This window comes from Glycine soja, chromosome 9 (assembly GCF_004193775.1).
Source record: "Glycine soja cultivar W05 chromosome 9, ASM419377v2, whole genome shotgun sequence".
Taxonomy (NCBI): domain Eukaryota; kingdom Viridiplantae; phylum Streptophyta; class Magnoliopsida; order Fabales; family Fabaceae; genus Glycine; species Glycine soja.
The window spans coordinates 12,035,792-12,157,997 of NC_041010.1; the positions used below are offsets into that span (position 1 = coordinate 12,035,792).

At 32.7% G+C, this 122,206-nt stretch overlaps 6 protein-coding genes and 2 pseudogenes across 6 annotated transcripts; 5 read left to right on the forward strand and 3 right to left on the reverse strand.

Moving 5' to 3' along the window:
- Positions 1 to 10,916: 10,916 nt before the first annotated feature.
- LOC114367283 lies at positions 10,917 to 11,412 on the forward strand. Its single transcript, XM_028324442.1, has 2 exons — positions 10,917 to 11,049; positions 11,123 to 11,412. Exons 1-2 carry the CDS (start codon positions 10,924 to 10,926, stop codon positions 11,378 to 11,380), a joined length of 384 nt encoding a protein of 127 aa, XP_028180243.1. The 5' UTR covers positions 10,917 to 10,923; the 3' UTR covers positions 11,381 to 11,412.
- A 31,073-nt stretch (positions 11,413 to 42,485) lies between these two features.
- LOC114425337 (cilia- and flagella-associated protein 20) lies at positions 42,486 to 46,628 on the forward strand. Its single transcript, XM_028392226.1, has 6 exons — positions 42,486 to 42,604; positions 42,828 to 42,898; positions 43,004 to 43,035; positions 44,967 to 45,208; positions 46,011 to 46,247; positions 46,383 to 46,628. Exons 2-6 carry the CDS (start codon positions 42,846 to 42,848, stop codon positions 46,389 to 46,391), a joined length of 573 nt encoding a protein of 190 aa, XP_028248027.1. The 5' UTR covers positions 42,486 to 42,604; positions 42,828 to 42,845; the 3' UTR covers positions 46,392 to 46,628.
- Positions 46,629 to 49,964: 3,336 nt separating this feature from the next.
- Positions 49,965 to 54,970, forward strand: LOC114368182 (annotated as a pseudogene).
- Positions 54,971 to 57,576: 2,606 nt separating this feature from the next.
- On the reverse strand, positions 57,577 to 59,578 carry LOC114368183 (putative disease resistance RPP13-like protein 1). The gene is made up of 2 exons (XM_028325520.1): positions 59,144 to 59,578; positions 57,577 to 58,005 (listed from the first exon to the last, which is right to left on the reverse strand). Exons 1-2 carry the CDS (start codon positions 59,576 to 59,578, stop codon positions 57,577 to 57,579), a joined length of 864 nt encoding a protein of 287 aa, XP_028181321.1.
- Positions 59,579 to 64,502: 4,924 nt separating this feature from the next.
- On the reverse strand, positions 64,503 to 67,241 carry LOC114368184. Its single transcript, XM_028325522.1, has 4 exons — positions 65,869 to 67,241; positions 65,198 to 65,769; positions 64,784 to 64,882; positions 64,503 to 64,606 (listed from the first exon to the last, which is right to left on the reverse strand). Exons 1-4 carry the CDS (start codon positions 67,239 to 67,241, stop codon positions 64,503 to 64,505), a joined length of 2,148 nt encoding a protein of 715 aa, XP_028181323.1.
- Positions 67,242 to 74,018: 6,777 nt separating this feature from the next.
- On the reverse strand, positions 74,019 to 74,851 carry LOC114425792 (annotated as a pseudogene).
- A 16,998-nt stretch (positions 74,852 to 91,849) lies between these two features.
- Positions 91,850 to 97,000, forward strand: LOC114425657 (peptidyl-prolyl cis-trans isomerase CYP22-like). Its single transcript, XM_028392601.1, has 7 exons — positions 91,850 to 92,086; positions 92,691 to 92,714; positions 93,069 to 93,156; positions 95,056 to 95,148; positions 95,507 to 95,539; positions 95,657 to 95,713; positions 96,605 to 97,000. Exons 1-7 carry the CDS (start codon positions 91,908 to 91,910, stop codon positions 96,713 to 96,715), a joined length of 585 nt encoding a protein of 194 aa, XP_028248402.1. The 5' UTR covers positions 91,850 to 91,907; the 3' UTR covers positions 96,716 to 97,000.
- Positions 97,001 to 98,393: 1,393 nt separating this feature from the next.
- On the forward strand, positions 98,394 to 100,957 carry LOC114368602 (NADH dehydrogenase [ubiquinone] 1 alpha subcomplex subunit 6-like). Its single transcript, XM_028325814.1, has 2 exons — positions 98,394 to 98,755; positions 100,451 to 100,957. Exons 1-2 carry the CDS (start codon positions 98,540 to 98,542, stop codon positions 100,628 to 100,630), a joined length of 396 nt encoding a protein of 131 aa, XP_028181615.1. The 5' UTR covers positions 98,394 to 98,539; the 3' UTR covers positions 100,631 to 100,957.
- The last annotated feature ends 21,249 nt before the right edge of the window (positions 100,958 to 122,206 follow it).

Sequence of the window (122,206 nt, forward strand, 5' to 3'; positions counted from 1 at the left end):
ATTTCTGTTGCGTCCATCCAGATTCTCTTCCCCCATGTTTCTCTTCCTCAACTTCTTCTCTTTTCTTCTCTATCAATATTGAGCTTCCCCTTTTTTCTCTTCCTCAACTTCTCCTTTTTTTTCTTCTCCACTTTTGTTTCTCCTCCTTTATTCTTTTGCATCCATCCCGTTTTTGTTTCTCCTCCTTTATTCTTTTGCGTCCGTCCATATTTTGTTTCACGTCAATATTCTATTTTTTCCCTTTTTTGTCTAATTTTTTGTGCTTTGATTTTTAGGACAGTCTAACGATGGTACTGAAGGTTACGAGGCTTTGCCCATGGAAGAGTTGGGATAGGCTACTAAAGAATAAAGGTATTGAAGAATAAAAGTTCCATTTTTATCTATTTTTTCTCCTTTTTTTGCCTAATTTTTTGAGGTCTGATTTTTTGTGGTTTGATTTTTGGGACAGGCTAACGGTGGTGTTGAAGGTTACGGCGCTTTGCCCATGCAAGGGTTGCAACAATAGGACTTGAGGTTATTGTTCTTTTTCGTTTTTTTAAAAGAAAATTATTTCCTGTCATTTTTTCTACAAGAGTTGTTGCTGATTTCTTTTTATTTCTCTTCTAATTCTTTTTCATTTTTTAAAATGCAGGTTCGTAGACACAAAAGCTTAAATTTTTTGAGGTGTTCTGCCTTTATTTTGTTTTCTGACTTCTCCCAATACAAAAGTTTAATTTTTTTGTGTTCTTTTGGCATGTTATATGCAGAGAAGGTGGAAAAACACATTGAAGTTGCGATTTTTATCTCAAAAACTTCATGGGTTCAGGTTCGTAAACACAAAGGCTTTAATTTTTGGGGGTATTCTGCCTTTATTTTGTTTTCTACATGAGTACAGGTTCTGTGTTGAACAAAAAACGTGTCATCTTTTTCGTAATTTCTTTTTTTAAAAAATTTATCTTCTCCCATTTTTGCTACAAGAGTTGTTGTTGATTTCTTTTTGTTTCTCTTCTAATTCTTTTTCATTTTTTTTAAAATGCAGGTTCGTAGGCACAAAAGCTTAAATTTTTTGTGGTGTTCTGCCTTTATTTTGTTTTTTGACTTCTCCCAATGCAAAAGTTTAAATTTTTTTGTGTTCTTTTGACATGTTGTATGCAGAGAAGGTGGAAAAACACATTAAAGTTACGATTTTTATCTCAAAAACTTCATGGGTTCAGGTTCGTAAACACAAAGGCTTTAATTTTTGGGGGTATTCTGCCTTTATTTTGTTTTCTACATGAGTACAGGTTCTGTGTTGAACAAAAAACGTGTCATCTTTTTCGTAATTTCTTTTTTAAAAAAATTTATCTTCTCCCATTTTTGCTACAAGAGTTGTTGTTGATTTCTTTTTGTTTCTCTTTTAATTCTTTTTCATTTTTTTTAAAATGCAGGTTCGTAGGCACAAAAGCTTAAATTTTTTGTGGTGTTCTGCCTTTATTTTGTTTTTTGACTTCTCCTAATGCAAAAGTTTAAATTTTTTTGTGTTCTTTTGACATGTTGTATGCAGAGAAGGTGGAAAAACACATTAAAGTTACGATTTTTATCTCAAAAACTCCATGGGTTCAGGTTCGTAAACACAAAGGCTTTAATTTTTGGGGGTGTTCTGCCTTTATTTTGTTCTCTACATGAGTACTGTGTTGAAGAACAAATGTGTCATTTTTTTCATAATTTCCTTTTTTCAAAAAAGTATCTTCTCCCATTTTTGCTACAAGAGTTGTTGTTGATTTCTTTTTGTTTCTCTTCTAATTCTTTTTCGGTTGTTTAAAATGCAGGTTTGTAGGCACAAAAGCTTAAATTTTTTGTGGTCTTCTGCCTTTATTTTGTTTTCTGACTTCTCCCAATACAAAAGTTTAAATTTTTTTGTGTTCTTTTGGCATGTTGTATGCAGAGAAGGTGGAAAAACACATTAAAGTTGCGATTTTTATCTCAAAAACTTCATGGGTTCAGGTTCGTAAACACAAAGACTTTAATTTTTAGGGGTGTTCTGCCTTTATTTTGTTTTCTACATGAGTACAGGTTCTGTGTTGAAGAACAAATGTGTCATTTTTTTCGTAATTTCCTTTTTTCAAAAAATTATCTTCTCCCATTTTTGCTACAAGAGTTGTTGTTGATTTCTTTTTGTTTCTCTTCTAATTCTTTTTTGTTTTCTTTTTAAATTATCTTCTGTCATTTTTGCTACAAAGAGTTGTTGCTGATTTTTTACATCCTCTCCATCTTCCATTTTCGTTCCTCTCCATTCCTCTTCATATTCATATTCCGTTTTATTTCTATTTTTGTTTTGGTTCCATTTTCGTTTATCTCACTGCCTGTTCATTGTTTTTAATGAATTGTTATTGTATGCAGAGAAGGTGGAAGAAGACACTGAAGCTGCCATTTTGTACTCCCAAAACCTTCCATTTTTATCTGATTTTTATGTCAAAAGGTTTGTCTCCTTTGTTTCTCTGTCTACATGTTCGTTTTCTTTGTTTCTTTGTTTCTCCATCTTCCTTTTTCGTTCCTCTCCATTCATCTTCCTTCATATTCTGTTTTCTTTGTTTCTTTGTTTCTCCAACTTTCATTTTCGTTCGTCTTCATTCCTCTTCATATTCCGTTTTACTCCTATTTTTGTTTTAGTTCTTTATTTGTTTTCTTTATATTCCGTTTGACTTTTGTTTTCGTTTTGGTTCCATTTTTGTTTATGTCATTACATGTTGATTGTTTTTCATGAATCAGTATTGTATGCAGACAAGGTTGAAGAAGACACTATACCTATCATTTTTTACTCCAAATATTACACTAAGTAACATAATATTATCATTATCTTCATATCCTAATGGAATAGTCTCATTAATTTGAAGATCATGACCATTTTCATAATCCAACAAAATATTTAAAATTGATTGGCAAAAATTAATTGGTAAGTTCCTATTAATGGAAAGGTTTTTTTCAATTTTCCTAACGTTTTTGTTTCATTTTTAAATTAGCAGTATAATATTTAAAGTTGAGTGTTAAGTAACATAATATTATGATTATCTTCATATCTTAACGGAATAGTCTCATTAATTTGAAAATCATGACCATTTTCATACTTCAACAGAATATTTAAAATTATTTCCAAAAATTAATTGGCGAGTTCCTATTAATGGAAAGGGGTTTTTCAAATATTACACTATCAATTTTACCAAATTGACAGCATAATATTTAAAACTGATTGTTAAGTAACATAATATTAGGATTATCTTCATATCCTAACGGAATAGTCTCATTAATTTGAAGATCATGACCATTTTCATACTCCAATAGAATTTTAAAATTAATGGGCAAGTACGTATTAATGGAAAGGATTTTTTCAAATATTACACCATCAATTTTACCAAATGAACAATATAATATTTAAAGCTGATTGATAAGAGAATCTTGACGGAGGCAAAAGACATGGAGGAGAGAGGAGAAAGTTCTGGAATTAAGGAAAATTAAATGGTGCGGTGAAATCCGACAATTAGAAAGTGACACGTATGACTTGGTGGTACTGGAAAAAAACTTTAGCATGTGAGGAAGATGTGAGCACTGAGCAAAAAAAAATTAATAAATAAATAAAATTAAAAAATGACATTGTAGGACACGTGGGTTGAAGTGAGAAAAGAATGATTTGAGAATTTATTATTTTTTATTGGACAAAATTAATTGGCAAATACCTATCAATGGAAAGGTTTTTTTTCCAAATATTACACTAAGTAACATAATATTATCATCATCTTCATATCCTAACGGAATAGTCTCATTAATTTGAAGATCATGACCATTTTCATACTCCAACAAAATATTTAAAATTGATTGGCAAAAATTAATTGGCAAGTACCTATTAATGGAAATGGTTTTTTCAATTTTCCTAACGTTTTTGTTTCATTTTTAAATTGGTAGTATAATATTTAAAGCTGATTGCAAGCTCCTTTTACTTCCAAAATCACGAATTTCCTATAAATTAAAATAGAGAAAGAACAAAATGTGATAAACAAAATACTCTTCACTATATGTGTCTTTCCTTCATAAATCGGGTTTATAATAGTGGAATCAATTTTCGTAACTTCGTTATTATCAAAACAAAAAGATCATATCATACTTTTAGTGGAAAAAAAATTTCATACGAAAGTGAAATGAATAAAATTACTAATATTAAATAACTCAGTGTAACTAATATAAAAAATGTGTTTTCAATTTACGTTTTTCAGCAAATTGTAAACAATAAAAGACATTACCTGGAAATCATAATGATTAAATTACAACTTTAAACTGTCAAAACAAAGTAACATAAAAATTTCTCCATCAATCAAAATGGGGTCATCATCACTCTATTTTTATATGCAACTTCTTTTCAGATATTACACTATCAATTTTACCAACAACAACAACGCCTTATCCCACTAGGTGGGGTCGGCTACATGGATCAACTTCCGCCATAATGTTCTATCAAGTACCATACTTCTATCCAAACCATTAATTTCGAGATCTTTTTTGATAACCTCTCTTATAGTCTTTTTGGGTCTTCCTCTGCATCGAATTGTTTGTCTTCTCTCCATCTGGTCTACTCTCCTCACTACAGAGTCTACCGGTCTTCTCTCTACATGCCCAAACCACCTAAGTCTATTTTCCACCATCTTCTCTATGATAGGCGCTACTCCAACCCTCTCTCTAATAGCTTCGTTTCTAATTTTATCCTATCTAGTCTTACCACACATCCACTGCAACATCCTCATCTCTGCTACACCTACTTTATTCTCATGTTGGCTCTTGACCGCCCAACATTCTGTTCCGTACAAAATCGCCGGTCTTACCGCAGTCCGATAAAACTTTCCCTTTAGCTTGATCGGTACCTTTGCATCACATAACACCCCCGATGCTTTTCTCCATTTCATCCATCCTGCTTGAATGCGATGATTCACATCCCCTTCAATTTCCCCATCATCCTGTATTACAGACCCAAGATATTTAAACCGTGTGACTTGAGGGATAATATGGTCTCCTATTTTCACCTCTGAGTTAGAAACCCTCCTTCTTTTGTTGAACTTACATTCCATATACTCCGATTTGCTTCTGCTTAGGCGAAAGCCATGTGTTTCTAGAGCTCGTCTCCAAGTTTCCAACCTCTCATTCAACTCCTCCCTCGACTCTCCAAGGAGGACTATGTCATCTGCAAAAAGCATGCATCTCGGCGCTATCTCTTGGATTTGTTCCGTGAGGACATCCAGAATTAAGGTAAAAAGGTAGGGGCTAAGGGTTGACCCTTGATGTAAACCAATTGTGATGGGAAAATCGTCTGACTCTCCACCCTGTGTCCTAACACTAGTCGATACCCTATCATACATATCTTGGATAGCTCGAATATATGCAACCCTAACCCCTTTCTTCTCTAGAGCTTTCCACAAAATCTCTCTAGGCACTCTATCATACGCTTTCTCCAAGTCAATAAAAATCAAGTGCAAGTCTTGTTGGGCCATGCGATATTGCTCCATCACCCGCCGTAATAAATAAATCGCTTCCATGGTCGACCTTTCCGGCATGAAACCAAATTGATTCTCAGTAACTTGAGTCTCCTTTCTTAATCTCCGTTCGATCACTCTTTCCCATAATTTCATGGTATGACTCATGAGCTTGATTCCCCTATAATTTGCACAATTTTGTATATCCCCCTTGTTCTTATAGATTGGCACTAACGTGCTTCTCCTCCATTCCTCCGGCATGCGTTTTGACCTCATAATTTCGTTAAAGAGTTCGGTAAGCCACTCAAGACCTCTATCTCCAAGAGTTTTCCACACTTCAATAGGTATGTTGTCTGGCCCCACCGCCTTACCATTACTCATTCTTTTCAACGCTTCCTTTACTTCCTGTTTCTGAATCCGACGATAGTACTTATAGTTCCGGTCCTCTTCTCTTGTGTCTAGACTTCTAGAGTCATATCCATATCCATCATTAAATAAGTTGTGGAAATACGCCTTCCACCTTTCCTTGATATCTTTTTCATGCACTAAGACTTTGCCTTCTTCATCCTTAACACACTTTACTTGATCCAAATCTCTAGTCTTCCTCTCTCTACCCTTAGCAAGCCTATATATAGATCTTTCTCCGTCCCTGGTTCCTAGAGCTTGGTATAGTCCGTCAAAAGCTTGGGCTCTTGCCTCACTCACCGCCTTTTTGGTTTCATTTCTAGCTATCTTATACTTATCCCAAGTTTCAGAATTTCTACACCTAGACCACTCCTTGAAACACTCCTTTTTTACTCTAACTTTGCTCTGAACATTTTCATTCCACCACCATGATTCTTTACCCCTAGGTCCAAAACCTCTAGATTCACCCAACGTCTCTTTAGCCACTTTAATAATCTCTTGGGACATCTTGTTCCACATATCATTTGCACTTCCTTGTGATTGTCCACACCAACCCTCCCATATCTTTTGTTGGAAGATTCCTTGTTTCTCACCCTTCAAGTGCCACCATTTGATCCTTGGTGCTACCAGAGGACTTCTTCTCTTTGCCCTATCTCTAATTCTTACATCCATAACCAAAACTCTATGTTGGGTAGTCAAGCTCTCTCCCGGGATAACTTTACAGTTCAAGCAATACTTCCTATCAGACTTCCTGATAAGGAAGAAATCTATCTGAGAACATGTCCCTCCACTTTTGTAAGTGATAAGATGTTCCTCTCTTTTCTTAAATCATGTATTGGCTATAGAAAGATCCAAAGCCTCTGAAAACTCCAAGATGGATTTACCCTCCCCATTCATCTCCCCTAGGCCAAAACCCCCATGCACCCCCTCAAAACCTCTAGCCACGCTACCTACATGTCCATTGAGATCCCCTCCTAGGAAAACTTTCTCTCCTTGGGGTATATCCTGAAGTACCCCTTCTAGATCCTCCCAAAATTTTACCTTAAAGTGTTCTGCTAACCCAACCTGAGGTGCGTACCCACTAATAACATTAAAGGTGTCCTGTCCCACTACCAATTTTAAGACTATGATACGATCTCCTACTCTTCTTACATCCACGACATCCTTCTTCCACTCCTTGTCCACAATAATCCCTACCTCATTTCTTGATCTGATTTTTCCCGTATACCACAGCTTAAATCCCGAGTTGTCTAATTCTTTCGCTTTTTCACCTGTCCACTTAGTTTCTTGTAGGCACATAAAATTGATCTTCCTCCTCACCATAACATCCACTATTTCCATAGATTTTCCAGTAAGTGTGCCTATATTCCATGTACCAAAGCGAATCCTCCTGTCATGAACTAGCTTCTTTACCCACACCCGTTCACGAAAATGTGGGAACCCTTGCTTACTTTTCACTACATCCGGGAGGCGATGCAGCGGCCCTTGCTCTTTTGACACTGTACTCGAGCCATACAGCGCGTTGCTTCCGGGCAACGACCTAGCATTCACATTATTACGTAATTGATCCATGTCATAGAGATTCGACAAAGTTTAACGTTGGCTGTCGAAAGCCTAACACAACCCTCTCCTTTTATCCGGGCTTGAGACCGGCTAAGAATAGCAAAGCTACCCTAGGCAGGATTCTTCATACCCCATTGCCCAGAGGCTCTTCGCTAAGCGAAGGTATGGGGGAGGGATGTTGTACGCAGCCTTACCCTTGCATATGCAAAGAGGCTGTTTCCGGATTCGAACCCATGACCAACAAGTCACCCAGGCACAACTTTACCAAATGGACAATATAATATTTAAAGCTGATTGATAAGAAAATCTTGACGGCGACAAAAGAGATGGAGGAGAGAGAATTCGTTATTATCAAAACAAAAAGATCATATCATATTTTTAATGGAAAAAAAATTTTCATACGAAAGTGAAATGAATAAAATTACTAATATTAAATAACTTAGTGTAACTAATATAAAAAATGTGTTTTCAATTTACGTTTTTCAGCAAATTGTAAACAATAAAATGCATTATCTGAAAATCATAATGATTAAATTACAACTTTAAATTGTCAAAACAAAGTAACATAAAAATTTCTCCATCAATCAAAATGGGGTCATTATCACTCTATTTTTATATCCGACAATTAGAAAGTGATACGTATGGTTTGGTGGTACTGGAAAAAAACACCAGCATGTGAGGAAGGTGTAAGCATTGAGCAAAATAAAAAAAATAATAAATAAAATTACACATGGATTGAAGTGAGAAAAGAAAGATTGGAGAGTTTATTATTTTTTATTGGACAAAATTAATTGGCAAGTACCTATTAATGGAAAGGTTTTTTTCCAAATATTACACTATCAATTTTACCATACTATTCAAATCAGCTTTAATTTTCTATTTATTTTTGTCGTAATCATTGTCAATTTATTAACATTAACATTTAATTATTAAAGGTTCCATTTTATCTATTTTTTTCCCATTTCTTTTTGTCTAATTTTGATTTTTTTTGTTGTCTATGTTTTCTTTGTTTCTTTATTTTTTACAGTGCAAAAGCTTAAATGTTTTTAGTTTACCTCTATTGCATGCACATCTGGTAGTATAACACACTATAGGTGCAGTTTTTATCTGGAAACTCCACGAGTGCAGGTTTGATTTTTTGGTTCATGATTAAAATTTTTCATATTCATCAAAAAGTTTTGGCTTTTGTCTTTTTTTTGGGTTTTATGATTTTTCCGGCTTCAATCCAAGTGTTATGCCCGTGTTTGCTTTTATTTCTTTTCCTCTTCCCATTATTTTGCCCCTCCCTCCACGTGTCCTGCCTGGGTTTTCCCATCTCTTCTTTTCCCATTGCCATTCCATCCTCATTCTCACTCCGTTCACCCTTTCCCATTCCCATTCTCTTCTGATCTCTTTCTTCTCACTCCTCATTTTTTCTAAAGAGAGAAAAGGTTGTGACAGACACAAAGAAAGAAGAGAAAGATCAGAAAAAAAAGTGGTAACGTAATTTCATGAGAGAGATAAAGAGGAGACAAGGGAAAACGTAGTTGCAACACCTGGCACTGAAGAGGGGTTTTTTTGGGAAATAAATGAATTATTAATTAATTACAAAAAGGAAATGCTGCTGGAGCTTCTACACCTTGCCTTGCATTTTCGGTTTATATCTGTAGCATTGGTTAATTTTTAAAAAATGGTTTTTTACAGCCCAAAATCTTGGGTCTGTCTTCTACGCTTCTTAAACATCTAAGGTTGCGATTTTTAAAACCAAATCTATGATTTTTATGTCTGCTTCCACCATTACATTACATTATTATTTATTTGAATTAGTTATTAAAAACCATCTACTTTGGTAAAAAATCTTTGCTTCATACCAAAAAATTAGTCTTCTCAGATTATTTATTTATTTTATTATATATATAATATAAATATAATATATAACATAATTACTTTGTTAACACCTGTCATATTAAATACATGCTGATTATTTTTTGCTCATATATTTGTTTCACTGCATTTTTATAAATATCAATATTGGTTGTGGACATTTATTAAACAAAAAAAAAATTAGTCACAATGATTCAGATGATTCTCCACCTCCAATCTTGCCATACTCCATTGAATGCTCCACAATTCTCAAACCTCTTCGTATTCTGCCCCTTACACATTTTCACCAACCACTGTGTCAACTTCAACATTTATTCTTCACAGGCCACTTCTTCAGCAGATATTCAATGTTCATTCCTTGAACAAAAAATACTAAAACAGCTCAGAGAATGCCTTCAGAGTTATCGACTGACTCAACCAAGACAAACACCAGTTCTGATTCATCAACAACTACAAGCAAGGTGCATGTGAAACCAATTACTCGCTTACTCTCTCAAAATATTTTGAACATCGTTCATTCTCAGTTTTCCTGCATTTTTTCCATTTATGCTTCGTCCACTCTTTCTCTCCTGCGTTTTTTCCATTTCTTATTCTCTTTTATTCCCATTCTCACTCCATTCACTCTTTCACTCCATTCACATGGGTTTTTGTTTTGCTTCCTGCTGGCTTAGCTTTTTGTTTTGTATTTTACTTTCTTTTCATTCTCGGCCCCTTGCATGTAATTGTTTATTTATTTTTTGGTTATTTAAATTTTTTATTTGGTTTTTATGTATATTGCTTTCGACTGTTCAGCCTGAAAAAATGTGTGACCTTTGTCATACCTACCTTTTCTTTGTCTCTTGTTATTCTGATCTAGCTATGGAACCAAGCCTTCTTTCTTCCTTTATGTTTTGAATGCATGCACGGATATATTTTGACTCATTACTATTGTCAACTGTTATAAAGATTGTTTTGTTTATTTTTTACCAGCAGACAACGAATACACAATTTCCTTTGTTATTTGATTGTTAATCTACATTCCAGTCGAAAGATACTTTATGTCAGCATCCTGTTAAGTTTGGCATGAGTATCACCCTACAAGTTTGATCCAAAAGATTAAAGGCACATTTACAGCAGTAAGAATGTAGCAAAATGAAACCTTTATGTCACAAACAATGTACATACAACTTTTTTTCATTTTAATATGTTGTTGTCATTCTCCACATATTTAAGACGTTCCTATTTCAGTGCCATACTTGATTTTCATTTTTGCATTTCCTCTCACTGCAGATTGAATATCCAACTCACACTAATCCATTAATCCTACAGTTCACTGCAGTATTCCACAATGATATGGTAATGTTACATACTAATTGTTTTTATTCTTCATGTTGTTTCATATTTGCTTTCTTGCTATAATTATTTGCAGGACATTATAGAAGTGCCCACTTTTTACCACCAACAATGGGCACCAGAATACCCTGAGTTTGTCAACTTTAGATATGATGGAACAATATACCAAATCAGGCTAAGGCAGAATCGGGCAAAAGTCTACTTTGCGGAAGGGCTGAAAGAATTCAGAAAAGATTTATCAATTTACGAACCTGTGATCATTAAATTCTTGACATGCAACAACAAATCCATGTTTGATCTTTATTTCGTTCCCTCACTGGAATGCCAGACTTGCGGAAGGCCAGAAGTTATGTCAAGACAACATATTTGGACACTTGAAATCACACAATCAATTCTTGGTGCACCAGGACCACTGGTAACAATGAAAACCTCTTCAATGTTGCTTATTAATTCATACCTATATATCATGCTATTTTTTTCTCATGCAGAGACTCCCCAATTGTGCCATGACACATGTAAATGTCTGCGGTCAACACATGACCATTCTCAGGAGATTTGGACCTCCATTACAGTGGAATGTTGTGGTGGTTGATGGTGGAGTTAGGCGCAGATATGTTGTCCAACCATGGTATCAATTCCTTGCAGATAATGATTTCTCCCACGGTGATGAAGTCTCCTTCTATTACAGGACCATTGATAAAATATGGGAAATTGTCATCCGCCGGAGAAAGAATTGGGAGTATTAGAGTTAACTTATGTACTTTGATTTTTCTATCTTTTTGTCTTTTATGAACATTTTGTCAATTACATGGTCTCTTTCTTATTTACTTATTTGACTTTGAACTTCAGATATATTATAAATGTTTAATCTTTTTATTTTGCACATTAGCTTAAATTTTATTTCTCTTTTACACATCAGTATTGGTTCATAAAAACATTTTTATTTTGTTTTCTGCCAGAGTTAAACATTCTACGCATGGAGTATATTTCTGATGCAGTTGAGATGTATTCCACATAAATTTTGGCTTTCAAATTTTGTTTTGTCATATGACATTGTTAAGGAATGTATCAGTGAGTTTTGAGTTTTCATGGTTTGAATTTGAATGAAATGAGTCTGTTTTATTTAATCTGCTATATTAGTAATTTATAACTGTTGTACTACGAATTTATTGTTTAGTAAACTGAACATTGTTGATAGAGGGATATTGTTGTCTATTATGCTAATCTTACACATTCCCTACTATGCTCATCTCATATTTATTTGCTACTTATTCCAGTGCTTATGTTTTATAGACCATGTAATATCCATGTTCTGTTTTCAGATTTACTTGATCAGAAAAAAAAAACTTATCCCACCATGCTGTGACCTTTCAATATTTTTGCTTCTAATTATTGAACATTTTAGTTTTTTAAAGTTACGAAGAAAAGTTTTTTGTTTTTTTCCTAACCTTTGTGTTTTGCATTTTCGTTTCCCACAAAATTACCCTTCTTCACTAAATAAGAAAGCCAATAGTAACATAAGCAATGGATTCTCTCATTCTCATCCTGCATTTGAAAACAACAGCACAGAGTAAAAAAAAAGAAATAAAATATACAAAAAATTAAAGATTAAACAAAAATTGTGGATTTTTAAAGATATAAAAACCAAATATTTATATTTTGCAATAAAGAGATCATAGTTGTGAATTTTTAAAAATAGAATAATCAAATATTTTAATTATAAAATAAAGAGATCAAATTGTAGATTAAATAAAATTAAAAAAACAAAATTGCATTTAAGTTTAGCAATTTTTAACTATTAAAATGCTATATGTTTAAATTAATTTAAGCTGCATATTTTTTTACATTCAAATTGCTAGAATAGTTTTTTAACTTTAAATTACAAAGAGCATTAACTTTGTCTCCCGTAATCATATACATAACTAAAATTGTTCTAAAACATTATTTTTTATAAATGATTATAATTTTTTTTGCTGAATTAGATTAAAATTTATTTTGGATAAGAAAATGTTATTTTTAAATAGTATTATTTATAGAGATTACAAAATTATTTAACATAACAACAAATTATTTTTATAGACTGAAACATTTTTTAAAACAAAGACTAAAACATCATTTTTTTATAAGTGTAAATTATCTTTTATAATGAAAATATTACTTTCATATGCCCACTATTTTTTTTTTAAAACAAACACTACAAAATTATTTTACAAAAAAGCTTTTTTTTTAAGTGTCAATTATCTTTTACAATGAAAATATTACTTTCATATGTCTATTAATTATGAAAATTTAGTCCCTCTTCACAATAAAATACACTAAATTAAAAAATTTTCCCGCAAAACCACAATATTTTTTAATTTATTTCCTATGTTTCTTTTATATAATTTAAATCAATTTTAAAATGTTTTCAACACAATCAACTCTTGATACAAATTATCTTTATGTTATATACAAACAGAACCCTGACAAATAGTATTTATGTCACTTACAGTAGAATTATACAAATAACGCTCTGACAAATATTATCTATGTCACTTACAGTTGAATGATACAAACAACACCCTAACAAATAATATTTATTTCGCTTACAGTAAAATACCGACCCGTGCATCACACGGGCACTCCAGTAGGCCTAACCCATGTACAAACAAAGTCAACTAGTGGCCATCAAATTAAAAAGCCCATTCATTCAACGGTAACCAAAAGTTTCCCAACTTGGGAAATGAAACTAAGTTTCCCATAGTAGAATTTCGTCAAAACCTCAATCCCAATTTGATTAGAGTTTGTGTTATTGTTGTCAATATTTTGATAACCATTAGTTTTCCCAAATTAACTTAACTTAATACCTATCAGGTGACTTATGTTTCATGACTTTCATATAATATACCATGTAAATTAAAAATTAAGGTTTAAATCTTAATTATACTTTTCATCTTAACTTTTTAATTTTAAGCAAATTTTACTCTTAACAAATTAATTTGAAGCACTTTAAGAAATTTGTGAATTTTATTTTAGACCATATTATGCTAACACAATTGCATTACACTTTTTACGCCCATTTTTTACTCTTTTTCCTTTTTGCAAATTTTGTACCCAACTTTTTTACATTTTGGTGAATTTGACCCCTAACATTTTCTTTTAGAAAAATTTGCCCCCTCCTTTTGCTCTATTAACAGAAAAATGACAGAAGGAAAAATTAGTCAGTTTTTTTTTCTTTCTAAAGTAAGGGATAAAATATGTTAAATTAATATGTTAGAGCTTAAATTGGCAAAATATTAAAAAGCTGGAGGTAAAAAGTATCAGTAAGCCAAAAAAATAATTAATTACATGCCCTGTATGTAATTAATTCTAAGGTATTTTAACAATGATTCACATTTCACACCAATACCAATATCATAGTAACGAAAAAAGTTATATAAAATTTTTATTATGAACATGTGATGGTGCAATTGTGCACAATGAATGCTAAACATAAAAAGGAAAATGTGAACATTTGTGGTTTAATACTTTTCACATGTCACAATGAATCTCCCTTGCTCCTTCAACGTTAGCAATACAAAAATCTCGAACTTTTTTTCTTTGACTCTCCATCTCTTATATTTCTAATCTCCAGGTTCCCCATCCTCCCAGACTCTTGAACAACTAAACTCGCTATTACGAAGAAGTTATAATAATTGCCATGCCACTGCTCATAACTCACAAGTTTAATTGCTTTTTTAGAGAGCTTTGTGCCTTTAGTTATTGTTATTACCCAGAAAAAATTTGTTAGCCAAATTCAACCAGTTGATATGATAAATCAGTTAGCCAAGTTGTTGTCGATATACCAGATGAAGATAAAGATAAATAAATTCAAAAGTTAAGATTTAGCAAATATGAGTTCAACTCGTCAATGGAAGCTTGCACCTATCGTGGATCCTAAAAACAAGGAGCGTCCAACATAGTTGTTATGATTAAAGTTTCAAAGATATGTTAAGATCAACTGAACATGCCTAAGAGACATGGATGAAAATCAAAGCTAAGAAGATGCATTTGAAGATAGGGTTAGCCAAAGTATGTGTATTTTAGCAGAAATCGATAGTTAGAAGCCAATAGTGGACCAACATTGATAGACACAATTTTTAGGCAGTTATTTTAGATATTCTTCTATATATGTGTTTGAAAATGTTAGAAAGACACTACATACCAATCAATGAATATAATAATCTTTTTTAGCTATTTTTTTTTAAAATGATCTACAATGTCATTATAGTATTAAGAGAGTATTTTTAAGAAATAAGAGAAAAAATATCTTTGTGATCAATATCTTCCTTCTCGTAAAATTTTTGGTGACAATACAAATTTTATATATCTCAATATTACCCATTGAATCTCTTTTGAGTATAGATATTTATTTCCAAAATTATGGGTTTCGCACTTTCAGGCAATATGACGATATCCCAAATATCATGTTCAACCATTGGTTTTATTATATCATTTATGACATCAATTCACTTGAGAGTTAGAGTACAACATGACTTGACTAAAGTCGATTAGGCCTTCTCAATCAACCTAATGTCATATTCATGTTCTTAAAGAAATGTAACATAATCATATCAAATTACATTTTTCTTTCTCTAATGGATCTTCTTAATGACACTTCTTGAGACTATCAAGTTTGAACTTTAGATGGTGCTTGAGAGGGAATCTCAATGTTGTTTTGTCTTTTAATAATGTTAGGAGTAACATCATTATTTAATTACCATATATGTTTATTAAACAATGGTAAGTACAAAGACTTATCTATTGTCAGGTTCTTTTTTAAAGACAACACTCATTATATTTCTTTCTCCTACAAACTCAATTTCATCAAAGAGTCTTGCACGTCTCAAACATGAACTTAAAGTAGGATTGTAAAACTTATACATGCAAAAGCTTTAAATGTAACAAAAAAAAAATTATAACTAATTATCTTTAAGTCTAGATTTCCTTCATGCAGTCTATAAGGCATTGTTTCGGTTGGACATCCCCAAATATGCATATGTCTAATGTTGGGATTTCCCTAGCACACAGTTATAGCGATTATTAGTGACTACTTTAATTGGTACCCTAAAAATATATAAATTGCATTCTTTAATGTCTTTCCCCAAAGTGACTTTGGTAGAGAAGAATCAAACTTCTTACCATATTTGTATAAGTCTAGTTTCATCATTCTACAACTTTGTTTATGGTAAGTTTTCCTAACATTATATGTTGTAGAAAATTTTTACAATTATTGGTGAAAACACATGGGGGACTCCAAACATTACATCTTATGTCATATCTACCATAGTATTCCCCACGGTCAAATTTGAAAACCTTAATTTTCTTTCCTAGTTGAAGTTCAACTTCAGCTTTGAAAGACTAAATGTCTGGAGGTCAAAACTTCTCATAATTTAAATAAAGAGAAATTATCTATGAACATAATAAAATACATTTGCTCATTCCATGAATCGATAAGGAAGAGAAAACTAATATATGTATGTATTAGTTATAAGACATCCTTAATTCTTTCAACACCTAAATTCCATTTTGTTTGTTTATTTTCCCTTTATATACTCAATATAGATTATAAGGTCCAACCAATATAAAGGATCTAGAATTTCCTATAATACAAACATCTAAATTATCTATTAAAGATATGACTTAAGCACTTATGTTATAAAGTGACAAAATTCTCATTTAATTTTAACTTTTGTACCACCCAAAATTGCTTGGAATAAGAACACTTAATATAAATAAAATAACTCATAACCTGCAACATTTGAATCACAAGAGAGACTAACTTTATTATTTCTAATTGAACAAAAATCAATTAATTTGTCCAAATTAGAAGTAAAATTTGGTTTAATAAACAACTCAATATATGCCTCAACCAAATTTGAATGAAATTGAGTCTTTTAAAGCAACAAAAAAGTTCTTATAGCTTCAACTATAACTTTATGTCATCGCTCACATAGTTGAATCTTTCATTATCACTTGGCGGATAACTGCATAGGTAGCATCGTATATACATGCTTATGTAAGTAGTATACCCAAAATCTATCCACTAGCATCCTTCGGTACAAAACTAAATTAACTTTAAAACAAACAAAAATGATGATTTTACCATTCTTCACACACTAAATAGTGTAATTATGACACATTTTTTTATGCCTCATCCTACAAAAGCAACAAGAAAATTCTTTATCTTGTTCTCTTGTTTCTTCTCTAAAAAAAATTATGCAATATCCTCATATGCAATATCCTCAACTTTCAACTGCCTCTTTTCAAACTTTAAATTTTATACATGCAGCTTTGAGATTCAAATAATATGAGTAATTTAAACCGTAGTAATAACAACAACAATAGTTAAAGAAGAGAACAATAAGCATTGCACAAATAATCTTTATGGTAAATTTTAAGACCCAAACAAGATACCTAGTGCACCACTAATCTTCAATCTTTGGATTGAAAAAGACTAACTGCAATTAGTACTCTCAATGCATTGATCAAACATGAGTGATAAGTCTGATCAAACAAAGATTGTTTTTGAGCACTTCATTGCTCACATGGAAAACTTATATGATGAATACTCCGGTCAAATAATGTTTGTCTTTCAAAATTTCATCATTCACATGGAAGATCATACTATTTATAATCATTACATGTTTATCATCGCAAACATGTAATTATTCTGCCAAATTGTGTCTTCCTTTGGGCTGAGCACAACTCACATGAATAATTCCATGCAAGATCTATGTAAATTCAATCAAATTAACTTACGCAACATATGTTACTTTGGCAACATGTTGTTTCAATCAATTTAATTAAAAAAATACAAGACAATTTAATATAATAAATGGGAGGTCTTAAATTACACAACTTTCAAATATAATTAAGTTATATAAAATAATATAATAGAACGTGCAAATATTTTGCATAACAGACCTATCACAAGATACCCAACACAACATTAATTCCTAGTCTTTGGACAGAGAAATTAATTTGTAATTGATACTCTCAACGCATTGATCAAGGGTCCTTCCGAGTGTTATAGCTCACTTTGAATTGCCCAAAGTGTGCAGGAAGTGAGATCAAAATTAAATGCACAAGCACTTCTTCACCAAGCTTTAACTCAAGTGCTTTCAGTTTTGATGCCAAGTTAGACATTTTCATTATGCACTCCCTTATATTACTTTTTTCCTTTTTTTTAACCAAAAAAAGAAATAAAAAAACCAAAAAATGCATGCTCAAAAAACTTCCTCAAATATATATCATAAGCGATATGAACAGTAGCAATGAAAAGAAGTCGTTCACAAAACCAAATAAGGATGCCAAAAAACAAAATACACTTGAATCCAAATCAAATATCTAATATGGCAATATTTGAATTTACCGGCAATTAATATGTGTTGTTCCAAAAATAAAAAATAGGATTCATATAAACAAATCAATTCAAGTATAATTAGAATCTAATAACTTTAAATCCTAATAATCTAACAGTAATGGTGGCTCTGATACCACTTGTTAGAATTTTAGGGGATCCTTATAAAATACCAATAACCACTAGGAACACATTATGTTAGATTATCAAGAAGAGTTTTAGGAATACCTGGATCCATAATGATTGATCAAACAAACGTAGCGGAATCTGGAGAGTAGTACGAACAATTGGTCTAATGACCTTTCTCAACCAAATCACATTATTCCTCATTGTGAGATTTACTCTGAGTACATGTATTACTAGGGAGTTTAGGACAATCATCGAGAAATTTAGCACAATAATAAAGGTGTTTAGGATAAAATTTACTAGTTTTGGTGAAAAACAAAAATAACAATTTTTGACAAAACTCTACTTTAACCTTTTTAAGTAAAAATTTCAAAAGTGAAACACACCACATTTGGTAATGACGTACATGTGTTCCATGTCTAAGCAAGGGTCATTCATGAGTCAAAATTGAGTGATTAAGTTAAGCCAACACCTTAATCCAATGGACCATACTCTAAGCTTTTTCTATAAGTTCATTTAGCCTCCAAAACTCACCATTCATGCTCATTCTTCCTCTTCCTCACGAGCTGGTCAAAAGGGAAGGAGACACCATTTCCACTCTTCCAAGCTTTTCCAAGTGTTCTTGAGCCCTTCTTTCATCAAGCTTAGGTAATTGATCTCCATTTTCAACTCTAAGCTTGATTTTCACTTCATTCTCTTGCTTTATTCTCACTTGTAGTTTCAAATCTAATTTTTGCACTCCTGAAGGTTGGAAACTAGAATCTAAACTCCCTCATTCTCCCTTCTAAATTTCATGGAGACTACAAGAGGTAAGGGGGGTCTTTCCAACTCTTGAATCCTATATTTGTTGTCAAACTTCCTTGGACATGTTGTTTTGATATTTTTGTGTTTGCTGCCCTATTTTGGATCTGTGTGTTGAGCTGTTTTCCTTGAGCTATTTTATGACAAAAATGAGTTCTTTAGATGTTAAAACATAGGCTTAGCTTTAAATTTCACTTATATAAGAGTTTTCTAGCGGATAAAATCTTTCACAAAAATAATTTGGTAATGAAAGTTGTATGGACTGGTTTCATTAAATTTTTTATCTCAAAAATAACTTTATTTAGGTGTGAAAATGTAGGGTAGCATATAAGATTTTTGAAAAACCAATTCCCGGAGCACTGAGAATAAGTTAGGAGTGAAACTTTGTAAAATTGAGCAATGGAGTAATTTTAGATAGTAAATAGCTTAACATTGGAAATTGTGCAATTGGATAAAGTACCTTAGAATTATTTATTTTTGGAATTATTGATTTAATTGTTATATGATTGCTGAGATAAATTGAAAATTCTAATGATTGATGCATACTCTCAAAATTGTGATGATTTTTCCACTGATACATTTTCTGAAAGGCTTGTCTATTATTATTATTATTATTGAATGATAAGACATAGAGTGTAAACTCCGACAATTATATTTGTGGCGTATGAATTTATATTATGTTTCATGTATGTATACACACACACACACATACATACATACACACATATTGGTATATTGTCATTTTATCTGTATGCATTGTGGTTTGGGCCTTAGGGTGTCCAGCCCTAGGCAAATTGCTTGTTATAAATTTTGAGATGTAGTCGCTATGCTGTCAAATTTTTTATAGATATGGGTGAAAAGTTATTTCTATCACTTGAGGGGCTTAGAATGGTTCCTGATGACTACTATGTATAGGTATATTTTGAGATTAAACTATATAAGAATTAGTAAATTTCTCTTTTATTTCTTCCTTTTTGTGCAAATAATTGGAATATTAACATCATTTTTAAGTTTTTGTGTAGAAAATATTAAAAGTGATGAATTTATGTTGCTTGGTGAATAATTGGCGCAGAAAAACAAAGTAAAGCCCAAGAAGCAAATTGAAGATCTAAAGTTGCTCGCTTAGCGCATCTTAGGCGCTCAGTGCAACACAATCACTTAACAAGCAAAACACGCTTAGCACAAGGAAGTATGAAAAAGTTTGGAATGTAAAGACCCGCTTAGCATGAGTCACTCACTAAGCGTGCTTGTCGCGCTTAGCGCAAAGGTTGCATGAAAATTAAGCTGATCTGCACCTATAAAAGAAGAAGAGAGAAGAAGGAAAAAACACACAAAAATTCCAAGATAATATAATTCCTTATAGAAGACAAAGGCTAGAAGAAGGACAAGCAATCATTAGGAGCCTTTACTTCCCACCATTCCCTTTCTTATCTATTCCCTTTTGTATTCATAATCCTCTTGCAATTGTAAGGCCTCCTATGACAATGGGAGACTAAACTCCCTTTGTTCCGAACTTGGTAGTCAATTAATTTTGATGTAATTTCTCTTCCTATCTATTTAATATTATTACCTTTTGCACTATCCTTTCTTGTGTTTAATGTTATTATTTATGGCTTGATCACCCATTTGCATGCTAAGTTTTAGGGATAACGTTGGGAAGCGTTATTCCCTAATAGAATTGGAAAATGGTATCCAAATAAAGTCATCGCTAAGGATAGCTTGATTTTGTTTAGCCTGTTATATATCTTTATCCTTTATGCAATTTACTGTTTGATCTCTGCAAAGGGATTTGGGAGAGAAAATACATAAATTAGGTTCTTTCACTCGAGGGACCTTGGTTAGAGTATATAAGTAGATGCATGTGTAAATTGGAATAATTATAAATAGAGAAAACTCATTAATATTACATCAAAGATTAGCTCCAGTTGACTAAATTCTCAATATTCTCATCTTTTGAATTTAACTTCTATAATATTGGTTTTTCTCATCTTTTTATTTTTAATTAATTAATTTAAATTCATGTTTAATTTATTCCCTTGTTTATTTTAATTTAATTCTCTACCAATTTAATTTATTGTTTTCATTACAACCTTTTAAATCAATTTATTTATTGCATGAAAATTAAATATTCATATATTTAAGTACAAACAAAGTCTCAGTGGATTCAACACTCGGACTTCCGTTTTACTTTACTACTTGTGATAATTTTGTGCACTTGTCAATAATTCAACAGTTCCCTAAGAGTAGTACATAGGCTTGAGTCTTGTCTCTTTGTGTATGTATAAATATTTGTTTTGTGTGCCTATGCAATGTGAGGGCTACACACACAATGCAACGAAAAGATGCAAGAGGATTGGAGAAAGAGTAAGGAAGTGTTAGTTCTATCCTATCTGTGAGATGACATGTTTTGTTATTATGATTCATCTATGAGATGATGTGGTTATGGTTAGATTCCATCTATAAGATGATGATGTATATGATTATGGTCCATTTGTGAGATGGTGAGGTATGTGGTTATATTCCATCTATAAGATGGTAAGGTATATGATTATGTTCCATTTGTGAGATGGTGAGTTTTATGTTGAGAAATTGATGATTTACAGGGTACACTAGGGTATAGTGGGCATAAAGGTTCGAAGAACCTTGGGAAATTAGCAAGTGGTGACTACCCGACATTTGGTGCACTCATTTGGTGTGGGGAACTCACATAGTCACACGCCTCACTTTGCTACTCTTGACGGGCTCTGAGACAATACCTTTTGGAGTTGGAAGCTTAGGGATTGGTATACATTGTACATGTATGTGGCGATCCCTCCCAACTATAATCCATGTAGTTGTGTAACATCACCAATACCTGGGAAGCTTGGTGGCATTGTTGGGCCATGTTATGTGTCGAGTGTGACAATCAGTTGTGTCCAATGTGATTATCAATGATGTCAAGTGTAGTATTTGATTGTATTATGAGTAATAGTCAACAATGTTAAGTACTATAGTCATTTATGTCAAGTGTGATAGTTATGCACTCTAGGGCATCAAGAGAGTGTTGTTTGCCTAGAAAGACCATACATCATGGTTATGTAAGTTGTATACTTTGTGTGTTGTTTGTGGCATTTGAGGAGCAGATGACTCACCCTTACAACCAACAACTCTCAAGTACCAACGTTAGAGGAGACCATGATGATCTCATGCCTGCGGAGATAGAGAAGTATAGATAGTTGTTGTGACAGTTAGAGCCTTCATCTAAGGAGGATGATGACGATCCTTTTGAAGATCCGTCTTAGATATAATTTGGTACCTTGAGTCAAGTAGATGTCTGCTTTGATGTATCCATTTTAGAGTTGGGTGTACCTAGGTTCAAATAGTCATATTTGTTGTAGATTTATATATTACACTTACTTTCACACATTTATGGTTTGCAATTATATTTTATTTTCCTGTGACATGATATTATTCTACTTTTATTATTCTGTATGAAGACTATGTTGTTTCATACTTGTATTTAATTATTTTGTTGCAAGATTTATATTTTTTTGAAGGTCGTAATTATTGTAAACCTTTTACGAATTTTTTTATTGTACTGATTTCAAGAAATGATGTAAATGTGCTTTTATAAGTTTTAATGGGATTTATTTACCTAAGTTTTATAATGAAGTTTATCCGCATATGTTTTTTTTTAAATATAATATATATTACTCGAGTTATGAAGAAGGTATTAATTTATTGACATGTATTTTAAGAACAAAAAGAATTAATGAGAGTTTTTCAAACAATGTTTTGATCTAGAATAGTGGTGTTACAACATGACTTACCGATTCGTTCAAGTAATATAAAACGGTACAATTTTTTTTTATAAATAATTTATTATTTATATTGTTTTTGTTTTTTATCATTAACAATGTAGCAATTATTTTATTGTTCGAGCCCTGTGCAATTGAAAAATTTATCGGCAAGTGTACCGAGTCGTTCAAGTAATATAAAACGGTAAGAAACCGAGTATCGAACTCAGGGAACTTGTTTCATTTAGTGAAGTTTCATTCAGCAAGTGGACATTTGAAAAAAGCCACGAAATAGAAATACACAAAAGATGTATACTGTAAATCTAAATTAACTACAAATTTCGCTATCAAAACGGAAGAGAAAAAGATGATTAAAAATGTCAGGTCCTTCTACTGAACGCTTGATGTAATTAAAAGATTTTTCTCTATTTAAGGTTATTTCAGTGTTCTATGCTAAGGACTAAAATACCAAACACCGATCCCTCTCATGAATGGACTAATTCTAATTAAATCTCGTTCTCGGATCCCTCATCGAACTTAGCCTAACCGAATAGCATTAAAATCACAACATATTAAAAACTAAAACCCTGCACTCTATGTCTAGCAATGTTGTTATCTAGCCCTGTTCTATCCAATTCTAAGGATTAAAAACATTTTCCAATGCTAAAAATCCTATCTTTACACATAAATGGGTGATCAGACAAAAAACATGCAATAATTAAGTGCAGATAAAAGCAATGAACATATAAAAATAACTTTAAATAGATAGTTAAAAATTGACATCAAGTCTCAGCAGAATTTTCCAACACAGAAAGTTAGCCTTCCATCGCAAGGCAGCACCTTTCAGCTACAAGATGGGGGTTTTGGAAGAAAATTACAAATTACACAGTGGTGGAGATGTCTCCTCCACCTATAGGAACCTATAAATTACTCCTAAACCTATAATCCTCTTGAAAGCTGAGGTTTTTGGCTTTCTTGCTCTGTTTTGCGCCTCTCTGTTTCACTCTCTATGCTCTCAATATCGCCCCCTTTTGATTTTGTTCAACTTCAGCCTTAAAAAGGGCTTTCTTTCCTCGAAGGCTCGCTTGACGCCACTTTCGCGCTAAGCGCGAGTAAGTGATTTATGGCTTAGCGAGTTTGGTGCGTTGAGCGCCAGAAGAAACAAACGACTCGTTGGGCGTGCTGATGGCACGCTGAGCGCGTGAATGTGTGGGAGATTCTCTTCCAGATTCTCGTAACTCGCTATGCGCGCTGATGCCTCGCTTAGCGGATGATTCTTGCTAAGTGCACAAACTTTGGATTTTTGCGGTGCAAAATCTTGCTGGATGCTTTAAAGATCACATTCTCAACATGCCCTCTACCAATTTATCTGAGAACTTACAAATAAATTGTTTGAATATTAAAAATAGACTTAACTATACTTTTATTCTTTTAGGATTTTGCAAATTTTATCAATTTTTTTATGCATTTTACTCTCTACTTTTTTAAATTTTACAAATTTTCTAATTTATTATTTTAATATCCACTACCATTTAGTTAATTACTAATAAAACACTCTAATGTTGATGGGACATTAAGATGTACCACTCACGTGACACCAACATAATAATGCGTAATTAAAGATATAATATAAGAAAAATTAAAAATAAAAGGATAAAATGTGTGAAATTACTTATATAAAATATATAATTAAGCTTCAAATATATAATTAAAAAATGATTGTTGCAAGGTTAATAGTGCGAAATTTGAATAATTTATATAAAATTATAGATTCAAGTTTTATTATAAATATTGAAAAATATAGGTTTATTTAATTTAATTGAATATAACTATTATAAAGTGGATACCCACTTTTGATTTGCATTTTTTTTACTTAATTCCGTCAATGGATATTGCAAACTATTCACTATTACATTTTAACTTGTCATTTAAATTATTTTTCTCTCACTAAACTACTCATTATGTAAGAAATACCTGTATAGCATTTAATTTAAAAAAATGTAGAAAAAAGGCATTTCTTTTCACTGGCGGTAATAACTCATTTAAAGAGAGGAAAATGGAATTTTTATTTTAATAATCATAAAATATAATTATTTATCCAAATACTCATCCCTTTAAAATATGCAACCAATATAAATAATTAATTTAAATAATTACTTAAAAAGGTATTATAAAAAATTATTTATTTAAAATAATCATTTAAACTATTTAATTATTTAAGTTAAGCATAAAAGCCGTTAACTATTTTCAAATTGAAAAAACTGAATTTTAAATGCAAATTTCTTAATAGGGTTAAAAGGATAAATATTTGGACAGATATTTTAAAGAGACGAATATTTGAGTAAATAGTTATATTTTATGATTATGAAAATAAAAAAAATAAGAAAAAATGGGGAAAAAAATATAAAAGTGCATGCCTAAACTGTGAAGTGATACTGAAATTGTTTTTTTGCATGAAATCCAACAACTTATGGAGAAGGGTACATGGAGTGTTAAGCTACTTAGAGTAATGCCTTTATGTGAGTACATGAAAATGAATAAGATTACTTCTTAAGACGACACGTACCTAAAATGATGTCACAAATTACCATAAGCTGATGTCATGTAGGCCTTGTATTAAAAGTTTGAGCCTTTTTTGTTTCTGGTTGACATTACATTCAAACTGGTTGAGCATGGTTTCAGGCCACAGATCATTTGCAGATGGCAATAGTGCAATCCATGTGCTATATATGGATAATGAACTATTTGCAAGATCAATTTTGGGGAAAAGATGGCTATATAACCATTAACGTATAATTCATCCACTAAACTATTAACCATATAGTATTAGATTCTCTTTTAAAATGAGAATGGTCTTTTTTTTAAGGCAAAATGAGAATGTTCTTTAAGACGCATGATGTAACACTTTATTTTTTTAAAATATAATAATATAAAAATAAAATTTTACGTAAAATATACTAACAATATGTTTTCAATTAATTTAATAAATAATTTTTTTATTTAATTGGTGTTGATGATGATAACGACATTAATAATAACGATGAAGGTATGATACTTAATGATGATGATTGTGAAGTTAATGATAATGATAATTGAAATATGTTAAAATATGATAATTAATATTTTTTATAGATTTAATTTTTGTTTGAGAATTTTTTTAGAGATTTAATGATTATATTAAATTTTAATTTAAATTTTAAATATTTTAATTTTAATTATCTATTATTTTTAATCAATAAAATAATATAATCAATGATCATGATTTAAAAGATAAAGATTGAGATTAAAATATTTAAAAATTTAAATTCAAATATAACATAATCATTAAATCTCTAAAAATTTACCAAATAGATAAAGTTCAAAAATTTTAATTAACTTATCACTAGCACCGTGACCGCCATCACGTTTAACAGCATGAGATCGTCAGCATGAATGCTTATATGTGTGTCTGTGTTTAGCTTTTATTATGGGTATTTTTTTTAAAGTAATCTTATTTGAAGTATTATTGGACATTAAATATATAGACACTTTTCCTAATAAGAATTCAAACCAAATCTTTGTTTATCACAAGTTAACATTCAAGTAGGTGTGTTTTTAAAAAAACTAGTGGAGTGCCCGTCGGGTCGATATTTTATTGTAAGCGAAATAAATACTATTTGTCAGGGTGCTGATAATATCTGTCAGGGGGTGTTGTTTGTATAATTTTACTGTAAGTGATATAAATACTATTTGTTAGGGTGCTGTTTGTATATAACATAAAGATAATTTGTATAAGAGTTGATTGTGTTGAAAACATTTTAAAATTGATTTAAATTATATAAAAGAAACATAGGAAATAAATTAAAAAATATTGTGGTTTTGCAAGAAATTTTTTATTTTAGATGTATTTTATTGTGAAGAGGGACTAAATTTTCATAATTAATAGACATATGAAACTAATATTTTCATTGTAAAAGATAATTGACACTTAAAAAAATAAGTTTTTTTGAAAAGTAATTTTGTAGTGTTTGTTTTTAAAAAAATTTAGTGGGCATATGAAAGTAATATTTTTATTATAAAAGATAATTTACACTTATAAAAAAAATAATGTTTTAGTCTTTGTTTTAAAAAATGTTTCAGTCTATAAAAATAATTTGTTGTTATGTTAAATAATTTTGTAATCTCTATAAATAATATTATTTAAAAATAACCTTTTCTTATCCTAAATAAATTTTAATCTAATTCAACAAAAAAAAATTATAATCATGTATAAAAAGTAATGTTTTAGAAAAAATTTAGTTATGTATATGATTACGGGACACAAAGTTAATGCTCTTTGTAATTTAAAGTTAAAAAACTATTCTAGCAATTTGAATGTAAAAAAATATGCAGCTTAAATTAATTTAAACATATAGCATTTCAATAGTTAAAAATTGCTAAACTTAAATGCAATTTTGTTTTTTTAATTTTATTTAATCTGCAATTTGATCTCTTTATTTTATAATTAAAACATTTGATTATTCTATTTTTAAAAATTCACAACTATGATCTCTTTATTGCAAAATATAAATATTTGGTTTTTATATCTTTAAAAATCCACAATTTTTGTTTAATCTTAAATTTTTTGTATATTTTTTTTTATTTTTTTTACTCTGTGCTGTTGTTTTCCAAATGGAAGGAGAGAATCCATTGTTTATGTTACTATTGACTTTCTTATTTAGTGAAGAAGGATAATTTTGTGGGAAACGAAAATGCAAAACACAAAAAACTTTTCCCCGTAACTTTAAAAAACTAAAATGTTCAATAATTAGAAGCAAAAATATTGAAAGGTCACAACATGGTGGGATAAGTTTTTTTTTTTCTGATCAAGTAAATTTGAAAACAGAACATGTATATTACATGGTCTGTAAAACATAAGCACTGGAATAAGCAGCAAATAAAGATGAGATGAGCACAGTAGACAACAATATCCCTCCATCAACGATGTTCAATTTACTAAAAAGAAATGGAAAAAAATAGATAAAAATAGAACGTTTAATAATTAAATGTTAATATTAATAAATTGGCAATGATTACGAAAAAAATAAATAGAAAATTAAAGCTGATTTGAATAATATGGTAAAATTGATAGTGTAATATTTGAAAAAAACCTTTCCATTAATAGGTACTTGCCAATTATTTTTTGCCAATTAATATTGTCCGATAAAAAATAATAAACTCTCCAATCTTTCTTTTCTCACTTCAATCCATGTGTAATTTTATTTATTATTTTTTTATTTTGCTTAGTGCTTACACCTTCCTCACATGCTGATGTTTTTTTCCAGTACCACCAAGCCACACGTATCGCTTTCTAATTGTCGGATATAAAAATAGAGTGATAATGACCCCATTTTGATTGATGGAGAATTTTTTATGTTACTTTGTTTTGACAGTTTAAAGTTGTAATTTAATCATTATGATTTCCAGGTAATGCATTTTATTATTTACAATTTGCTGAAAAACGTAAATTGAAAACACATTTTTTATATTAGTTACACTCAGTTATTTAATATTAGCAATTTTATTCATTTCACTTTCGTATGAAATTTTTTTTTTCATTAAAAGTATGATATGATCTTTTTGTTTTGATAATAACGAAGTTACAAAAATTGATTCCACTATTATAAACCCGATTTATGAAGGAAGGACACATATAGTGAAGAGTATTTTGTTTATCACATTTTGTTCTTTCTCTATTTTAATTTATAGCAAATTCGTGATTTTGGAAGTAAAAGGAGCTTGCAATCAGCTTTAAATATTATACTGTCAATTTAAAAATAAATAGAAAATTAAAACTGATTTGAATAATATGGTAAAATTGATAGTGTAATATTTGGAAAAAACCTTTCCATTAATAGGTACTTGCCAATTAATTTTGTCCAATAAAAATAATAAACTCTCCAATCTTTCTTTTCTCACTTCAATCCACGTGTAATTTTATTTTTTTTATTTTGCTCACTGCTTACACCTTCCTCACATGCCAATGTTTTTTTCCAATACCACCAAGCCACACGTATCGCTTTCTAATTGTCGGATATAAAAATAGAGTGATGATGACCCTATTTTGATTGATGGAGAAATTTTTATGTTACTTTGTTTTGACAGTTTAAAGTTGTAATTTAATCATTATGATTTCCAGATAATGCATTTTATTGTTTACAATTTGCTGAAAAACGTAAATTGAAAACATTTTTTATATTAGTTACACTCAGTTATTTAATATTAGTAATTTTATTAATTTCACTTTCGTATGAAATTTTTTTTTCCATTAAAAGTATGATATGATCTTTTTGTTTTGATAATAATGAATTCTCTCTCCTCCATCTCTAATTAGCTTTAAATATTATATTGTCCATTTGGTAAAATTGATAGTGTAATATTTGAAAAGAAGTTGCATATAAAAATAGAGTGATGATGACCCCATTTTGATTGATGGAGAAATTTTTATGTTACTTTGTTTTGACAGCTTAAAATTATAATTTAATCATTATGATTTTCAGGTAATGCATTTTATTGTTTACAATTTGCTGAAAAACGTAAATTGAAAACACATTTTTTTTATATTAGTTACACTGAGTTATTTAATATTAGTAATTTTATTCATTTCACTTTCGTATGAAATTTTTTTTCCTTAAAAGTACGATATGATCTTTTTGTTTTGATAATAACGAAGTTACGAAAATTGATTCCACTATTATAAACCCAATTTATGAAGGAAATGCACATATAGTTAAGAGTATTTTGTTTATCACATTTTGTTTTTTTCTCTATTTTAATTTATAGCAAATTCATGATTTTGAAAGTAAAAGGAGCTTGCAATCAACTTTAAATATTATACTGCCAATTTAAAAATAAATAGAAAATTAAAGCTGATTTAAATAATATGGTAAAATTGATAGTGTAATATTTGGAAAAAAAACCTTTCCATTAATAGGTACTTGCCAATTAATTTTTTCCAATTAATTTTGTCCAATAAAAAATAATAAACTCTCCAATCTTTCTTTTCTCACTTCAATCCACGTGTAATTTTATTTATTATTTTTTTTATTTTGCGCAAGTGCTTACACCTTCCTCACATGCTAGTGTTGAATTCAACTCAGTTATGTAGCATTAGCATACCCCTTTTTAGTCTTTCTTCTATTTCTCTACAGTATGTGTGTACGGTCTTTCTACTTTGGACATGGTTGCTGCTTTCAATGACCATATGATAACTTGCATATTAGTTGGTGTAATGGAGATTCCCCTAGACATTTGATTTGGCACTAGTTTACTTTTACCAGAACTTACTCTATTCTTCCTTTGGTTTTATTCACTATGTCATCACTTTACACTTGCTTGTGATCACATAGGTCACAGTAGAGGGGGTCACTTTTATTTGGAATAGATTTGGTTAATCTGAATTGTACCTTTTGTAAAACACTTTCACCCCCTTATACATAGCCTATGTGTATAGGCATATATCATTCTGAAACAGTGAATACTACTGAAAATGTAAAGTGAATACCATCTTTGAACTTGTTGTGTTGCAATATGGTTTCTGGGAGTATAAAGTTTGCTTTTGCTTGGCCTCATTTGTTTTTTTACTATGACCAAATACAAGTCCCCTTAATATTCTTTAGCCGTTTTACATTTGGAAAACTTATATATTTTTATAATATGTGATCTCTGTATTCCTCACGCAAATGGGGAAGTAATGATTTCCTTTCTTTTTAATTTGAAGTTCTTAAACATTCTATTTTCGTCCTTACTCCTTGCACCACATATCATTTTTAATTCCTTTTGTTTCTTATACATATCCTTTTGTAACAATCTCAAATATCATTACATAAACATAAACAATTAAGTGAATAGGTTCATTTCAAGTCCTTTTAAAATTCTATAATTTTAAAATGTCCTTTGAAGGATGTGATAATTATTTAATTTTTAAACTTAAAAGTTTCTCATATGCTTCTCAACGATAAAGTCTTGCAGTTTGTTGTTCTTCCCGAAGCCTCCTTAGGAGCCGACTGTTACCTCTCTTCTCTCACCACCATCACCGACGTCCAAGTCTCCGCCGACTTGCAGGCATGCCATGCTATTTCTCACTATATATTTGTCACATTATGAGAGACTAATTACTTTTGTTAGACTAAATCTTCCACTAACAAACCAACCACCAACATTTGACATTAAAAAAATAGAATGAGTTTTGAAGTATTTGATAAAAGCATTTACTTTGGCACACTTGATTGTTCATGTGAGTCGTTTCTCAGTTAATGGAAAACCCCTCTATCATTTTATGGGAACCTCCACATTTAGTCAATACACTGTTGTTCATGATGTTAGTGTAGCCAAGATCGATCCCAAAGCTCCTTTGGATAAAGTTTGTCTCCTTGGATGAGGTGTTCCAACTAGTAAGTTATGTCCTTTCGTAATATGAAAATTGTATTGAGACATTGCATGTTAAGTATAAAGTGCTTATCCCTTCTTTGCATCATTTTGACACTGTTCATAGCCTGTAAGTAAGTCATGAAATGCTAGTGGACAATGGTGTTCCATTTGCTCGTGGGAAAGCATAGTGTGGTCATGAGAAACTTGTTAAATGCAGCTGATTAAATATTTTTTTCTTACCAGGGTGACATATTTTTGCTTGGTCTTGTGGCTTCCAATATGAGTTATGACTCAAAATTTACACTTACAGGTTGCAGAGGACGCAAAAGTTGTTGGTGCATCACAGATTATTGGCGTAGATATTGATAGCAATAGGTTTGAAAGAGGTACACCATAAGCTTGTTGACATAACTTTGACAGTATGCCTTTAATGTTGTGTAGTGATCTTTTGTCATGCATTTGTACTATGTTTTGATGAATGCTTTTCCAAATTTAGTGTATTGACTATCAGAATAGACATATTGGAATGGTGGTAGTCAGGTCAATATTATAATGGTGATGCTTAAAATTGGAGAAAAGGTTTTGTAAGATAATCAGAGATACAGAGAGTAAGAGATACTATGTAAAGATTTCCCCCAGCTAGATGCTTGTGAAATATTGACAGCATATTCTATCATTGTCATTCTTGCATTCCTTAATCAAACTCCAACCAGTTACCTAGAATCTCTTCCCAATTAATCACCCTTGATTATGGGGTAAAAACTTCCTTAATTGTTTCCTAATTCTTGGCAGATTAATTATGGTTTCTCTGTCACTACAGATTAATATATGAACTGTCTTTTCTGTTGTGCTTTTAAGATAATAAACTGGAGGGAAATTGGATTATGGATATGCTTCTATATACACTAGAAAAAACATAGGCACTAATGTGCTTCTCTATTCACATTTTTTATTTTTTGGAATTTAATTTATTGTATATGTAATTAATACAATTTTTTTTTATCAATATAACTTATGTGAGAGTTGAGAATTGAAACAAAATGGGCATAATTTGCAGTAACAACTAAAAAGTAAACAAGTTTTGAAAAAGTGGAGACCAAACATCAGAGAGAGGATGTCAGGAGTTTGAATGGGAGAGTGGGGAGTTACGAATGAAGCAGCTGAAGGATAAATTTGATAATAAAATGTGTAAACCAAAAAGGGTGTATTTCCTTTATAATTTTTATAGATTATAGATGAGGCTAATTGTGGCGTCCCTAAATAATGACTGGTTTAAAAGTAATAAATTAAATAGCAGAAACCATGGGAAATTTTTTTTTCTCTTTTTTTTTTGCCCTGTTATTCATTTCACGGTAATTAATTTCAGAAGGAAAATTATCACTATAGAGTCCTGAATGACCAGTTCACAACTCTATTCGGATTCATTTCTTTCTGATCACCCATAACCTCCAAACTATTTTTCTCTTTCAAAAATATACCAGTCATCATTTTAGGTCGTCACGTGAGAAATAATAAGATGCGGTCGGTAAACTCTTTTCAATTAAAATTCATTAACATTTCTTTTTCAAATAACAAGATAAAACATAATTGTTTTTATCATCTAAAACTGTCTAAAATATGGGAGTTTGCAAAATAACATAGTGGCATCCAGAGCAAAGGTAACAACTGTGGTGGCTTCAGCCACAATATATACAATCATCAAAATTTCTATACAATAGGTCTATCCACCCAAAAATCAAAAGAGTAAATCTATCAGTCTGAACTAGATACACCCACCCACAAAAAGTATGTACGCCTAGTCAAAGGAGCCGCCTGCTACGATGAAGAGTCGTCACTAATCGTTGTCCCTCCAGGGCCACTCTCCTCTGTAGAGTCTGCCTCAGATACTGACATAACATCCTCTGGAGAATCAACATTAGGGAATGGGTCTTCATCATCCTTAGGTAAGTCAAGGGCGTCCATAGCAGGTTCAGGAGGTAACTCCTCTAGGTCCTCTTCAAGATCCTCTCCAGAGGATGACACCTCTATCACTTGAACCGGCTCAGCTAGTCGATATGGAGTAGGTGTAGGTAGTATCCACTCCACAGGCTGTTGAAGTGTGCGTGCGGGTTCCTCCGGATGTACTAATGAAGTAGCAGTGAGTCGAATTGTGCCACGGAATCGGCACCTCTCATTGCCTTCGAGGGTCTCCTAAACACCCTCTAGGCACTCCATCACCACACGATCATGGATCAATTGCGCTGCCATCGCGATCTACAAAAGATAAAAGAAAGAGGGTAGACTCTTTCACAAGAAGTTTAACTACACAGGTAACCATACAATGCGTCCCATAACGGTTACGCATAGTCAAAATGTCTTTTTCAAGGGACTTCCTCTCTGGTAATCGATTACCAAAGTATGTAATCGATTACATACTTTGGTAATCGATTACCAGTGCCCAAAAATGAAATACACAGCCTTTGCACAGTGGAATCTCAAAGTTACACTGTGTAATCGATTACACATAAATGGTAATCGATTACCAGTGGCAGGTAGCACTATGTAATCGATTACACACAATTGATAATCGATTACCAGTAGCTACTTAGCATCCTGTCTCCATTTTTAAACCCTGTAATCGATTACCCACGAATAGTAATCGATTACCAGAGGGTAATTTTCAGATAACACCCAAGATAAATAGCTGGCCAGCCGCCACACAAGCCTCCTTGCTTCGTGGACTTTGTTCTTTTATTCTTTTATTGGTTAACTGTTAGGAGCTTGCCTGCTTAGGTACGTCACAGGTTCTCACTGACTGACTATGCCCGGGTTGGGCCGGGATTAGCCAAGCTTGGTTTTGGGCAATAGCACCTCACTTGACGTCCCCAAGGTCTCCTGACCCCCGCGACATATCTCCAGGTACCACTCTGTGGTCAACAAACAAAAGTAGGAAGACTGACTCTTCCACGTTTTCTCACATCAAGCTTATTGGATTATGGGGCACCGGTCATATGTGGTACTAGGTGGCGATCGGGCGATGGCGCAAATCAACTCTCCCATTTCCACAAGTCAGGCATAAGCACACCATCCCCAGTTGCCCACCTTCAAATTGAGCTCACGCATTCCCACGTAGCCCTTATCTTCGTTCCTCTCAGCACCGGGTCCCCATCAACCCCTCCAAGCTTTCACAATATCCAAACAATTCAATTCCATTTGTCATGAAACTACCCTAAACCAAGAAAAATAGAGTGGAGACAGAAAACTCTGCACAAAACTCATTCAAATTCCACAGTTTTTCCTACTCACATACCTCAGTAACATTCTCTTTGTTCCGATTCGTTAACCATTGGATCGCCTTGAAAATTTTACTGGAGGTTCCTAATACAGAAATCTAAATTTTGACCGTTGGGATCTACTAGAAAATATCTAGAACATGAGATGTACTACATTTCCCGTGACTAGCACTGCACAACCAATTTTCTGCATAATTGGTAAAATATGTTGCACAATTTGACAGCTTTTGCTGCATAATTTGGTAGATTTCGAATTCTAGCTTGCTTGTATCCAATTTCACTCAAATTGGATCCTACAAGTCTTAAATCATGTACAAATCATGTTCAAACCAAAAACATACTTCAAACCAAGGTAAAGCAAAATATAGGTATTCAAAACCCACCAATTTAGTGCATTCTCAAGGTTTGAAAGGTGAAAATGAAAATTGGGTAATTTTGGGGTAAACTCTCATCTTCATCAAGTCTATAATATTGATTTGGACTTGCTCAAACTGGTTTTAAGGTGAAATCTCCACCTATTCAAAATTTGACTTCTCAACACCCAATTTACCCTAGAAATGACTCTTTTCTTTCACATTTGTCACTCATATTTCTCATTTGCCCAGACCAAGCTTTCCTACCAGTCTTAATTGACATTCTAATCTAGAATCAACTCACTTTAGACTCCAATTTCCACTAACCCCAAATTTGGCTTTTCTAACCCTCAAAATCTCACGCTTTTCCACTTACAACACTATCATTCTCACATTTAACCCTAAGTTAACTCTCCCCATCCTCTCTACCAGTTTTCTATCAACATTTTAAGCATACATATATCACAAAGCACCATTATTAAACCCTAAATCAACATGGATAGTTTTGCTTGCATCAAACATGTCAAGTTTAGCATAATTTCAACAAATTCCTTCACAAACAACAACCCTAAGGCAATAACCTAGTAGAACTACCCATTATAGCTCCCAAAAACCCAACACCCACAGATTTCAAGTGAGAAGAAGTTCATCCTTACCTGAAATTTAAGGCCCCACGAAGTAGAGGTAAGCTCCTAGACTCCGAAAATAGCTTTTCCTTGCAATTTGGGGTGGAAATGAAGAGGAATTTGGAGCTTCAAAGGGAGGCAACAATGGTTGAGAAGAAGAAGAGAAAAAGCAACGTGGAGGGAGGAAAGAAGTTGCTGAAATTTTCTAAAGGAAGAGAGAGAAGATTTGGGCTTTTTATAAAAAAAATGATTTTCTTTTCATTTTCATTTTCTTTTCTAAAAGCAATTGCCACATGTCCCATTTTAAGTGGAGCAAAAGGGCCCACCTTTTTCTTTGATTTGACCTCATACTTAGCCACAAAGGAGAAAAAAAACTGGACCTTTTTGGATGCTGAAATCCTGCCTCGGTTTGCATGCCGCCTCTCTGGTTCCAGTTCCTTGCATTTCTCTGCACCTGTTGGGGCCCGTTTTCGAAAGTAGGCAATATATATATCAAAACGCTCAGAATGAGACCCTGAGCGTGGTTCAGTGGTTGGTTTTGTTAAATTTTAAGTTGCACTCAAAACAATAATTTTTAGACTAATTAATTGCGAATTAATCTATAACCGTCCGGTTATGGATTACTCTTCGTTAATTAGTCTAACCTGCGTATTTCTCCCCCAATGTACATACTTCTACCAAGAATATATATATATATATATATATATATATATATATATATATATATATATATATATATATATATATATATATTTAAATGTAACACTTACAAAATTCCGGGTAGAAATTCTAGGATGTCACACTAATATCTACAAAATACAAACTGTGATTGAGTTTGGTAGAAACACAACTGTGCAGAACTGTTGAATCTTTTCAATGCACTGTCATTATATCTTCTGTAAAGCTAGTCTTCACCTCTCCTTGGTGATATGAGGATTCAAACCAATGTAGTTTATATAGTTTACAGTGTCGTGTTGCATGCTTCCTATATTCTATATGTGTAGAAATTTTGATATGGTTTATTTCACTTTGCCTTGTTATCATCAAATGGAATTTTGTTGTTAACTTTCACTTGCTGGACTTTTTTTTTTGTTAATTCACCTAAATGATTTGGCTTAAACCAAAGAGGAAGCATTTGGACCTGTTGCACCCAGAGAGGAAGCTATCAGAATTGCTAATGACACTAATGCAGGTAGTTCATTTGGTTCTTCTTCATACAGCCTTGAAGAATGGTTTTTGCCCTCCCCCCCCTCCTATACAGCCTAGGTTAATAGTTTTGTCATATTTGGTCACTCTTGGTTTAATGTTGTGAAACTTTGGAACATGGAACTGCCTGTACATATGAAGGTTTGGGTTCATATGTATTTACAAACAGTATCCACCGATCATGGCGTGTTGCTGAGGCTCTTGAATATGGACTAGTGGGTGTTAAAGAAGGAGTAATTTCAACTGTGGTGCATCTCATTCCTTATTAAATGATATCAAGTGAAAATGGAATTTTTGTTGATGGGTTTATTTACGTGCATGTGTTGATGTAGGTGGCTCCATTTGGTGGTTTTAAAAAGTATGGCCTCGGAAGAGAAGGCTCCAAATATGGGATGGATGAATATTTAGAGGTGAGGACAAATGTAAAGTATTCATTTATGTAATTTTCCTGTTAATAAAACATTGCTTCATAGTCCATAAGCATAGCCATTGATTATACTTGTGCAACTTTTGTCCTTTGAAGTTTGTAAAACTGAGTTTGGTTATGGTTTTAAGAATCTAGAAAAGAGGTCATATTTGTGTAGAATTATGTGTGGTGGGTAGTTAAGGGATTGTGTTGAATTGTTAATAGCACTTTTAGATGTTTTGGATCAATGGGTATGGCCTGATACTTGGTATACAAAATAATGTTATTCTTCACTGGGTCTAAGATGTTTACCAAATAAAGTTTTCATAGTAAGATGATTCAGCTATTTCGTATGTAGTATTGGTGGAGGATCAGAAAGATTCCTTACCTTGCTTTGTTCAAATGTGAGGAAAATATGACAATTTTGTTTTCTAGAAAATGCTTCAACAGAGAAGCCCAGAAAACGCTTCAACATTGTCAATGACCACTTTAATTTAGTGGCATGTGGGTATTGTCACTGTTATTATTGGCATACTTAGTGCATCTTACATTGAGTTGTGTTTTCTTGTGTTGCCTAGTTGTGGTGGGATATATTATGAGAGATATCAAACTTGCTTTGGTGGACATTACTGCTTTGACTTTGTGCAGCCAAAGTGTTTGCTGAAAATATATTAGCTTACTATGCATTTTTTTTATATTCCTACCATGCTATACTTACAATCTATACAACATGCAGGGGTCCTAGGAGAATGCATTGTGTCATGGATTCCATTCCTGCCACTGCAATTGAAATTGGAGGTGTAGCACCTATACAGACTGTTGGTTAGCAAATTAGTCTTATTCAAAATATTTTGTTGAATTTCATTGTATTTGTAATGTATTACATATAGCTTCAAAATATTTTGTTGAATTTCATTATATTTGTATTGTATTACATATAAGCAACGTAGCTTCTTGTACTTATTCATTAACTAATTTAATAGTTGAAATTTGACCTGAGTTTATAAATTTCGCAAAAATAATAATAAAAAAAATCCTTATTCTACATCGGTTGAATGATAAACGATGTAGAAAATATCCTCATTCTACACTGGTTGAGTGATAAACGATGTAAAAACCCTTCCAATTCTACATCGGTTGACTGAAGACCGATGTAGAAACCTTCCCTTTCGTACCCATTCTACATCGGTTCACTGATAAACGATGTAGAAAATCTCCTCATGCTACATCGGTTGAATGATAAACGATGTAAAAACCCTCCAAATTCTACATCGGTTGACTGATAACCGATGTAGAAACCTTCCCATTCCTACCCATTCTACATCGGTTGACTGATAACCGATGTAGAAGCCTTCCCATTCAACATCGGTTTCATTCTTAGAACCGATGTAGAAAATTCACATTCTACATCGGTTGTAGCTACACAATCGATGTAGAAAGATCGCCTTTCAAAGATGGTCCTCCAACCGATGTCGTTATTCAACGACACTGGGTTACCACCACGCGTCATAACCGATGTAGAAAGGCCATTAGAACCGATGTAGAAGGCCCTTTTTTTAATAATGAGTCGTGAAGAATCAATTCCTCAAGAGATGAGAGGTGGAAGAGACCCTTGTAGTCCAGCCTTTTAAGATTTGGACAATCATAGATTTTTAGAAAAGTAAGAGAGAGTGGAAGCAAACCTTCATCAGGAAAAGACTTCACATCCAGTTTTCCAACACGCAAGATATCTAAAAAGGTGTTGGACCCCAAAGTCTTTTTCAGCGAGGCGACAAGTTTGGAGCAATTTGAGAGATTCATTGTTTCTAGATTTGATGGAAAGGGTAGTAAGAGATGGAAGGATGATATCCATGCATTTAGGCAATGATTTCAAATTCTCTAATCCTTCAATACTTAATATCTTTAGCCAGGGTGCAGACAATCCTTCATTGGAAAATGAGTCAAATTGAGGCCATCCACTAATGCAGAGACGCTTCAAATAATCATGAGTGTGCACCTGTGAAATCATTTTTAGATTACGACACCTGAGATCAAGCGAATGGAGTTTTGGAAACAAATCTAGCGGAAAAGTTGTTAGAGTCACAACCACCATTGATTGTCAATGTCAAAAGGAAATCATAGCAATGAGTCATGGAAATGTTCATATTTGAGCTGAAATAAGTGTGCAGGAAGTCAAGAGAAGTATCAGAGACGATTTGTCCAATGGTTTTAAGTGACGATGCGTCCATGTTGTGTCTTCTAATTGTGAGTCCTTTCAAAAAGTCAAATGATAATCAAATTGCAACTTTCCATAATCCTCTAGTTCTAATTCATGAATTTTTAGAGCCAAGGGAGCAGAAGCCATAGGTTGTCTGCAGTCACGAATCACCAGTCTCTTTAAACCTGCAAGTTGATCTGGTAGGTGCCCTTTTAGTTTGTGACTTCGCACTATGGAAAGACTTTGAAGATGAGGAAAAGCTCATGTCACTCATTTACATTCCCATTCTTCCCATTCCTTCATGTTGGAGAAGTACAATGTTTCTAAAGATGTAAATGAAGAAGAGCTACTTCCACAAAAATAAGCATCAATACACGCTATCCCATAAAGCCTGTAACTATTAGGTCCTTGAGAATTTGCAAAAGTCCAAGTGGAGGCAAAGATAATCATCATAACATATAGCAACTAAATGTCAAAAGAACATAAAAGATATGTAGCATATCTAAATCATGTACCTCATGGTTTTGTTGTAAACTGCTCCTGCCTTTGCCAGATGCATGTTAAGATCTCCATCCAAGTCCTTTACTACATGTTGTTTTGTATTCACTACTACAAAAAAAGCCTTTTACGACGGTTTTAGTGAAAATTTATCGTAGATGACATAACTTTAAAGACAGTTTTACCTAACACCGTCTTTGTATTGCATGTACCCACGTCACAAATTCTCCTCTCCCATCCACCAACTCATACATGAAATCATTGATGCCTTCGAAGACTCTCTGGCTCACACCACAAAACCTTCTAGAAAGATAAGAGAAACAAGAGGGACTCCAAAACCAAGCCTTCCAAGTTGACTCGCTTGGAGTTTCCCTCTTTGCCGTCGGAATCAGCACCAAAGAGTAGCAGTAGCAGCGCTGGTGCTAGCGAGGTTGAGGTTGAGGCTGGTCAAGGCGGTGATGGTGGTGACGATGAGGAGAAAGAGTCCGTGAGAAGGTCTATTAGTTTCATTGGAGAAAGAATTTGGGACACCTGGGCTCGGTGAATGAATTTTCAAGGGAAGGGTGGGTTTAATCTTTTCCCTTTAATTTCTATCTATCTTTTGGTTCTTTTATTTATTTATTTATAAACATTTTTTTCTTTTTGTACATTAATCACTTCTATGCAATGTATAAAAGGAACATGACAGTTTCGTTTTTTGCGTTCCGATCCATTAGGTGTTTGATCTTATGGTATAGTTTCAATTAAATCATAGGGCATTCATTAACTGTCTTTTTTAGGTTTTAATCTCAATAGATATTTCAGTCATCAACTTATAGCTAAATGTCCTCTTATTGCATTGTTTGAGCTGAAGAAGGGAAAAAGAAATCAAATTGTTTCTTTTAATTGCCTGATGGATTTCATCGGACGTATGGTCATATTAGTTTGTAGGGTTAACTGATTAGGTTTTTGCAAATTCTAGAACTTTCTACCATATACTGTGAGTGTTCAAGGTAGAAAAAGTAAGTGACTGAGAGACTTAAGAGTGTGTTTGATGTTAGTGGTGAGTTTATAGTGATGAATCAAAATAGTTTAAAATGCTTTAAGAACTATTTTAGTGGTGAATTCATTAGAATTATGGTACCTAGGTGCAGCTGTGAGTTAGGGACTCAAATCATGATTAAAATACCTTCTATGGTGAGAAAGTGATAGTGAAACTTTGGGGGTTGTGTTTGAGTATAGAAAGTTGTGGTTAAAACTCGTATTAAGGGTGTTAGAGCCATAGTTAAGCTGAGAATTGTGACTACTATCCTAGAAGAGACAATAAGTAACTTCATGTAACTCATCTAGATGAATGCAGCAAGTTGACATACTAAGCCAAAGTCTCTAGATTTACCTTAGTAAGTGATTATATAAGCCTATAATTGAAATAAAACGCTAATATTAAGTCTCTAATTCCCCGTCAAGGGATATTTTAGGCACTAAAAATATATTTATGTCATAAGTTTAAATAATTATAATATCAAACTATAATTTATATGTTCAAAATATCTAATATTATAAGTTTAAAATAATAATATTTTTTTATTACGACTAAAATACTAATATAAAATGTGTCAATGAGAAAGATTTTGTTAGAAGGGACAAAATTCATTTAGGAGATCTTTATGTCTTAGGATTAATCTCATGACTTTTGGTTACGAGGATACTTTACTTTTGAAAAATAATATAAAACATGTGTTAAAATATCTTATTTGAAGTTACTTTTAATCATAACTTCATGGTTTAGAGATATGATCTGAAACCATAAGAGCGTGTGATCGAGGGTGACATCAAATAAAAAAAATATGTTTTTTGTCTTCGTAAATACATCAAAGTTCGATTTTAATCCTTCCAATTTTTTTTTGTTTATTTTTTGTCCTCACAAAATTATAATGTGTCATTTTTTCGTTCAAAACAAGGATTGGATGGATCTTAACCTACATCTCAAAATGTTCCACTAGATATGTGTAACTCCAATTTTTCTCTCTTTCTCCTACACCTCTAACACCACCACCAACATCCACCTGGATCCAACTTCCTTGGTGAACACTCACCTTCAACACCACCACCATAGGCCAAATTTGCTATTGCCTTCGCATCGTTGAAGATCGCTTCTAGATAGATTGGACAATGTTGGAGGTCATTGACCTTGGCCTCTTCGACGACATCAATGGCCTACTCAACCACTAGGATATTTTTTTTTGAAACATGATTTTTCCTTGGGGGGATCTAAAATCAACGAATTATGGAAAATTTATATTGCATTTTTCTAAAAATTTTGAAATTATTTGTTTAATCCAACCTCTAATTTTTGATTTCTTTCAATTTTATTGTGAGCTTCTTGGTCAATAATGATTTTAGGAAATAGGTGTTTGATGGGTTATTTTTTTATTTGGTTGAGTAGGTTTTAGAATCCAATTCATATATATACTTTTTGTATGTAATTTATAGTTACAAATTGTATTTTTTTATTTATTTTTTTTAATTTGTGATGATTTTCAAATTTCATAAATTATATTTAAATTTTAAAATAAAAAATGTCATGTAAATTTGGTTAGATTCAAAATTAAGTTTGAACCAAAAAATAACATTATAATTTTGTGAGAATGAAAAATAAATAATTTTTTTATAGGAATTAAAATTTAATTTTGATATACAAACATATTTTAACTATAAAAAATAAATTTTAAATTTTATTAATTAAACTTTTCGTGCTACAAAAATGTATAATAATATCGAAAACGCTTTTTGTGCCATGCTATTTGTAATAAAATGTTAATTTAATTTGATATATAAATATTTATAAATGGAAGTTTATTGGGGTTCTGGAATCTCCTCTGCGTCAAAAGCGTGCAGGTTTTTTGTGTTCTTATTTGTTAGTCCTTCCTGAGAGCTGAATTTCCCGGCAAACAAAAACAGGTTTCGGTTCTCACTTTTATTTATTTTTTCCCTTATTTTTTGTGTTCCTTAATCTTAGGGTTTCAGAATCGCTACTTCGTTTTTGTTCATCTCTCTCACTCATCTTCTAATTTCCGTTTACTTGTTTTTTTCTTCCTGTTACCTTTGCCGTGTCATATTTTTATTTATTTTCTTAATTTTTTATTTTATTTTGGTTTGAGAATTTGGTATCGTTGTGTTGTAGGTTTTTGTGGTGTTGAAGATGTTCAAGAACACATTCCAATCTGGATTTCTTTCCATTTTATACAGCCTTGGGTATGTTCTATTTTTGGGGTCTTTGTTTCACTTTAACATTTCTGTTTCGCATGTTTGACACGATGAAGATGCTGAAATTTATCATTTTTTTCCCATTTGATATAGGAGTAAACCTTTGCAGATATGGGACAAAGAAGGTGAGTGTTTTCTGGTTTTTAGTGGGTAATAATATTTTGGGATTTGGATGCTTCAAAATGAGGGGTGCACTTTTGAGGGAAAGGGAAAAATTGTAATCATAGATTGAAAAATCAAAGGTTGGGATTCTCATAAAATACATGCATATGTACAACAAGTTATGAAGTTATTAAAATCTCAATTGTTGGTTTTCCAATCAATGATTGTATTTTATTTATCTTCTAAAATTCACCCATGTCAAATCCAGTATTTTGAGTTTGTTCAAAATTCAATACTCTGCCTTGCTTTTGATATGAAATTACGTCTATATGACATTTTTTGTCGTTTTGAAATTCACAGGTTTATTTATTGTTTATGTTGGGAAATGGTAAGATTCCCATTGTGTGATTGACTGATAGCAGGCCTATAATTAATTAGGTCTATTATAGGAAGAGGAGTGGGTTGGTTAGGATGTTTGCTATGGTTAGCTAACGGGTCACTATAAGTACCTGTGTGGTAGGAGAATTAACTGTATTTTTTCTGAGGATTGTGAAAAAGTTAGGAGAGTCCAGAGTTTGGAATTTCTATGCGATTGACTTTTTGTATCATACTAAATTTTCACTCACATTGAGTACGGAACTGAGATTTTGTTCTTCATTTAATAAAAGATCCCTCTTTCTGTTTTACTCAAGTACCACTGTAACACTGTACCATCATGTCTACTAATCAGTGTATCATTTAACAATATATGCTTCTGAATTATTTCTTATGATGACACCCTTGTCGTGGTGAATGCTGGGAAATGGAGTGTTAATGTGAGCTAAATAATAAGGGTAGTGAAGATGAAAATATTGAAGTGCATCGATGTGAGGAAAAGAAACAATAAGATCAGGAATGGATGCATCATGTATTCAAGAGAAAATTGGGTTAGAATGTGTAGAAGAGAAGATGGCAGAAACTCGCTTAAGGTGTTTTGCTTGTGGATGCAAGGTCCTAGCAAATACCCACTCTTGAGATAAAGTCTTGTCCTCTAGACTTAGATCAATAGATTGATTTTGGATAACAACTATCTTCTCCCAAGTTGCTCTCAAGATAGGTAAAGTGGCCCTCTTCACAGCATCTTCTAACACTGTCATGCATGGAAATGGGGCAAAGACATGTGAAATTACTAGCATTTGTGAAGATGAGATAACAAAAATGAGCAATGGTGGTATTTGAGGTTCTGGCAGAAATTGCACTAAGTAGGGTTCCTGATTTCCACCTTTTTTTGGTTGTCGTCTCTGGTCTGACACCTTTGTTCCTCCCTACTTCACCAGTTTCAATCTTCTGTAGACATTCTTTATCTCTGTTGTTGTAACTAGGTTCAAAGTCAGAACTTGCAAACAGGTTGGACCCACAAGGTTTAATGGATTTCAGGTCACACCACTGCCTGACACTATCCAAAAACTCTGTTGATTCAATTGGTTGGTCTATCTATAATCATAATGTCATTTTTTGCATTGATCTCCCTTGGATCCTGCAGTTCAGACCAATTGGTTGAGTGCCAAGATCAGAAACCAGTGTATGAGTGTTATTTGGTAAAAAAAGAACTGGGCTGTAGCTCTATGAGCAGAAAATGAAAACAACTAGAGCATAAGCTCCTACACTCGCTCTACAAGAGCTAACGCTCCAAGGGAAGAATCCCTTCCCAAAGTCTAACCAGAATTTCACCCATCACACTAACCTTGCCTACTCAGCTTCTCCACACCCCTAGAGCCTTCTTCCATTTAAAACATAGAATCTAATAGTTATCACTGTAGCATTAAGACCAAGGGTTTTCATCAGTTACACAAATCTCACAATTCTCCTTGATTTGTCTTCGTCATATTTGTGATTTGCTTGATGATAGTAACAATCTTTTTCAATTTGAAGGTAAATATTATGTGACTAATTTTGTCTTGGACTTTGTTTATAGTTGTTGATGGCCACATTAAACGACTACAGGATGAAGACATACAGTCCAATGTACTAGAAATAATTGGATCAAATATTCAGTCCACATACATTACTTGCCCAGCTGACCCAGCGACAACGCTTGGTATAAAGCTTCCATTCTTGGTTATTATTGTCAAGAATCTAAAGAAGTATTTCACATTTGAGATTCAAGTTTTGGATGATAAGAATGTCAGACGACGATTTCGAGCTTCAAATTTTCAAGTGTGTAAGTCTGCCCATGTTTGTGTGTCTGATTATTATGAACACAACTTCAGATGTTTAGTTTCTTCTGGGGTTTTTTTGTGCATGAGTGCTTGCTTCTACCCAATATAGAGAGCTTTGATTTTCTGAATAGTAACATTTTGGCATGATTCTTTATTTTTAGGTCATTGTATTTTATAATTAATAAGCCATAGAGATGGAATCCACAATTTGAAACTGTGTATCTTCTCATCTATTTCTTTTTCTGAAAATGTAAATTGGCAAATTTCATTTTCTGTATGTGCAGAATTGCTTTGAAATCAAGTGCATCAGTTGTAGTATTTCTGTTACGTGATCTTACAGATTATTTGTTTTTAAAATTTGACTTGTTTAATCTGGTACAAGGTGTACATTGCCCATGAGAATTGTGTGGGGAGCATGATAGACAGGAATTAGAATTTTCTTATTTATTCTGCATACTTTGAAATGAAGGACGGGAAAATATAAAAAAAATATTATTTTAGGGACTAAAGTGATTTGAATGATTGAATGACTGGAACTCTATTGCTTGATTTGTTTCATTCACACTTTCACTTTTAAATCACCAAAAGACCGGGGGTATATTAGTGGTAAAATAGTTCTTATTGTCAAGCAATGTCATTTTTGAGGTATACTGTGGAGTTTGTGAAAGGAAAAAAAGGAAAGAAATACTGTGACATTTTTGCTTAAACAAAATCTTAATATTTTTTCAGAAATATAGTGATGTCATTTCCTTCTGAAATACTGTTCATGTGCATTACAACTTAGTTTCTTGTCATTATAGGCTGTCACTCGAGTAAAGCCCTACATTTGCACTATGCCACTGAGAATGGATGAGGGATGGAATCAAATCCAGTTTAACCTGGTTGATTTCACCAAGAGAGCTTATGGTACTAATTATGTGGAGACACTGCGAGTACAGGTCCATGCAAACTGTCGCCTGAGAAGGATATACTTCTCTGATCGCCTGTACTCTGAGGAGGAACTCCCACCGGAGTTTAAATTGTACCTTCCGATGCAGGTTAGAGATGCCTGCATATGGACAATTAGTTCTTTCATATTTTTTTTTTCTTTTCTTGTCTTGAGCACGTCAAGTCTCATCTTGTTTTACTTTGTTTTCTGGATAAAGTCTCACCTTGTGCTTTTCATCATGCAGAAATCATGAAAATGTTGTGGGAGGAAGGAATTGGGTTCACGAGAGTTGGATGTTTTTATTTATATATGTACTACGTACAATTCTGCCTGTTGGCTTCTTTATCTATGTTATGCCTGAACTAATAAGAACATTTGCAACTGTTCATTCTAGTCACATTCAGCTGGATGATGTTCTGATGCTTGTCTCTGTAATATTGGATGTCAATTTTGATAATGGTTTTTGTGCTTTTACATGATAGTGTCTTACAGAAGATAGAGGATGATAATGTTTTAAGTGCACTGCATTCTTAATATATATACCTGATATCTGGTTATCTTATGAAGGCGTTTCCTTCTCCTAGGAAGAACAATGTACAGAAATGTGGATATTAGGCAGTCTAAAGTTATGAGAAGATATGCTTTCATAAAAAATGAATATTTGTAAATTTTAATGTTATTTAATGTTTTTTCCACAAATTTTAGGAATTACCTGAAAAATAATATAATTAGAAGTTGGTTAAAAATGTTGGTAAATTGTAATTTTAGAAATTATTGAATGTATATGAATCTTGTAAATTATTTCAATCAAGAAAGACTTATTGATTTTTTTTTTTTACATTAATCATAGGATCTAATAAAATTATTTAACTTTTTTTATAAAAAAATTATTTAACTTGAAAATGTTGAATGTGTGCCAGTGTGTGGATGTATGTTTTTCTTTATTTGCCAGACATGAAAGGCGTTACTTTTCTCTTCTCACCATTCAAGGAAAGGGTCAAAATAAAAAGAACTATACGAGAAATGAAACAATGATTCTTCTAAGTTCAGTACTCAAGGCTGAAAACAAAAAAGTTTAGCACTATTAAAGTATGAATAGCCACCTGTCCACCTGGTTATGAAGTTTAAGAAGCATAGGCACTTGTATAAAAGTTTAAGAAATATAAAAACGGGTTACGAGAAACATAAGATAATCTTGTCAATGTATACACTTTAGTGGCATGATGAAATACAATCACATTTACTATTAAAAAAAATGTAATATTAGGTAGAGCAACCACATTAATGACTATGGAAGAAGAACAATGAAAAATGAAAGAAAAGAATGGAAAGCAAGTGACAATACCTCATATTTATATACTATAAATAGATAATTTAATTTTAACTTGATAGAAATAACTATTTATAAAAAAGATAAATTTTAAGAATAAATTAGAATGGAATTAAATTCCAAGGTTCTATTTGTAATTGGATGTGAGTTTATACTAGAAGAATTAAAGAATAATTTTCTCTTTACTAACAAATTGTTAGTTCCAGTGACATGAGATTCGATATTTTTAAACAATGTATCAACTTTAAGCTTTGTAGATAAAAAAAATATGATTGATAAAAGAGATACTCCACCAAGAGTGGTAAGCTAAGTTCTCTCCTATAGAAATTATTTATTGACTTATTCCGTATTAATGACATATTTTAAAAAAATTATCCTTTTAGAAGTCCACTCCACAAATTGTTAATTAACAATATACCAAAAACTAGTTATCATTGATAACAATTTCTTGTAAAAAAAATTGTGTACAAATTACAACCACGAAGCAAATCTGAGTTAAGAAAACAGTAAACCAAGTTGTGGAAGATCTCCTTACACTGGTTTAAATTCTCAATCCTCTATATCCATGCAGGCTGAGGTTTCCAAGTATGCAATTGAAATAATAGAACAGTAGTTTAGTACCGTGAAACTTAATAATCACTTTCCCATCAATCCATATTAATATTGGTGGATTCTTGAAAGATGGAAAGAGTTAAAGTGAAGCAACAACACACAATTTTTGAACTTGTTAAACAATAAGAACTCCACATTGGATAATGAACCATCTACCAAGTCCGAAACAATTTGGAAGTCCAGCTCCACCAAATCTGCTGACTGATATTCTCTTGGAATTTTCTTCCTCCACCACTCAAACTTCTTCTATACCGAGTAGTAGTGAGAGGAAAATTCCAAAAACACTCTTATGAAAGATTAAGATTCATACGAATTGTGAATTCATATACAGATTACAAATTTTTTTAATTTTAAAAAATATTTATTATGAATTAATTTAAAATTAATAATCTATGCAGTATTAAAACATGTGACTTTCGCGTTATTGATATAATGTTCTAATAAATCAATTATATTATAAATAATTAATATCGTTATATATACATTAAAATTTCAAATGTATATTTAATGCACATATAAGTTTACATAATAAATTTTATGATAATTATTTTTGATCAAATAATTAATTTTTTGACATATATATTTTTTATTAAAAAATTATATATATAAAAAATACATTATTAGATCAAAATTAATTATAATAAGACCAAAAAAAGAAATCTACTTAATGTAATTATAATTAAATTTATTAAAAAAACATTAAAAATATTTTTTAATTTTTTTTTTTAAAAATTTTAGAGGATACGAATGCACAAACTGCATGAATCATACGGATTGACAATTTATAAGAATCATACGGATTACGAATCTGTATAAATCATACGAATTATAAATTCATATGTTTATTAACAAGAGTAATTTTGGAAAATTTTAAAAAAATATTAAATGTAGAATCCGTATTCTCTTTCAATCTTAGACCATAAAATCATACAGTCTAATTACTTAGATATTGCAAAGAACAAACATCCTAAGATTTTAAGAATATACACTACTAGAAAATAGTCTTTTTACATCGATTCTTTGACCCATTCTACATCGGTTATGACGCGTCATCGTAGTAGACAATGTTGAAAGTCTCGTGTCCTTCAACAATGGTTATCTGACCGATGTAGAATGGTGATTAGGCAAAACCGATGTAGAAAGGAAGACATTCTACATCGGTTATTAGAGACGAACCGTCGTAGAATGTCGATTTTTCTTAATCATTCTATATTGGTTGTGCCTATAACCGATGTAGAATGTCTTTCCTTCTACATCGCGTGCTGTCAAACCCGTAGTAGTATCCTATACCATTCTACATCGGTTGTTCTTATAACCGATGTAGAATGACGATTCTTCTACATCATGTCTTTGTGCACCGTAGTAATATACTATACAATTTTACATCAGTTGTTCTTATAACAGATGTAGAATGACAGTTCTTCTACATCAGGTCTTTGTGCACCGTAGTAGTATACTATACCATTCTACATCGGTTTTTGCTAATAACCAATGTAGAATAGGTACTTTCTACATCGTTTCTTGAGAAAACCGTTGTAGATGTCATAATATTCTACATCGGTTTTCGCTTATAACCGATGTTGAATGAAATAATTTCTACATTGTTTTTGTGATTAACCGATGTAGAATTATAATTTTTTTTTGTGCTTTCTGTTCAATAATGACAATAACTATATGTGTAAATAAAATTATACTTAATGTCTCATATAATTATACTTATTAGGATATATAATGTATGTTGTAAATCAATGCAGAATCAATAGATTCTGTTTGTACAACTTATTAGGAGAACCTTATGTACATAACTATTAGCTGTCATTTTTGTCCTATCATATCTAGAATTTGCATTTATAGGGAGATCAATTCCCCCCTTTGCTGTGACCTATGCGGTCACAGGTAAGTGCAAAGTGATGAGATAGTGAATAAAACCAAAGGAAAAATAGAGTAAGTTCTTCTAAAAGTAAACTAGTGCCAAATCAATATGTGCATCCCAAATCCAAACTAATATAGGATTACTGCTTATAGACAAATTTGTCATCCCATACTCGAAACACAATACAAGAAAAAAGAATAGCAAAACAAAACAAAAATAAAAGTTTAACATGAAGAAAAGGTGTTAAAGAAAAATTTTACCTTAGTTTGTCATATACAAAATCCATTTTAGTTCCAATGACATTCATAAGGGCCTTTGGATCAATCAATATCTTAACACCGTTATCCTCAAGCAACTCATCAAACTTCCCTTTTTCATATGTCAAAGCAACAAGAATCTAAGATCAAAAAGTCATAACTCATAATGCAATCACACATCCATCTCGAGCTCACCGCAATTGAAAGGAATAATCAGTACAAAAAAATAGTAAATTCCCAACAGGATTAAACTCTAATCAATATTACTCATATTTGGGACATGAGATTTTTATATGAGAATAGATTAGAACCAAAGGTCAATTTTGAGGTGTGCCTATTTACACCCTTTTCTAACAAAGCTAAATCCCACTCCCTACTGAACCTCCTATTTAAGCTATACCCGTCTTTCCATACTCTCTAACTAGTAACTAACTGCTAATATTTGGGAATCTCTAGGCTATATATCAAGAAACAATGTAATAAATGAGGACATTAGTTTCAGAATGACATACATACCTCAAAATAGGCTACTAACTAAAGCTTTGCTTGCGGTGACGCTGCAGATGAATGGATGAGTGTAACTTCAGTCCAGCAACTACTTGTCTACTTCTACCCTCAACAGACTATGCAACGTTTGACAGTACAACCTAAACACAATAAAAATAATTTACAACCACACTAGGAGTACAATTTTGTAACAAATAAAAATGAAACACAAAGCCACATTATGAGATGAGTTAACAATACAAAGCCAGAATTTTAAGTTCAGATCCAAATTTCCTCACAGCTCAATTTAGCAACACAAGCAACGTTGGCAGTGCCTATCAACTCAAATTCAGTAGGTGTGGTGTGAAATTAATAATGGGTCCTCTCATCATTCTAACCCCCAAACCACCCCCAATTCCCAAACATTGTCACCTCTTTCATCAACTTTGGATTTTTAAATCCATCTGAACTGTGAATAACTAAATTTCATTTACTATCTGTACTTGTTTGTTCTGTTAGGTATGGGAAAAAAATTAAATGGTTGGTCTAATAAATTTTTTTAGTTAAAAAAATAACTATTTGTAGTGGAGTTATGAGTTCTGAACTTAATTCATGGGTTTTGTTATATTAATTTCATGATTGGCCTGCTTTTAATTTTTTTACTGCCAAAGACAGGTTCAATGGTTGTCAACAAAAACCAGAATTTCTTTTGGGGGTCTAGGTCTTAGGATTTTAGAAGAGACACTTAGTAGTGTTGGCTCACTTGAATTAGTCGTGGACTTGAAGTAAAAAAAGTGTGGTTGGTTAATTTTGTGTCTTTTTTCTTCACTCTGCTCACATATACAGGTCTTTTGTGTTTTCTCTATATTCCTAACTGAAAAACTTACTGCAAAATTGCTAGACTTTTTGTTTTCTTCAAATTAGACTCTGTAGGTTGACTAGTGAGTTGATGGGGTTCTTCAACATCACAAATAATGGTTTAACTAGAGGGCATTCTGAGAAATTGCATACTTAATAAATATAAATGAATTTGATGCTTAGTTTTAGAGATCTGGTCTACCAAGTATGAAACAATTATCATGCATTTGAACAGTGTTTCCCCCCTATGCACTGAAACTGATTTTATTATCCCTATGCAATTTTATTTTGGTGGAGATTTTGAAGTATCTCTCAGCATACATTACAATTGATGGATGAAGCACTTAACTTGAAGTGAACACATTTCCATGCAATGTAATTATATTCAAATTACCTATACCTACAATTATTATTAAGTCTAATTCTATATTTGACATTTGAGCTCCATTAGTCACATTGAAAACTTCCAATTATTCTGGACTTAGCTTATTTAAATGTTGAACTTCTTTCAAGAATTAGTCTGGTTTTGCATTTGAAATTGAGTTTTTCTTTGCACCCATGTTTACTTACAATATCATATATACATTATTCTTCTTGGTCGTGGGCATTAGGCATTTTATAGTGATGGAAGTGGGCACAATTACATAATGAAATTGTAACTTAACTAGAACATGGTGACTAATTATTTGCTTAATTGTGTTTTATGTGTTTGTTTTCTTCTGTAGGGGGTCTCTTGTGATCTGTTTGATGGATTTTGGTATGTAACTGCCTTGAACATTGGACCAGTCCATGACAATTCTCTAACTTGTGCTCAAGATTTGGAATTTAGACCACATTTATTTGACCTGAAGCACCTAAAATCTCTATCCTTCTTCAATTGCTCTCAATCACAAGACATGTTTCCAGCTACCATCCCCACTGAAAACTGGCAGAAACTGGCAGGCAACTTAGAATCACTGGAGTTTAGATCACTTGAGGTCTCATTGGAGACATCCCCTCAAGTTTTGGTGTCCTCAAGAACATCCAATCACTAGTAATATTAGAAAATAGTGTAACAGGTGAATTACCATCAAGCATTGGCAATCTCATGAAGTTGAAGAAGCTTGTTCTTGCTGGAAACTATCTTACTGGTAGAATTCCAGATGCTTTTTATGGGCTAAATGAGTTATTAATCTTTCATTTATTATTCTTTGAGTTAAGTAGCAGTTCATTATCTGGCTCTTTGCCTTTGACACTTGGGAGCTTAACTTCAGTGTTGAAGCTTGATGTGAGCAACAACCACCTTGAAGGGAATCTTCTAAATCAATTTGCTCATCTTAACAATCTGACCCTTACGGACCTTAGGAATAATAGGTTCACTGGAGGGTTGACCTTGTCTTTGCAAGAAATGTCCTCCTTAGAGGAATTGGTTTTGTCCAACAATCCATTGGGTGGAGATGTCATATACCTAAGGTGGGAAAACTTCAACAATTTGGCCATTTTGGAGCTGTCTAACATGGGATTAATAGGGGAAATTCCTGAGTCTTTATCAGAATTAAAGAGGTTGACATTTGTGGGACTTAGTGACAACAACCTCACAGGCACTCATGTATTGGGTTGACATTGTATACCAATAGTAATGTACAAAATAGTTAATTTAGCAGATGACTGAATTTGTAATCTATTATCAGACTTTGAAGTTCAATGTTCCTTCAACTAAGAGGATTGAAGTGCAGGGATTTGCAGAACTTCAATACGAAATGCTAAGGTACATGAGAGCCATCATGGATAGTGGCCATTTTCATTCATGTCACTAATTTGGTCACAACATTAAAAAAACATAGCATGAAAATCTTCATGATTCTGTTACCACTTATCAGCGATTAATGCTAATGGACTAAGGTTTGGCATGAAATTCTCTTCAAAGGTGCTAATGATGCATACACTAATTAGTCAAACTACTAAAAGTATAACATTATTGGTTATACATGTTTGATGACAAAATAAAAGTTATGAACCCTAAGAAAACAATGTTGAATGTTTAACCTCTTATCAGAAGGGCAGCTAGTTTCCTTTACCTTGTCAAGTGTGAAGGTTGATGCTCCTAGGTCAGATATTGGCCTGCAAAAAAAAAAATTTGCTTAATCATTACATGACATAGAACATATAAATTTCAACAAGTAGCTAAAACTGCAGCTGCAAGCATACATATTACCAAAATTAAATTTTCAAAGACCATCAAATAACCTTAAGCCACCAGCATGTGTTTGCAATTTAATGTAACAATTGGAACTCAAGCCATGTGCTCTCTACAACCCAAAACACAACTTAATCTCCCAATTCCAAAATCTTAGGTAAGATTGGCCCCAACTAAATAAATACAGACTTTGGGCAAGACTAGATACCCACACTACTACAGACACAACATGGTTACATGAGTTTCAATTAAAATTGATATTTCAGGATTATTAGGTTGTGTCACAGTAGTGGAAACTATGAATGCAAATCTAAATGCAAATCTACTGAGAAGGTTGTGCTTCAATTTGGAAAACATAATGGGTTACAAGATTTATTGCTCCTTTTATAGTTGGTCCTTTTGTTTGTCCCAAGCTTCCTGACTCTATTGAAAAAGCTCTACTTATGGTGTTTGGTAAAAAAAATAAAATAAAATGCTTCACATGCCAAATTGCAATACAAGCAAATTAGGGATACAAGGCAAAACTGACTCTGCTAAGACAAACGAAGAAGCAATAGAACATTGGAATGGGTGATTGAAAAGTTTGGGATTGAGAGAAACCAAATTTGAAGGATAATGATAAAGATGTTGGGGCTTACCGTTAGAATAGAATCCGCCTTCATCTGCGAAAAGGAGGGGAGGGTGAAGAATTGGCACTGGATTTGGGGTTCCGAGTGCTATTGGAGAGGCATCTCTTCTCGTGGTTCCAGCTTCTTCAACAACTCATTGATGAGCTGCACGCGTCTTCCCTGCAACCACCATTAGCAAACATCAACGTTAAAAACAATTTATCGAACCCGCGACCTTGCTTCACGAACCACCCCATATCTTAGAAACTTAACCTAAAAGAGCCTTAAAATAAGCTTAATCTAACAAACTTATTAACTCAATAACTTGGTGTCTTTGAAGTGAGATCAATGTCGTTCTTCATGAACTGGTAGTTCGAGTCGAGAAGTTGGAGCCGAGAACTTTGAACCTCGTCCAGTTCAATCTACAGGGCTTTAATGTTAATAGGGTTCAACGGAAGGTGTTCAATGTCAATAGGCTTCAATGCTTAGAAAGTGAAACGGCAAATAGGGTTCATAACAATGAAACGAGAATGCTGAAGGGTTCAATCGAAGGTCACAGGGTTGTCTACAGTGTTCAAAGAAACAACAATGCTGAAGGGTCACAGGGCTGTCTACAGGGGTCAAACAAATGAGAATGCTGAAGGGCACAAATATGTCTACGCGGTTTAATTTTGATATTTTTTTTGTTTACAACTACAACGGTTTTCTCTCTAAACCGGCGTAAATGTTATAGCACATAACATTCTAAGGTGGTTTTTAGTAACCGCCTTAGATTGTACGTCGTAAAATGTATTTTATTTCTCAATAATTACAAAAATGCCACCGTTCAAATTTCTACAGCGGTCCCTTTACAACCGATGTTGATTCGGTGTCGTAAAAAGCATTTTTTATAGTAGTGATACAATGGATAATATGCTGGCTCATTTACCTTTAAGAAAACGAGCAAACCTCCCATGTGAGTGTTAAATCTACCATGCACAATGTTTCGTGGCCTATTTCTGTACCAAAACTTTGTTATATGTTCCTGCTACAAATGTAGAAAAAAATTTAGAGTAATTTGAAGTTAATTGATTATCACTTTCTTAAGATGTACATACACATAACAAATAGATGGGTTGAACACCAAAATAGAATTCAAGGAATTTAAAGTCACTGTAAAATATGTTGGGATCCCTCCTTAATTGGAGAGGCTCTAGAAAATTCTAAAGCTTTCTAAAAAAGTGTATAATTTTTTAGAACGTCTTGGAGAACTCTAGAATAGTGTAGAACTCTTTAGAAGCTTGTGGAAGAATGTGGAAACCTCTGGAATATTCTGGAGATGTGTGGAACCTTATGAAAGGATATGGAAGGGAGTAGAAGAGTGTAGAGACTCTTAGAATGTGTGGAGCATTCTAGAGAATTAATCTCCACCCTAGGATACAAGTAATCTCCACCATTCATTGTGTAGGTAGAGTATTATAAATAAGGGTAGAAGCCTTCATTCCTAACCATCCAAGACAAGAGTGAATCCACTTCTTAAAGTGAGAAAGCTAGAAAGTTAGAGAGCCTCTTTGAGACAGAAGATAAATAGCTTGGGAAGTCTCTATCCTCAAACTTGAGTGAACCACCATAGAGTGAGTCAATTTTGTAAACACATCCTTGTAACCCTACTATCATCTTGTATAGTGGAAGAATCTCCATATTGGAGAATTATAATCGTGTGCTCCCATTACTACCTTTAATTACTAAGTGCCTATCTTAACTTCACGAAGTAGGAAAGTCCGAGTTTTACCAACTAAATATACTATTGTAAGAACAGAGAAGTAATACGTCACAATATAGCTAAGTCTAATGGTGTCACATTATTTATATCAGTACATAAATGGTATAACATGAAAACTAGAAACCTGGCAGTCATTCACAAACAACTAGTGTTTTTTCATGAATTTCCTCCAGAAAGATAATGTTTTGGTCTTTTGAATATTCTGGAATGTGGAAACATTTGAAAGCACAGGTACACTATGTTATGAACATAAAGTTAGGTTTGTGGAACAATAGCTTAAGAACATTAAGCAAGAAAAAGTTGAGAAAAGACATGGAAGGAAACCTAACCCACATCGTAGGAACTTGTGCAAAGAGCAAGACTAAGTTCATAATGGTCTTTTGGTCTAATATGGAGTCCATTTGACTCCAAAATTAAAGAAAATGACAACCAACAGAAAAGATGCTTTGCAAGAAAACCTGAAGATGAAAGATATTGAGAGAAAAAAAATCATAAAATAATGTAAGAAGTGGGAACTAAAAAGAAATAAGGAAGACTGTGCACTAGTAATTAAACAATTTACCCATCAAGCTAAAGGAAGATGAAGTCATAATAACTTCCAATGACTGAGTACTTTTATGGAATGGATAGACTTTTCCAACACGCAAGGTTTTCTAGAGAGTGATGGGATCTTTTTTGGCAATAAGTTTGGAGCGATTGTAGAGATGGATCTTTGTTGCCAAACATATTAGATTTAAGATTAAAAGCAATTGACAATAAGAGAAGTTGTTCAACACATATATAAACCTGCACCCCAAGAATTAAGGTTGACGATGTGGAACTTCCTAACATAACCTCTCTCAAAAAAGGACTCAACTTAGACAATCTTCTATCTGGAGGTTATCAAGAGATGGAAGGAGGAAATGCATGCGTTCGGGCAATGATATCAAATTCTCCAATTCTTCAGTATGAAAGCTCTCTACCCAGGGTGCAGATAATCCTTCACTGGGAAATGATTCAAACTTTGGACATCCACTAATTTTTTGATCCTTGAGATGATTATGAGCAGGCCCTGTGAAATTGTTTGTAGATTACGACACATGAGATCAAACAAACAAAGTTTAGGAAACAAATCCAGCCAAAAGGTTGTTAGAGAGTCACAGCCATTGCTGATCTCCAAATTTATAAGGAAATCATAGCAGTGGCTGATGGAAATGTTTATATTCGGGCAAGAATCAATGAACAAGAGTTCAAGAGAAGTATTGGATAAGATGTACCCAATCCTTTCAAGTGTTGATGCTTCCATGCTATGTCCGCTAATGGTGAGCATCTCCAAAGCTGTCAGATGATAATCAAATTGCAGTTTTCCACAGTAACGAATATCTAATTCAGAAAATTCAAGAGACCAAGCCTCGAGATGTTTGCAGTGACGAATAGCTAATTTCTTTAAACGAAGGAGTTGCTTTGGAAGCTTCCCTTTAAGCTTGGGACATTGCACTATAATGACATATCAAATAACCAACTTGGAAATTGTTTATCGCCATAGTTCCTGATTGACAACTTCTTCAAGTGTTTGGAAGGATGTAAATTCTCAAACACATCCCTTTCTTTTGTTAAATCATCAGAATTTTGGTTCCATTCTAACTCTAGCTCCGCAAGGTGTATTTTATTTTTCAAATCTGCTGCTAATGCATCCCAGGGATTCTGAATATTCTGAAGCTCCCCAATTGACAACCTTCCATGAAGATTGAGTTCTCCTAGTTGTTGAATACCAAACTCAGTAGTTGTGCCAACATAAAACGAACTCAATACTTGAAGATTCTTAAGTTTTCCCAAATGCATTGGCATCTTTTTCACTTTAGTGTCTCCAAATTCAAGGCGTTGCAAATTTAAGGGCAGCTCCTCCAAATTCTTACAAAAGCTTAGCTTCAATATTTGCAAGTTATAGAGTGAGCATGTTGAATCAAGTAGTTTTTTTATGGCAGTACTTGATAGGTCTAATGAAAAGAGATGTTTAAGATTGCCTAGAGTCCGGCACCTCTGTAAGGTCAGAACATGACAAAGAGGGGACACATAAGAACTTCAACTTGGAGAATAACTCAAGTACACCTTGCAATACCAATGATCATAAAGATAATTCATTCTACCAAACCCATCAATATATTGAACGTGATTGATTGCCAATGAAAAATAACATGTTTTTGGTATGACATTTGCTTTATCAACTGCCAACCTGAAAGAGATGTCTCCACAAACATATTTTGCCAGGTCCTTTAGAAGGTCATGGATGACAGACCATGTTTCGTATGTGCTTGATTGTCGAAAGAAGCATCTTGATAAAGCAAATGCTTTGGACTCTTACCCTGCTGAGGGCATCGTAGTAAATTTTTCACCATCTCCATCAAAATTAAACACTACTTGTCAAACTCATAATCTTTGAGGAATAAGGCACAGTAGGCAAAACATCTCTCAAGATGAGATGGAAGATGATGATAGTTCAGTAATAAAACAGGGATAATTTCACTATCTTCCTTTTGGTAAGTCCCATATCTCACTTGTTAACACACTTTTCCAATTCCAAAACAGATGATTTCATATATAAAAGACTTCTAATTGTTTTGCAAGCTAGCGGCAATCCTTTGCACTTTTTGACTATCTTTATACCAATCTCCTCAGCTCAACATTTAAGTGAGGATTATCATCTAGGAATGCATGTTTAGCAAGAACTTTCCAGCAATGATCACATCCTAACTTAAGCGATGTATTATTTATTTGATCTCATGGTTGAAGCAACTTTCTTACTAGGTGTTGTGACAAGAATTGTACTTCCCTGAACCCCATAATTAATTAAGAGGAGTATGTACTACTTTCCATTTCTTTCTATCCCATAATTAAGAGGAGTATGTACTACTTCCCATTTCTTTCTATCTTCATTCCAAAGGTCATCCAAGATGAGAAGAATTTTTTTTCCTGTCAATATTTCTTTCAATCTTTCATGGACCATTTCTAGATTTCCACTCTTATCTTTTGATTTAGTGATTGCCTCAAGAATTGTTCTTGTTACGTTGAAAGCATCAAAATCATCAGAAACACAAACCCAAACTTTGATATCAAATTTACCCTCTATCCTTGGGTCGTTGTATGCATGTTGGGCAAGTGTGGTCTTACACTCTCCACCCATGCCCACAATAGAAAGTATTGATAGCTGGTTACGAGTGTCAGTGTCAGATGCCAACCAATTAGAGACAATTTCTTTGTCATCATCTCTGCCATAAATGTCAGTTTCAACCACCAAAGACGTTGATGGTAATTTTTGTGACCCTTTACTACCTGATCCTGATCCAACACACTCTTTCAAACCTAGATGGCCCTTTTGGCTTTCAAGAAATTCTAGGTCATCAAGGACTTGCTTCATCATTTTCAATTTCCATGTTAAAATTGCATTCCTGGTTAGAGTTGGTCTGAGATTCGCCTTCCACTTTACATTTGGAGAGTTCATGCTCTATTTCATCCAAGATATCCTCTGCTTCAAACACAACATCTCTGACAGCAACAAGTCATGCTTTCACACGGGGATTATTAATCTGCTTTTGTTCCGCATCATCAACCACAACATCAATGGACAACATCATCTAATGGTGAAATGAGTAGTGATAAACTATTTTATGAATGATGGCTTTAATTTAGGTTGATGGACATCTTTTTTTTTTTTTTCATGGCCCTCAAACATTCAAAACTGTATTCACGAACTAATGAATGAACGAGGCTTTGATTATGCTGATCGAGGGTAGCTCTTGGGATATTTACCAAGTTGTTTTGTGTGTCACCTCTTTATTTATTAGTCAAGTACGTACCTTCAAATTCATTAAATTGAGGTACAATTTTCTACTCATTTCCAAAGATAGATACAGTACAGTATAGAAATTTTATTACCTTTTTTTTTGGAGAAAATTTATCCTCTGCTGTTGGATAGAAAGCGGGAATAGAGAACCTTCAAGAAACTTACTTACTGTTGGAGATTTCAAAATTGAATATTTTATACAAGAGTAACTAAAAAAAGCAAGCAATTAAATTGACAATTTCTCAACATGAAGCTCTTTTTAGAAGAAAAATTTAGGAATCAAATCACCTTTAACTATATTAAACCTTAGAAATATAACTATCAAACACACCAATTATTTCTTTAGCAACAATTAAACCATACTTATCAAGAACACAATAATTTTTTCATAAAGAATGAGGAACAAAACTCAGCAGTGAAACATCTTGTCCACTAAATAACTCAGATGTCTGCAACCGCAGAGCAAATCTAAGTTTAGAAAATAATTGTTTAATAACCGAATAAAATCCCTTAGAGAAGTTTCATGATTATTGATTTTAGAAGAAATCAAATTTAAAATTTTAGATATGTACTTGCATGATAGCCTCCGGAATAGATAATTTAGTAAATTCTAGATAAAATCTATGTTCATCATCTTGTTAGAAATTTAGCTGTACATTCTTTATAACACACAAAAATGACAGATATTCATTCATGTGTTTGCACACATAAAACCAAAGTCTAAAACAAACTACAATAACCATCTTCCAAGCTATCAAGTAGAACCTCTGCATCATTGAAGGACTTTCAAAGTCTCTTCAGCTAGGAAGTTGGTCATCCCTAAATCAGATTTGTATCTTTTCCATGGCCAAAGCCATTTGAATTTCATGACCTTCACCATTTTCCTGGTGTCCTGATTGTAAGCAAACATGAACAATGAATAAAACAGCATATTAATTCAACTACAAGCTGGAGCATAACGACATTAGAAATTGTTGCATGCATGTAAAAAGGAATAGACAAAAAAGTGCTGGTAATTTTGTGAAAGAATGTGGTTGCAGAAGCAGTTAACAGTAAATCATATTGTGTTATTCTATTAAGGCTTGAGATATAACATCTATTGGACTTCAGAGATAATTACTCAAATTCATCTCATCTCTGTAAGTTAAGGCATCCTCGTCTGACAAACAATAATCAAATTAGGTGTCTCTTATGCTACTTTTGTTTTCTAACAAGAGAATAAAAAAGTGTGAAACATATTCACCAGAATTATGACTCGTAAATCACCCAAAGCAATTTGGGATTATCTGAAAGAGGAATACGCTGGAGATGATAGAATACGAAGCATGCAAGTGCTGAATTTAAGGAAGGAATTTGAGCTTCAAAGGATGCAAGAGTCAGAGATAATCAAAGAATACTCAAATAAATTGTTGAGTATTGCCAACAAGATAAAGTTGTTGGGAAGTGATTTTGCTGATTCGAGAATTGTAGAGAAAATTTTGGTAACGGTGCCGGAGAGGTATGAAACATCTATAGCTTCATTGGAGAACACAAAGGATCTGTCGAAAATCACATTGGCAGAAGTGCTACATGCCCTGCAAGCTCAAGAGCAGCGAAGGTTGATGAGACAAGATCGTGTTGTCGAAGGTGCTTTGCCCGCCAAACATCATGAAGTTGATGAAAGCAAAAAGATTTTTTTCAAGAAGAATCAGCCAGCAAGCAGCGAAAATAATGCAAACAACCAAAACAAAGGTAAGGATGAAAAGAAAAATCATCCACCTTGTCAGCATTGTGGAAAATTGGGTCACCCACCATACAAATGTTGGAAACGGCCAGACGCAAAGTGCAGCAAGTGCAATCAGCTTGGACACGAAGCTATAATTTGTAAAAGCAAATTTCAGCAGCAAGAAGCCAATGCCCAAGTTATTGAGCAGGAGGAAGAAAATTATATTTTTGTTGCAACATGTTATTCGATGAGGAGTAGTTCTAAATGTTGGTTGATTGATAGTGGTTGTACGAACCACATGACATATGATAAGACTCTATACAAGGATTTGAAGCCAACTAATGTCTCAAAGGTCAGAATTGGGAATGGTGGCTATATTCCAGTAAAAGGAAAAGGAACTGTTGCAATTTCAACGTGTTCAGGTATCAAATTAATATCAGATGTTCTTTATGTACCTAACATTGACCAAAACTTGCTAAGTGTAGGTCAGTTGATTAAAAAGGGATTTAAAGTGTCCTTTGAACATCAACATTGCTTTATCTATGACATTGTTGGCCAGGAAGTTCTAAGGGTTAAAATGAAAGGTAAAAGCTTTTCATTTGATCTAGCAGAGGAGGAGCATACAACCTATTTCACTCAAGTCACACCCACGGAACTCTGGCACAAGAGACTTGGTCATTGCCATCTTGAAAGAATGCTAAACATGAAAAAAAGGAAATATGCAAAAGAAAATTTGAAGAAGTTTCAAATGGAGGAATGCAAGTCTGTTAGCACACCAATGAATCAAAAGGAGAAGTTCAGCAAGGAAGAAGGTGTTGATAACATTGATGAAGGATATTATATGAGCTTGATTGGATTTCTAATGTATCTTACTACAACAAGGCCAAACATTCTATTTGCTCAAAAGAACAAAACTGGAATTTTTGTTGACAATCAAGTAGCCAATGCTATTGCAAACAAACCCGTGTGTCATGGGAAGACTAAACATTTCAACATCAAGTTCTATTATTTGATAAAGATGCAACAAAGTGAAGAAGTGAGCTTAATTTACTGCAAGTCTAAAGGTCAATTAGCTGGCATGTTTACAAAGTCACTACCTATCAACAAACTTGAACTCAAAGAATTGGATTTTGCAGTTCCAAAAGCAAGGAGGAGTGTTGAAGATATACTTTTGTAACTGCATAATATTTTATTTTTCAGTTTTTAAAATAGGATTTAGTAAATAAGTTGGTTTCCTATGTTTTAGGAGTAAGTCAGTTTTAATGGATTAACCTCGTCAATAAGTGGTTCCTATCTTTAAGGAGAAAGTTAGTTTTAATATTCTGTTTTGCTAATATCTTGTTATCTAATTACTTTATCTTTTGCTATTTATTGTATCGCTGCTGAGAAAAATTTGAATTAGAATAGAATAATTCTATTTCCTCCACATACGTATTGTCTCTCTTTTCTCCTCTGTTTTTTATAATTTCCTCCACAAAACCAACAGTTAGCTCTGTATTTGAAAATTTCCAAGGTAAAGTATTGGATTTGAAATAAGCAACTCTATGTTATATAGTAGGTACCTGATCGAAAACTAGTAAGACAAAAATCAGAATGGGCAAATTCAGACTTTTAGTTCGTGTGCATGCTATTATCATCATCATTCTGGTTGTGTAGCAGTAATCTTCGCCTTTTGTCTTCTCACAACATTATTTGAGCAAGAAGTTATTGCTTCAATTGTGGTCAGAATTTTCTATCTTGTAGCACAAGAGATGGAGCAGGCAGTGCATGTCGTTGGGTAATCAATTTGAATTATCCAAATTATCAATATGACACCACTCTAGCTTGGGTGCAGATTGATAATCCACCTCTGGTGAATGAAGCCAATTTGGAAAACTCCACAACGTGAGAAAATGATGAAGCCCTTTTTTGGCCAAACTCATTTTAAGATTCCTACTGTTGATAAAAAAGAGAGTATTAAGTTTCGGTAAGAGACACAGTGGAAAGATCCTTAAACAAGGCAACAAAACCGCAAGCTAGTTTCATTAAACAATGAACTTTCCCTGCTAAGTGCTCTTTTTTTTAAGAAAAAGCAAATATAATATTATTATGCATATAAACAGACCCAACAAAAGTTGTGTGAGGTACGGACAGATAATACAAAGACAGTTCAAATATGAAGCCTAGATACGAGATACAATACGGATACGATACGACACAAATACGGAGATATGATAAATTTTTAAAATTAGAGATACGATACATCTTGGATACGTTAATAAAATATATAAAAAGTTATATATAGTTTCAGATTTTTTTTCTAGAACAGATAGATTTTTCATTGGAATAGCTTCAAGTTCATATTAAAAAATAAAACATGAAAAATCAGGACATAATATCAATGTTGCCTAGACTAGAAAATGATATGAAGCTTGAGATTTAGAATTCTGATATGAAGCTGCATGTTCAAAATAGAAGTAAAAATATGAAAAATGTGAACACAAAAGGAAGCAATTCATGGAAATAAAAGCAAGAACAAAGTAAAAAAAACAATAGAGGATACACAACAGAAAAACTTATTTCAGAAATAGAATTTAGAAACCAAATCATTATCATGTGATGCTTTTTAATTGCATTTCATAACACTGATAACAACAATTGTGCCTCCATTCCATTACAGCATAGTAGTATACATAATATATAGTTAATCAAGTAATCTAATATAAATTTTCCAAATTCATGGCAGGATAGCCAATTTACCCACTTGATTCATTCCACCTTGTAGCTCAATTCAGCAGCAAGTCATTACTTGACACATATTCAATTCACAATTAATTCAGCCCCATATGATACATATTCAGCTTCGTAAAACAACAAATAACATAAATCATCATCAAATCAAGAAAACCTAAGGTTTATAACATGAGAAATAGCTGCACCATTAACACCCAAATGGAAAACAAACATGAATAACGGATCCAATGCTATGTTGGTTACATCTCCTGTCATTAGACAAAACAAGAAAAAGAATCATTAGAATCAGAAAATGACAGGATATTACAGACTCAATGAGTACCAACTAAATCTGATTTTTGACAGGACATTTTCACCTATTTTTGACCATAAAATGATACCTTCATGTGGTATTAATTCTTTTAATTTAGAATTCATAGTTGGACCTGCTTCCAAGCAATCACTCTTCTCTTCTGTAGGACAGGCTCCATTAAGGACGTCTTCCTCAACCACAAAAGAGATAGTGACACTGACAAATTGTGAGACTATAATACCATATCAATTAGTCAACAAAAACAAACAAATTGTGAGACTGAATCACATCAAACGTCTGTAATACTTTGATCATTCATTCATTTGTCATTAATTTATAGCTTTCATATAATGATCACAATTTACAAAAAGACATACTTGTGATCATAAGCAAAAAATATAGTTTCTACCCTATTTCACATCAAAAAATACACCTTTCATATAAGTATTGGCTTTATACAATAGCCTATATCAAAGTATCATTACTAGTTAGAAATTACTAAATTATTGTCAAACTCTAATTGTTACATTTTCTTCTCCTCCATTGCCATCATCTAAGAAAAGCATAGCTTCTAAATCTGGCTCATCAAGAGATAAATCTGCCATTTCAAGAACTCCAGCACTATCATCAAGTGGATCATGTACATCTCCATTAATGTCCCACAATCTTGTCTCTCCTTTTTTATACCCTTCCTCTTTTCTAGACAAAAGCCTAAGATTAGAGTGCACAAAAACCAAATCTTCAGCCCTCTTTGGATCCATTTTGTTTCTCTTCAAAGAATGAATAAAGGAGTATGTACTCCAATTCCTCTCACAGCATGAGGAAGAACATGGCTTCACTAGAAGCTTTAAAGCAACCTTTTGGAGTATAGGTGTAGAGGATCCTTGCATCACCCACCAAGTTTTTGGATCTAATGCCCATCTATCCTCAATTGAATCAAATGAACCAAAGTCACCCGCACAAGATGATAATTTAGAGAATTCTTCATAAACTTTTTTCCTAACATTAACATGTGGAAAATATCTCTTAAGACATTTATTCCTTTGGCTAGAAAGTTCATCATCTCTATGAGGAGGAACCCTATTTGGAACCTCATTAAGCCAATTATCACTATAGTACCTATAAAAAAATATATGTATACATTTTAGTCATACTATGGTTGAGAAAGAGCTAAGCTAAGCCATACACATTATTGAAAAATTGATATAAAAATATTACCTTGGATTTAGAGAATGAGCTAAGCAATGAAGTGGATTACAACTCTTACTCCACCTAGAATTAAGTATTTCATGAATAACTTCAAAGAAATTAGAAACTTCATTTTCTAGCACTTCATCATGCCTATAGATGGTTGTCTTCACCTTTTCTATCATAGAATCCCACATTTCATACACTAAGTGAAGATTAGAAGCATCGGTGTCACATATCCATTGATCACTAATGACCATATTTTGCAAACAACGTTTCAACAATTTTAATCTTTTTAACATGACTATCATAGAGGCAAAATGAGTTTCAGCAATTGAAAGCAATTTAAGAGAAGAAAACTCATTAAAAATTGCTAATCTCATTGAATGAGTCATAATGAAAACCTTGATAAAAGAAGCATCGCCAATTACTTCAGCAATCCACCCACATTCATTGAAGACATTCTCATTACCATCAACATTCTTTGCAGCACAAATGTTTTTCACTCCAAGATTCAAAGTATGAACCACACAAGGGGTCCAAAAAATATGAGGAAATTCAGCTTCTATCAATAACCCAACTGCCTTACAAACATGAACATTATCAGTTATGACTTGGACTACATTTTGTGGCCCAACCTCCTTGATTACATCCTTTAATAAGTCAAACATGTAATGTTTGTCCTTGTACTCCTTGGACCCATCAATGGCCTTAAAAAACATAGGTCCTTCTTCAGATATAGCCATGAAGCTTATCAAAGGTCTTCTTTGAGCATCTGTCCAACCATCTACAACCAATGTAACTCCTTTTAAACTCCACAAAGATTTGATAGGTTGAAGCAACCTTTCAATATGAGACCTCTCTTGCTGTAAAAGAATAGTTCTCAATGCGTTATAACTAGGAGGAAGAAACCCACTTAGATTACAATTAGCAGCAAATGAATAAGAACTAACAAAATGTGGATTTGTAGCAAGATGGAATGACAAGCCGGCAGAATAAAACATCCTTGCTATCTCTGCTCTAAGATGATTCCTATCCTCAATATTAAATGCACTCTCTATATTGCTTGATTTTCTTCTTTTTGGTGGTAATGTTGGTGGTGTTGGAGTCCTTTTGTTAGTAGGTAAAGGAACATTCTTAGACTTTAATCTGTTTTCAGCCTCTTCACAAACACTCCTCAAATCAACCAAATATGCATCAGTAACTTTCGGACAGGTAGCAATTTCACTACCACAAATTCTGAGCAAATGTGCTTTAACCCTAGAGTATGAACTTTTGACAACTTTTTCACAAAAATTACAACTCCACAGCCTATTACCACCCCCATCTCCTATCTTTTCCTTTATTGTAACAAATGACCACAGTGGAGCATGGTCATCTTGATATTCCGAAGATGCAAACATTTATGTTATACGAGACATCTTTCACAACACAACAAACACACCAACAAACAAGAAACAACAATGATGGGAACCGATGATGACGAGAATCGACGGTAACAAGAGTGCTTACAGAACTACCAATGAAGAGAGTTGTTGAAGAAAAACCCGTCATCGAGAAGAAGGTGCCGTTGAAGATGGCTTGCAAAACCATCAACGAGGAAGAAGAACCACGTCGACACGGAACAGAATCACTTTGCAGCTTTGTTTTCAGTTGTCACGTAGTGTGGAGAAGAAAAGAAAATGGGTTTGAGCTTCGTAAGCATGGAGAAGAAGAGAAGCAAATGGGTTTTGTGAAATAATAAAGCTTTTGCGTTTAAAAATCATAAAAAAAGGGGTTAAATGTTGTAGCCGTATCCGAGCCATATTGGAGTCGTATTGAAGCCATGTCTAGCCTTAGGAAGCCGTATCTAAGCCGTCTCCCAGCCGTATCTTTTATTTTAAAAAATAAAAAAATTTTGGATACTTTTAGGATACGTATCCGGTCGTATCCGTAGAGTATCGGTGTCGGATACAGGTGTGGCGCCAATACTTTTCCTTTTTTCACGTATTCGGGCTTATTTGTGTCCTCTACTATAATGAAAAATTCAAATAACAGGAAAAGCATGATAACACTGTACCCCTGATAGACATCTAATTAAACATGTAAAAACACACTTTGTATCCTTTGATTGCAAAATCTCCATCAGGAATTTATTGGAGAAGGGAAAATCATTGAAAGGAATATCAGGCAAGAATTTTTTGAGATGAGATGTTATTCGTTAAAATAAAAATACTTGGATAGACATTTTCAAAGAATGAATAAGAGATTTTATCTTCTCAATGGTCTCAATGATCCTAATCTGAAGAATACTTATGTGGCTTCATTACCAGAGGAAATACAACCAGAGTTAAACAAAATGGTAGCAATTGCCCACATGGATTTTCCTATAATGTCCATGGGACAAATCCATCAATTCACTCTGGAGGTCATTGACAAACTATGTAGACAACCCCAGTATTTCTCTAATATCATGAACAAAAAAAGCTAAGTATAGCAAAGCATGCAAAAAGCCTTTCTTGGATATTAAATGTAAAGAGAAAGCTTGTCATTGCTCACCAAAGAAAAAGAAAGTCCTACCAAGTGATGCTAAGGGGAAGAGGAGGCCATTAATTTTTTTCAGAAAAAGTCAAAGGAAAGGAAAGGCTAGGGGACAAAGATGTTTTATCTGCAATGAGTCAGGACATTTTGCAAAAAACTGTCCCAAGAAATCAAAAAAGGTCGTCAGACTAATTTCTTTTCTTCAGATTGGTGAATATGATGATATATAATCTTTATATTCAGAACAGAGCAATCTAGATGAAGAAACTGAATTTGCCTTAAATCAAATGGATTCTTTTGATGAAGAGTCTTCAACCTCTCCTATCCCTCATCTTCTCTATCCAAGAAGAGCAATCTATAAGACCTGCAATTCCTCAACCATGCGTTGAAATTCAAGTGCTACCAAAGAAGTTCGAAAAACCTATCAAGGTTATTGCTTTCATAGACACTGGAGCCCAAAAGACTATGATGGATCCGGATATTCTTCCTGAAGAATATTGGGAAAAAAGTAGCTTACTTTGTAGTAGCTGATGGGAAAATCTTCAGAATTGACCTAGTAACTCATGTTCCAATAGGCATCTAGTTGTTCCTTGATTGAATCATTTAGACCAAGGTCATTGGAAGTAAATTTTCCGATAGAGATCTCCTCATAAGAGTCGATTTCTATACTGCGGCCAGTAAACTTCAATACATTCTACCGGGATCAAATTCAAAAGAAATTTCAAGCCTTTTTTAGAAATTACGAGGCTTTTCTCTTTAGCAGAAGCCCCACCAGAAGTTGAAGAGTTTAAACAAAAGATTTCTTCTTTATGTACAGACAATCATGAAAATTTCAAGCATCCATATCCTTTATGGAAAAATAAAAAATACTTTGTTGATATGCCATTGAGATTAAATGAAGATATCAATCTAACAAAGGCAACGTATCCCGGAATGTCACCTTCAGATCTATAGGTAGCTAGAAAAGAATGTCAAGATTTGCTAAGACAAGGATTGATTGAGATAACCCAATCAAATTGGGCATGTCAAGCTTTCTATGTAGAAAAAAGACCTGAAAAATTGAGAGGAAAGAAAATGTTAGTTATTGACTATAAGCCTCTTTTGTAATAATCTTACCCTTCCAAGGATAAGACATTATGTATTGGTGTACGTCCTCTTCCTATATAATGAGGACTAGTTTGTATGTTTAAGCACACTGAATCCAATATTTCTTTCTTCTTACTAAAATGTCTCTTTTCTAAACTCTCTTTTCTTTGAAATTGAGTTATATAATGTTTATCATCTAAAACTCTCACCAGCTAGTATGCTCTATACTCGCCTCTTTGAGGATCTTGTGTATCGAAAAGTCAAATATTGATATCAATTGGCAATTATCTCTATGGTCTGTAGAAATCTTGAGTCAAAGTTATCCAAAGATGCTTAATGCCAAGTAGGTGGCTCAGAAAAGCATAACGGATGTACTAAGATAATAGATATCTATGAATCAGTTAAGGCAACTTAACCAAGTGATTTTTTTAAATTTTTTAAAAATATATTTTACAAATCAATGGCTCATGCAAGACTTAAACATGTAACTTTCGTGTTGTTAGCACGACGCTCTAACTGATCAGTTGAACTAATAGACAATTATATTATAAAATAATTAATGTGCTAACACTAAAAAATTTAATGTATATTTAATGCACATGTAAGTTTACATAATAAATTTTGTGACAATTAATTTTAATCTAATAATTAATTTTTTACATATATAATTTTTTATTAAACCTATGATTTTCATTTAAAATTTATATATGTAAAAAAATATTGTTAAATCAAAATTAATTGTAATAAGGTCAAAAACAGAAATCAACTTAATGTAATAATTATAAGAAAAACTATAATCAAATTTATCAAAAAATATATTCAAAATATATATATATATATATATATATATATATATTTTAAATTTAATTAATACGAATTTGTAATTCATATGATTCATACGGATTGCATCATAAGATTATGGATTAGGAATTCATAAGTCTCTTGAGGATTATGAATCAACATGTTTATTAGTCGAAATAATTTTGAAAAATTCAAAAAAAAATATTAGGTCTAAGAGAAATCTACAAGGTGCATAAAAAAAAAAAGGCCTTGTTATAAGGCCTGGTTGAAGAGGCTTTAGGCTTTAAGGCTCTAGCCAATCCAAAAGCAAGCAACAACAAAACAACTTGATGATAAGGTGGCAAAAGAACAACTTGCCACAAGGGACGTGTCGATTTGAGAGTATTTTCGTATGTGCTTATGTCATACTTATATTTTACTACTAGATGACAAAAAATAAAAAATTAATGAAAATAATATTTTATCTGGATCATTTATTGTGATATAATAAAATTTACTTTTTAATAGTTGAAAACAATTTTTTATTGCATACGTTTGTTAGATGCATAACTTCGCATTAAAAGGCATTCAAATGAATTATTAAAAACCATTTAATATGTTTGACTTTGCATAACTTCGCATTAAAAGGCATTCAAATGAATTATTAAAAACCATTTAATATGTTTGACTTTTGAAAAAAAATATTATATTTTTATATCACCTAATTAATAACTAATATTTCTTCATTTTTAAAGATTTTAACTGCTTATGCGTATGGGTATAAGTACTAAGTGAGATGGTTGACGGACTAGTATAGAAATATAGCAATATCCATTGACAAAATCACAAATCACAAACATAATGTGTAGATCAATTCATGCACCCCTCTTGCTTGTTCTTATGTGTTTGATGAATGGATCGAATTTTGCATATGATCCTTTTGAATCTTCCCTTAGTTTTGAACCTGAACCACATGTAGACATCAACGTACTCTTTGTTTCCTTTTACAATGGTATGGCCCCTAACAATCCAAATGTGAACTTGTTCTACAATAACCAAAAAGATGGGGTTTATTTGTCACCAGGAAAAGGTTTCTCTAAATTGGACAATCTTAACGGGCGTAAATCTGTAGTAATGTATTGGAATGGAAATTGTGCTTCTTTCTTTGCATATGATCCCAGCGCAGAAGGAAACCATCAAAAGATCTATTGGTTAATTAAAGAAGATGGCATTTATCATAGTTGGGATAACAGCTCTTGGCAGAAAAGGAAAAGTTGGACATTCAATCGTTGTTGAAACCTCTACTTCTCAAGTAAAATAATATTTTCTATTTCTGTATTGTCAATAAATGGTAGTTATTTCCGGCTAGCTTTCTTATTGATCGGGTGTAAAAGTTCAATATATGAATGATCATTATATTAAATAAAACTTTTGTTAGAGCATAGACTTGCTAGAAAAGAAAAAAAGAAAAAAAACGTTGCACAAAGAATTGCAAGAATTAATTTTCTAATATAAAAGGATGTTGGGTGTTTTATATATCTTAAAGATAAGTTATCTTCACTTTCAATTTCAACAATACCCCAATCAATGCTTAAAAGGTCTTTCATCATGTACATTCTTTTTTTTTTTTGGAAGTCTTATTAAAGGATCATGAAAATGAAAAAGAAAATAAAAGTTATGCACTGATGAAAAATAATTTTATATAATTATTCAATTACAAGTAATTGATAGTTACATAAAAGTGTTTCTAACAAGCAAAAAAATTAAAATTTATTTTACATTTAAAATATATAACAATAATATATAGAGAAAAATACATTTGTGTATCCGGTGCACATTCTTGAAACAACAAAAGTTTTCTTCAATGATGTGAAGCAAATTCTCTTTTTACTTTTCAGGTCTAAAACTAGATTTTAACTTTTCTAGCAATATGGATTTGGGTATTCTCAGAGAAAAAAAGAAAGATTTAAAATAATTTCATATCTCTTTACCTTTATAAAAATAAAAATAATCTCATATATTTTATTTTAAGGAGCTTCCTGGTTTAAGACAAAGATAATTAACAATCAATTAGATGACTAATTACGATAATTAATCACATCCATGGTATGTAGCAATAGAATGTTATTCTTATTTTATGGACAACTTCCACAATTATAAAATAATACTCCCTTTTTTATATTAATTATATCGTTGGTGCTAACAAGAAATATAATAATATTCCACTAAAATATTTATTTGATTAAATTAAATTATCCAATTTAATCATCAAATAAATTATTTTCTTCTGCAAAGATTGGAATACTCATTTGTGTATGCTCGCATAGGTTCATTACTAAACCGATAGTAAATTAATCATAATTAATTAATTAATTTAATGGCGTATAGCAACATTTCTTAACGTCCCAATAGCATGAAGTAACATCTTTTACCTTTAAGAATTAATAGAAGAATAATGTAATATTTCCCTCCATCATGTGTAGCTCAAGCTTAATTCTATAGTATAGTATTATTGTGAAACACTAATAAGCTAACACATTTAATCAATGAATGACTTAAAAAATTCTTTTCTTCTTTCATTCAATTGTTGTGACCAATGTCTTACTTCTATCATGGAGCTCAAACTCATTACCTAGAGCTAATATTCATTCAACTAGTGTCCTCAGACATTAGGTGTCCAATATTAAAATATAACAAATAACTCATTAATTACTATGATAATCTCAGGTCCTATCATATTTTTTCTTGAGAACTTCCTATTGATATATCAAGATAGTATTAACTATTAAAAATTTTGTTTAATGATGATATTCACATATATATTATCTATATATGTAATTTAACAAATGAAATCTATTAATCTTTATTCAGTAAAAACTATTATATATATTGATCTACCTGGATTATTGATGTCTCATTCACAATAATCTTACGATTAATAATAATTTAGATTAAATTATAAATAACTTATTGTCTCATTATTATAATCTCTATCATAATAACAAATATCTAATTTTAATCAAGAATTTGTCAAATCAATAATTTAATAAAATAATAAATATAATAATTAAATAAAAAACAATTGATAACATGATAAATTAGATCTTTAGCATACATATTTATCTCAACACTAATCATATATGATAAGTTTGTTAAATTTTATAATAATTACTTTAAAAGTCATATTTGTGATTGAATACCGTGTAAACTTATTCTACAGTATCATTGCATTGCCATTAAAATTAATAGAGAAAGTGTGGAAGAAAAAAATAAAAAATACTTTATAAAAACGTGTTGCAATGCAGTGTACGGATACAAATCGAACATATAATCACTACCTATGCATAACATAATTGTATTCAAAAAACTCACAAAATGATATATTGTTTACAAGATGAATACTAAAAGATGATTTATATATATTTTATTACATATAATATTAATTAAATACATTTAATTATTAATTACAAAAGTTAAAATATTTAAAATATTAATTCGGCCATAGCAACTATCACGCGACCCTTATATATTACAAGCTTAATAGTTTTATTTCATTAGACACTTATCATAAGCTTTAGTTCCACAATTTAGTTCTTATTGCAGGTTTCTTTCCCTACCATGCTTTTAATTGATTGCTTTTATCTATTTTTTTTAATTAATTTTTAGCTCTGAATTGAACCTTACTTTTTTGTTTGTCTGGAACATTTTAAACCAATCTGTTTTGCGTCACTGCTTTACGACTTTACCATTAAGATGGGTGATATTAAATTAAAAAAAGGACATATATAGTATCAACATCAGAATTTTTATATGTACTGAAAAAAATTTCAACAATTTTAGACATTATGACAGACCTGGAAGAGAGGGACTAAAGAGTATGTCGATGCTGATGTGAAAATATTTTGATTCTTGCAAGCAGTTGACAGGTTCAAAACCCCATTTCACTAATGCCACAAAACCCATCCAAAAACAAAATATATGAACTCAATCCTACATTTTAACACAAAAGGCACTAGATCTGGGGAAAAAGAGACATTACCTTGTTGTTGGTGACAAAGTCATTGACATTAATAGCAGGGAAGAGAAAAGTGTCATTCGGTTGCATTTGATAGAGCCTCTTAATTTCAGTGGTGGTTTGAAGCCCCACAAGACGCTCTTCATCTTGCAGTACCTGGTGGGATTGGTCTTCAACCCATCTCTAATGATGGTAAGCACGATTTGGAACTCGGCGTTGTCAGTGGAGTTGGGGTCGAGGAGTTCGTCGGTCTTCTCATAAAGTTTCCCGACCTTGACGCCTTCATGGATGAGGAAGGTAGCGTCACTATTGTCATCGACGATGAGGTTGGGTCCTCCGTCGGGGCCCCAATTGAGGGCACGCTCAGTGCAATAGTGGCAGTGGCGTGATCTTGGGTGGAGAAGATGTTGCAGGAGCATCGGCGTGGCCCTAGGAAAGGTCATTGACCTTGTATTCGTGATCACTTGTGTGGTTTTCTCCACCAACAAAGCCATGGTTTATGCACTGAGAGAGAAGAAGAAAGAAATAAAGAGAGTGGAGTGGTGAAAATACTCTAAAGTCGTGGAAGGCAAAACGATGTTGATTGACGCTAGGGGTTAGAGTTTCAACGAGAAAGGGGACACCGAGTTACGTGTTTTGTTTTATTATTCCAAATGAATTAAGACGATTTTTTTATAAAATCCGTTGTAAATTTAATTATATATAACATTCTAAGGCGGTTTTAATTAATCGTCTTAGAATGAATGTCCTAAAATGCTCTTGTTGTTAAAATAATTACAAAAATGTCACGCACAACTTTTTAGGGCGGTTTCCAAATAACCATCGTAAAATCCCTGTCGTAAAATGTTGTTTTTTTAGTAGTGTTGCTGAGAAGGGTAGGAGTGAAGAATGGGTGAAAGAGAATCAACAAAATTTGATCTATTGAATCACGCTACAATAAAAAGTAAGGGAATACATGAATTGAACTTGACATTTTGTATCTACTTTTAGTATTCTCTCCCTCTCAAGCAGATTCTAGAAGAGGTTCGTTTTCTTCAATATATTTAAGCTAGCCCTTATTCTTTTTAGTTATATATGCAAAGATTGACTTCTTCAAAACTCAGCTTATCAAGTTGTAAAACAAGGAAAGTAAATGTATTAATTTAAGCGGTGGAGTATTTTTATTAAATATTTTGAGACCAAATTTTTTAAAGGTGCCTGAGAGTTGTTTATATAACTTTCGTGCAGGTCTTTTTGTTGTTGTGTCAGGGAAGACCGTAATGTCAACCTACATTGGCGGTTTTTTTTAAGGGTGCCCGGGATTTATTTACATAACTTTCAATATCTCTTCATTGATTGTGTATTGATCTTGCAATAGTGCTACCAAGAAACCAACACCCTTGAGGTCAATACATTTGTCAATTTGAGCAATGAAATGGAAAACTAAACATGAAAACAATAAAAATAAAAGAGTTGTGATGGATCTTGTCATGTTCCTCAACTGTAGTATTGATGGAGGCTAGCCGCACTCTAAAGGGGCCTTCCCAGTTTGCCGACAACTTGTTAGTGGAAGCGTCTTTTAGCAGTCTTCTAAGCACTAAATCTCCTTCCTTCCTGGAAACTCCTTGGTGTTACGTTAAAAAATTAAATTATTAGTGAATATATTTTTTTCAAAAGTATGCTTAAACAATAAAGGTGAAAAAAAATCTATAATGCGTTTATTTTTATTTATAAACCTTTATTTCATATAGTATACATTAGGGGTAACAAATGAATCTATTTATTCACTATTCATTTAATTCATCCACAATAAATTCATTCAATCCATCCATTAAAAAATAAAATAAAACAAATGGATGGATCCAATCCAATCCATCCATCAATTTAATTTTAAGGATGATTAATGATCTATCCACTAATTTTTAAAATTCAATGGATCCTCTAATCAATATTTGATGGATTAGAATTGATCTAACTTAATAATAAAAGAATTTGTGATCAATATTCAACCAATGTCGGCTAAAATTTTTTTAATCCTCATTGGTCGAGACTATCTTTTGGTTGACATCGACCCAAAACTATTTTTCGACGGACATCAACTAAGACAATTTTTTTATAATTGCGAGCTAATGATGTTTTTCAACCAACGTCGGTAGATGTTATTTCCCAAACGATGTTGGCTAGGGTTTTATCGAACAACTTTGGTTAGAATTATTTTTTGGCTGATGTCGTCTAGAGTTTTTTTGCCTGACTGATGATGTTTTTCAGCCAACGTCAATCAATGATGTTTTTTTGGATGATTTCTACAAGGGTTTTTTTGGTCAAGTTTGGTTGTGGATATTTTTTGGCCAATATTGTCTAGAGTTTTTTTTTTGCCAACATTGGCTAATGATATTTTTCATATGGCGTTGGTCGATGCTATTTTTTGGACAATGTTGACTAGGGTTTTATCAGACTTGTTTGGTTAAAGCTATTTTTTGCTGATGTCATCCTAATTTTTTTTAACCGGCATCGGCTAGCTGATGATACTTTTCAGTCAACATTTTTCGATGCTATTTTTTGGATGATGTCATTTAGTGTTTTTTCAGCCGACGTTGGTCAAGGCTATCTTTGGCCAATGTCGTCCAAAGTCTTTTGGCTAGCACCAGTTGATGATATTTTTCAATTGATGTTAATTTTTAGACAATGTCGGCTAGAGTTTTTTTTAGCCAACTTTGGTCTAGGTTACCTTTTGGTTGATGTCGTCCAGATTTTTTTTACTGACACCAACTAATGCTATTTTTCAGAAGAGTTTGATTGAATTTTTTCGGCCGACTTTGGTGGGGTGATAATATTTTTCAATTGATGCTAATTTTTTTATAATGTCGACTAGAGATTTTTTTTAGCCAACTTTGGTCTAGGTTACCTTTTGGTTGATGTTGTCCAGATTTTTTTTTACTGACACCGATTGACGCTATTTTTCAGAAGAGTTCAATTGAATTTTTTCGGCCGACTTTGGTGGGAACTATTTTTTCCAATGTCTTTGAGTTTTTTTCAACTAATGTCGACTAATGAAGTTTTTCAATCGACATCGGTCAAGGTTGCTTTTTGCACACGTCAACTAGGGTTTTATTTCAATCAATGTCTACCGAGGCTACTTTTTGGACGTCGTCGTCTAGGGCTTATGGTCGACATCGATCATGGCTATTTTTTGCTGACATCGACTAGGATTTTTGGTTGACATAGGCCATGGCTATTTTTTTTGTTGACATCGACTAGGTTTTTTTCGATCGATGATAGATGATGCTTTTTTCCAGCTAATGTCAGCTACAGTTTTTTTTATTGACGTTGGTTGGGGCTATTTTTTGGCCAACATCAGCCAAAATATTTCCCTAGCTGACAAATGATCCAAAAAGCCCTAGCCAACATCATTAAAAAAAATAGTCTCAACCGATGTCGATTGAAAAAAATCCTAGCCAATGTCGGAAAAAAAAAACCATGGTCAATGTCCACAAAAAACATCATCGATCGACATTGGCCAAAAATACCCTAACTAATGTTGACCAAAAAATAGCATCGGCTAACGTCGATCGAAAAATCCTAGTCAACGCCAATAAAAAAATAGTCTCGACCAACATTAACAAATGACATCGGCAAAAACAATAGTCATGTCCAATGTCGGCCATCAAACCTTATTGGTTAACATCGACCAAAAATAGTCTCAACTGATGTTAGCCACAAAAAAACCTAACTAACACTAGCAAAAAAATAGTCTTGACCAACATTGATAAAAAAACCCTAGTCGATGTCAGCAAAAAAGAGTCTTAATTGATGTGAGTAAAAAAATAGTCTGAGTTAATGTTGACCAAAAAATCTTAGTTGCTGTCAGCAAAAAAAACATTAGTGACTAGCATTGACAAAAAACTATAGCCAACCTAGACCAAAAAATTATTTTTGGTTGGCATTTATAAAAAATAACCTAAGTCGGTGTTGACCAAAAATTAGCCTCAATCAAGGTTAGCCGAAAAGAACCTTAGTCGACTTTTTGTTGAGACTATTATTATTTTAGAAAGTATTGTGAATTATTTAAAATATTACTTTTAAACTAAAAATAATGAAGTTTTAATTTTTTGTGTGTATGGATGGAATGAATATTCATCCATGAAAAAAGTTCTAATGGATGAATCAAGTGAATTTTTTTTATCAAATAGATCGGATTGGATAGAATCTATTCAATAATTTTTAATAGATCAAAATAAATTAATGAATTATTTTAATCTGATTCATTAAGATACAAATTAGGATTGATCCAATTCATCCATTTATACCCCAGGACACTCACAAAAAGTCCTTTGTTTCAAATAATAATGGAGATAACGTGATGATGAAAATACTAACAAATGGTCATAACGCAATAATCCCAAGCAAATTAAGAAACAATTGAACTTCTTGTTAAGAAACAATTGAACTTCTTGTATAGCTAAAAAAAAACTTGTAAAATGTAAAGATAGAACATGCTACCCTTATCCATGTCCTGTACAATTGAACCACACGATCATTAAACCATAATGATAGACTAATTAAACTACGCAAAGGTGGGAGGCCTAATCCGACTAATTTAAGGGAGGCCTAATCCGACTAAAGTCATGTAAAAATCGTTGAAAGGAAGAGGCACGAAGCAACGTTTTTTTTTTTTTTTAATCAAGCTGTCAGGAACCAGTGCTGCAATATGCGGTGCCTAAATGTTAGGTCACCGAGGTTTTACGTAGGTGCCTACTTAAGAGTATCTCTCTGTTTGATGTGTCATTAGTGTCATGTTTTTCTTATTAAATTAACGCAGTACCATTTTGTTGTAATTTGTTTAGTTTCTTTTGTTTAGGATATTGTTACCATATTAAGATTTTTTTTTCAGGAGTGAAGTAGTCAAATATATCCCCTAATTTTGCCTAAACATAATCCGTAGCAAGTAGGATAAACAAGGTCGAAGTTAGAATGTAATCACGAGGGACATGCAGCAAAAGGGCACAGGAAACTATAGCGATTCCCATTCAGAGCAAGGAAACAACGAGTCCTATTTCACGGATTATTTAGATAACTTAACCATGCCTTGGCATGTAAAATCCTCAATCCTAACTACCCACATATTCCCCAATGGTTCTCCAGTCAACAAGTCAACTTTACAGGTTGAAGCTCCCTCTCTCTTATCGTAGTCAAGACAAAGACTACTTTTGATGTTTAGCAGTCAGAATATAGCAATTTGAGGCAACTAATTTTCTCTACACTTCATCAAGAAGCAGAAACCTTACCATGCAGCCAGGAATACATGTTTCCACTAGAAACAACACCACTACTTGTCATAACCCCACTTTCTCTTTCTTTTTTCTTTCTTCTTTTCTCATTTTTTTCATTTTTTTTTTTTACATAGAACATATAAGAAAACTTAGGATTTTGATCATAGTAGACCAACCCGGGTACCAACTGTTCCACTCATATTGGGCCTGTTTGGATGCACTATTGTAAAATATCTTATAGATAAAGAACTTGTTCAAGAAGCTTTTATATGAAAAGTTACTTTTATATAAGTTAATTTGATGTTTGGATGATAAACTCTTAAGTGCATATTTAAATTAATATGGTGTTTGGATGAAATTGTAGATCTTTTACATGATTAAAATTACCAAAAAGGATATTATATGCTTTGACATTATTAAAACTAATAATTAAATACTTAATTATTATTATATAATTATTAAATGCCTTAAATAATTAAATATTATTAAAAATAATACAAATTATTTTTTCTTCTATTTCATTTATAAAAATATTTTAACTTTATCATTATATTTAAAATATTGTTATATATTTTCTATAAATTTTGATTAAAAAATAATTTTTTTTATAAAAATAAAATAAATGTATCTCATAAAAACATACGTCTTTCTGCATAATTAATTTTCATATTTAAAATTTAATTAATTTATTGTTTTAGTAATGTTGTCACATATATTCTAGTTTATAATTTAATTATTATCTATATAATTATAATTTATAACAAAATATAAAATATCATTAACCTGGTAATAATACGATCAATAATGTCTTCCAATATAAAATTGTTCAAATGTACCCATACCATAAACATGCAAACTTGTATTATTAAAAAAATAAAGAAATTAAATACGTGTTGGAAACATATTCTTGAGAGATTCTCTAAATGTTCTATTTGTAGAGTACTTTGAGCATCCGGTTCTTCTCATGTTGTAGTACTAAGACCAACTTCACTTTCATCCTCATCACTATCTATATATTCGTTATCTTCATCTAGTGAATCAAATTCTCCATCACTCTTGTCATTTCTTTGAATGAAGTTATGTATAGCCATGCAAGCAACAATGATTTGGTTTTGTGTTTTCAAAGTAAAAGGTGGCATATTACCTAATATCTTCCACCTTGCTTTACATAAACCAAATGCACATTCAATTGCACTTTGAAGACTAGAATGATAATAATTAAAAACTTCAACTCTCCCCCTAATTCTAGGACCAATTCTAAATTGTGGGAGATGATACATAATTTTCTTGTACGGTCCTAGAAAACCCATAAAAGTAGGGTAGCCAGAATCAACAAGATAATATTTACCTAAAGAATAAAACAATAGAGCAAGTTAGAACAAAAAATTATAATGATACATATATTTATAATATATAAATTTTAATTTACCTTGAGGAGGATGTGGGAAATGCAATGCAGGCTTACGTAAAGCTTCCATAAATATCTTAGTATCATGTGCAGAACCTTCCCAACCTGCCCAAACAAAAGTGAAACACATGCTAAAGTCACAAACAACCATAACATTAGTGGTAGTGTAGCCTTTCCAACCAATATAGACTCCTTGTAGATGAGAGGGAACACAAACTCGTATATGAGTACCATCTACTGCACCAATACAATCCCTAAAATAAGGACGATATCTGGAATCTTTTAGAATCTCATCAGGAGTATCTCTAAATGATGGATCAACAGGCTTAATTATATCCTTTGCAAACATACACACAACTTCTAAGACACTATAGAAATGTCTAGATATTGTTTCACCTGAATGTTGAAATCTTTCCTCACAATTACGAACAAAACCTGGTTGACTCAACATGTATAAAAACAAGCCAACTTGCTCATAAATGCTAACATTTCGAGTTTTCTTTAAGTTGTACTTGGTTTCGAATATATCACATAATTCAAGAAAGACAAGTTTCTTCATTCTAAACATCTGATAACAATGTATTGGATGACCATTTAGAATTTTAGATACCCAACGATGGTCTGTGATGCTTGAGTCTCTACATGGATTTCTCACAACATAATTCATGAAGTAATTGGTAACATTAGCTACAATAAACATCAACACTTTGTTCTTCGTAATGTGATCGTCATCGTCAGATGAAGAGTCATTTGATGATAGTGATGAGTCATCTGATGATAATGATGAAGACATCCTGTAGAAGGAAAAAAAATTCATAACACAACTGAAAATAAAAATTAAGAGCCAAACCATAACCAAGATCCATAACATAACAAAAATTAAAATCAAAGATCCATGACATAACTGAAATTAAAAACTAAGATCCATAACACAACCAAGGTTCATAACCAAGAAAACTAGCAAGTGTCAATGATATTAGATAGAGGAGAAACTAAGGAACTTGTGCTTAAGTGTCAAACTTGATCCATCCAAGTTGTAGCTCAGGCTCTTCTAAAGCAACAAAGGTGATTTTGTTTGCCCTTTCTTTCATAAGTCTAGTGGCTTTGTAAAATAGTTCACTCCCACACTCAAGTCCTAGTAGATCTTTCAACTTTTCTACACATGCAGTAATGCTAGTTGGATCTTGAGCAGATGCACTAGATTCAAATGTTTGAATAATACGATCTAATTGTGAGGAAAGCTTGGCAGCAACCCCAATTCTTTTGTCACCCTCTCTACCTCTCTTCCTTTGTCCACTTTCCTTTGCCAAAGACATGTTCTGAGTTGTCGTGTCTATCTCAGGCTCATTCACTTCCATGTCAGTGTTATCATCAATGCTATCATTTGTCTCTTCTGTTTTTATGTTGAATCCTTCATATTGTCTTGAATCCTTAGATGGTGCATATGCTGCAAAACCAGTAGCAATAATACCCTTAAAAAGGAATTTCATCTTAGGTAAGAATTTGAGGTCTTTCTCTCTAAACTTTGCTACTTCAGGATTCTCCTATAAAATAAAAAAAATAAGAATTATAATATATATTTGGCATGGGAGTTAAGAGATAAAAATCAATCTCATTATAATATATAGAAGTGCCTTCAAATATTACTCATGTTACATTTAGTCCTGCATCATAGATTCTCGTCATCCATTTCTAAGGCACACAGCAAGGACAGAGGAATCTATGTTTGTGGGCTGTGGCCAGAAAATAAAGATAACAGCAACATCAGCTGAAGAATATTACTGAAAACCAGAAAGAATAACCATTGTGCTTGTAAAGATCATATTTGTTTAAGGGGTAATTACATCAATGAAATACATACTCCTTGGTATGATAATTTTTATTATTTTAGTTCATAAACAACTAGTCTTATTTGGTATCATAATTTTTATTATTTTAGTTCTTTTCTTCAAACATTTCAAGCATGAAATTTACAAGAGCATACATTTGTGGGTGATCTGATAGTGGATGCAATGTTACCTATTTATATACACTATGTTGTTCTCGTCACAAGTCTACTTGAGATCTCCAAGATAACTCCCATAATTTCACATTAAGTACATTAGTCTCTGGCAAATATTCTTGCCGTAGGCAGCAAATTTTTTTATTTATGGCTTTGTACTTTTTAACCACTTTTGGCTCTGTATTTGTGCTCTATGTTCACATGGCACTATATTGTCTGACTTTTGAACATATATACATATTGTACGATGCCAAGTTATTCATCATGGTAAATAAGATGTCGATCAATAGTCCTACATTTATGAAAACATGTTTACCTAAGAATTTATCCATATGCAATCCAATACGGTATGTAAAATCCGAATCGTGCCAATTAACTTGTAATTTTATAGAAAATTTCATATTTTTAAATTTGAATCCAATACCCAAGGCATCCGGTGAATTGGTACCTCATCACTACTTTGAAGCATTTCTTTGTACCCCTTCACATAACCATTACAAATGGCTTTCCTTCGATCTACCTTGGCAACCTCAATGGTTCTTTTAGCAATGCTATCCGTTGCCTCCGCAACTGACTATTATGGATATGGTCCAACACCAAAGCTTGAGAACCCCAAACCCAAAACAGATTACAAATTTGACGACAAACCACATCCTACAAAACCAGATTATTATGCAATGCCCAAATCAAAAGGAAACGATGAACTACATCTGCTTCCCACAATCATTGGTGTCCAAGGAGTTGTTTTACGTAAAACATATTCTGTAAGAAATGGAATACATACTGACACATCCAAGCCAGAGATTTAGGCTTCTATTTATGTTTAATAACACAAATATTCACAATGGCAAGTGACCATAAGTTATGACAGGATAACTCTTGAGTTGTTGTACATATCATGTGGAACATGACAAACTAATTAGCACTTTAAGGCTTTATGTTTATAATGACCATAATCCTAATTATGCATGCCTTAAATTAAGGTATGAGTGCTTCCTCACTCATTAGATGGTTTTGGTGACATGACAGATGCATCATTAATCTCATTGGTGAAAGGTAAGAATTCTAAATCAATGAATAAATAGCATAGATCTTTGAAGGAAGAAAAGAGAAGTATTTTAATAGATAGCTTGAAAACATCGCAAGGTAGCAGTGTCTGTACACATGAAGAGCTTGTAGTTTTTTAGGACCAAATAAACTCAAGGGACCATCACATTGAGAAGCCAACAGCTAGTGACGTACACAAATATGCTGGTGAGTTAGAAATTGGTAGAAGGTGCTTCCTGGACAAGGTAAACATGAATGAAGATGAGGAGACATATAGGCATTATGATGCTGTAAATAAAGCTAACTCATAATTTTTAATATAAATGTTTGATTAAGAAAATGATGCAACATTTACTATCTCAATTCAGAAAGAACAGTACTAGACCCATATGAATTTCAATGTCACTCTAGAAACCCTGACATCTCTGTTGTGACAAGAACGAAGCAAAATAAGGTTCCTTTCAAAGCTATACCAAATTTTCAGTAAAAAACACTTCAAAAGGACAAACCTCACCTCCTTCACATGCCCTTCCACTATTCAAGTCTAAAGCACATTATTCTTGTCCAAATTTCTATTTTAAGTACCTATAGCACATGACCCCAATAATGCTTCAACACATGTCTGCACAATTGCCTCTTGAACTAATAATAATATGGGGTGTAGATGATATATTCCAGAATCCTAACACTGTCTACAACATCTTATTCTATTTCTCACGTACATCTTTTTTCTACTTCAACTCTAATAAAACTCTATCATCATCATCATAGAAACTCCATCCAGTAATTATGAAGACCACATCATCAACCAAAAACTCAAATTTGGATTTAAAAAGATAATGTCATAAACATAAAACCCGACAAAAAGCATGGGCTTCCTTTCACTTCATAGCAACTCCCATGAAATCAAATTAGATTTTAGACACTAGAAAAAACTAATAACCATAAAACAATGATCACGTTGTGACCAAAAAAGAAATCAATAATCTCATTACTCCAAAGTCCAAAATTACCTACCTTAATCACCAAAATTTCCAAAAATACCTAGCACGAGTACAACAAACCATATCATTGCATAAATTCTAAGATACTAATATATTTCTGCGAATTAGATATTCAAACCATTCCAAGGCTTTAAAAAAAATAATAGAGTTGGAAAATTGTTTTTCTGCCTACTTTCTATTTACATGTTGGAACAAAAAAAAAATCCTAATAGGTTTTAAATCATGACTAATGACTATATATATTTACACCTTTGGGCAGATTTTGACAGAGAAGTGACTTGCACTTTTGGAATTTCTCTGAAGAATGATGACAATTCTTTCGTCCCTATGCCATTAAATAACTTTGGATCTTCCAGAGGTACCATACAGTCAAGTAAGGAATCCATACAAAATGTCAAAAAAATAAAAAATGGCATGCACATGTTGCCTCATGATGCAAATGAGATGAAAATGATGGTATTCACAAACATCTGTCAAGCCATTACTTCAGACGTTATGAAAACTGCTAGCACAAAAGTGAAAGGAGGAACATAGGATTTGTAGTAACAGGAACAACTCATGTGTTTGCCACTGTGATGACATTGCAAGTGGCATTAAACAACTGATCATGATAAGAGCTTTGCAGTTGCTGAAGCTGCAACATTTAGCAAATCATCTGTCCAACATGTATAAAATTGAAAGTGTCCAACAGGTATGGCCACTACATTAGCATGGTGCATTTCATTTTTTACCCATTAGACCAATCTTTGGTTATATTCTGTACATTTACATGTATCAATTGAAAGAGAACTATTCCTTTATAAATTTACAGATAACAAAACATGCCTTTACGCAATACCAAATGATGCAAATAAACATGTAGCAGACAATAAAAACAGAGTAATAAAAAACATGCCAATAAATTTCCATTTCATTAGGTTTTAAAAGAAACATCACTATATCAACACATTCATTTTTTTGCATGTAAACTACCTCAATTGCAACAAGTAACAGAGTAATAACCAACCTAATTATCAACTAAAATTTCAGACGCAAGCTTCTAAAAAACAGTCTGCAACTTCAATTTTTGCTGCAAAGTCAAGAATCACACATAAAAAACAAAAGAGTGGCCTGCACAAAAACTTTATTTTCGTTGAATAATACATACCTAAATTTTGGCTTCCCACCATTCATCACTAGCTACAATGACTTTCTTCTCCCCATCCCAGCCAAGACCTGTGTCCTTCCCTATAAGCTTAACCCATAATTGTCATTCCTTTTTCAAAGAATCCCACTTATTTATGAATTGTTTATATTCATATTTCAAATTTGTTGCCTTATTGAACTTTTCTGCAATATTTGCCCAACCAAGCTTAGTGAAGTGGCTATGAGGTTTATTTTCAACATTCACCTCTTCTATGCACACTTTCAACATAACCTCAATATTTTTATCACACCATTCTGCTTTCTTTTTTTTTCACAGGAACTTGATTGAGAGACATTTCACAAGCTTAATGAAACAAACAAAAGTATAACCCTAATCCATAACAATTCAAAATTTAATGAGAAGAAAAAGAAATTAATGAAGAATTGGTTAACCTGTGATGCTAACAAAGGAAGAAGGAGAGATAACGAAGGATGATCGAAAGAGATGAGGAAGGAGATCGGAAAGGATGAGGAAGGAGATTAAAGCATGAGAGAGAATTGAGGAAGGCACAGCACGCACGTTGTGAGGAACTGGAGAGAGAAATTTTGAGGGTTTAGAAAATGAGGAGGACATACTTTATCATTTTGAAATTTTTTGAGGACATAATTGTCCAAGCATTGTTTAGGGAATAGATTCCCGAAAAGCAAAATTTCACAAGCTACAGATTTGAACATTAGGAAAAGATCTGCTTATAGCTTTCACTTTTCCAAAAGCTAAAAAGAAATTAATAACCAAACACTCTTAAAAAATAAAAAAGATATTTTTCTAATAGATAAGATGATAAAAGATCTTTTGGGCTGCATCTAAACGGGCCCATTATCTACCTCTATTACCTGAGAAGATTTTATATTAGATGAGACATACAAAATTCAAACAAAACGCTCGTGTAATTCTGTATGGCCATAAGTAAAAGTATATATAATTAAAAACATTATATTTTATTGCCCACTTATAGCAATGGACTCTACACTTCTTACTGGTAGAATGATTATGGCTATTTCCATTTTATAATTAATTAATTGGTGATCATGAATGGGGAGTTAGGATCCATGAATATGTGGTTTTGATCAAACTTGCTTGGATTTTCTTCTCAACAAGCATAGGTGCCATTTGTGAAGTATAAATTGCTCTTGATAAAGAATCCTATGACAAGTCTATGATTTTGTTTTTGGTGGTGCATTAACAAGAGTAATAACGAATTATTGATTTACTCTCTCTTAGTTTTTTTATCCATAACAATTAAAGACTAACTAAGGGATTTAGAACATTTCACAACATCTTGCTCAACTAACTAAGTTACCTCCTCCTAGTTGAATATTTGAGTGCATATATCTCTGGTAAATATTAATAAATGATTTAGCTTGTGGAAGTGCTGCTTGTGACAAATCCTATGCCTTGTTCTACATTGGAATATTTAAAAATTGCGAACAAAGGCAAATATTGGAACTTTGAAGTTCACTTTTTTGTGTCTGGTTGTATGTTTTTCCTTATGTTGTTATTCTTGTTGTTGCTTCATTTGTCCAATTTCTCAAAAATTAGTTTTAATTATTTCAGTACATGTTTGTTGGTACCATTTTCAACATGAGTTGGTTCTTGATTTTTTTTTTTTGCAGTGATTCATGAAGCAGAGGGCCAACAACATATTCTCAATATGAACATTCCTTCATCCCTACCACACTAAATAAGCTTTTCAATTTAAAATCCAATTTCTTGACAAAAAGAGATGCATGGCCTGGTACCTTTGAAGAGTACTTTTACATTCGGTATACTCCTCGTGATGATTGTCCAGGTTTGCATCTACTTCTTTGATTGTTACATCTAATTTTAGTTCTTTTTTTCTCCCTCTTACAAATTTTAGTGCTTTTTTTTTGTCAATCATCGTTTTCTGATTAAATTTTAGTGTCTTTGCATCACCTCTAAGCATTAGGGTGAGTTACTAGTTAATTAATTAATTACCATCTTGAATTTATATATTATTATTTTTCATTGCATGAAATTTAATTAATTTCATATTCTCACGTGTTTGTTGTAGGTAATTGAAGAACCTAGCTTTTAATTCTGTAAAATAATAATAATAATAATAACTCGAACTAAAAAAATAAAAAAAAGCATGGTCATGTCACCAATTAGCATCTATTTTAGTGGCTAGAAAACGTAATAAAATAAAATAATAATTAAAGAAAATGGTCATGTCACCAATTAGCATCTAAAATAGATAAAAATAAAGAAAATCATGGATGAAATAAAATTTTAAGGACTAAGATCAATCTCAAAAGGGTTAAGGGTCAGGGACGAAAACTAGAAATTTGAAGAAGATAAAGGACAAAAACATAGTTTGCTGTAAAGAAAAATTTATACGAACCAAAACCAAAACATTATCATCTTAGAGGAACTAAAAGCATATTTATATTTATGCCAACCAGTATATATAAGAAAAGAGCAATGGGTGAAAGTGTCCAACCATCAAACCAGCATTTCATATATCAGCAATGCAATGGGCCTTTATAGTCATTGACCCTTCTTCAAAAGGCCGAAGGTTTACATAAATTCTTCCATCAAAGCCAATTGAACAACCATACTAGATATATTAAGGATGTGCTCAAACAACAGAAAATTCTATGTTCCATTTCTAATATCTGAGTAGATTTTTATGATCATCTACTACTTGTCATTTACTTCATGCATAAAAGATAAACTGCTTCGTCAAAAAACAAAAACAAAAACAAAATTGCCCTTATAACAAAATGTGGCAATTTCAATCTTTGGTGAGCAAAGTGCACCCAGTCTAGGGAATTAACTACAAATAGGTAGGGTTTTGCCTTTCAAAATTAAACATACAAAGCCATGCTGCAAAAGATTGTAGCTTTCATGACAAAATGCTTTGCTTCGGATCATTTATTCCAAATTTTTGTGTGGCGTTATCTACATCCAAAAATTAAAAGATCAGGGGAAGTTCACAGAAAAAAAGGAAGCAGAGGCTTGTGTGGTGAGTCATCATATCATACACAAACTTACCCTCCAAAACATCTTGCCATCAATAAGGTTACTTGATAAAATAGAATTTAAGACAGGTTGACATAGAAATCATGCTTACCACAACAGGGGCGATCAGATAGGTTTTGGTAACGTGTATAAAATAGTAGAACTTAATTCAACATTATTTTACACACCACACATTATGACCTTATTGATGGCAAGATGGTCTAGAGGGTAAGTTTGTGTATGATATGATGACTCACCACACATGCTTCTACTTCCTTTTTTCTTCTGTGAACTTTCTCCTGATCTTTTAATTTTTGGATGTAGATAACGCCACTTAAAAAATTTGGACCTTTTTTGGAATAAATGATCTGAAGCAAAGCATTGTCATGGAAGCTACAATCTTTTGCAGCATGGCTTTGTATGTTTAATTTTGAAAGGCAAAACCCTACCTATCTGTAGTTTATTCCCTAGACTGGTGCATTTTGTTCACCAAAGATTCAAATTACCACATTTTGTTTTGAGGGTAGTTTTTTTTCACTACAGTTTATCTTTTATGCATGAGTAAATGAAGAGTAGTAGATGATCATAAAAATCTACTCAGATATTAGAAATGGAACATAGAATTTTATGTTGTTTGAGCACATCCTTAATATATCTAGTAGGGTTGTTCAATTGGGTTTCGATGGAAGAATTTACGTAATCCTAATGAAAACCTTTAGGGAATTTATTGTGAACCTTATCACCACTAGCTCATGTATCATAGGACATGATCATCACGAAACTCATTTTTATATTAAATGATCAAATAATTTAAGCTTGAAGGGGTCATTTCACTTGGAACTATGTGTATCGAGAGACAAATCAAGTGATTGATCTTTTGTCCAAGTTTGATTTAGTATTAAAAAATGATTTGAGAATTTTTTTTCTTTTGTCCTTGTTGCGTTTTAAATATTGTAATAATGATTAATGCAATTTATATATGATTCATTGTGATTTTTGAATAAAGTTTCTTTGAGTCTTAATTTCTCTTGATCACACAAAAATAAACACAAATCTAAAGTTACACTAGTTGTCAGTCTAATCATTATAATACAATAATAAACACATTTAATTTTACACTAATTAACTTTAACAATTATAATAATAACAACATATAAATTAATTTTATATTAATTAACTTATCTATATACATACATCAAAAGTTCTAAGAAGGTGGAGGGACTCATGCTCCTACTTGCCCCTATTTAAATTTGTCCATGGTTGAGTGTTAACATAACATGGTAAAACTTGAAACAATCTTAACCTCGTATTGAACTCATTTGCCCACATATTCTTGAGCCCATCCAATGTTAAACTAGTGCTAGTTCTTCCAACGATAGATTGAAGTTTCATAAGACATCACAACTTATGTGCCTAGTCAATGCATCATCACAACTAGTTCTTCCAACACTAAATTGAGGTTTCATAAGAAGATCACAACTTATGTGTCTAGTAAATAGATATTCAATTATGCATCATATATGACAATAAATAGACATTTTGGTTCCTAACTTTTGATTCATTTTGTAAATTAGTCCCTATCTTTTTGAAATGTAAAAAATAGTCTTTATCTTTGCATAAGTTTTGCAAAATAGTCATTGTCGTTAAATTTAAAAGTAACACCGTTAGTGAAGTGCATTGTTGACAATTTTAGTGTCACATATACTATCCAATGTGACAAATTGTCTTAGATTGTGACACGCAAACAAGACTTTGATGCAAAATTTAAAAAGTTGTCAAATATTTTCTTCTTCACCTTCTTCTTCCTCAAATTAGGGTTTCTAGAGCTTCTCTTCCTCAAAACCCTTCAACATATAAAAGTCCAAAAATACAAGAGAATATAAATCGTTCTTCATCAAACCTTAATCAACACGTCACAACGATTTATATGAATGAAGAGCAAAACGAAGAACTGGTTCACCAAAACAAAAAACAAAAATGCGAAAACGCAAAACAACCATGAAACAAAACCCTTCGAGCAACATGGTGATGAACACGAAAACAAAAATGACAACGTAAATGACTGCAAATGAAAATGATAATGTACATTATGCGAACCTGGAGAAACAATGAAAATGAACATACAAAAATTTTAAATGATAACGTACATGACGCGAACCTGAGTGAGAGTGAAAAATGAAGCGCGAAGAGTGACAATGACCAATGAATGCCAAGAAACGTTCGCTATTGGCGGAGGGAGGGGTTAATGATGAGAACGAGGGAGACCACGACTGGAAAATGGAGGGAATACAAAGAGACATTCTTGGGGAAAATGTGTTTACTTAATTTTTAAATGGTTTTTATCCTAACTTATCCTAATTTTTTAATTTAGTCCAAAGACTTGTCACATGGACAAAAACTTGTCATATAGACATATGACTAACCGTGGAGATTGAATTTTAACTGTAGGAACTTATTTACATAACGAATGTAAAAAATTCATATTTTTACATTTAAAAAAAATAGAGACTAATTTGCAGAAGGAACCAAAAGTTAAAGACCAAATGCCTAATTACTCTCATATATGAAGTGCATGTCATTTTCACAATTATTTAATATTTTAATACTATACAAATGAATTAAAATGAAAATTTTAATCTAAAATAGAATATAAAAATATAAATCTCATTTTATTTTATCCTTTGTTTTTCAAGAAAAACCTTTTTAAATAAGGAATATGTTTTATAAACTTCGGAAAACATTTGATTTTAAAAAGCGAGGGTGCTGTTGCAATTGTATTGCAGTAGTGAAATGGCTGGTTCAATCGGAAGCGGAGGGAACACAAGCACGGGTGTGGAGTGGCACGTGCGACCTCCAAACCCTAAGAACCCCATCGTCTTCTTCGATGTCACCATCGGTAACATTCCCGCCGGTCGAATCAAGATGGAACTCTTCGCCGATATTGCCCCCAAAACTGCCGAGAATTTCAGGTATCTACGTTTCTACTCTTAAAGCGTGCGTTTTCTTCTTTTAGTGCTTAGTTAGACTGCACCTTGCCTTTAAGCATTGCTACCAACTTGCGCATGAACTTCCACGAAAATATCACTAGTTTTGGTTTTAGTCTACAAAAGTTTATTCATTTTAATTTCAAAAGTGTAGGTTTATTATTATTATTTTAGTTGATGTGATGTGATATTATCTTTTCTACTTTAGAATTTAAGAAACTTTGAATTTCAGCTTAAAATTGATGCGGAGATATAAGGTGGGTTTGATAGTTAAGGGAGGAGGGAAGTGGGGAAGGTTTGCTTCCCTCTACTAGCAAACTAACAACTAACATTTGCTGATAAAAAAAATAAAAAAAGCTTACATTTGTTTCAGCTACATGACAATGACATTGAAAAAAAATGCAATGCATGTTTGGAATCTTGTGTGCTTGTAGAATAGTATAGATGATTTTATTACTTCTCAAAGACAATTTATTTGTTCAACTGTATTTTTAACTTTCCTTTTTTTTTTGTGGGTGTTTGTTATTGCATTGAGATTCTCTTTATTGACAAGTTCAGTTGATTAATTTTGGCTTTTGTTATTTGGCAGGCAGTTCTGCACTGGGGAGTACAGGTACTGGAACAATCTTTTCCACTCTGGTCATCAATCTATTGTCGTTTTCTTTCTATTTTCATTTAAAGTCATGAGAGTTATGATATATTGCTGTGCTTTTTTTATTTTCTTGTTTTTAAGTTACCCACGACGTCATTATCATCGTTGTACTATACTTTAATAATTATACTACTTATTTGCAATATAAGATTCATAGCCTTAATTTGAGTTGGAAACACCTTGTCATTTCCTGCTTTCTAAGTCTGTTAGTTGGAAGATGGTGTTTATTGACTGCCAAAAGGATACTGAATTTGCCTTTTTAGTAGGTGGCTTTAAGTTAACTAATACTTTTTTATGATCTGATTTTATTGGCAGGAAAGCAGGACTGCCTGTTGGTTACAAGGGTTGTCAATTTCATAGAGTTATTAAGGATTTTATGATTCAGGCCGGTGATTTTGTAAAGGTACTGTTCTGGTCTGGTTTATCTTTGACTTTGTCTGTTTGTGTCAACATTCATGAAAATAAAATAAGCTGAGTACACTTTATGGTCCATTTGCATGTCTTGATCTTATTGGACACATATAACATGATTGTTAATTTAGTTATAAAGTTTTGGGTCTTGTCTTACTTGCAACTTTCCTTGTCTCATTTCTAATCTTTCGATACCATGCCCATTTTTTTTTTTGTGTTATTGCATACATGCAAGGCCTTGAAACACTCTCTCTTTTGTTTCTGACCTTTTCTTGCACATTTTCATCCTAGTACCAAGATTTCTAATCTCAGTCCAAAATCTATTGATTCACTCAAGATTACTATAGCAACTTTCCTAACCTTATTAGACATCTCATCCCTTATGATTCTCAGATACCTTATTCCAATAAGTTATTCCTAAAAGTCCCCTTTGAGTTCCCACTAGTTGATCTTTGGATTTGTAACTTGTCAAGTTTTCTATTTATGTCTCTTAAAGCAAACCGCAAGGACCAAGACCGTATAGTCTGAAGCGCAAGACTCTCTTCTGGAATTACCTTGCAATCCTTGCAAGTTGTTTTATTTGGAATCCTTGTAAAAAGAAAAAAAACAAACGTCCTTGAGATTCCTCTTTTAGAAATCAAGAATAGATTGTTCTTCCTCATTTAGCTCTTCACAACCAAAGCCTCCTGTAAATTGCCTTGTCTCACTACCAGTGATGTCCATTTAGATCCTTGTCTATAAGAATTTATTTTATTTTTTTCTAGCAGAGTGCCTTAACCAACTCCTCCAAAAACTTCTTCCATTCCTTCTTGTGGTGCATAAGATGATATTGATAGTTTTCCATGCAACCATTAATTTTAAAGATAAGATCTTGTCTCTTATTCTTTTTACATCCACCACATTATTCTTTCAATTCTTGTCCACAATATTACCCACTCCTTTCTTTCCTCTAACTTTCCCTTTGCATCAAAGTTTAAATCCTATAGTATCCAGCTCCTTTGCTTTTTCTTAAATCTATTTAGTTTCTTGAAGAAATATGGTGTTAATCCTTCTCCAAATCATATGGTGTCCATCACTTCCAAAAGCTTAACTATCAAAATACCAATATTCCAAAACCTAATCAAACACTTCTAGACTAGCTTCTATACCCATATCCATCTGGAAAAATGAGTGCCCTTGCTCATTTTGCGCCACATTCAAGTGCCACGCAGCAGTACTAGCTCATTTAACGCTATACTTTAGACATATAGTGTGTTACTTCTAGGTAATGACCTAGCATTAGCACAAAACAGTCATGAGTTATCTTTGTCTGGGGTTTCAACAAGTTTTACATTGACTGTCAGGGCCTAAAACAACCCTCCTCTTTTACCCCGTGGCTTGGTAATAGACTATGAGACCATAGGTGGAGTTTGCTATCATGCTACTATTACTATATGTAGCTGAACCCAAATGAATCCCCAAGGATATGAGACAATTGATATGATTATCTTGAACACCTATTTAATGTAACTTGATTAATGCTTTATTTATATATGCATTTAATTTGAATTTTAGAAATTATAGCCAGTGGCATCATTATATAAAATGTCAAACACTGAAATATCAATATCATAATTAATGATAAAATATCAATTAAAGCCACTAAACTAAGGAGCGATGGTATTCTCTCACATATCACAAAAAGTTAAATGAGTTTTTAGTTTGGAGCATGATATGCTCGGGGTTCAAATTCAATTATTATTTGTGTATAATTAACTGCCATGTATACTCCAAGTTAGAACTGGTTTTATATGAAATCCTGGTTTGTATAAATGCTGTCAGCAACAACAATAGAATTAAATCCTTGTTTTATGTGAAATCTTTACTAATATATTCTTTTCTTCCTTGGCAGGGAGATGGTAGTGGATGTGTTTCCATCTATGGACTCAAGTTTGATGATGAAAACTTTACGGCCAAACACACTGGTCCTGGCCTTCTGTCAATGGTATGTGTTTGCTATTTCTACCTGTTATTTTGGGTAATATGAAAATAGGCACTGTTAATGGAATGATCACACAAGGATAAATATGTACCAGTATGGTATTATTTACTGTGATAATTGCAATGTTTATCTATTCCTGAAATAGCTCCTTAACTGGAGCACTAATTGATATTAAATACATGATACACACACAAATCTACAAGACATTTCCTAACAGGTTAACATACAATTGTTACTTCCTGGAAACTTTGGAATCATATTAATTTTTCTTTGCTAAACTTCAAACAATTTTGTATGGCTAAATTAAGCTTTCACTTATTTCTATGAAAAATGGCTTAAGTCCAGTTTGTCTAATCTGCAGGCAAATAGCGGACAAAATACCAATGGGTGTCAGGTAACTTTCTAGTGGTCACATTCTCACTTACTTCCTTTTCCTTTCCATTTTCTCAGTGGTAATGTTAAATTGGTAATACTCTTTTCCTATTGATGAATCTTCTCTTCTTGCTTGCAGTTCTTTATAACATGTGCAAAATGTGACTGGCTTGACAACAAGCATGTTGTCTTTGGGGTATGCTTCACTATCTTCAGTTGCATATATTAAATATTCTCCAAACAGCCTGAATGTGAATTTAGTTTTTCTTCAAGGATGCGTTTGTTACATAGTACAACGTAGCACAAGGAGAACAGTACAAAACAAATACTTAAGTTGTAGAACAACTTTTTGTCTTGTACAATGTTTGGTGCCCAATGTACAGTACAAATAAAACAATACAAAGTTTACCATAATACCCTTTTATTATTAATTACCTTAATATAATTCATATTATTATATATTTTAAAATAATATATATAATAAATAATATATAATATATATTAATATAAAATATTTTTATATTATATCATATTGAAGGCCCTATGGCCAGAACAAATAAGAATCATGAAATAGCACGATAAAAAATGAAAGTAGTGGTTACAATAAAAAATAGTGGTTACAAAAAAATTGAGAATGTGAGTCATTGATAATGGGAGGCGAGAGAGTGGGAGAGAAAAGATAAGTGGGAAATTGAAATGGTTATTTTTGTCTTTTAATAGTTTGTACTTGGTACAAAAAGTTGTCCCATGGTTTGTTGAGTAACAAAAAATTGTGTTTTTGAGCTGTCCATCTCTTTTTGTTTGTGCTACACTGCTACAGAAGTCAAAATGAGAAGTTTTTTTAGGCATGCATAGATTGCTTATTATGCCATATGTGAGTATAATGGGAAAAGTGTCACGTTCCCTTTTGAGGGGAGGACTACATGCCCTGCTCATTGGTCAGTTATTGTTTAGAAAGAATTTTGACCTGCCTCAAAAAAATTCACTTGCATTTTTATCTCTGCCTTATTTGAAATGTTACTAGCATCTTTCTTCTCCAAAACTGTTGATATGTTTTTCATTTACCACATGTCTCCCCTTTATGCAGAGAGTGCTTGGAGATGGTCTTTTGGTTGTCAGGAAGATTGAGAACGTGGCAACCGGACCCAATAACCGGCCAAAATTAGCTTGTGTCATTGCTGAATGTGGTGAAATGTAAATTTTAACCCAACTTGGCTAACAAACAATAGTTCTCTTAGCAAAGTTGATTGAATCCTCAGCAGCAACTGCACCTCCTATACAGATGTGGGCTTTCTACACATATTTCTGTGGCTTGAAACTAAATATTCTTGTCATGGGATTTTTTCTTCTTCTGTAAGACAGGATAACGAGACAGTTGAGTAGCTCAACTAATTGAATAATCATGCTTGGGAATGACAGAATGATAATACTATGATGCATCTTTTTTGCCCCAAATCATCAAATGCACGCATGCTAATATATTGTCTGGGCCTGTTTGTATACAAGTCATAAATGATTTCGAGAGCTTCTCTATCGGAAATAGTTTTTTTTTTTTCCAATAGAGAAGCATTGAAAAACTCTTAAAAGCACTTCCACTTCCAATCATGCTCTCGTGTAGTTATAGTTTGTGTTAACTGTCAAAGTACTTCTAAAGGCATTTCCTAACATTCGTTATGCTGCATGAGACGTTTGATGTATAATTGTACACATCAACCGCTAATTCGGCCTACCATTGCTCATGTCAATGGCAATGACCATTCATCCAGTCTTGTATCTTTTATCTTAATCCCAAGATGAAATTATTCGTGTTTGATCTTTGTCTTCAAAGTCAGAATTCCAGTATTCGTGGCATGAAACTATGCCACCTAGTTGGAAGAGAATAATTAAGAGAACATATAAACTCTGGTTATCTAAGGTTCAAGGTTGTGATATCAAATTCATCATTCCAAAATTTAATTTCTTTGGAGAAATTATTTAATTTATTGTTTTATTGGATGAGTGCTAATACTTAATAGTGCTTATGTATAAGTTATTTTTTATTAGTTATTTTAGATTACTATTGAAATAAGTAAAAATCAGTTTTATAGACATAATTTCACTAAACACTGGACAAGATTTCATATAATTTTAAGCTGTTTACGTTATAAGATAAATGAAAATAAGTTGCAAAAAAGTTCTTTCAAACACACCCTTAACTTTTTTTACCAAAGGTTTTACCTGCTCTTCAATAGAAAACATATTTTTAAGGCACTAATATTTTTTATATTAAAATATCTAATATAATTTTTCTGGAGTTAAATTTAAAATTTCATTTACTTAACTTTTTTTGTAATTTTTTATCAATTTATTATTTAATATTTTAAAAAAATATATTTAATTGTTATTTATTCGATTATGAGTGATGATTAAACTAATAAATCAAGAACCGATATTTTTGTTGGTTGCAAAATATGGCTAACTTGGTTTTAAACTTATAGGGTTACTAGTTTTTTTTATATTGTTTTTAATCAAAATTTAACTTTTATGCTTGTGTTATTTTTCAATGTCAACTTTTATGAAGGATGAACCAAGATTTTATCTTACCGTGGCCATTCAGAAAAAAAATATCTTAGAGTGTTGCTAGGTACACCTAACATTATTGCTGGTGCACCCAACATTCTTTAAAAATAGCAGAACTGTCCTTAATAATTTCTCCCCTTACTGATCAACTTGATCCATAAATCTTAAATCAACTTGATTCATAAGTCTTAAAAATCAACGGAGTTGATCCGGTACTTTTATCTTTTCGTGGTTAGTGCTGGATGCACCTAACAACATTCAACATCTTAACCCTAGCATAAGAACGAAGGCCCTGATTCGAAACGACGCCGTTTACTGAGCGCGTGTCACACATAGTCCATTTCTCTCATCGCAATAAACCAGTTCCCCTCTTCTTGCTAGGGAAGAACAATAAAAATCAAAGGCAGAACAAAACCGAGCGAGTTGTTGTGACTGACTCAGTGAGCGAGCGAGCGAGTTACTCATGGCGAACGCGGCGCTTCGGAACGTGAAGGTGCTCCCGAACTCGGCGAATATGGAGGAAGCGCGTCACCGAGTCTTCGAATTCTTCAGAACGGCCTGCAGATTGTTACCCTCCGTTATGGAAATCTACAACCTCTACGACGTCGTTTCCGTCTCCGAACTCCGCTCCTCCGTCGCCTCCCAGATCCGCAACAACATCCACGTCACCGATCCCAAAGTATTTTGTATTTCTTTCTTTCTTTTATTTTTGTTTGGAACGTTTTCTTAATCTGATGAGGTCTAAGGCAGTGTTTGGGAATTTTTATTTTACTTATTCATTCGCCGCCGCTTTAGTGTTAGAAGATAGTCGATTTGATTCTATTCAGTCCTCTTTTGAAATGCATTCCGGAAAATTATGGCTGCTTTCGTTCTCTCGCTGTAATTAGAAAAATTAATTGCAAAATTTGTAGAGGAATTGATGGGGGAAAAAACTAAAATTTGTCAATTTTTTTTTTTATTTTGAGTGGAAATGAAAATGAAAATAGAAAACCTTATTGGTGTGGTACTTGATAAGAGAAACGTGATTGTGTTCTCCAATATTTTGTTTCTTCTTATATGATTAAATTTCTTGTTGTATGTGGAAGCATTGCAATTGTTTATTCATAGCCTCCTAATTGTGCTTTCAAACATCATAGGTTAAAGATTGAATTGGTAGTTTGTTGTGCAAATTTGGAGCCGACTTGCTTGATTGAAGTGAAGAGGAATTCTAAAAGAAAGAATTTGAGTTATTTGAATGGAAATCTCTCATGGTGAATAATATCCCTGATGATTTGATTTTTAATTGAGCCTAATGGTGTTGTTTTGTGTGATCCATGTACCTGACCTTACCTGGTGGGATAAGGTTATTTATTGTTGTTGTATGTGAATGGATATCTGGTAAAGATTTTTGCTACCTATTGTTAATGGAGTACCTTGAACTTATTATGTCTTTGCTTCTGGAATACATGCTGTATGAAAATTCTTATGTAGGTTATTTAGTATCAATGCTATCAATGGTGGATTCCGGAATATGGCAGAAAGCCCAGGTTCCGCCATATAAACATGCTATTGTGGCCTATGACACTGCGATAGTGGGCCACTTCCTCCATATTGGAATACACCAATATGGCGGTGTGTAGGTTTCCAATACTTTGGCTTGGTGTGTAGGTTTCCAATACTTTGGTTTGGTATGTAGGTTTCCTAGTCTTGGAATTTAGTGGTATAATTTTCAAGGGGATACATTTACATAATATACATCATAATAGAGCCTGAATTCTTTGATCTGATGTCTTGTTAAATTTCAAGGTGGAAGTTATAGTTTTGAATTTATCCATGTCATGATGGAAAAATGTGAAAAGGTAGGATATCTTTTACTGATGTGTAATTTAATGAAGGGTCCAAATTTTGGCTTTTCCTAGCTGGCAACCAATGAATAAGTTGATTCAAGCATATTGGGTGTTATCAGTTGGCAACCTGTGAATAAGTTGCCGTAGTGCATTGCCAGATGCTTTTGAGTGGTGTGTTTTAGTTGTTGGAAAATAATCATTTATTGTTGACGCTATTATCTTTTTGTGTCAGTGTGAAATTTTGCTATACTTCTACTGTTCTATTAAATATTTTATGCCTACTTTGTAACATCTTAGTTACTTTCTGGATTTGTTTGAAGATATGTCTGATTCCTTGTTTGAGATCCTTTGACATGATGAAACTTTGAAGCATGAATTCATGATTTTCTGTACTTGGGCTCAGTGATATTTCACTTGAACATATAGTTTTTCTTCAAATTTGGTTCAGGAATATGTTCAAAGACTGCAAAAATGATGATTCAATAAGAACAAAATAATTATATCTATGAAAGATTTTATGAATGTCACTGACATTCGTGGACATTCAGGTGATCGATATGCTGCTTTTCAAGGGGATGGAAGAGCTGAAGAATGTTGTGGACCATTCAAAGCAGAGGCATCATATCATTGGTCAGTACGTAGTTGGTCGGCAAGTGCAGGATTCAGCCACAAAAGACCCGGGCACCTCTACTTTTCTGAAGAATTTCTACAACACCAATTACTTCTGAAGTTTGGTCATGAGCTGTGTTCTGTTTCCTCAAATAAAGAATTATCTTAAAACGTTTTTTATGTCAATACTGGATGAGATAATACTTTTGGTTTCAGACCAAACTCCTGTATTCATTTTTCCTGGCTTAATTTAAGAAAGTGGTGTTTGCCGATTCTTGTGCACATGTGCAGACTGCTGAAAATATAGTGAGGCACGCATCACTATTTGACGTCATTGCAAATGAATGCATTGGCGTAGCATGCTAGAGAAATAATATTGTATTTATGTAACACCAAAATTTTGGGGTAGGGTTATGAACTTATAATCGAAAATCTGATTATCATTTCATGAGTGTAAGTTCATTTCATACCGGAGACAACCAAAATAAGAGTATATACATTTGAGCGTACAGATTACAGATATTATGTTTACATATGGATTCTTGTGTTCCATTTTATTTAAGATTAGTAATTATTAATCGGACCTGTTTTTTACATACAAGTCACTACAATATGCAGGTACTAGTGGTTTATCATATGGAGGCTGCAATCAGATAGTTTGTTGTTCATTTGGCAACACTATGGTGAGTTATGCCTTGTTACGAGTGAAAAATACAAAAAACAAGAAGTCAATATATCATAAATTTTTAGTATTTTTATTTTTTGAAATTAGAAAATAAGAAATCAAATCAAACATATTTAGCGGATCAACTTGATCTGCGAGCAACTTACGGATCAACATCCTCCATAACAAACTTGCAGATCAACTGTAACATCTACGGATCACATTACAACACATGCGGATCAAACAATGTCGGTTGGGTGTACAGTAATCGCTTTAAATGCTCACGGGATATTTTCGTCTTTTCGCTATGGGTGCTGGGTGCCGCAGCAGTAATGCTGGGTGCCGCAGCAGTAATGCTGGGTGCACCTAGCAACACCCAAATAATGTTGATGGTAAGACTTGGATTGGCCCTTCTAGACATGCTCTTGAACGTTTTAGCTGCTCAAACACTTCCTCTATTGGAATCCGTTTCTGGGCACGAGGTTAATTTCGATTCTTGTTGTTTTCTCATAATTTTTTGGTCGATGATATATATATATATATATATATATATATATGAAATTAAAGCTAGCACCAGGGTTGCGATAACTACATCCATGGTTTCCAAAAGCCCATTCCCCACGGGACCAGTTCCCAAGTCAAAAGAAAATTCAACAAAAAATTCCCCTGCTTCCAGAATCCTATATATCCACCTCAATAAATGCATACATTTAATTATGGCCCTATTTAATTCACCTGAGACCAAAAGACCCCAATTTAAAGACCCTAATTTATATACAAGTGTACCCAAATGTGTATACTATGTATTTCAACCACGTGAATGATCACGTGAGTCCCTGCAAAAAAAGCATGCATAACCACCACACCAAAAGTCTTTTCCCCAAGATTGTTGATGTCTTCAACAAAAGGCCCTCTGAATCCTTATAGGCCAAGACACAGTTTGGTATTCAATATCCATTGGCTAAAAGAGAAGCCAAAATCTTTGGTGGCACTAAGCCAGCTCCATGATGTATACAAGATTGCCTAGGGTACACTTGCATATAAATTTGCCTCGGGGCACACTTGCATGATGTATTGCTTTTCCAAATTATATTGTATACATCATGGTGTCCAATACATGGTTGAAAGATTCCTCCTGCTGATGACATATTGGACAGTTTGTGTTAACCAGATTAATTCCTCTATGCAGCAGATTGTCCCTAGTTGGCATTCTGTCTAACATAGCCCTCCAAATCATGTGTGCTCCTTTTGGTGGAATTTCAATGTCCCATATCTTGTTCCATTGAACTTCCTCGCCATCTCCTATTCTCAGTTCTTGAATAACTGAATATGGAGCCTTAACTAAGAAATCTCTTGAGCAATCATTCACCCATATCCACTTGTGGCATCTTCCATGATGTAGGTTGACCCTCTCTAGTTTTCATTGTAGTTGTTGTACATGCTGGGACTCCCAGCAAACCATTCCCGCCTCCAAGTAAGATTCCAAGATCATATGCCATTTGACCATGAGCCCATATCACTGATGAGACCTTTTTTTTTGTTGAGTTCAGAAACATCCTTGGAAAGGTGATACAAAGAGACGCATCACCAATCCACAAATCCAGCCAAAATTGTGTTTTTTTTCCCTCCCCAAACCATTTCATCCCCTTTTCAAACCATTTTTGCTCACAAGCACCACCACATACCTTTCTAAAATCATGCCACCAAAGAGATGATTTTATGTCCTCATTTTCCGCTCTCAATCCCACTCAACTGCCATATTTTTTGGACAATAATTTTGGCCCACAAGCTATTGCTTTGACGGAAGAGATTCCATCTCCACTTAGCAAGTAGAGCCGCATTAAAACTTTCCAAATCTTTCACCCTCAACCCACCTCTCATTTCCTAGGCAAATGTTGTCCCATTTTACCTGGCATATCTTTTTCCTCCCAACCTCTCCACTCCCCCAAAGAAATTCCCTTTGTTTTTTTTTTTTTTTTACAATCTTCTTGTGAATACCAATAAGCATTTTAAAGAATGATAGAAAGAACAAAGGAATAGAAGTAAGGGTTGAGTTGATGAGGCATATATATCCTACCTGCCAATGAAATGATTCTGCTCTTCCATTTTGCTAGCCTCTTGTCAATCTTCTTCAGCACTAGCTCCCAAACCTCCAACCTCCTTGGATATGCTCCCAACAACACCCCCAACTACACAAACGGAATATACATCAAGCTACAATTTAAAATGTTAGCAAAAATCTCTAAGGTGTTTCTCTGTTATTTTCTCATAATACTTCACTACATGCACAAACATGTGTCTTATAAATTACATGATGCTCATTTATTTTGCTCCCTCACTCAATCACTTAATGGTTATGGTATTCATTTCCTTGAGAGAGAAAAAATGTCACCGAAAACCCAATTACAATAATCAAGCCTTCAGAAGTTAGAAATTCATAAGTTTCTACTAACTACTAATAAAGTTTTCCTAATGTCATATACCCCCTCCTGCAAAAAACCAGCAGATTATTATTATTATGATTAATTAAGAATAAATTTATCATACGTTAGTCCTCAAAGTATGATCTCTACTATTCCTATTAAAACCCGGAAGAGAGAGGAAAAGAGGGTGATCGGAGAAGAGCAGAGGAGAAAGGGGAAGGAGGGTAACAAACGAGAGAGAGGAAAAAAGAAAAATTTTGGTGCAAAGGTTGCACCATATCAGCATGTGATTGTGATGCACCTCCTCTAACTTCTTTTAAAATTTTACAAAATCATGAAAGAATCTTGTGTCGCATGATTTTTTTTAAGGAGAAAATGATTATGAACATTCATCCCAAATCAAATATTGAATAAGTTACATAAAAAAATTAAATAAGTTAGGGAATGGAATCAAAGACCGGGTTACAAACATAAAATTGTAAAACCCTGTTAGAGAGTGAACAACATGTTTATTAGTTATAAAATTGGTAAAATGAGGGAGAAAAAAAAGTTGGTTGGTTTAGTTCTCTTCGTTAAAAAAAACTAATTATTAACAAAACTTGTCTCCTAACAACCAATTGGATATTATTTGGTATTTTCTGGAACAATGAATCCAAAACACATAAAATTTGGTAGAGCTTTCTCAAAATGCAAATCCAGACTTACTTTTTGATAATTTCGAATTAAGCAATTCGAAAAACAATATTACACTATTTGTTGCTACACTCAAAACCATATTTTTTAACCCCTATACAAACATTTTTTTATGGTTTAGTCCCTTTCAACACCTTTTCTCTTTCTTATTCCTTTTTTTTTTCTTCTTCCCCCTATTCGTTTCATTCTTTTATTTATTTTTTTCATCAACAACTCCCTCCTCCTTTTTATTTTGTGGGCTCTATTTCTTTAAAATCCTCTTACTTCAACTAATTTTTATTGATCCTAAATCAGAGAGTCTTGAGCTTGCAAAGTTCATACAAGCTTTTTGGACAAAATGAGGTAGCTTGCAAGTAACAATCTGTTAACACTCCGTGTAGTGCCAGAGACTTGTTGCCACATTTTAATCTTCTTGCGTAAAACACTTGAAAATATGGAAGATGTCCTTTAATTCATTTTCTGAATCACTTACAGTGCGTTTGGATACAAAATTTTAACTCAGAAAAGTAATTTATCAGAGAATTTGAATTTCTGTAATCTAAAATTCATTGTTTGAATATTTTTTGTGAAGAATTTAAAATTTTAGAATTTTAAAACAGAATTTTGAACAACTAAAATTATGGAATTTCAATTTCCTTCTAAAATGTGAGAAATTGAAATTATCTTCTTAGAGTCTTCTTCTGAGCTCATGGAACATCGATCGGGTGTGAGTAACACGTATAACTAGCACATCAATCATATCTTTTCTTTTTTTCATTCATTTTTTTTTCACTCATAATTTTAATTTTTTTTATCCAAATACAAAATTTTGAAAATAAAAGAATTTCAATCGAAATATTTAAAATTCTTAGAATTTAAAATTTCTCAGAATTTTAAATTCCCTCGTCCAAACATACTCTTAATGTTTTTCGTCAGGCACCACCACCAAATATTACATTTAGCGGCAATGCGTGATAGAAAAAATTTCTTTTTTAAAATTTTGGCAGTTTAGCAATATAAAAATAATTAATATATTTTAATTAAATTATTATTTTATATTTTCAATCACTTTTTAAAAACAAAAATTGCATATATTTCAAAACAAAATTACTTTCTAAAATAGTCCTTTTTATTAAAATTATAATTATTTTTTGGCACGATGACATATATATCTTCCAAAAGAAGTAATTTTGTTTGTGTGGAGAACTAAGGGTGACCAAAATTTGACAAATGTTGCTAGGTGCACCCAACATTTTTTGAAAATGGCAAAACTGCCCCTGCTAATTTCTCCCCTTACGGATCAAGTTGATCCGTAAGTTAATTTTTAAGACTTATAGATCAACTTGATCCGTAAAAAACTTATGGATCAAGTTGATCCGTAATTCTTAAAAATATACTTACGGACCAACTTGATCCGTAAGGAGTATTTATGTCTTTTCGTGGTTAGTGCTGGGTGCACTAGCAATAATGCTGGGTGCACCTAGCAGCACTCAAATTTGACTTGTCCTTTAATCCGACTCGGCCCAAGGCTAACCCACTAAAATGGTGATCATTAAAATTTTGACTTTCAATTCTAAAATGTTTAAATAACTAAGTAGAATTAAACATGGATTTTAATATTAAAATCGTGCATTGATATTCCGTTTCATAAAATTAATTTGAGAGTTGATAATTGGGAAGAAATATTTTCCTTGAACATTGTTGAGACCACTTGTCCAATAAACTTTTCTTGAACATTGTTGTTGGCAAGCTCCATGGAATGCTTCGGAGCTTGGTTTTTGACCGCGACCCCTTGTTCGTTAGTCGATTTTGACAAAAGTTATTCAAACTCAATGGGACGAAGTTGCGTATGAGCTCAACTTATCATCCTTAGTCCGATGGACAAAATAAGGTGTTGAGTCACATTGATAACTGCTAAATATGAGCTATTTTTTATATTAAAAATATATTGAAAATATCTTTAAAAATATTTATTTGGCAGTTATCTTTGGCTTAAATATTAAGATTTGATATTTTTCTTATTTATGACTTGCAGAGATGAAAAGGAGAGATTAAAAGAGAAAAAGATCGAGAAAACATCCAAAATATCAGAAAGTCTCGGGAAGATATGATTAAAAGCAAAACAAATCCAAAAGATATCAAAAATATCAAAAAGGAAGATTTCTAGCATCAGGCCCAAGTCCACTACAACAACTATAAAGAGGGAGTCAAGCCAAGCAGAACACCACTACAAAATCCCCTTTAAGGGAAATCATTTTCTCCCTTTCTTTCACCCATCTTATTCCATATGTTCTTATACCCCATCCATTGTAAAACCCTTAATGGTCATGAGAGGCTAAACCCCTAGTTAGGGCCTGACAGACCTAAAGTCAAAAGATGTATTGTACACTTCATATTTATCGATACAAACAGGTATTTTCTTTCCTATTATCCTTTCTTACTTTTAATTTAATGTATTATTCATCCTTACATAATCTTTGAGGGTTAGATGCTCGAGAGAGGGTAATCCTTGATAGAAAACAAGGAAGGTTTTGCATGCATATGTTTTAGGAATTAGTCACTCGAGAGAGGATAATTTCTAATATAACTAAAAGGAAGGGATATCTTGATAAAATCATTGCTAGACATAGAGTGATTGCATCATGCCCATGCATCAAACCAAACATCTAGAATTATAACTTCATGCATTTCACCTATTGAGTCTTGCAAAGACATTTGCGAGATAGATATGTGAGATAGGCTTGTCATCGTGAGATATTAGAGGCAAGTATTTTAACAGATGTGGGTAGGAAAAATTCACCAAATTGATAGAAAAAAAAAATCCTAAAATCATACATCCTAGGCAGATAAGATAGCTAGGTCCCAACATTATCAAAGTCTGATTTTAATTTATTTTTATCTTCTACTTTTCTTATCTTATCTTTTATCTTCTATTTTTTTATCTTTATCATATCTTAATTTAAATATTTTATCTTCTCTATCTTCTATTTTTATCTTTAAATATTTTATCTTTTCTTTTAAATCTTTATCTTATCAATTATATTTTTTATCTTTATTTTAAATTCTTTATCTATTACTTTTAAATTGGATTCGACACTCGGACTTTCGAGTACTTTACTACTTGTGACAAATTTGGTACACTTGCCAACGAGTTAACAAGTTTTTGGCACCGTTGTCGGGGACTTCGTTTTTTGTACTTGATTAATTGCATATTCCAATTTTAAAGAAATTAGTTTTCACTTTTTTTTACTTTCTTTTTTTATCTATTATTTTTTTAGTTGTTTTATTTTATTTTTCATTTTTTTTATTTATTCCTTCTTATTTTATTCTTTTCTTTTTTAAATAAAAAAATAAAAAAATATTTAAGTTTAATTTTTATTCTGTGATAACGTTCATGATAGTTGTCTCTTTTATGAACAGTGCACATTCCTTCTTTAAAGAATGCATCATGGCAAGCGATCGTCCACAGAGGATGACGCTAGAGGATTACTCTAGCCCTATTATACCTCAATACTTCACCAGCATAGCCAGACCACAGGTGCAAGCGGCCAACATCTCATATCCACGTTCCCTTATCCAACTGATTCAAGGGAATCTATTTCACGACCTACCAAGTGAAGATCCATATGCACATCTGGCCACATACATCGATATTTGCAACACGGTGAAGATAGCAGGAGTGCCTGAAGATGCCATCCACCTCAACTTATTTTGTTTCTCTTTGGCTGGTACAACAAAAATATGGCTTCGCTCGTATAAGGGGAATAGCCTATGGACATGGGATGAGGTGGTGGAGAAATTCTTGAAGAAGTACTTCCCAGAATCAAAGACCACTAAAGGGAAGATGGAAATTTCTTCATTCCATCAATTTCCCGACGAATCCCTCAGTGAGGTGCTCGACCGTTTCCACAGACTACTCAGGAAGATGCCTACACATGGTACAGTGAACCGGTGCAACTGAACATTTTCATAGATGGCCTGCGACCACAATCAAAGCAATTACTAGATGCATACGCAGGAGGGAAGATCAAGCTAAAGACACCGGAGGAGGCAATGGAACTCATAGAAAACATGGCGGCTAGTGATGATGCCATTCTTTGTGATTGCATATATGCACAAGAAGCCTTCTAGAACTCACCACTCAAGATGTAACCTTAACTCAGAACAAGCTGTTGTCCCGACAAATAGAAGCCCTAACAGAGACCCTTAGCATCTTTATCTTGAGTGGTGAGTTATGAGTTAAGGTTGCATTACCAATTCTTGAGTGTTCTTCAGCCACTCGAAGAAGAAACAACACATAGCAGAGAAGAAAATTTTTTCAGGACACGACAACATTACCAATTCTTGAAGAACCTCAATCATCTGAGTCATCTTCTAGTTTTCCAGAAACAAAAGAATCAGCAAAAGGTGTATCTGAAGCTGACAGAATGGCTGAAGATCAACCTAGAAGAGTTATCCTTGAAGACTACTCCAGTTCTACTGTGCCATAATTTTTTGCCTGTATATAATATACTTTAGATGACGAATCATCACACTAAAGTAAAACAATTAAAATTCAAGCTATAGATTCATCAATAAGAAAAATATTTGTTATTTATTTTTTTTAAAAAAATATCACATGTTAGCTAAAAAATATCACATGTCATTCTTTTTTTTTAATTTTTTAAAAAATAATTTTTACTTTATATGCCTTACTCTGTTTCGCCGCCTAGTCAATCATTATGTTCACCCGTTATGTATAAAAAAAATAAGTTGACCCATTTATTTTTTGGAACTGGGTAGCCAGTATACCCCCATTTTAGTTAAGATATATAAGTTTTTTCTATTCAAAATAAATGGTCAACAGTGCAAATGTACTCTTATATTTAGAATATATATACTTCAGCATGTTTTCTCTCTATCTCTTTTTCTTTTCTTAATGTGTATTTTATATATATACTACCTTGGTAACTACACAAAAAAATTATCCTTCAATCATCTCAAATTATAAACCTTCATTACCTATATTTGTATGTTTGATTTTTCTGTAACTATCTATTCCTTTTGATCTATCTTCTTTGATCAATATCTATTAAAATTTAATTTTGATATTTTAAAAAATATTGAAAAAATAAAAAATAATATTATATTATAATTTAAATTATTCATTACAAATTCAAAATATAATTTATATTTAAAAATAATTATTTATTAAAAAATTTAATTAGAATAAATTACTTGCTATTTTCTTAAAAGATGTGAATATCACATGTTTTTTTATTTGTTGACGGTTATGTCACATTTTCTCGCTTCCTTTTCCTTTTATAATTTATTAAGTGAGTTGATTTTGTAATAAAGTTGTTTTTGCTTTATATCTAAAATCCCCTTTTAAAAAAGAAAGGTACATGTATTTCTATTCTTACTCACTTTTGTTACTTGATTATATTTAGTTTCATTTTTTATGTTTTAGAAAATTTAATTTAGTCTTTTATTTTAATTTTGGGATGTAATTTTGATTTTTTTATTTTTACTAATTTGAAATATAAAATTTATCTCATTAAATTTACTTTCATAGAAATTATAGGAGACAATTGATGTTCAAATAAAAGAGGCTATAAACATAATGAACTCACATAAAAAAATATTATATGAACAACTAAAAAAAATTAATATTAGATATTTTAGTTTTTTTTACTCATTTAATTTTGACCCATATTCTTTTTTTTTTTAGTGGATCAACTCCCAACATAAACAATAAATCAAGATAAAGATCATCAAATAAAAAACACGTGATATTCACATCTTTTAAGAAAATAGCAAGTAATTTATTCTAATTAAATTTTTTAATAAATAATTATTTTTAAATATAAATTATATTTTGAATTTGTAATGAATAATTTAAATTATAATATAATATTATTTTTTATTTTTTCAATTTTTTTAAAAATATCAAAATTAAATTTTAATAGATATTGATCAAAGAAGATAGATCACAAGGAATAGATAGTTACAGAAAAATCAAACATACAAATATAGGTAATGAAGGTTTATAATTTGAGATAATTGAAGGATAATTTTTTTGTGTAGTTACCAAGGTAGTATATATATAAAATACACATTAAGAAAAGAAAAAGAGATAGAGAGAAAAGATGCCGAAGTATATATATTCTAAATATAAGAGTACATTTGCACTGTTGACCATTTATTTTGAATAGAAAAAACATATATATCTTAACTAAAATGGGGGTATACTGGCTACCCAGTTCCAAAAAATAAATGGGTCAACTTATTTTTTTTATACATAACGGGTGAACATAATGATTGGCTAGGCGGCGAAACAGAGTAGGGCATAAAGTAAAAATTATTTTTTTAAAATTAAAAAAAAGAATGACATGTGATATTTTTTTAGCTAACATGTGATATTTTTTTTTAAAAAAAATAAATAACAAATATTTTTCTTATTGATGAATCTATAGCTTGAATTTTAATTGTTTTATCTTTACGTGTGATGATTCGTCATCTAAAGTATATTATATACTGGCAAAAAATTGCGGCACAGTAGAACTGAAGTAGTCTTCAAGGGTAACTCTTCTAGGTTGATCTTCAGCCATTCTGTCAGCTTCAGATACACCTTTTGCTGATTCTTTTGTTTCTAGAAAACTAGAATATGACTCAGATGATTGAGGTTCTTCAAGAATTGGTAATGTTGTCCTGTCCTGCAGAAATTTTCTTCTCTGCTATGTGTTGTTTCTTCTACAAGTGGCTTCAATTTCCAAATCCAATGGAACCAAATCACCTGCAGAAAGTTTGCCTCACATACACAGCACTAGCAAGAGCAACAGTTAACCAATCCAAGAGAAAAATAAATTATGAACTAACTAACTATTCACACAGACAATAAATCAAAGAATAAAGAATTAATGCTTACAAACTGAACCAGACTTCCCAAATAGAAAGAAGTTCCCCGGCAATAGCACCAAAATACTTGTTCGAGCCCTGTGCAACTGCGAAATTTATCGACAAGTGTACCGAGTCGTTCAAGTAATATAAAACGGTAAGAAACTGAGTATCGAACTCAGGGAACTTGTTTCATTCAGTGAAGTTTCATTCAGCAAGTGAACATTTGTAAAAAGCCATGAAATAGAAATAAACAAAAGATGTATACTGTAAATCTAAATTAACTACAAATTTCGCTATCAAAATAGAAGAGAAAAATATGATTAAAAACGTCATGTCCTTCTACTGAACACTTGATGTAATTAAAATATTTTTCTCTATTTAAGGTTATTTCAGTGTTCTATGCTAAGGAATAAAATACCAAATACCGATCCCTCACGTGAATGGACTAATTCTAATTAAACCTCGTTCTTGGATCCCTCGTCGAACTTAGCCTAATCGAACAACATTAAAATCACAACATATTAAAAACTAAAACCCTGCACTTTATGTCTAGCAATGCAGTTATCTAGCGTTGCTCTATCCAGTTCTAAGGATTAAAAATATTTTCCAATGCTAAAAATCCTAACTTTACACACAAATGGGTGATCAGACCAAAAACATGCAATAATTAAGTGCATATAGAAGCAATGAACACATAAAACAACTTTAAATAGATAGTTAAGAATTTACATCAAGTCTCAGCAGAATTTCCCAACACAGAAAGTTAGCCTTCCATCGCAAGGTAGCACCTTTCAGCTACAAGATGGGGGCTTTGGAAGAAAATTACAGATGACACAGTGGTGGGGATGTCTCCTCCACCTCTAGGAACCTAGAAATTACTCCTAAACCTAGAATCCTCTTGAAAGCTGAGATTTTTGGCTTTCTTGCTCTGTTTTGTGCCTCTCTGTTTCTCTCTCTATGCTCTCAATATCAACCCCCCCTTTTGATTTTGTTCAACTTCGGCCTTAAAAAGGGCTTTCTGTCCTCGAAGGCTTGCTTGGCGCCACTTTCGCGCTAAGCACGAGTAAGTGATTTCTGGCTTAGCGAGTTAGGCGCGCTGAGCACCAGAAGAGACAAACTACTCGCTGAGTGCGCTAATGGCGTGTTGAGCGCATGAATGCGTGGCAGATTCTCTTCTAGATTCTCCAAACTCGCTAAGGGTGCTAATGCCTTGCTTAGCAGATTAATCTCGCTAAGCGCACAAGTCTCGCTTAGCGAGACACCAGCTGCTAGCCTTCATAATTTGTCTCCTTTTTACCTGAAGCCGAAGTCGAAAAACACATTAGTTCACAATATTGGGCAAATCTACTGAGCAAAATTAAACTAAACCAAAAAATATGTACAAACCTAAAAAAAGAACCATAAATTGAGGAAAAGATATACATTTTATAAAACTTTCCTATACAAAAGTTAGTCGTAAATGACGACTAACATTTATGCATTTATATTATTTACCATGAATATTTGAATTAATACATACTTATAATTGAAGAAATAGTGAAATTGATAAATCCAAAAAATAGAGTAAAATAAATCATTAAGTTAAATTGAAAACAAATAAAAAATGTAAATTGTCAATGCCAAGAGTCAATAGTAATTTTGTGTTGCTAAGTCAGTAGTCAATATAGTCATTAGGAGACTGTCTCTGTTGGTCATCTGTTTGCTGGTCATCTGCCAAGTCCTGCTGTTTGTCTTAGTGGTGCTGCTATTGGTCTTGCTGGTGAGGTTGATGTTGTTGATGAATAATGTTTCGCGCCTCTAGAGGTAGGAACTGAAGGACTACTGAATGAAAAACATGCATCTCTTCTTTTGATTGACGTAGCTCCTCCCTCAGGCGGTTAATCTCTACAACATCTTCAACGCGACTAAAAGATCCTTGTGTATGCTGCATGAAGCTGTCATTTCCGCATTTGTAAGTATGAGTAAGGTCTTCAGTACCATAAAGGTGTCCCTTATGCTTTGGTCCGACAGCTGCAACCCAACACTGACTCCTAAGTCTTTGTTCTTCAGCAGGGTCTGAGGGAGTGAGTTGGGATTCACCAACACTTGATGCACCATCAAACCTAGCTTGAGATAGTCCAGACTCAAATTCTTCCTGTAATTCAAAAAAAATTATTATTCCATAAATATAATAAACATTTTAAAGAATTAAAAAAAATATGCAAGATAATGATCTCACATTTGTCCGTCTAGATCTATCATCTACAAACTGACCAGTAATCTTTCGTAAATGAGTTTGCTGAAAGACCGCATCTACATATACAGATCGACCAAGCTCCTTTGACTATTAAAAACATTAAAAATAAATATTAAGTGGTAAGTTAAACAAGTATAAACAACTATGTATTATAATTTTAATGTACATACCAAGCGAATGGCATGATCCTACAAGCTGATAAAACCACCTGTGTGCATACACCCACCCTTTTCAGATGCCCGATTTTTTTTGGCCTGTGCACACTTGGAATGATACTTAGGTGCATTCCAATGAGATAACAGATCATTCCAAACATGATCTCAAATCCAATATGGTATTTTATTTTCATTTCAGGCATCCCTAAACATCTTAGAAAGTCTATGAGAAGCTTTCGAGTTAAAAGCTTTTTTTATTTCAATCTCTTCCTCGGGTCTCCAGACCAATTTTCTCTAAAGTATAACAAAGTAATGAAATTGTACATAATTAGAAAAATATGAATTTTGAGGTTTAAGTTAAAATAAAAAAATAACATTATTATTCATTTCAACCTTTGAACTAATTCATTAACCTAGAATAATTTACCTTAAAACACTGAAAAAAAAGTTTGTGGTGATCTTTTGGAATCGCTCCCCATGTAGGCCAAGGCTGACCAAATTGTTGCCTAATGGACAAAGTGACAGCCTTTGCCGCAACCTTAGATGGATGAAACCTAAATATAAAAATAATTAATCAAAATAGTAAAATATCATGTGATGTATCATATATAATGATAATTATATAAATTTTGTAATACTTACTCTCCATTAATTAGCGTAACCATAGGATGATCATTAAGGGGGGGGGGGGGGTCTTCCATCGCCAAATTTATAGCATCTTCATCCATGGGCATGTTGCCCATAGGCGGGGATAGGGAAGGAGTGGATATAGGTACTGGGGACGGTCCACGTGCATCAATGGAGGATGGAAATGGTGTGGATGCAGGTACCGAAGGTGGTCCACGTGAATTAACATGAGATGAAGATGGTCTACCTTCAGTTGGAGGTGAAGATGGTGTAGGTGCAACATCAGGAGGCTTAACTAGGATAGACACAGAAGACGGGGATGGGTAGATGACGTCAAACTATCTCAAGGTGCTAATAGTCTAACCATGTATAATCTTTTCTTCGCAGTTGTCCCTTTCCCACTGAAATCATGTGACGGGGGTCGAGGAGAGTCAGGGCCACCTGATGACATATCTATATATAGAAAAATAATATTATAACATAAATACTCTAATAAAATATTGGAATGGATGGAAATTAGATAGCTAATGAACTTCCATATGACAAGAAAAATAAAATACAATAAAAAAGTTTTGAAGTACTAGAAGAAAACAAACATATCACTAATAACAAACATTATAACTGACTAACAAATATTAACGCCTAATCCTCTTTATAATTGTAAACTTCAAAGTCATCTTCTAATTCCCCTTTATTGTCTTGTTCAATATTGTTTGATTCTCCATTCAAATTAGTTGTTTCTTCTTCATTTGTCAACAAATCAACTGGGTTCACTTCTTCAACACCACCTCTTAAATCTTGCAATCCAGAAATACTTTCAACTTCAATGACTTCATTGACATGTGACATTTCCTCAACTTGGTCAGGCACATCATCTTGTACATGATCGGATTCTATGTAGCCCTTTGGCTTCATTTTAATTGCTACACACCAACCACGTTTATCCCTTCTTGTTGCTGGATATGACACATAATACACTTGCCTTAGATTATGTGCATTGATGAATGGGTCAAACAAATTATAACTTTTTATCCATTCGAAGTTCCACTATGCCATACTTAGGATCTACCCTTGTTCCTCTACTCGTTGGATCAAACCAGTGACAATAAAATAATACTACTCGCTTAGGGTAGGTTGTAGTATTATACTCAAGCTCATATATGTGTTGAATGACCCCATAAAAATCATTTGTGGCTCCTTCTGTATGGCCCTTTACGTGAACCTCACTATTTATCATTTTCTTCCCTTCACTCCATGCTTGAGTATGGAATTTGTACCCACTGACAAAGTATGGGTGCCATTCTTTAACGTAACTCATGGGACCATACGACAAATCCTTTAAGTGTTGGTTTCGTACATTTGTAGGCTCATTTATAACCTACGAATATAAAGAGTATGAACAATTATATTATTTTCCCATAAAGTAGCAAAATAAAATATACAATAACATACTTACTTTTTGTTGGAACCAACTAGGAAAATCCGCATGTAGATTATGAGTAGAGGCATTTGACTGGGATTGCAAGAATAAACTGTTCAAATATAATGTTGCATACGTCAATTAGGGGGGATAATGTGAAGATACAACCATAATTATTGAATCCCAAATGGCATACATTGTGAAACTTACTCGAGGTATGGTTTAACTTCAACATAGTTAATCAACACATGAACATGGGTTGAGTCTTTCTCATCGTCAGTTAACCAGTGCATCAACTCTTTCCCAGAAGGATGACCTTGCTTGTCAAACACTGATAACATCGGTGGACGCCTTTCAGCTTCAATTGGAATTTGATTCCTAACACTACGCGGCGACAACATAAAGTTGTTGAAATAATGAGAACAAAAATAAGTTGTCTCACAATGTATGTAAGATGCACAAATTGATCCTTCCACCCAGGCCTTATTTTTCCATGCTCGTTTAGAATCTCCCATTAATCTACAAATTTTAAAGAAAACCAAGTCATCGTTCATGAGCATTAAAAAATGAAATTTAAAGAAAATACAATTACCATTTTAGTACCTTTCAAATGGATACATCCATCTATATTGGACTGGTCCACCAAGTCTTGCTTCATATGCCAGATGAATAGGCAAATGCTCCATTGAATCAAAAAACCCAGGGGAAAATATTCTCTCCAACTTGCATAGAATTAATGGAATATTTTGTTCCATTGTGTTCAAGTCATCATCTATCAAAGTTGTAGAACACAAGTCTTTAAAGAAATGACTTATTTCAATAAGTGGATTTAAGACATGTGGCAACAATGAGCTAAAAGAAATACGAAGTAAACACTCCATGAACACATGACAATGACTTTTCATCCCATGCATGGTTCCCTTATCAACATGGCACATCTGGCCAAGTTAGAAGAATAACCATCTGGCATTCATAGTTCTTTTATCCATTGAGAGACTAACTTTGTTTGGTGTGCAGTTAGAGTGTAATTTTCTTTTGGCTTTAATAACTTCCCATTAGTTTCCGACTTCAACTCCAAGTCTTTACGCCTATAATAAAAAGTTATGTCTATCCTAGCCTTGTCATTGTCTTTTGTCTTACCACTGACATTCATCACAGTGTTGAATATGTTGTCAAATAAATTTTTCTCTATGTGCATAACATCAAGATTGTGTCACAACAAATTATCTTTCCAATAAGGAAAATCTCAAAAGATACTTCTTTTTGTCCAATGGTGCCACTCCCCATATCCATGTATATTTGGTGGTGGCAGACCAGTTTCTGTGACTTTTGACAAATCCCTAACCTTATGCCATGCTTGTGTATGTGTCAATATATGTGGCGGCTCATCTCTTTCTAGTTCCCCTCTTCTAAAGGCATTTTTGTTCCTCCTAAATGCATGACCAGTAGGTAAGAACCTACGATGACAGTCAAACCAACAAGTTTTTCCCTTATTTGCCAACTAAAAGGCCTTTGTGTCCTCCATGCAATAAGGACATGCTAGTCTACCATGTGTCCCCCAACCAGACAGTATCTCATAAGCAGGAAAATCATTAATAGTCCACATCAAAGCTTCCCTTATCATGAAATTTTACTTTCTTGAAACATCGTAAGTCATAACACCACTCCGTAATTTTTTCATATAATCAATCAAAGGTTGTAAATAAATATCAATACCAACCTTTGGATTAAATGGACCTGGTATGACACAACTCAAAAACATATAAGGTTTAGTCATACACATTTTTGGAGGAAGATTGTATGGGGTAACAATGATTGGCCAACAAGAATAAGGTGAAGAAGATGTTTGAATATATAGGTTAAATCCATTTGTGCATAAACCGAGTCACACATTCTGTGGATCAATAGCAAAATTGGCATGTACCCGATCAAAATGGTTCCACGCTTCACCATCAAATGGATGGCGTAACATGCTTGAAGATCTTCTATTCTCATAGTGCCATGACATTTGGCTTGCAGTTTGTATTTATGCAAATAGTCTCTGCAACCTTGGTATTATAGGAAAATAAAACATTGCCTTTACTGGAATTGGTTTTCTATTGCTTGTTCCAACAATCTTGGCACGATATCTGGGCTTGTTACAAAATTTGCATTCAGTTAATGCTACATGATTGTCAAATACAACATGCATCCATCCACACAGCAGCCAATCTTCTTAACCTCCAATCCTAACTTCGATACTAACCTCTTCGCATCATAATTTTTTTTGGTAAACCATCTTTTATAAGTGTTGCATCCAAAAGAATTTTTGAAATAAAAGCACTGGTCAGGAACATTCCAATTGGACTTGCAAGCTAAAAGCCTCGCAGATATTGATAATTTTGAGTCTTTTGCCCTTTCGTAAAAGGGTTCATTCACCTCCATCGATAAATTATAAAATCTTTGAGTATCTTCATTTGGAGGTTCTTCCATATTATTTGAGTTTGGAGCTTCAAATGTTTGAGGTTGTCTCAAAGCATCACACACCATGTCTTGCATTAACATAAATTGTTCATGTTGAGCCACATATTCTGCACTAATGGAAGCATCCATGTAATTGTTGCCCTCATTTAAATCAACATGTGGCATGTCTTCCCCACAATCAATCCAAATCCAGTCATTAGACTTGAAACCATTTTTGTATGGGTGAACCTTCACAACTCTATCCTCCAAAATCCTAGTACAATCGCATTTAACACACGAGCATTTGATCCCCCCCATCATTGTCATAACACTCCTGTTAACTAGCTTTCATTACAAACTCTTCAACCCCCTCAACAAAAGACTCTTTCAAACCGCTTCTACCAATATAACATCTATCATACATCCAACGACGATTCCAAAGAATATTGTTCATATTCTGTATATTACAAAAAAATAGGAACGCTCATTTTTTGTCGTACATAATCTTAGAATGATCTCTATTAGTAGTAGTAGCAAGAATTTTAGGTGAAAAAAATTTGACATACATATAATGTTTGAGTTTGTAAATGAACAAAGCATGAAATATAAATCACATAAACACAATCAGAAATATACTTAGCACATTTAGAATACAAAATTTTGAGCAACTAGAATAACAAAAAACTCAACTAACTTGAATAATAGAACATGCATGTGAGTAATGAAACAATCACCCAACACAATCTCAACCATCAACCTGAGAGAAAGAAAGAAAGAAAGAAAGTTTAAAATCATTATCTATATATTTAAAAAATACATATAAAGTATATTTAAAAAATCATCTAGTTAGTTATAAACAAAAGATAACAAAAAAATTGAAAATTCTTAATTGAGTTATATACTATTATAGTCAGTCTCATGAGACTTGTTTCTACCTTGTCAACCATTGGTTAGGAGAATTGAAGATTAATTAAAAAGAAAAGTTATTCTCATCGAAGAAAGGTTTCTCTTTAGCTATTATTGAATTTTCATATGATGATTATTTAAGTTTGGGAACCAAGTGAAATAGTTCTACTATGTTTTTTTTTTTTTGCCTATTTTATGTCCTTTACCCAAATATGTACTTGTGAAAAATGTCAACAATTGGCACATTGTTTTCAACACTTTTTAATTGGATAAAATTAAAAAAAATTGTTGCTCACACCGGATATTTAATTATTATTCATGGATGCCATTCAGGGATTTGTGGTTATTTGCTAAGTTAAGCCTTGCATCATCGGTTATGAGTTGCTTAGAGCAATGGTATAGAACATGCATTATACTACTTGCTGGTCTACTAGACAATCATGTGATTGACGTTGGTTCCTATTCTATTTGATAAGATTATCATGTTGAACTAATTATTATTAAAAATTAGTTGATTTCATTAAAATAAAGTGTATGTTTGAAATGGGTATACAATAAAAGTAAAATACAAAACTACTTCCATTTCAATTAATAATTTTTTAGTATTTAAAAAATTACAATGATGGACTTTTCAATTATAAATAAATATTAAAACTTTTATTCTAATTTTATTCCTTAATAAATACTATAATTTTGAAATACTTGATATATATATATATATATATATATATATATATATATATATATATAACAATGTTATCCATTATGTAATAAAACGTAGGTGGTATTTTTTTATAGCAAGTAGTATTTTTTATTATAAAAATTAAGTGTAACAATATTATTATAAAACCGATCTATAATAAATATCATTATTTTGGAGTCATTATTTTTCTTAATTTATAAAACAAATCCTTACGTATCTTGCCCAATATTATATGTGTTCAACTACATCAAATTGTTTGAGGGAAACAAAATTAAATCCGCATAGCCATTTTCTGTGGAGTAGTCACTCTCATTTTTATAACAAAATTACAAATCCTTTCCTACAGACATTCTACTGCTCATTTCCTAATTCAACCAAAATTTGAAAATTTAAGATACTGAAATATATTAGAAATTGCAAATTCCATTAAAATGCAACAATAATTCTACTTCTGAATTCCTAATTCAACCAGAGGAATTCTACTGCTGATTTCCATATGCAAACATCACAGTTCACCGAAAGCTTGCTTAAGATACCCAAAGATATCATAACTTCTTACATAACTTCGATGTTGGGTCCATGCACATAACAACATTAAGAACAAACACAAACATCATAGAACTTATTTGAATTGTCTTTGTGTTCCGCACTCTACACTACTACGAAATATTATCATCAAGTGTATTGAGTCACAAGTAATATAAAATGGTAAGAACCGAGTATCGATCACAGGGAATTTGTTTCATTTGGAAAAGCGTTCATTCAGTAAATAGACATTCGTATAAAAATCATGAAATGGAAATAAACACAAGATATAATTTCAATTCTAAAGATAACTACAGAATTAACTAGCTAAATGCGAAAGATAAACCAATGATTAAAACGTTGGGTCCTTCTACTGAGTGACTTGATGCAATTGAAGGTTTTCTTTCTATCTAATGTTATTTCTGAGTTCTATGCTGAGGACAACTATCCTAAGCCACGATGTCTCACATGAATGGGCTAATTCTAATTAAACTTTGTTCTCGGATCCCTCATCGAAATTAGCCTAACCGAACAAGATTAAGATCACAACATATTAAAAACTAAATCCCTGCACCCTATGTCCAACAATACAGTTATCTAGCCCTGCTCTATCCAGTTCTAAGGATTCAAAACATTTTCCAATGCTAAAAATCCTAACTTTACACACAAATGGGTGATCAGACCAAAAGCATGCAAGAATTAAATGTAGATAGAAGCAATGAACACAACAAAATAACATTAAGTAGATAGTAAAGAATATTTACATTAAGACTCAGCAGAAATTCCCAACAAAAGCTTTAGCCTTCCATGGCAAGGTACCACATTTCAACTACAATAGGGGTTTCTGGAAGCAAAATATAGATTACACAGTGGTGGGGATGTCTCCTCCACCTCTATGAACTTATAAATTACTCTAAAACCTAAGATCCTCTTGAAAGCTGGGTTTTTTGGTGCTCCCTTGCCCTATTGTGTCTCTCACGTAATAGTTCTCTGTGTTTTCTGCCAAAGCTCTCTCCTTTTTTGCCAACTTCAGCTTTTAAGGGCTTTCTGTCCTCGAAGGCTCACTTAGTGCCATTTTTGCGCTAAGCACGAGTAAGTGATTTTCGGCTTAGCGAGTCAGACGCGCCGAGAGCCAGAAGAGACAAACAACTCGTTGGGCGAGCTGATGGCGTGCTGGGCGCGTGAATGCGTGATAGATTCTCTTTCAAATTATCTTAATTCGCTAAGCAAACTGATGTCTCGCTTAGCGGATGTTGCTCGTTAAGCGCATATGCTTCGCTTAACGAGACATCTACTGCAACAACATTCTATTTCTTCATCTTTTCACCTGAAACTGAAGTTGAAAACTTGTTAAATCACAGTGAAGGGAATATCTACTGCATGAAAATTAAACTAAACCTAAAAATATGTACAAACCTACAAAAAGAACCATAAATTGGGAAAAAGACATGATTTTCATAAAGTTTTTCAATACAAAAGTTAGTCGTAAATGACAACTAACACCTTGCTACCGCCCATTATAAAGCAGACTACAAAGTAACTTAATATGCTTTCCAGTCTAACAAACATAATGTCATGTGCTCCTTGTACTTCACGCATTATAAGACATAGTTAACTTTTTTGCTTCAAATTGAATGCATTATCTCTGTCTTGTAGGTTTTTGCTTGGTTTCTACCAATAAATTGCTACAATTTTTCTAATGGATTGTTAAATTACTTCTCATCTTAATATCTGCTTTATATTCTTCTCAGGCATTTCACTGCCAATGGGGAAAACCATATCTCTTCAATAATGTGTGAGTAATATTCCATTCTAATCCATTATTGACAAACAAAGTACTGAATTTCAAGTTATGATGGCGATGTATAGTAACAAAACAGTCGTGTGACTTAAGTTATTAAGTGTTTTCATATTACTACTTAAAAATTGCATTCAAGCATAATTTCATATTGTTAGAAATCTGCAAATTATGATGCTCATATCTTGCAAGTTAAACCACTTAACGAAATTACATTTTTACATTTATTTGTAATTGTTTTTATA

Coding starts and splice junctions, on each gene's coding strand:
- LOC114368183 (XM_028325520.1), bottom strand. CDS start 59,578: ATGAACTCTCCAAATGTAAAGTGGAAGGCGAATCTCAGACCAACTCTA. Junction 58,006..59,143: donor ATGATTTTGATGCTTTCAAC/GTAACAAGAACA, acceptor CAAATATTGAAG/CTAAGCTTTTGTAAGAATTT.
- LOC114368184 (XM_028325522.1), bottom strand. CDS start 67,241: ATGTTTGCATCTTCGGAATATCAAGATGACCATGCTCCACTGTGGTCA. Junction 65,770..65,868: donor GCTCATTCTCTAAATCCAAG/GTAATATTTTTA, acceptor ATTTTTTTATAG/GTACTATAGTGATAATTGGC. Junction 64,883..65,197: donor TATGCTTTTCTTAGATGATG/GCAATGGAGGAG, acceptor ATGGTATTATAG/TCTCACAATTTGTCAGTGTC.
- LOC114425337 (XM_028392226.1), top strand. CDS start 42,846: ATGTTCAAGAACACATTCCAATCTGGATTTCTTTCCATTTTATACAGC. Junction 42,899..43,003: donor TCCATTTTATACAGCCTTGG/GTATGTTCTATT, acceptor CATTTGATATAG/GAGTAAACCTTTGCAGATAT. Junction 43,036..44,966: donor GCAGATATGGGACAAAGAAG/GTGAGTGTTTTC, acceptor CTTTGTTTATAG/TTGTTGATGGCCACATTAAA.
- LOC114367283 (XM_028324442.1), top strand. CDS start 10,924: ATGTTTGATCTTTATTTCGTTCCCTCACTGGAATGCCAGACTTGCGGA. Junction 11,050..11,122: donor TTGGTGCACCAGGACCACTG/GTAACAATGAAA, acceptor TTTCTCATGCAG/AGACTCCCCAATTGTGCCAT.
- LOC114425657 (XM_028392601.1), top strand. CDS start 91,908: ATGGCTGGTTCAATCGGAAGCGGAGGGAACACAAGCACGGGTGTGGAG. Junction 92,087..92,690: donor AAAACTGCCGAGAATTTCAG/GTATCTACGTTT, acceptor GTTATTTGGCAG/GCAGTTCTGCACTGGGGAGT. Junction 93,157..95,055: donor AGGCCGGTGATTTTGTAAAG/GTACTGTTCTGG, acceptor CTTCCTTGGCAG/GGAGATGGTAGTGGATGTGT.
- LOC114368602 (XM_028325814.1), top strand. CDS start 98,540: ATGGCGAACGCGGCGCTTCGGAACGTGAAGGTGCTCCCGAACTCGGCG. Junction 98,756..100,450: donor TCCACGTCACCGATCCCAAA/GTATTTTGTATT, acceptor GTGGACATTCAG/GTGATCGATATGCTGCTTTT.